Source organism: Gorilla gorilla, chromosome 15, assembly GCF_029281585.2.
Source record: "Gorilla gorilla gorilla isolate KB3781 chromosome 15, NHGRI_mGorGor1-v2.1_pri, whole genome shotgun sequence".
NCBI classification, from domain to species: domain Eukaryota; kingdom Metazoa; phylum Chordata; class Mammalia; order Primates; family Hominidae; genus Gorilla; species Gorilla gorilla.
This window is the reverse complement of record NC_073239.2, coordinates 72,059,181-72,203,359: the sequence shown is the minus strand read 5'-3', so window position 1 is coordinate 72,203,359 and position 144,179 is coordinate 72,059,181. Positions and strand designations below refer to the sequence as shown.

Below are 144,179 nucleotides of genomic sequence, written 5' to 3'. Positions count from 1 at the left end.
GGATGGGGGGCGTGGTGGGCCAAAAGGCAACATTTGGGCATGAAAACAGGAATGCCTGTTTTCATTTAGGGCCATGGGTTTCCAGGCTTGGGGGTGGGGCCTTGCCAGGGAACTGCCCTCTTCTACCCATTGTTTCCCTGGCTCCTGTCCATATCACTCTCAGAATGCGTACACAAAGCAAAGAGATACATAGCTGACCTGTTACAAAACAGTACCATTCAACGACCAAGTACAGTGGAGGGCCCAGGGAGCCCAGAAATACATAAGGAGAAATGCACAGGATCCCAGCCTGTCTTTATGGACATACGGCAAAGTCTGTGGTCATACTACATCAAGTGCCCACGTTCTTGATCCATATGCTTCATGCAAAATAAATTGCAAATACATTGTTAGGGCTAATGAAGCCTCACCAGGCTCTAAACTATTAAATTATTAAAACCTTTTACTTTTGCCTAAAAAGTGTAAAAGTCTTGTGAAAAAAAAGAAAAGGCATCACTTTTTTTAAAGGAGTGCCCGAGACCTATTTCAAAAGCACCACCCAACATAAAGAAATCATTCTGGGATAATATAAGACACCTGATGAGAAGGAGAGCTAGTAACACCAAAGTACACTCAGAGGGCTTTTGCTAGCTGAGAACACCCTGGGTTCTGTGCAAGGCGTTCTACCTTTTCCCATGCTAGTCTTTACTTGCCTCAGGGGAGTAGATGGCAACTTAGAACTCAAGGTAGATTTGTTTTTCCTTAAAGAAAGTTAAGGTAACATCTAAAGGCCTCTTCTACAACAAACAGATCAAAGGCTGGTTGAAAGCATTTACAGACAGTGGTTCACAACCTTAGCTGCACTTTAGAATCACCTAGGGAGCTTTGGAAAAGTAGGATGCATAGTGACAGCCCCAGACCAACTGAATTAGAATCTGTGGGAGGAGGAGCCCAGGCATGGGTGATTTTGATGAACAATGAAGAATTATTGCCAAAGGGACAGGGAGTGCCGGCCAAAGTGCTGGTCTTGGAGATGGGGGTGGGCTATGCAGGAAAGCTTGATTTATATCACATTTGCCTATTTCATGGTGTAAATACTCCCATCATGGCCAATTTCAAGCTACTAATGTGAAGCTGGGAAGAGATGCGCACAATCTGCTCTCACTAGCACCTGAGTGCTAGCTCCAGCACACCACAGTCAGGAGCTTTTGATGACGAAGTTACAGTAAGGGATGGAAAGGCAACATAGTACGCCCTGGTGCTCTTCTGTCCCCTCTATAACATCTCAACCCTGACAGGAGGATGAGAGAAGAATCAACTGGAACCAGCAGCTCCCGGGTCAGGTAGGAAGGTAAGCCAAAAGAAGATCCCAAGTGTCTGTTAGTGTGAAGAACACCAAGACAAGGTCTCACTTGCTCCTGTAGAAGATCCACGTTGAGATGGAGTTGGCCTCCTGATGAAGGGAGCCTTTCTCTGGGATCCTGACCCAATGAGGGCAGCATATGATTCATACAAGATGCTGAGCCCTGGATCTCCATGACAGTACAGTTGAATGTTCCTTTTTCCCTGGGGATCTGGTCATCCAGAGGATTCCCTAGTGATCCTCTTGGGCCTCTGCCAAATATCCCATTTGGAATATAAGGATTCTTTTCCAGACATATGAATGTATGCATTTTCTCCTCTTAAATTATCAGGGTTTCTCTCAACCAACACAGCTCCCAGCTTATTATCATAATCCTTTCTTTTATAGGTAATAAGCTAGCTTTGATAATAGCCAGCTTTTCTTTTGGATTTTTCGGAAAGAATTTGGTTTCTATTTTATAGGTGTTCGGCTCTTTACATGCATGACTGATCTTTATATCTGCTTTCAAAAGATTCTTCTCTGTATTTACAGGGCAAACTTTCTCTGAATTGTTTTTTCAGTGAAAATTCATTTTTTTCCTTGATGCAATTCTGAAATTCTGAAAGAACTTAAAGTTTCTGCCAAAGCTTTGGCCTCTCCCTTCCTGTTTTGTTGTTGCTGTTGTTTGTTTGTTTCCTGCAATGACACCTACTCATTTGGAGACTTTTAAGATGATCTTTAAGTGTGCCAATTAATTTACCTTCTTTCAGTCAGTGTACATTTGGTTTCTTTTTTCTTCAAGAGGTTTTTTGTTTTTTTGTTTTTTGTTTTTTTTTTTGCTTTGTTTTTTGTTTTTTGTTTTTTTTTTTTTTGAGACGGAGTCTCACTCTGTCGCCCAGGCTGGAGTGCAGTGGTGCGATCTTGGCTCACTGCAAGCTCCGCCTTCCGGGTTCATGCCATTCTCCTGCCTCAGCCTCCCGAATAGCTGGGACTACAGGTGCCCGCCACTACGCCAGGCTAATTTTTTGTCTTTTTAGTAGAGACAGGGTTTCACCGTGTTAGCCAGGATGGTCTTGATCTCCTGACCTCGTGATCCGCCCGCCTCAGCCTCCCAAAGTGCTGGGATTACAGGCGTGAGCCACTGCGCCCGGCCAAGAGGTTTTAAACAATTAACTTATCAGTACCAATCCATTTGTTCAAGCTCGTTTTGGTTTATCTTCATTATATCCAATTGTAAGTTCCCACCATCTAGGCTTGCTTCTTCAAGAACGGCAGCCTAATCTCCCACTTTTAGCACATGTTCACCCAGGGGCTTGCTTTTTATCATTTAGTGCTCGTCCCTTGTGGCTGGGCGCAGTGGCTCATGACTGTAATCCCAGCACTTTGGGAGGCTGAGGCAGGAGGATCACTTGAGCCCAGGAGTTCGTAGACCAGCCTGGGCAATATAGGGAGACCCTGTCTCTACAAAAAATTAAAAAATGAGCCGGGCGTGTGGGTGCACAGCTGTAGTCCCAGCTACTTGGGAGGCTTAAGTGGGAGGATTGCTTGAACTGGGGAAGTTGAGGCTTCAATAAGCCAAGATTGCGCCACTGCACTCCAGCCTGTGCAACAGAGCAAGACCGTGTCTCAAACACAAACAAACAAAAAGCCTTGTCTTGTGCAATTTAGAGTTTCTAATTTTTTTTCTGTTAGATAAGGTAATTTACTCTCCCATTCCACTTTTCGCTTTATGTCTCCTTTTTTTTGTTTTGTTTTGAGACAGAGTCCCACTCTGTCACCCAGGCTGGAGTGCAGTGGTGCAATCTCGGCTCACTGCAACCTCCGCCTCCCGGGTTCAAGTCATTCTTCTGCCTTAGCTTCCTGAGTAACTGGGATTACAGGCGTGTGCCACCAGGCCTGGCTAATTTTTTGTATTTTTTTTTTTAGTAGAGATGGGGTTTCGCTATGCTGGCCAGGCTGGTCTCAAACTCCTGGACTGAAGTGATCCACCCGCCTCAGCCTCCCAAAGTGCTGGGATTATGGGATTACACTGTTAACAATGGATGCCACCACGTCCAGCCCTTTATGTTTTCTTAAAAACCAGAATTTTCATTCAAAGCATCTTTCAGTGCTTCTGAATTTGTTTTCATTCTTGTCATGTATTTTGAAAGCCATTTTGGTTGCAACTACTTGAAGTTGTACGTGTTTTGATGCATCTTCTAAAGACTGAATCTTTCTTTTAATGTCAATCATACCTCAACTTGTTTTAAATGTTCTGATTTCTCTTCTATCGGTCCTTTTCTCAAACTCTTTAAGCCCAAGAAAAGAGTTGAAAATTTCCAGCTCTTTATTAATGGCCTCCAGTTTTTCTATTTTTGATCATTTGTTCTCAAATGTGACTTGTGTTAAAATTATTCAAGGTCTCTCAATTCCTTTTTTTTCTTCTTGAAGTGGATTCTTTATTTTGCCTTATTACTGGGACCACTGATGAAATTTAATGAGATTTCAGGATTAGATACCGCTAATTACCAATGTCAATTCCCTGATTTTTTTGTGATTAAATAGGAGAGTATTCTACCTAAACCCCCGAAAATATCTGGGGGTGGGTGACAGGGCATCACAAATAGTGATTACTCCCAAACAGTTTAAGATCTGTTTTGTTTTTTGTTTTTTTGTTTGTTTTGTTTTGTTTTTGAGACAGAGTCTCACTCCTGTCACCCAGGCTGGAGTGCGGTGATGCAATCATGGCTCACTGAAACTTCTGCCTCCCAGGCTCAAGCGATTCTCCTGTCTCAGCCTCCCGAGTAGCTGGGATTACAGGCATGTGCCTCCATACCCAGCTAATTTTTGTATTTTTAGTAGAGATGGGGTTTCACCGTGTTGGCCAGGCTGGTCTTGAACTCCTGACCTCAAGTGATCCGCCTGCCTCAGCCTCCCAAAGTGCTAGGATTACAGGCGTGAGCCACTGCGCCCAGCCAATATTTTTTTTTTTTTAAAAAAAAAGGTTTCTGGCCGGCGCAGTGGCTCACGCCTGTAATCTCAGCACTTTGGGTGGCCAAGGTGGGTGGATCGCAAGGTCAGAAGTTCAAGACCATCCTGGCTAACACGGTGAAACCCTGTCTCTACTAAAAATACAAAAAAATTAGCTGGGCGTGGCAGCAGGCACCTGTAGTCCCAGCTACTCGGGAGGCTGAGGCAGGAAAATCGCTTGAACCCAGGAGGTGGAGGCTGCAGTTAGCTGAGATCGCACCACTGCACTCCAGCCTGGGCGACTGAGTGAGATTCCGTCTAAAAAAAAAGATTTCTGTACTGCACTTGCAACTTTAGTGTAAGTTTCAGGTTAAAAAAAAAAGATCTTTCTTTTTAGTGCAGTTTTTAGGTTCACAGCAAAATTAAGCAGAAAGTACAGAGAGTTCCCATATACTCCCGTTCCCACATATGCACAACCTCGACCACTATCAACATCCCACACTACGGTGATACATTTGTTACAACTGATGAACCAACATTGATACATCATTATCTCCCAAGGTCCATAGTTTACATTAGGTCTCACTCTTGGTGTTATATATTCTTTGGGTTTTGAAAAATGTTTAATGGAATGTATCCACCGTTGCAGTATTGTACAGAATAGCCTCACTGCCCTAAAAGTCCTTTCTTTGTGCCCTGACTATTCACCCCTCTTCCTCCAGTCCCTGGTAACCACTCATCTTTTTACCATCTCCATAATTTTGCATTTTCTATAATGTCATATACTTGGAATCATACGTATTTAGCCTTTTCTTTCCTTTTTTTTTTTTTGAGACAGTCTCTGTCGCCCAGGCTGGAGTGCAGTGGCACAATCTTGGCTCAGTACAACCTCCGCCTCCCGGGTTCAAGCAATTCTGTCTCAGCCTCCCAAGTAGGTGAAATTACAGGTGCCAGCCACCATGCCCGGCTAATTTTTGTATTTTTAGTAGAGACGAGGTTTCACCATGCTGGCCAGGCTGGCCTCGAACTCCTCACCTCAGGTAATCCGCCCACCTCAGCCTCCCAATGTGCTGGGATTACAGGTGTGAGCCACCGCACCCAGCCATAGTGGCCTTTTTAAAATTCTTCTGAATGAGGTTAAGATTGTAAAATATTTAATGTCTTTCTCCAGAAGGGCAAAAGTGGCCAGTTATTTGTCTCTACTTGCATAAAGTAGACTTCTAATAATTAGAAATATGACTAGGAATACCACCATTTTCCACAGCAATCCATGAGGACCTGGGCCTGGGATGAGGTACCTAGTTATGCCGCCACCACCTGGCACAGTGTCCCCAGGACAGGTGTGACACAGCATCATCACCATCACTCTGAACCCCTCAGGTTGCCAGGACACTGTGAGCCACATCAGATGCAGAGAGCACCAGCGAGCATTGCACCTGGAACCAAACCAGCAGCTGGCAACAGGCACAGACCTCAGTGGAAGCAGGGGAGGGAAGCCCATAAAACGCTGGCCAAAAGCTCTTCCTCTTCTGAGTCCATGAGGGCTTTATTCTGCCACAAAGGTCAAAGAAAACTCCCCATTCTCAGCTCCCTCCTTGATTTTTGTCTAGCCTTTGAATGTGAATGGGGCAATTTACTGGAGGAGTCATACAAATGGTTTCAACTTACTTCACTACTTTTAACTTTAAAAAGCTAAGGACAAGGCGGGGCGCGGTGGCTCATACCTATAATCCCAGCATTTTGGGAGGCTGAGGAGGGCAGAAAACAAGGTCAGGAGTTCGAGACCAGCCTGGCCAATATGGTGAAACCCCGTCTCTACTAAACATTAAAAAAAAAAAAAATTAGCCGGGCATGGTGGCGCATGCCTGTAATCCCAGCTACTCGGGAGGCTGAGGCAGGAGAACTGCTTGAACCCGGGAGGCAGAGGTTGCAATGAGCCAAGATCTCACAACCGCACTCCAACCTGGGCAACAGAGTGAGACTCTACCTCAAAAAAAAAAAAAAAAAAAAACTAAGGACAAAGCAAGTGGTACTTTCAAAGTCTTCATATTTCTAGAAGGTGGAGTCCAACTGTGATCATGGAAATAATTAATAATTCTCACATGTTTCCTGCATGTGGGGTGAAATGTTTGATGACAGAAGCCCTTCAGGTTGCTGCTGTTCAAAATAATAATCTGAGGGGGTATTCAGTGCTGGAGGGATCTCCTCTCTCTCACAAAGGCAAGAGTATTGGGCCACCTGAGCATCTTTTCAGTGTGGCACCTGAAAAGTGCCACAGTCTCCAGTCCTGGAGCCACGACTGGTCCAGTTCAATGAGTAGCTCTATCTTGTTAACAATGAAACTGTGGCCCAGCTGGGAATTGGTTGATTTTAACTGGGTAGGGATGAGTAAGTGTGCTGACCTCAGCTGGCTTTGCTCATGTGTCCCAGGGTTACCCGGGGGGTCAGCTGATCTGGGCTAAGCTGGGCAGCTCTTCTAATCTCAGCTGGACTTGCTCATGTGTTTTGGGGTCAGCAGGGGGTCAGCTGATGTGGGCTGGGCTGGGCAAGCTCAATGTATCTCTCGGTCAGCTGGGAGTCAGTGAGGTATGCTGGCCCTAGCTATGCACTGGGACCTGCCTTACCTGTCTCTCATCCTCTTCCTAGAACAACAGGAGAGCTCACTCCTGTCTTCCCTTGGCTATAGCAGAGGCACAAGAAAGCCTTTGGAGGGTAATGATCCAATCTGCATTTTGAAACATTTTCTCTGGCTGCAGGATGTCAGCAACTATTTTGATGGCCTTTTGTCTCCATGAAGTCCTCATCCTCAGAGAAACAAAAAAAAGTTATCTGGAACTGAGATATAGAGTAAGTGCAGATGTGAATGTCCATTGCTTCTTTCGTTTCTGTGGTTCACTTCACCAGCTCCAGAACCACACCATATTTGCCAGGATCTGCACCTGCAAAATGCAGGCCCTGTACTCTCCCTCCTTCCCCATGTAACTCCATCTTGAAACAAATGCTTGAGTCTAGGTAGTGGAATCTACATCACTCGTATGCACCCTAACAAGAAGGAAATCTTGGAAAGGGAGTTTGGGGTTCTACATCGAGAAGGCAGGATTTCTACTGAGGAACTATGATAACGAAGAGAGACTATTTGGAAGATTTCAGGCAGCTGCGAATGACAGATGTTCATGACAGTTGCCATACTTGTCTCATGTGATCTGGCTACTCAGGACAAAGCTGCTCATCTATAGACTGGACATAAAGCAAAGCATTGCCATTTAAGATGGCTTGTAGCAGAACTCTGCCCAATAGGAACAGAGAAGGATAAACTGGCCCAATTTAATCCTCTTTCAGGGAATCTGAAAGTGAGACACACAAAGAGGGTCAGCAGTGAGCAGGCAGAGAAAGTCAGGTTACAAGAATGGGAGTCAGACAAAAGTAGGAAGCAGAGCGACACCATCATCTGAGTTACATGCGATAGTTACGAAACCTGCTATGGTGTCACTACATTTGCCACAGTGTCTGGACTAAGATTCTAATTTGATGTGGAGCCTGATGTAGAACTCCCATCACATCAGACTTGAAAACTTCTCTGCTCTTGTAATCTATAAAGATCCAACCCACCGCACCCACTAGAAAAGATAAAACACAATATAAAGCAGCAAATTCTATGTCCAAAGGTTGCCCACCAGATTTGAGCTCCTAAAGGGGCCATGTGTGGTTAATTTGTGTATCATGCCCAAGCATCTAGTACTTTTGGGAAGCACTCAGGAGATGGTCGTTGAAAATTGAAATGAGGGTTTTAGCAATAAGTGCTATGGGATTCAGAGTAGAGAACAATCACTGTGATAACTGTAGTGCACTACATATGCTGGGTTTATCCTCTCACCACAGATCCATAATCTGCCTTTCCTCTGCCCTCCTCTGTATCTTACAAGGATGATTTCCAAGGACTGCATGCCCTGTCCTCCCTTATTCTGTGGCTTCTTATTGGGAATGGCCAAAGAGAAGCACTACTCCTGGTAATGGGAAGAGGGAAAGAGGAATTGGTTTCCTACCACCCTCTATGGCCACAGCTACTGCCAGGTTGTCTCTTTTCCACGGCTCTAGCTGCCCAGTCTCTGGTGACACTGTGCCTTTCCCTTGTCTCTTCAGGCCTGCAGTGGTAATAGATTTTAGCTGTCATTAATCCGTGGGTACTTTACTAGCCTTTGATGGGTCCCTCAATCCTGTCCACCCCTCTGAAAAGAGTCCCTCTATTAAACTCTTCAGTGAAACCCATTAAGTGTGTCATCTATTTCTAGCCAGCACCCTGACTGATACATTGTATTCATATTCCAAAAAGGAGGGAATAGTTCTGTACTTGTCCCCAAGTAGTCTTACTGCCTGACCTTACCAATTAGGGCAAGTTCACACAGTCTGAAAGAATGTACAAAACAGCCTTTTGCTTCTAGCACTGGAGATACAGGAGTGATTCCTCTGTTTCTTCTAGTAATTTCTACTCCCCCAGATTCTCTCACTGAAGCCAGGTCTCAGCCTCTCCTTCTCCCATCCCCTTTGCAGAGAAGCCTCCTCCCCTGTAATCTCTCTCGCTCTCTCTCTCTCTCTCTCTCTCTCCCCCCCCCCCCCCTCTCTCTCTCTCTTTAATCTCTCTTTCTCTTGACTCCAGGGACCCACTACTCCTGGTGCTGACTGTCAGTCTTTGGACCTGGTCTGGTTTTTCCAGATGGGGTTGGGGTTTCCAATACTGGAAGCTCAAGGTAGAAGGATAAAAAAGAGGCCTTCTTGGTGGTCTGCCCTCAGATTGTGGTGTCCATAAAATAATCAGATGGTTTTAACAGGTAAGATTAAACATCCTGTAGGTATTTCCTGCATTTGCTGGAAGGTGTGCTAGATGGCTGGGTGTCTTTGATTAGGTTGACTCTAGGAAGAGAAAGGGAAAAAGTGGAGAGCGGACCCCCATCTTACCACCTTAGGAACTATTTCTTTGAGGCCGGGTGCAGTGGCTCATGCCTATAATCCCAGCACTTTGGGAGGCTGAGGCGGGCAGATCACAAGGTCAGGAGTTCGAGATCAGCCTTGCCAATGTGGTGAAACCCTGCCTCTACTAAAAATACAAAAATTGACTGGACGTGGTGGCATGCACCTGTAATCCCAGCTATTTGGGAGGCTGAGGCAGGAGAATCGCTTGAACCAGGAAGCGGAGGTTGCAGTGAGCCAGATCGCACCATTGCACTCCAGCCTGGGCATGGTAGTGAGACTCCATCTCAAAAAAGAAAACAAAAAGCCAAAGGAAAAACAAAGAAACTGACTCGGGCTGAGCTCTGAAAAAGAGATAAAATTAGGCTGGGTGTGGTGGCTTACACATGTAATTCCAGCACTTTGGGAGGCTGGGATGGGCAGATCACTTGAGTTCAGGAGTTTGAGACCAGCCTGGGCAACATGGTGAAATTCCATTTCTACAAAAAATACAAAAATTAGCCAGGCAAGAAAATTAGCATGGCACAGTCCTGTTGTCCCAGCTACTCAAGAGGCTGAGGTGGAAAGATGGCTTGAGCCTGGGAGGCAGAGGTTACAGTGAGCTGAGATCATGCAACTGCACTCCAGCCTGGGTGACAGAGCGAGACATGAGACCCTGTCTCAAAATATAATAATAATTGAAAAAGAGATAAGATTAAACATGTAAGAGGACAGAGGGCATTTCACAAAGAGGGAGCAAAGAAGGTGGGCAAATATAGCATTTGGGAAGAAATTGGTACACCACTTTGTCCAGTTGATGTAAACAAGTAGGGGGAGATGGGTTTGGAGAGCTAAGTAAAGAACCAATTTGGGGGCCTTAAGTGCTAGGATAAGAGATTTAAGAAGTCTTTAAAGGTTCTTAGCAGGGCGGTTTTTCATAATTCACATATAAAATGAGTTGTAAGGGTAGATAAAATGACAAGTTAAAAAATAAACACAGTTATTCAGATGTGAGATTGTGAAGGGCTATGTCTTAGTAGTGGTCCTTGAAAACTTTATAGAAGAAACTACACTTTGCTTATGGGCTAAATGTGATAGAAAAGGAAAAGTAGAAGATAAGAATGACCTGAAAGTTTTAAAATTGAAAGACTGAGAGAATAACATGCTTAGGTAAGAACAGAAAAACTTAGAGACAGCTATTAATAGTTTTGGATGAAAGATTTCAGTTTGAGGTGTACTGCCTTTAGATCACTACAGTGCCTCCTAGTGGAGTTGGAAATGGAGGCCTGAAACACAGTAAGGATTGGAGACAATTGCAAAGGTGATTATTTGAAGTTATGAGTGAGTGACACCTCTGAGAAAGACTTCACATTAAATCTGTGGGTCAAGAATTAAGCTTCGTCATTTGCAACGGCATGGATTTACCTGGAGGACATTATATTAAGTGAAATAAGCCAGGCACAAAAAGAAATACCACATGATCACATTCACATGTGGATTCTAAAATGTTGGAATACCGAAAAGCAAGAGTGTAGACTGATGATTGCCAGAGCTGGGAAGGGAAATGGGGAGATGTTGGTCAGAGGACGCAAACTTTCAATTGCAAGGTAAAAAAGTTTGGGGAATCTACTGTAGAGCACAATGACTATAATTAATAAAACTGAATTGCATAACTGAATATTGCTAAGAAAGTAGATTTTCAGCGTTCTTGCCACAAGAGAATGATGTGTATGAGGTAATGCATGTATTAATTAGCCCAATTTAGCCATTCCACAATGTATACATATTTCAAAACATCATACTGTACACCATAAATATATACAATTTTAATTTGTCAATTAAAGAAATATTTTTTTCATTGGAAGAACATACAAGATTTTTAAAAAATGAATTTAAAAAATAAGATGTAAAAAACAAAACCAAAAAACTACCACTTTTCAGGAGCTGGAGAAGAAAACAGATTTGTGAAGGGAGTCAGTACAGAAACAATTTGAAAAATGGGCAAAGAAAAAGGTAGAGAAATGAGATAGTAGAGAAATGAGACAGCATAAGAAAACCAAGGAGTGATTTTCCAGAAAGGGTAAGCTTCACATTTGAATTTTAACACAGCCATCGCAGCCTTTACAAAACCATCCTTCAAGATTTAAAAAATAAAATCAGAGAATAAAGCAATGGGACAAACTGTGTGAAAAAGTTGTGTTAAATTGGGACAATTTGAACATGAAAATAAATAAGACTGGGTGTGGTGGCTCACACCTGTAATCCCAGCACTTTGGGAGGCCAAGGCGGGAGGATCACTTGAGCCCAGAAGTTCAAGACCAGCCTGGACGACACAGTGAGACCCCCATCTCTACAAAAAATTATTTAAAAAATTAGCCAGACATGGTGGCACATGCCTGTAGTCCCAGGTACTTGGGTGGCTGAGATGGGCCCTTGAGTCTAGGAGGTTGAGGCTGCAGTGAGCCATGATTATACCACTGCACTCCAGCCTGGATGACAGAGTGAGACCCCACTCACACGGGCACACACACAAAAAAAGATAGCAAAAGGTGATCACATACTGAATAAAATAGGAATCCATTACAGTTGTGTTCAAACTGGTCAAAAAATTAAAAAATACTACCTAAAAATGTCAATCTACATTATTAAACATTGATGTAATCCTGAAGACACTGGAAGGTATATCAGTTATACGACCTTGGATACAATGAACAGAAAACTCAATTGAAATTAGCTTAAACAATATAACTGGATGATTGTTGGCTCATTCTCTGAAAAGACCACAAATTAGGCAGGTTTTAGGGTTGATCGAATCTAAAGGAAAACACCCACAATTCTTTTATTTCTACCTTCCTCCACCAGCCAGCCACATCCTCAGCCTGATTTCTCTAAAGCTACATGCTTCCGTGTTTATAGCTGGGCTACATCCTTCCCTAAGAGAGGGTGCCTCTTCCAAACCTACCATGATTTGTATCTTAGGGAACCAGCCACTGGGGCTAGGGGAAGGCTATAAGCTGACTGGCTTAGGTGCTCATTACTGAACCGACCACTATGGCCCTACCCCCTACATTGAAATCACCCTGAAGGGCACTAAAGCAATCAGGAACTGCCTCTGGATGTGGGGTGAATGGCCAGTCTCACTCAACTTTGAGACTGGTTAGGTAGGATCTGCAGATAGATACTGAATGTATACATTAGGTTGTGATTGGCCAAGTCAAAATATCAGTGGCTTAGCTGGGCATGGTGGCCTGCACCTGTGGTTCCAGCTACTCGGGAGGATTAGGTGAGATCTCTTGGGAGGTGGAGGCTGCAAAGCACTAAGATTGTGCCTGTGAATAGTCACTGCTCTCCAGCCTGGGTGACAAAGCGACATGCCATCTCTTAAAAACATCCAGTGGCTTTTGAGTTTTCTGAAGTCTGGAATTTTGCAGTCCGGATAGATATGGTAGCCCTGCCCCATAAAGTTATTTGGACCCAGGAGCCTCCTTCTAGCTCACCACCCTGATGACATTCCTTGGGTAGAGCCCTAATTCTCATTATGCAAGGCAGGATTTCTGCTCCAGGAAGCAGGATGGAGGAAGTGACAAAAAAGGAGTACAGGGGGCACATTTGAAGGAAGGTTCCCAGGAGCTGTCAGCATCACTACCCTTTATGACATGGCCATACCCACCTGACAAGTAGGCTAGGAAATGAACTTTTCTCTTTTTTTCTTTTTTTTTCTTTTGAGGCAGAGTCTCATTCTCTCGCCCAGGCTGGGGTACAGTGGCACAATTTCAGCTCACTGCAACCTCTGCCTCCTAGGTTCAAGTGATTCTCCTGCCTCAGCCTCCCAAATAGCTGGGATTACAGGTGTGCACCACTACCACCTGGCTAATTTTTGTATTTTTAGTAGAGACAGGGTTTCACCATGTTGGCCAGGCTTTTCTTGAACTCCTGACCTCAAGTGATTCACCTGCCTCGGCCTCCCAAAGTGCTGGGATTACAGGTGTGAGCCACTGCTCTCGGCCGGAAATGAACTTTTTTCTGAGGTGGCCATTTGTCTGGCTAAACATTCTATTACTGTGCAATGCAGGGGAAATAAATACTGGGGGACAATAGGCACTTTCAGCAACTTGAATAAATGAACCTATTAGAGTTGGTTGATCTAAGCCTAGGTGACAAAATTAGTAAATTACATAGGAGAGTAGTTATTCATTTATAATCTGTCAAACAGGACAGGCAAGATGAGAAAAAATCCCAATTCAGAGGAATGAAATAATGAAAAGGGAAGAATAAACGGTAAGTTAAAATAACTCTGTTTATATACCGTTTCTGCCACGTAACAGTTGGGCAATCTTTAACAAGTTGCATAGCTTCAATAAGCCTACGATCTGTGTGTAAAATGGAGATAACATCATCTACTCCACAAAGCTGGGAAAAGATTGAGATAATATTTATTAGGTGCTTTGTAAACAATAATGCTCATACAGATCAAAGTTATTATTAGTAATAACAAAGCTTACAATGATGTAGTAAATATTTTAGAAAACACTGATTGAGTTAAAAGTGATATGAGACTTTTGTTATCTTTTAAAATCACTAGTTAAAAACATAACTGAACTTGCAGTTAATTTTTTTAAATTCTCACTAATTTTTTTCCTGCTGGTCAGGCCTCATTTGTTAAATTGTATATCCAAAAAGCAGTTGAGCAAATATTCTCACTGTATCATAACAAACTCATGAAACGCAAAGCCAGAAACTTCAGATTAAAAAGAAATTTTAATTCCAATATTATAATATACATTCATTTCTATAGCAAAATAAATTTCACAAAATTATGATAAATTAAATAAATGGAGTCCCAAATTTCACACATACTCTCTTTTGCATAAAGAATAGGAATTAGTTTAGAAAAGGGTCTCACTGGCTTTGTGTAGTGCATTTACAAGTTATAGTGGGAAAAGCAAAGGGGCTAGTCTCATTTCTACTACACAATGGCCTCCATGTAAGGTGACGTCTTGGTCTGCAAGGCAGCCATAAGGTCAGGAGATTGGTTACATACAGGGAGATTAATTAAGTGAGTGTATTGAGATGAGAGCCAGAGCCAGGTTTTTCTCTGTCACAGAAGGTAATTAACAGTTCGGAAAGGGTGAAAACTAAACCTGGAAGCAGTGATCTCCTAATAGCAATGATCACACCCAGCACCCAGATGGAGGCTTCTGAATACCATTCTCCACTAACAGAATCCAGAAGTCCTCGAAGAAATGGTTGATTTTAGGACTGGAACAAGGACAGTACAAAATGTTCCTGGAACATCTTGTTTGTCACAAAAGTAGGAAAGCAATGGAAGAATGATGAGGACATGTTAGAAGGAGAAGTCCTAGTTTGAAGGGCTCTCATTAGCTAAATCTGGAAAAATTTGAATATCAAAATAAATGATAGCAACAGATTATCGTCCATTGAATAAAACAGATAAGGGAGACGGGAAAGGTTTTGTTTTTTGTTTTTTTTCTTTAAGAGACAGTCTCACTCTGTCACCCAGGCTGGAGTGCAATGGCACAAGTATGGCTCACTGCAGCCTCGAACTCCTGGGCTCAAGTGATTCTCCTGCCTCAGCCTCCCCCGTAGGTGAGACTACGGGTATGCACCACCATTCTCAGCTAATCTTTTGATTTGTTTTCTTTTGTAGAGATGAGGTCTCACTATGTTGACCAGGCTAGTTTTGAACTCCTGGCCTCAAGTGCACCTGCCTTTGCCTCCCAAAGTGCTAGAATTACGGGCATAAGCCACTGAGGTAGGCCAAGGAAAACTTTACCTTATAATAGAATGCCAACTAATAAATGTAGAAATAATAATGGAATTAGAATAGCATCGTTTGTCAACCATTATAGTAATAATTGATTTAGGTAAGAACCAATAATGGATGCTAAAGCCAGTGGCGGGGGTGCTGGGGAATGTGATGAAGAACACGATATTCATATAACATAAAAGTAGCTCTCGCCGGCCCCCGCCAGCTGCGGAGCAACCCGCGAGCTCACACCGGTTTCTCTCCATCCTCAGCTTGCGCGCCACCATCGCCGTCGTGCTGGGGCCGCTCTCCACCGCTGTGCGGTGACTGCAACCGCCCGGGCCGGCCCTCGAGGCCTCCTGCATTCCGCCCCAACCCCCGGCCCCGCCGCGGCTATCCAGTCAGTTCACTGCTATTCCCATGGGTCACGAGACAGATGAGGAGTCTGATGCTCTCTGGGTAACATACTTCAACAAGTCAGATATAGATGCCTGGCGATTGCGTAAAGGGATGAACACACTTGTTAGCTATGATCTGGTTCCAGAGCCCAAAATTGTTGATGCTGCTTTGCGGGCACGCAGACGGTTAAACGATTTTGCTAGTGCAGTTGGCATCCTAGAGGCTGTTAAGGACAAAGCAGGACCTCATAAGGAAGTCTACCCCTATGTCATCCAGGAACTCAGACCAACTTTAAATGAACTGGGAATCTCCACTCCGGAGGATCTGGGCCTTGACAAAGTGTAAACCCCATGGATGGGCTTCGCAAGGATGTATTGATATTGCTACTTGTGTGTAAACAGTTACCTGGAAATACTGATGATAATATATTACCTTATTTGAACAAGTTTTCCTTTATTGAGTACCAAGCCATGTAATGGTAACTTGGACTTTAATAAAAGGGAAATGAGTTTGAACTGAAAAAAAAAAAGTAGCTCTCCACAAAATACCTATTAATAACTTTTAACCTAGTAAGTACAAAATACTTATTAATTAATTTTACAGTGAAGAAATTCGGCAGACACCATCTTAACCAAGTGATAAAAGTCAACCCTGATAGAAATAGAACAAATTACATTGTTGCCTTCTGATGCTGCACTGAGAAGAACATAGCATCACTTCTGTGGTATGCCTCCATAAAAACCCACTACCAGCAAATAACCTGAATCTAACCATGAGAAACTTAAGGCAAACTCAAGCGTAGGGACAGTCTACAAATTAATTGCCTGTTCTCTTTTAAACGGTCAACATGAAAGACATGGAAAAACTGAGGAATCTCCAAGTTGAAGGAGGTTAAGGAGACATAACAATTAAATTCAACACATGATCTTCTATTGGTTCCTGGGTCAGAAAGGAAAGGGTGATTATAAAGCACATTATGGAGACAATCAGTGAAATTTGAATCTAGTCTGCAGATTGGATGTTAGTATTGTATCAATTTTAATTTATTGATTATAATGATTTTACTGGACTTTTATATGTTTTATATACAAAATGAGAGAGAAAAAGATAATATGGTAAAATGTTAATTGATTAGGGAATCTAAGTAAAGGATAAAGAGAAGTCTCTGAATTATTCCTGCAATTTGCTGTAAGATTGAAATTATTTTAGAATTATTTTTTAAAAGCATAATGTATCATATAAAATATATTAAATTTCAGTTCCCTGAAAGTTATAGGGCTTCTAGAAACATGACAGTGAGAGCATGGTTTTGGATCTTCTCAAACCCCCTACATATAAACAGAGAAGCTAGACAACAAAATTAAAACTCAAGGATAACATTTACAGCTAAAGAAGATGGCAAGGCATCCCCACAAACCACAGAATACAAGCATATGGGGACACACCATCATCAACCACAAGACCTGCATGATGTTGGAGTGTGTGTAAGAGACAGGAAAGGGAGCCCATGAGACATTTGATAGACTGAGAACAGGAGAATCCAAAGAGCAACAGCATTCACTGGAAAGCACAATGGGTCAATCCATGAGTGGCAACTGAAACTAGTAGGGGTTTTGCCCATTTTAATTGCAGATGAGCACAAGGAAACTCAGTAAGACCTAAAGGGGTGGGGACATTCTAACCCCTCTGAATTTACAATACTGACTGTCCAAATCTCACTTCCAGGACACAGCTCTGAGAGAAACTGCTGGGTGTGGGATCAAAATTGATCAAGATAGGGACAACACATAAAAAGGAGATCCAGGCCGGGCATGGTGGCTCACACCTGTAATCCCAGGACTTTGGGAGGCTGAGGCGGGTGGATCACCTGAGGTGGGGAGTTCGAGACCAGCCTGATAAACATGGAGAAACCCCGTCTCTACTAAAAATACAAAATTAGCCAGGCGTGGTGGCGCATGCCTGTAATCCCAGCTACTCGGAAGGCTGAGGCAGAAGAATCACTTGAACCCAGGAGGCCCGGAGGTTGCAGTGAGCCGAGATTGTGCCATTGCACTCCAGCCTGGGCAACAAGAGTGAGACTCCATCTCAAAAAAAAAAAGGAGATCCAGATAAAAAGTAAATAAGGAGAGCAGAGCCAGGAAATCTCAAAACTGCAGACAGCTATATATTTAAAACTTTACACAAAAGCAAAGAAGTACCTCAGTGATGTTAGCAAAATCTATCTGAACCTAGCCACCATTAGAAGTTCAGAAAAACTAATTTTACTTAAGAACGAACAATAGAAAAATACTAAGGTCAAATTCCAAATTTACTAAAAGAAAAAAGAGAATACGGAGCAGAATAACATTCCTGCAAAAAATGAAAGTACACCATAAAGACATATTCAAGAAGCAGATCAAAACGATAATGCGAGAAAAAAGACTAAAAACTATAATGTGGCCAGACGCAATGACTCATACGGCTCATGCCTATAATCCCAGCACTTTGGGAGGCCAAAGTGGGTGGATCATTTGAGCCCAGGAATTCCAGAACAGCCTGGGCAACATGGCGAAACCCCGTCTCTACAAAAAATTAGTTGGGTGTGGTGGTGCACGTCTGTGGTTCCAGCTACTCGCGGGGCTGAGCCAGGAGGATCGCTTGAGCCCAGCAGTTCGAGAGCAACCTGGGCAACATAGGGAAACCCCATCTCTAAAAAAGAGGAAAAAAGAAAAAAAAATTATAGTAACGATTAACACTAAACTAGAAGAAAAAAGGGAAACACACACACACACACACACAAAATGCTTTAAGAGAAGTAGTAGATGAAAGGAGGAAGTTGCCTGTAGAACTAAGACAAAATAAAATTTAAAAGGGAGGCAGATGATAGAATATAAAGGTTATATGATCTGACAGGGTAGCTATGATACAACAATTCAAAACTGGGGTAAGAATGGGGATAACATATAAAAAATTATTTACCATTTTCAGTAGTTGGTGGTGATTGTATTATGAATATTAATTGCCAGTAGTAAAGTTGTTATTCTAAAATAACTACTATTATTATTCTGAGATTGCTGGTTTTATGTGGGAAAAAGTAAATGAAAGTCATGAAATTTTCAAATTCTATCATCCCCTGTTACCTTGAGAACTAGGGTTCTTGGCATGGAGGAAAGGAGATATAGATGTAATATAGAAGTTAACTAAAAACCTTGTAGTTATAATTTAAAATGCAAATGTTAGTATAAACTCCGGAAAGGAAAATAAATCTCTGGGCCCCAAAATCACTCAAGCTGAGAACTGCTTAGGGCAAATCTGCTTCCCCTTCTATTCAAAGTCACCCCCCTCTGCTCCCTGTGATAAATATATACATATCTGATTGCGTCATTTGGAGAAGCTAATCAGAAGTTCAAAAGAATGCAACCATTTGAATCTTATCTACCTGTGACCTGGAAGCCGCCTCCCTGCTTAGCGTTGTCCTGCTTTTGCCTCAAGTTGTCCCACCTTTCCAGACTGAACCAATGTACATCTTACAAACATTGATGTCTCATGTCTCCCTACGATGTACAAAACCAGGCCAGGCACGGTGGCTCAAGCCTGTAATCCCAGCACTTTGGGAGGCCGAGACAGGCAGATCATGAGGCCAGGAGTTGGAGACCAGCCTGATCAACATGGTGAAACCCCATCTCTACTAAAAATACAAAGATTAACCTGGCATGGTGGCACATGCCAGTAATCCCAGCTACTTGGGAGGCTGAGGCAGGAGAATCGTTTGAACCCAGGAGGCGGAGGTTTCAGTAAGCCGAGATGGCGCCACTGCACTCCAGCCTGGGTGACAGAGCAAGTCTCAAAAAAAGTACAAAAGCAAGCTGTGCTCCTACCAGCTTGGGCCCATGTCGTCAGGACTCCTGAGGCTGTGTCATGGGTGTGGGTCCTCAGCCTTGGCAAAATACACTTTCTAAATTAACTGAGAACTGCCTCAAATTTTTGGAGTTCACAACTCATAAGGCATTATACCTATTATATGTAGTTCTTTCCACTGAAAAGACTTAGAAACAGTGACTCCATTGTGGTCTTAAAATATCATTTCCCATTAGAAGAAACCAGGGTTTCTTGGAGAAATGGCTGATTCCAAAATTCCAAGGTTTGGTTTTTGGTTGTTGGTTTTAATTTTATTTAACTTTTAACTGACAAGTAATAATTGTATATATTTATGGAACACAAAGTGATATTCCCTTTTTTTTTGAGTCTTGCTCTGTCACCCAGGCTGCAGTGCAGTGGCACCATCTCAGCTCACTGCAGCCTCAATCTCCCAGGTTCAAGTGATTCTCATGCCTCAGTAAGAGGTTAGCTCTCTTGCCCAGGCTGGAGTGCCGTGGCCTGATCTCTGCTCACTGCAACCTCCGCCTCCCAGGTTCAAGCGATTCTCTTGCCTCAGCCTCCTGAGTAGCTGGGATTACAGGCATGTGCCACCATGCCAGGTTAATCTTTGTATTTTTAGTAGAGATGGGGTTTCACCATGTTGATCAGGCTGGTCTCCAACTCCTGGCCTCATGATCTGCCTACCTCGGCCTCCCAAAGTGCTGGGATTACAGGCGTGAGCCACCGTGCCTGGCCCCAAAGTGATATTTCAATACATGTAAAAATTGTGGAATGATCACATCAGAGTAATTAGCATATCCACCATCTCAAATATTTATTGTTTCTCTGTGGTGAGAACATTAAAAACCCTCTCTTTTAGCTCTTTTGAAGTATACAACACATTATTATTAGCTATAGTCACCTTGCCGTGCAGTAGAACACCAGGACTTACTCCTCCTATCCAGCTGTAACTTTGTACCCATTGATAAATTATCCCTCCTTTCTTGTTCACCCCCCGCCCCTTCCCCAAGACTGTGGTAACCACGATTTTACCCTCTACTTCTAGAAGTTCAACTTTTTTAGATTCCACATATAAGTGGATCATACTGTATTTGTCTCTCTGTGCCTGGCTTATTTCACTTAACATAATATCTGCTAGGTTCATCCTTGTTGTCACAAATGATAGAATTCCCTATTTTTTTAAAGGCTGAATAGTACTCCATTGTGTATATACATCAAATTTTAAAAACCCATTCATCTGTTGATGAACATTTAGATTGTTTCTATACCTTGGCTAACATGCATACTGCTGCAATGGACGTGGGAGTATAGATATTCTTTCAGCATACTGATTTCATTCCTTTTGTGCACACGCCCCATAGTGGGATTGCTGGATTTTGTGGTAATTATATTTTTAGTTTTTTGAGGAACCTCTATACTGTTTTCCAAAATGGCTGTAGTAATTTACATTCCTACCGACAGTGTACAAGTTTCGTTTTACTGCGCATCCTCACCAACACTTGATATCTTTCATCTTTTCGATAATATACAGTCTAACAGGTGTGAGGTGACATCTCATTGTAGTTTTCATTTGCATTGCTCTGATAATTAGAGATGTTAAACATCTTCTCATATATCTATTGGCCATTTGTATGTCTTCTTTTGAGAAGTAGCTATTCAAGTCCTTTGCCCATTTTTAATAGGGTTACTTGATTTCTTGTTATCGAATAGTCTGGGGTCTGTGTATATTTTGGATATTAGCTCCTTATCTCATGTATAATAATGAGTTCTTACAGCTTAGTATTTTCTAAAAATGACTTCTTGAAACATTCATTCACAGGAGGTTAAGAAGCACTATTCCAGCCAGGCATAGTTGCTCACGCCTCTAATCCCAGCACTTTGGGAGGCCAAGGCAGGTGGATCACGAGGTCAGAAGTTCAAGACCAGCCTGGCCAACACGGTGAAACCCCGTCTCTACTAAACATGCAAAAACTAGCCGGGCGTGGTGGTGGGCATCTGTAGTCCCAGCTACTCGGGAGGCTGTGGCAGAGAATTGCTTGAACCTGGGAGGCAGAGGTTGCGGTGGGCTGAGATCGCACCACTGCACTCCAGCCTGGTTGACAGAGCGAGACTCTGTCTCAAAAGAAGAAGAAGAAGAAGAAGAAGAAGAAGAAGAAGAAGAAGAAGAAGAAGAAGAAGAGGAGGAGGAGGAGGAGGAAGAGGAAGAGGAAGAGGAAGAAGAAGAAGGAGGAGGAAGAGGAAAAAGAAGAAGAAGAGGAAGAAGAAGAAGAGGAAGAAGAAGCACTATTCCAAAAGAAGAAGAAGAAGAAGAAGAGGAAGAAGAAGAGGAAGAAGAAGCACTATTCCAGAAGAAGAAGAAGAAGAGGAAGAAGAAGAAGAGGAAGAAGAAGCACTATTCCAAAAGAAGAAGAAGAAGAGGAAGAAGAGGAAAAAGAAGAAGAAGAGGAAGAAGAAGAAGAAGAGGAAGAAGCAGCACTATTCCAAAAGAAGAAGAAGAAGAGGAAGAAGAAGAAGAGGAAGAGGAAGAAGAAGAAGCACTATTCCAAAAGAGAAAAATGAAGTTTAAGTAGTCAAAGAAGTCAAACAGATTCCTTTATTGTGTAATATCTTAAGGTCTTTAATAAGCTAGTGTGTATTTTGAAGCATTAAAAAGGGACTATAATTGCATTATTTCCCAAATTTATTTGACCATAGTTTTTTCTTTTTTAAGGACACAAGTGTAATATCTTTATTAAACAGGATGTATGCCTATCTTTAACAGCAGCAAAAAAGGGTTCTATTATGCTTATTATTTTGTAACACATTCTGTTCAATAAGGTCAGAAACTTTGTTCTACTTATTACCCTATTCCCAATGCCTAAAACAGTGCCGGATTCACAGCAGCTTAAAAACTATTTTGTGAATGAATGAATGATTTAATTCTCAACATGGAAAGCAGGTAAGATTAAAGACCGTTGGTCAGAAATCAAATGAAATTCAGTTGTAGGTTTTGTAGAAACTCGGAGTAATGGCTTCATTAACAGATTGCCAGTCTGTAAAGTAATTCTCCATGCTGTCCTAATTGCAGCCTAATGTGTATCTTTCACATTAATGCATTTCCAGCAATAAAACTGCAGGGATGGTTATTTTAAGAAACCTATACTATACAAGTGCTAAATTAATATTACTTTGATGAATAATGTATAAATTAACTGCTTCTAGAAATTTGCTTAAACTTTTATTGTACTGTCTGAAAGTTTACCTTTGCACCTTACAGATCTGAGGAGGCAGTCAACGTCAGAGTTAATTAAGATCACAGGCTTTGGGAGTTAGGCAGTGACACCCCATTCTACTTATTTCCTTCTATTCTTTTGGAGGAAATTTTAATCCCACAACATACTGTGACTTCATGGCAGAAAAGGAACCAGAGATCATTGGCTGAATTAATATATGAACCACAGCCTCCACCACAGCAACTCTACTTCCATGGTGCCCCATTCTTCCATTTATTTCAATTTGGCATTTTGACAGAAAAAATAAATCTCATGAGTACAACCTTGGACTAAAATTAGAGTACTATATTTCACTTCCAGCGCTACCTCTGATAAGTCCTATTGCCATGGGAAAATTATTTAACCTGAAGTGCATTTATTTCTTTGTTTATAACAATGACAACAGTCTGATACTCAGGGAAACAGATAAAATGAGAACAAAATAGCAGAATGTGATATTTTAAACATCTCAGCATATTAAGGAAGCAGCAGGGCATGGTGGAAAGCGCAGTGGGCCAAAAGAAAATTTGGATTGTAGTTCTGATATGTCACTAGAAGGCTGGGTAGCTTTGGACACATTACTTAACCTCTATGAGTTAGAATCTAGCTGCTAGATTATCTCCAGGATCCCTTCTGACTCTTAAAAAAGTCTAAGAATTTAATTATTACTTTGGGCATTACTATTGCACATGTCCAAAACTTTTTTGTAAATTGCTGCTTCTCCTGTCCCATGCTGAAGTCTTTGAGGGGGCCAATAACTACTATGCCTTTCAAATTCTGAATCAAACGATAAAGTATGAGATAAAATATAGCCTGGATGCAGTGTTTCATGCCTATAATCTCAACACTTTGGGAGGCTGAGGTGGAAGGATCGCTTGAGGCCAGGAGCTCAAGACCAACCTGGGAAACCTAGTGAGACCCTGTCAGTACCAAAAATTTACTAACTTAAAAATTAGCCAGGCATGGTGGTGTGCACCTGTAGTCCCAGCTACTTGGGAGGCTGAGGCAGGAGGATCACTTGAGCCCAGGAGTTTGAGGTTGCCATTAGCTATGGTCACACCACTGCACTCTAGCTGCAAGACTCTGTCCTGCCATCCCCCCAACCCCCTGCAAAAAAAATAAAGTCTAAGACATTAGGGGTTGAATGGAGGCCACATATCACCTTTATTATTAATAAAGACTTGAACAGATAATATGACATTTACCTGTAGGCAGATCGACTTCTTCAAACAACTTCACACTTACAAGACTGTCTTGGCTGTGTAGGTTCAGATATTTCTGGCCTAACCCAGCCCTCTTCCCACGGAGTCAAGTACAGCAGGTCCTTGAATAATGTCCTTTCATTCAATATCATTTTGTTGTAAAGTTGATTATGAAAAAAAATCAATTCCTAGTGGGGCCACTCTCTGTGTGGAGTTTGTATGTTCTCCCCACATCTGCATGGGTTTTCTCCTGCATCGCAAAGATGTGAGTGTGAAGTTCATTGGCGTGCTACATGGTCCCAATCTCAGTGAGTTTGGGTGTGTGTAAGCGCGCCCTGAGATTGGATGGCATCCTGGCCAGGGTGGGTTTCTGCCTGGTGCCCTGAGCTACTGGGAGAGGTTCCAGCCACTCATTACCCTGAACTGGAATAAGACGGTTGGAAAAGGAATTAATGAATAATACAAATCACTGTCAAGTAAAAATCTGTAAAGTCTGCAAATTTGTATGATTGTCATGCAATCATACAAATTCCTGACAATAATGCCATATAAAAGCACTTGGCAAGCCCACCATATCTGTTATTATTTATTTATTTATTTTGAGGCAGGCTGGAGTACAGTGGAGCGATCTCAGCTCACTGCAACCTCTGCCTCCTGGGTTCGGGCGATTCTCATGCCTCAGCCACTCGAGTAGCTGGGATTACAGGTGCGTGCCACCACACCTGGCTAATTTTTGTATTTTTAGTAGGACGAGGTTTCTCCATGTTAGCCAGGCTGGCCTCTAACTCCTGGCCTCAGGTGATCCATCCGCCTCAGCCTCCCAAAGTGCTGGGGTTACTGTCATGAGCCATCGTGCCTGGCCTAATGTTTTTGAACTTTGTAGTGGTAGTAGGTGCTCCTTAAAATTTCCACTTTGTAAACGTTTATTCCTAGATTTCACCTCCACCACAATGACTGCCATCACTCACTGATTCATCAAAAATTGGGTAAATAATTACCTTGCTTGTCATTATTAATCTTTCTTTAATATATGGTAACCTCACATTTATTTTAATGTTTAATGTTAGAAGTGTTTTGGGTCTTTATTTAGAAGTTTAGTGATGTTTTGTGATAGATATATGCCAAGAAACTTAACTCCTGTTATATCAATTAGCCCATGGTAAAACTGGTTTCATTATGTATCATTTTGCTTAAAGTCAGTTTCCAAGAACTTATCAACAATGTTATGGGAGGACTTACTGTATAAGTAAAATTTATAGAATGGAAGCGCAAAGGAAAGTGTGGGCTCCCTGCAGAAAGCTCAGTTCCCAGAGAAAGAAAGAAAGGATGTGGCTAGGCTATGCCTGCCCACTGTCTTCTCCAAACTCATTAATCAATTACAGCGTGTGAGAGGAGTGAGAGCATGCATAGAACCAAGGGTGTTAAAATAATGCATGATTCTCCACAGCAGGGGAAACATCAAGTTAGTCAATAAATGTTCTCTGGCCCCCCAAAATACTCAGCTTTTTATTCGCTTTACCCATTGAGCTTAAAAATTAAGCTCATGGTCAAGAAGACAGCGAGCTCTTCGCCTTGGAGGAAGAATCAATATGATTTCACTAGAGGCTGCTCTTCCAATCCCAACTACTGCTATTCCCTCTGACCAAAGCCTCGTCAACAATCATTCTAAAAGTGAGTGGTGATTTGATATTTGGCAGAATCCATGACCCCTAAATCCTCAACCAGATACCTACCCCAGGTTCTTGAGATAAATATTTAGAGAAACACTTGAACACTGGTTTCCATAACAGGTTTCAACCAGTAGGCAGAACAAGTTTGTTTGTTACAAGGAATTGGCTTACACAATTGTGGGGCTGGCTAAGCAAGCCTGAAATCCACAGAGCACGCAGTCCGCAAGGGAAGATCATAAGCAAGCTGGAACCCTATGGGAACGGGCTAAAGCCTGTTGTGCGCAGGCAGTCAGGAAGGAAGATCCAGGAGGAAGGGAGTGCAATTGCAAGCCCAGCTGCTGTTTGGAGTCTCTGAGTTCAGGGAAGATGTAACCCTTCCCTCCCTGCTTTTTAAATAATGGCTTTATTAGGATATAATTCACATATCATACAATGCACCTATTTAAAGTATTCAGTTGATGACAGTCTATTACAAAAGTTGTGCAACCATCATGACAATCAATTTTAGAACATTTTCATCACCCCAGGAAAAAATCCTGTATCCATTAGCATATAGTCCCCATTTCCTATCAGCATCCTCCAACCCCCACACCTCCAGCCATAGACAACTACTTTCTGTCTCTGTAGATTTGCCTGCTCTGGACAACTCATATAAATGGACTCATAGAACATGTGGTCTTTTGCATCTGACTTCTTTTACTTAGCAAAATGTTTTCAAGGTTCATCTATGATATAGCATGTATCAGTGCTTCATTCCTTTTCATTGTTGAATATTCTATTGTGTAAATATATCACATTTAAAATGGTATTTATTCATCATTTGATAGATATTTGAGTTGTTTTCACTTCTGGACTGTTATAAATAATGCTGCTCTGAACTTTTGTGTAAAGGTTTTTGTGTGGACATATATTTTCATGTCTCTTGGGTGTATACCAAGGAGTGGAATTGCTGGGTCATATGGTAACTCTATGTTTAATTTTTGAGGAAGTGCCAACCTGTTTTCCAAAGTAGCAACACTATTTTACATTCCCACCAGCAACTAATAAGGATTCCAGTTTCTTCACATCTTCATCAACACTTTTTGTTGTTTATTTTATTTTATTCTATTTTTGAGATGGAGTCTCCCTCTGTTGCCCAGGCTGGAGTGTAGTGGCTCAATCTTGGCTCACTGCAACCTCTGCCTCTTGAGTTCAAGCGATTCTCCTGTCTCAGCCTCCCGAGTAACTGAGATTACAGGTGATTGCCACCACGCCTGGCTAATTTTTTAAATATTTTTAGTAGAAACGGGTTTCACCATATTGGCGAGGCTGGTCTCGAACTCTTGACCTCAAGTGATCCGCCCGCCTCAGCCTCCCAAAGTGCTAGGATTACAGGTGTAAGCCACCATGCCAGGCTTGTTACTGTATATTTAAAAAAATTTTTTTAGCCATCCTAATGGATGTGAAATGGTATCTCATTGTGGTTTTGATTTGCATTTCCCTAATGACTAATGATGTTGAATATGTTTTCATGTGCTAACTGGCCATTCATATATCTTTTTTGGAAAATGTCTTTTCAAATCCTTTGTTCATTTTGTAAATGGGGTTGTCCTTTTATTGTTGAATTGTAAGAGTTATTTATATATTGTAAATACAAGTCCCTTATCAACCACATAATTTGCAAATATTTTCTCCCATTTAGTAAGCTGTCTTTTCACTGTCTGGATGATATTCTTTGAAGCACAAACATTTTAAATTTTGGTGAAGTCCAATTTATATAGATACATTCTTCTTTTGTCACTTTGGTTGTTAGTGTTGTATTTAACAAATCATTCCTTAATCCTAGATCAAGAAGATTTACTGCTATGTTTTCTTCTATGTGTTTTATAGGTTTAGCTTTTATATTTAGATCCACAATCCCCTTAGAAATAACTTTTGTGTACAATGTGAGATTGAAGGTTTAACTTCATTCTTTTATATGTGAATATCCAGTTGTCTCAATCACACGTGTTGGAAAGAGTATTCTTTCCCTCGTTAATTATCTTGGCACCCTTATTGAAAATCAGTTGACCATAAATGTAAGAGGGTTTATTTCTGGACTCTCAATTCTATTCCATTGATGTATATTTCTGTCTTCTGTCAGCACTACAATATCTTTATTACTTCAGCTTTGTAGTAAGTTTTGCAATCAGGAAGTGTAAGTTCCCCAACTTTGTTCTTTTTAAAGATTGTTTTTATTATTCTGGGTCCCTTACCTTTTCATATAAGTTTTAGGACTAGTTTGTTAATTTCTGTAACAAAGGCAGCTAGAGGTTTTTTGTTTGTTTGTTTGTTTTTTGAGAAGGAGTCTCGCTCTTGTCGCCCAGACTGGAGTGCAAAAGCACGATCTCAGCTCACTGCAACCTCCACCTCCCAGGCTCAAGCGATTCTCCTGCCTCAGCCTCCCAAGTAGCTGGGAATACAGGCGCACACCACCATGCCCAGCTAATTTTTGTATTTTTAGTAGAGACAGGATTTCTCCATGTTGGCCAGGCTGGTCTTGAACTCCTGACCTCAGGTGATCTGCCTGCCTCAACCTCCCAAAGTGCTGGGATTACAGGCGTGAGCCACCATGCCCGGCCAATTTTTACTCATTTCTATTCAGTCTGGATGCCTTTTATTTAATGTTCTTGTCCAATTGCCCTAGATATAACCTCCAGCAAAATGTTGATTAGAAGTGGTGAGACAAGACATTCTTGTCTTGTTCCTAATCTTAGGAAGAAAACATTCAACATTTTACCACTAAGTATGCTGTTAGCTGTTGGTTTTTCTTTTCTTTTTTTTTTTTTTAGACTGAGTCTCACTCTGTCACCAGGCTAGAGTGCAGTGGCATGATCTCAGCTCACTGCAACCTCTGCATCCTGGGTTCAAGCAATTCTCCTGCCTCAGCTCGCCAAGTAGCTGGGACTACAGGTGTGCACCACCATGCCCAGCTAATTTTTGTATTTTTTTTAGTAGAGATGGGGTTTCACCATGTTGGCCAGGATGGTCTCGATCTCTTACCTCATGATCTGCCCGCCTCAGCCTCCCAAAGTGCTGGGATTACAGGCATGAGCCACCGCACCTGGCATGGTTTTTCATAAATGCTTTTTATTAGGTTGAGGAAGTTTCCTTCTATTTCTTGTTTGTTGATTTCTTTTATTATGAAGAGTTGCTGAATTTTGTCAAATACTTTTTCGTCATCTATTGAAATGATCATGTGGTTTTGTCCCTTATTCTACTATATAGTGTATTACATTAATTGATTTCAGGTGTTAAACCAACCTTGCATTCCTGGGATACATTTTACTTGGTCTTGGTGTATAATCCTTTTTTTATTATGCTGCTGGATCCAGTTTGCTAATATTTTATTGAGAACTGTTGCATTTATATTCAAAACAGATATTAGTCTTGTTTTTTTCTTGTGTTGTCTTTGATTTTGGCATCAGGCCTTATACAATAATTTGGGAAGTGTTTTCTCCTCTTTTACATTTTGGAAGAATTTGTGAAGAATTGGTTCTTCTTTAAATATTTGACAGAGTTCACTAGTAAGCCCTGGCCTGGGAAAAGCCCTATTTTAAAGGCCTTCTAACTGATTAAATCAGGGCCACCCTGGATAATCTCCCTTTTATCAACTTAAAGTCAACTAATTAGGGACTTTAACTACAACTGCAAAATCCCTTCATGATAACACTCAGATTATGTTTGATTGAATAACTGAAAGAATGTGTATACTATAATACAAAACATCTGCTGCCTCCCTTTCATCTTCCAACTCTTGCAAGAGATCTGTTGCCATTCACTCAAATGGGAAATATACTAGAAAGGGACTTCTGGGGACTGTAGTTCAGCCTAGTTGAGTTTATACATCGCAAAGCCATCAATTTCCAAACCCACAAATGCACAAGAATCATCTAAGAATTCTTTTTTTTAAGAGGCAGAGTCTCTCTGTGTTACCCAAGCTGGCTTTCAACTCCTAGGTTCAAGCCATCCTCCTGCCTCAGCCTCCTGAGTAGCTACAACTCATGCTACTTCACCTGGTAGGTAGATTTTGGGGGGGCCACAAACCTACTGAATTAGAGTCTCCAGAAAACTTAATTTTTTATGTATCCAGAAAATACAATTGGACTGGGATTTGAGAATCACTGCCTGATAACAATTATAATGATGCAAATGATAACTAATATATACCGAATCTATGTGCAAAGCTAAGCACTTGTATCAATTATATCATTTAGTTTTTACAATAGGTATGCTATTATTCCCATTTTACATATGAGAGAACTGATACTCCAAGTTACACACTCAAGATCACATGGTTGAACTTGAGATCACAAAAAGGGTGAAGCTTTTTAGTCTCTAACTCTAACCACCAGTTTATAGAAAATGCATGGGGCAGAAGAACATGTTTAATGACACCAAAGGAATCGATCAGTAAAATCCAGAATGTGGGAAACTTTGTAAGACAAATGACTTGGTTTTTTCAACAATTAAATTGAAGGGAATAAAATAGAGGAAGGGAGAGAACTTGTAGAGCAGCACCGTCCTACAGTGCTTTCTGCAATGATAGAGATGTTCTGTGTCTGTACTATCCATGTGGCTATTTGGCACTAGAAACATGGCTACTGCAACTGAGAAATGGAATTTCTAATTTGATTTAATTTTAATTAATGCTTGAATTTAAATAATTACATGTGGCTAGTGGCTACAATGTTGGACAGTGCAGTTACAGATTAAATTAGACTAAAAAGACAAATCAGCCAAAAGCTACATGTAGACCTTATTTAAATCCTGAGCCAAACAAAATAATTTTTCTCTTTTGTTTTTTTGAGGTAGGGTCTCACTCTGTTGTCCAGGCTGGAATGCAGTGGCATAATCATAGCTCACTGTAGCCTCAACTCCTAGGCTCAAGTGATCCTCCTGCCACAGCCTCCAGAGTAGCTGGGACTACAGGAACACACCACCATGCCCAGATAATTTTAATTAATTTATTTATTTTTTTGAGACAGGATCTTGCTCTCTCACCCAGGCTGGAGTGCAGTGGCACGATCACAGTTCACTGCAGCCTCAACCTCCTGGGCTCAAGCAATTCTCCCACCTCAGTCTCCTGAGTAGCTGGGACTACAGGTGCATGCCATCACCCTTGGCTAATTTTTTTTTAAATTGTTTTCCTAGAGATGAGGTCTCGCTGTATTGCCCAGGCTGCTTTCAAACTCCTGAGCTCAAGCGATCTTCCTGCCTTGGCCTCCCAAGGTGCTGGGATTATAGGCATGAGCCAGAGTGCCTCAACTGTGGTGAATTGAAAAAAAAAAAAATTGTAGCGACTGGGTCTCATATGTTGTCCAGGCTGGAAGTAAATAATTATTTAAAAAATTTTGTGAGACAATTAGGGAAATAGACACTTACTGGATATTTGTTGAATTTTTAAAGTGTGATAATGGTTTTATAGTTATGCCTAAAAAAATACTTTACCTTTTAGAAACACATACTAAAATATTTAAGCAGGGAAATGACATGATGTCTGGAATTTGTTTTATATTCCTTTTGAGAAAGGAAGGGAAACTGGGTGGAGTATAGATCTAACAGGATTGGCCATGAATGGATGATTGTTGAGGCTGGGTGATGGGCACATGATGGTACAAGATAATTTTCTCTTGACCTAAGAATTGAAATTTTCAATAATTAAAAGTTTTTTTCAAAAGGTATTTGCGTGATGCTTTTCCCATGCATTACATCATTTAATCATAACTACTGTCTTGTGAGGTAACTAGAATGACTGTGTGCAGACTAATAATCCAAGGCTCAGAGAGATTAAGTTGCATGACTAGGATCACACAGCTAGTTAGAGGCTGGATTCAAATCCAGGCTCTCCACCTCAAAATCTCAATCTTCTATCAACCCTTACTTTGTATGATGAACAGTAAAGTCATTATGGATTTCTTTATGGAGAATAAGGTGAGAAGAATCAGAGGAATGGATTTAACACCTTTGCTCTCATGTAGAATGATGAATTTGTGGCATCTGCTTCTCTAATTAGGAAGAGATTAATACCAACCCCCAGCTGCTATGAATTATCATCAAGCATGGAGAAAGCACGCTACTAACGAGGATTGATTTATAAGTTCCAGATGTGAAAAGAGAGGATCTATTAACTTTTTTCCATACCATCAAAGACGATAGTAAAAATAATTTACGCTATTAAATTCATTGACTGAAATTGCTCTTTGCAGGACTAAAAGCTTTCATTATCTTCCTTTTCCTTCAAAATATAGTCAATAAGTGCTGAGAAAATTTTTGTTTACAAGGATAACATCTGAAACTGGGATGAATAATTAACTCATACTTGAATCTTGTTAATACATCTATTGTAAAATTAAATGACTTTTGGCCAGATGCAGTGGCTCACACCTGGAATCCCAGCACTTTAAAAGGCCAAGTCAGGAGAATTACTTAAACCCAGGAATTTCAGACCAGCCTAGCCAACATAATGAGACCTCATATCTACAATTCTTTTTTTTTTTTTTAAGTAGCCAGGTGTGCTTGTGTGTGCCTGTAGTCCCAGCTACTTAGGATACTGAGGTGGGAGGATTGCTTGAACCTGGGAGGTCAAGGCTGCAGTGACCTGTGATTGTACCACTACACTCCAGCCTGGGCAACAGAGAAAGACCCCATCTCTAAGTAAGTAAGTAAATAAATAAATAAATAAATAAATATTTTTTGTCCTTGATCACTTAGGATTTCCTAAAAGGCCTATGCCTATTGGGATATGATGTATGTTTACATTTCATACATAAATGATTTTACAAAGCATAACTTTGCCAATGCTTTTAGCAAAGATTTTCACTCCTTGACAATTATAATACAATGAAGTGTTTTTCTTAAGCTAATAAATTTACCACTTAATATCTTGTAGGAAATACAAACAAGGTATATTAATATACTAATTATTACTCTTTGTATCTAGATCTTTGGTCTTAGGCCTCACTACTTATAGGTGATATCCTATTATAATAGTCAAACTCAGCAATTGAATGAAAAATTACATGTACCTTCATATCCTCTGAAAAGATTTGCAAAGCTTTGACTAGTTCTGTGTCAGAATATAATAAAAGAGACAAAAAACAATGGACCATTAATGATGAGACTTAAATAGTAAGAAAGAAAGCTTGTGAAGTCAATCCTGAAACAAACCAAGTGTCCTGTAGAATGTTATTTCTAGGCCGAGATAGTAATGGCCTTGAAGAACCTTAGCCTTCTTATCTAGCACAAATGCCTGCTTCCCAAGCAGCTGCTTTAAATCCAACATCTCCATCATCAAAATCAGCGGCCATTTCCTGCTTCAGACCTGAGTTTACCCATTTCACCTGAGAGCTGAAGTCGGAGGAAGGCAGGAATCAGGGATCAGCGAGTCAGGTAGAGGCTAAATGGCACACACCGATTTCTGGAACAGTGAGTGCCAATAATTAAAGAACAAAACACAAATGAGAGATGTTGCAGCACAAGTTGTAACCAAGAGTGCCTTGGAGTTTCCTTGGAAAGAATAGGATATAAATACTTTATCATAAGGGTCTGAGAAGGCTTCATCAACTAGGGATGTCTCTCCATGTGTCTTGAGTGAAGACTTATGTGTTTTCTTTAAATGCTTTTTATTTAAAAACCAAGGTCTGGCCAAAAGGGTTTAAAGATTTTCCTATCTTCTAAAAATTGTGAAAACTGAAAAACAAAATCACTATCCACTATGCAGGACAAACTTTTTCTAAAAGTTTTCTAAAGAAAACTTTTTTCCTTCTTTTTTCTTCTTTTAAAAAAAGAAGAAAATTCACACATAAATTGGGGGAATACTCATCTCAAGGCAAAAATTCTTCATTTAGGCACATATACATGATGAAGTAAAGTAATCCTTACCCTCACAGTCAGGAATAGTATAGAAAACTGTTGTTAGATCTTATAGTGTTATGAAATATCTTTTACAAAAAGGGTTGAATGTGTAAGATAAAACACCTCTTTGTTTCAGAAGTAAGCACATCATCAGTTTATGTCAAGAACCCATTCCTGATTTACCACACCTGCTACATTCCTGCCTTACTCTGTAATTTATTGTTTTTTTAAATACAGGACAGCTCAGCAGATGTCACATCTAGGTATCCTACAGGTTGGAGTTTTAGTTTGTTTTTAGTTGGATGGCATGACAGAGTTTAATGCCTTGGATAAGCTTATGCTGCAAACATTTTTAGCTTGAACTATGTTACATCTAAGATTTTCCTGAGACTTTAAGACTGACCTGATAAGGAAGAAAAAGTCAACATTATTTCAAAAGGAGGAGGAGGAAGATGGAGGAAAGAAACAATAGTTTGGGACCTACCAGATTAACTGTGTACCCTGGACCTGATACGATAATTAATGCTCCATTAGATAACCCAGTTCTGTGCAATGAGCAAAAACTGTCAATGAAAAATGTCTGGCCATTACATACAGTATTTAGTGCAGTTTCCCAAACATGGTTTTCTGAATTTAATTTGATTTAACTTTTGGCCCCTCTTAATACTTGGCAAGCAAAGCATTGTACAATAAAAATAAAATCCTATTGTAGGATTACCAGATTTGTGGGCTATTAGCACTATTCTCTTTTCTTTTCATCATTGTGAAACAAACTGTACTTGCAACTTAAACTGGAATAGCCATTAGTAAATGGCTACCAAGTGCCAGTAGTAAATATACTACCAAAACTAAACAAGACAAAAATAATCTCTAAACATGACCACACACACACACACACACACACACACACACACCCCACAACACACACAGGCTAGGAGTCATAAAGCAAAGTTTGATAAATTACACTACTATCAAAAACACACAACCTCAAAACAAAAATACCAGAGGCAGAAAGGATGTGAGTAATCTTCACTGCTGACTGAGTAGGAATTATATGATGTAGCCTTTTTTTTTTTTGGAGACGGAGTTTCCTTCTGTCAGCCAGGCTGTTGTGATCTCAGCTCACTGCAACTTCTGCCTCCCGGGTTCAAGCAACTCTTGTGTCTCAGCCTCCCGAGTAGCTGGGATTACAGGCGGGCACCACCATGCCTGGCTAATTTTTTTATTTTTAGTAGAGACAGTTTTTCACCACGTTGGCCAGGCTGGTCTTGAACTCCTGACCTCAAGTGATCTGCCCACCTTGACCTTTCAAAGTACTGGGATTACAGGCATGAGCCACCGCACCAGGCCTGATATAACTGTTTTGAAAAGCAATTTGGCAATATCCAGTAAAGAGGTGTGCAAACCTTATAACCCATCGGTTTCATTTGTAAATAGATAACCTAGAGAAATCAGACATTTGCATAAGGAGGTACCTTCAAAGCAGCATTGTTTTTACTAATAAAAACGGAGAAATAATCTAAATGTTTATTAATTTTAGAATAGAAAAATAAATTCATAAAATGTAATAATATTCATTAGTTAAAATAAATAAACTCCATCTACATGTATCACCAAAGATAAGTTTTGAGGTCACGTTGAATAACTACGGTGAATTCCAGAATGATAGGCAAAGTAGATGCAATTTATATAAATGTTAACATTTTACAAAAATATATTATTTAAAAATGTTAGGGTCAGCCATCGTGACTCACACCTGGAACCCCAGCACTTTGGGAAGTTGAAGCAGGAGGATCACTCGAGCCTAGATGTTTGAGACCAGCCTGGGCAACATGGTGAGACTCCATATCTACAAAAATAAAAATAATTAGCTGGGTGTGGTGGTGTGCATCTGTAGTCCCAGCTACTTTGGAGGCTGAGGTGGGAGGATCCCTTGAGCCTGGGAGTCAAGGCTGCAGTGAGTCATGATGATGCCACTGCACTCCAGCTTGGGTGACAGAGCAAGACCTTGTCTCAAGTAATAAATAATTCAAAATTTAAAAAACATGGATCTGTGGAAGAAGCATAAAACCATAGAAGTATTGGAGGACTTCAAATAGTTCATGAAAACAATGGAATTAAAATATAAAATAAAAAATATAAACTTTATTTCTCAACATAAATTCCGTCAAGTTCAAAACACTTTTGTAAGAGATAATACTAGCCATTTAGTCCATCCCTAAAGAACTGAGGGTTCTGGAAATTTATGCAGACTTTTTTACATTATTAACTGAAGAAAAATGGGTGCCCATTAAAGATTTTTTTTAAGATTAGGAAACAAAAGAAGTCAGAAAGAGCCAAGTGAGGACTGTGAGGTGGATGTCTAATGGTTTCCCATGGCAACAATGACAAGATTGCATTGTTAGAACGAGAAATGAGCAGGAGCATTGTTTTGGTGGAGAAAGACTCTCTGGTGAAGCTTTCCCAGTCATTTTTCTGCCAAAGCTTTCCTAACTTTCTCAAAATACTCTCACGATAAGCAGAAAGCCAACCAGCAAAATGCCTTGAGTATCCCCGCAAACTGTTACCATCACCTTTGCTCTTGACCAGTTCACTTTTGCTTTGTCTGGTCACTTCCACCTCTTGGTATCCATTGTTTTGATTGTGCTTTGTCTTCAGGATTATACTGCTAAAGCCATGTTTCATCTCCTGTTACAGTTCTTCAAAGAAAGGCATGAGGATCTTGATCCCATTTACTTAAAATCTCCACTGAAAGCTCTGCTCGTCTGCAGCTGATCTGGGAGCAATGGTATTGGCACCCATCAAGTGGAAAGACTGCTCAACTTTAATTTTTCAGTCGGCATTGTGTATACTGAACCAATTGAGATGTCTGTGGTGTTGGTTTTCGTTTCTGTTGTTCATCACTGGTGCTCTTAAAGTATAATTTTTTCCTTGCAAATTGATGTGGATGGTCTGCCACTGCAAGCTTCATATTCAACACCGTCTCGTCCTTTCTTAAAATGAGCTATCCAGTTGTAAACTGCTGATTTCTTTGGGACATTGTCCCCATAATCTTTTCATAAAGCATCAGTGATTTAACCATTCTTCCACTCAAGCTTCACTTCACCATAAATATGATGTTTGTTTTTGCTTCAGTTTTAGCAGAATTTATGTTGCTCCAAGAGGGGCTCTTTTCAAACTGATGTCTTATTCTTCTTAGTGTCTTAAACTAGATTCTGTTCAGACATGTTATGACAAGATAGTGTGAGTTTCCTTTGGTGCCAAAAAATTTTGAAATCCATTCTTATTTTTTTTCATAAAAGGCACTTTCCAAAAACTTTTTGAAGACCCTTCCTATAATGCTTAAGGTACTTGTCAAAATTGGAGATGACTCACTTGTTTAGGCTAGGCCTATTTTGGGTCCTTTAAAAAAAAAAAAGTTGCCGGACATGGTGGCTCATGCCTATAATCCAAGCACTTCAGGAGGAGAACTGCTTGAGCCCAGGAGTTTGAGATCAGCCTGGGCATCAGGGTGAGACCCTAGCTCTAAACAAACAAACAAACAAACAAACAAACAAACAAAACTTTAATAGAAAAAAAAAGCAATGAGGTAGAAGTTTCAGCATACGAAATAACTGGAGACCATTCAAAAGGTTTGTGGGTTTTTTAAAAACTGTCTTAAAATTCATTCTTCAAAAATGTTCAGACATGACCACATTGGTTTCATCACAGTGCTTATGAAGTTTCTTCATTTTTCATGTGTCCAAGCAGGCCTGAACACCCCCAACTCCCTCAACCATGACCTTTTACAGAAGCAGACATGGAGGGCTTTGATGCCAACTAATATATGCTTCAAAGTGGACAGAAAGAGATACTATGACCTTAAAAAAATAACCTCTTCTGAGGTTGAAATAAATTATAATGATGCCATCTGATCATAACTCAATGACCTCATTTGAGGAAAGTTTGATGGGCAGATTCTTCTCTGTTCTTTATTAGCAACATCTGTCAAGAGGCTCGCACAGTTTGAGAATAGCTTCTCACACCTGGCTAATTTTTGTATTTTTTAGTAAAGATGGGGTTTCACCATGTTGGCCAGGCTGGTCTTGAACTCCTGACCTTAGATGATCCTCCCACCTCGGCCTCCCAAAGTGCTGGGATTACAGGTGTAAGCCACTGCACCTGGCCCCATTTGTTATTTCTGTCTTTTTAACATTTTCTTTTTTTTTTTCCTGAAAGACAAAGGAAAATATTTAAATAGTTCATGTGAGGGGGATTTGAGGGGTATAAAGCGTTTCCAAAAACACAGGCAGATTTCCTTCAGGATGCTAGTTATTCTGGGGAGGGGTGGAAAGGAATGGAATTGGAGAGGGTATGAAAGAACTTCAGTTGTATCTGTAACATTTTTTCTTTTAAAAAAAGGCTGAAGCAAATATTACAAAATGACATGTTAAAACTAGGTAGTGGCTGTATGAGTGCTCATTATATAATACTCTCCTGTTTTCTCTCTACTTAGAACATTTAATAGAAAAAGAAATTCAGAAATAAGTTACCAAAAAGACAAACAACAAAACTGAAAAGAATATTCAAAATATGTATGAGAAAAGAATCTATTTTCTTAATATATAAAGACAAATAAATGAGGAAAAGATAAATGACCCAACAGAAAAATCAACTAAGGATATGAATAAAAAATTTACATTAAAATAGTTAATGAAGTTATAAAATAGCCTAAATATGTATGTGTCGCTCCATGTATGTCTCCACGTGTATGTATATATATGCACTCACTAAACAAATGCAAATCAAGAAAACAATACTGCTTTTCATTATCGTACTGGCAAACTTTTCTGAAGTTTATCAAACACAGTTTTTACCAGCACTAGGAAACGTAGCCTCATGTTTCTGAAAAGAGTATAAATTGCTGTAATAATTCTGGAGGCCAAAAATTTTAAGTGCACATTCTCTTTGAGCACTTTCACTTTTAGGATTTTTTTTTCCTTTTATAGCTGCACAAATGCACAAAGATATACGTATAAAGCTAATGTTTGTCAAAGTAAAAAATTGAGGAAAAACTAAATTTCTATCAAGGGAAGAGATTAAATTGATGATGATACATATAATTTATAGAATTGTATGCAACTATAAAGAAAAAGTGGTAGATCTATATGTTGACAAAGGAAGATGCCCATAATACAACATAAGTTTAAAAGAGCAAGTGGTGGAACTATATATTTAATACAATCCTATTTGTATTAAAAGGCATACATTAGATACATGTTTGCAAACATATGTCTGTAAGAAACAGTGATTATCTCTAGGAGATGAAACTGGAGGTTGAGAATAGGAAAGAAATCTTTTATTTCCTCCTAGACTTTTATTACACCAGATCTTTATGCTGCAAATGACAGAAAACTGAAGCCGCCCTAAGAAATGAATGAATTTATTGGCTCAATTTCAATGAATTCTGTGAGTAGTTTCAGGTTCCTCTTGAATCAGGGCTGCCCAATGTCACTAGGATGATTCTTCTGGGTGTTGAGTTCATCCTTCGCACATGTGAATGGTTCTCTCTGGGGGTATCTGACAGCCTTGGTTACCTGGATAGCTCCACTAAAGTTAGCTATATGGCGACTATTACCAAGCTTTACCACCTTGCAAAGCTCAAAGGCAAGAATGAATGCCTCTCTTTTCCAGAAGTCTCTATTTATTGGCTCTCAGGCATTCGTCAGTTCTTACTGGATTATACGACCATTCTTGAATCAATCATCATCAATGGTGGTGATTGATTTGGGGTCAATTTCACCTAAACCAAATAACAGAATGGGGTCTGGATGGTTTCCCAAAAGAAGGTGGGATGCTATGCAACAAACAACAGATATTCACTGTTGCTAGATAATGCTTTACCAAGTGCATCACACACACACACACACACACACACACACACACACACACACACACACACATGTTACAGTCTTCTAGGGCCTAGAATCTGAGCTCCACAGGAAGGGACTGTGTCGGTATCATACATTATCCTGTTCTTTGGGCCTAAGTCAGTTCCTGGTACATGATCAGGAGAATACATGTATTAGCAGAAGAAAAACAAAACAACCTACCTTGCAACTTCACTTCTAAGCATTGGCTACAAATTAGAAAAAAAATTAGTTATAGAAGAGTATCATCAAGACTATGATCTACAATATCTTCATCCAAAGTAAAAGAGGCTGATGCAGTGAGAGAGAGTTTTTTTTAAGGAGAAACACTGATGGCTCTTTCAAACATTTGCTTTTTGTTGATATAAATTATTCAATGCATCACGGAGATTCATTACTATGAACTACTGCAATAATGGTTGAACTCAGCAAATTCTTTTTTTTTTTTTTTGAGATGGAGTTTCGCTGTTGTTGCCCAGGCTGGAGTGCAATGGCACAATCTCAGCTCACCAGCTCACCGCAACCTCCACCCCCCAAGTTCAAGCGATTCTTCTGCCTCAGCCTCCCAAGTAGCTGGGATTACAGGCATGCGCCACCACACCCTGCTAATTTTGTATTTGAGTAGAGACAGGGTTTCTCCATGTTGGTCAGGCTGGTCTCGAACTCCTGACCTCAGGTGATCTGCCTGCCTCGGCCTCTCAAAGTGCTCGGATTACAGGCATGAGCCACTACACCTGGCCAGCAAATTCATTTACACCATTATTCAGATAGGAACTTAGGGTCAGGCTAATTTACTTTAAGATTTTTCTTCTTCCTCCTCTTCCCTTTCCTTGAGCCTCCTCTGGGTACTCCTTACACTGGGCCACCATGAACTGCTTCTGCTTGTGCAACTTGCCATATAACTAGGGTCACCAGATAAAATACAGGATGCCCAGTAACATGTGAATTTCAGGTAAACAATGATTTGTTTTTTATTATGTCTCAGATATTGCATGAGGATATGCTTATACTAGAAACTTGTTCTTTATCTGAAGTTAACATTCAACTCACAACCCTGAATATTTATTAACTGTAGTTCTGTATTTTTATTTGCTAAATCTGGCAACCTTACACATAATTCTAAGGGCCTGTGACAATTTTTAGTTTGCTAAAGGGTAATACCACGGACTTTCCGGACTACAAAATACCTGACTGTTGGAATTTTACTTTTAGATCTGCCTCTTTTATACTTAAAGACCAATTATAAAGTAAGACCCCATGTAACCACCACTCAAGTTAAGAAATATGTATATTTTTATTTTATTTTATTTTTATTTTTATTTTTTTTGAGACAGAGTCTCACTCTGTCACCCAGGCTGGAGTGTAGTGGCATGATCTCGTCTCACTGCAACCTCCGCCTCCTCGGTTCAAGCGATTCTTCTGCCTCAGCCTCCCAAGTAGCTGGGACTATAGGCACACACTACCATGCCCGGCTAATTTTTGTATATTTAGTAGAGACGGGGTTTCACCATATTGGCCAGGCTGTTCTCAAACTCCTGACCTTGTGATCCACCTGCCTTGGCCTCCCAAAGTACTGGGATTACAGGCATGAGCCACCGCGCCCGGCCAGAAATATAGCAATAGAAGGACTATGCCAGTACCTTAGAAGCCATCTGTGTTCCTTTCCTCGGATGGCATCATTCTCCTTCCCCTTAAGGGGTAACCACTATCCTGACTTTTATGATAATCATTCTGTCTGGTGTTTCTTTAGGCTTGCCACCTATATACGCATCCATAAACAATATAGTTCATTTTGACTATTTTTGAACTTTATACAAAAGTTTCTATGTAAGTGATCTTTGTGACTTGTTTCTTTCACCCAACACTGTGTTTATAAAATGTGTCCTTTTTTTTTCTTTTTTTTTTGAGACGTGGTTTCACTCTGTCGCCCAGGCTGGAGTACTGCAGTATGATTACCACTTACTGCAGCCTCAACCTCCCAGGCTCAAGTGATCCTACTATCTCAACCTGCAGAGTAGCTGGAACCACAGGCACATGCCACCACAGCTGGCTAATTTTTTTTTTTTTTTTTTTTAGAGACAGGGTCTCACTAGGTTGCCCAGGGTGGTCTTGAATTCCTGGGCTCAAGCAATCCTCCCACCTCAGCCACCCAAAGTGCTGGGATTACATGCATGGGCTACCATGCCTGGCAGTTTATCCATGTCAATGCATGCAGCTGTGGTTCTTTAATTCTTCTTTTGTATAAAAATGTTCCAATATGTGATTGTGCCCATAATTTATTCATCCATTGTACTGTTGTGCTGCTGATGGTACAGTTTTAACTTAAACTGACAATTTTTTAATGTTTTAAATGTATAGAAATGAGCCCAAATAACTATATCATGTGTAAAATGGGAATAATAAAAGAAAAAATAAAATAATAAAATAACTATCATAAAATAGTTTCATACTATGCAGGAAAATTGCTAATATTTAGTACTCTCTAAAATTTGTTGTTATTGTTTTCAATAATAGGGAAAAATTTAAGATGGCTTATATAAAATGGTTCTCATTTATAGTCATTTAATTTTTTTTTCTTTTTCTTTTTTTTTTTGAGACAGAGTCTTGCTCTGTCGCCCAGGCTGGACTGCAATGGCATGATCTCGGCTCACTGCAACCTCTGCCTCCCGGGTTCAAGCGATCCTAGTGCCTCAGCCTACCGACTAGCTGGGATTACAGGCACGCGCCACCACGTCCGGCTAATTTTTGTATTTTTAGTGGAGACGGGGTTTCACCATGTTGGCCAGGCTGGTCTCAAACTCCTGACTCAAGTGATCCGCCCGCTTCGGCCTCCCAAAGTGCTGGGATTGCAGGTGTGAACCACTGTGCCCAGCCTAAATTTTTTTATTGTTGTGCAACATACAAATAATAAAATGAACAAATAAGAATACAGCTTCATGAATTTTTACATACACACCTATGTAATCACCACCCAGATAAAAATGTAGAACATTTCCAGCACCCTTTTAAGATGACTGTCTTACGACGCTTTATTTCCTGTTGCTACCTACTAGAAAGCTGACTGCCTACATTTTTGAACACATGTCTAATACTGGGCCGCATGATGTTGGTTTCTGGGCTTTTGGGTGCCACCATATGGTAAGCCTGCTGTACTGCAATAGATTTCCAAAATAAAAAGTAATAATACAGATTCTGATGTGGTTAACAATGAAAACAGAGGACCTAATATTTCTACTAAAAAAGAAAAAGACTTATCTTCCAAAAGGATAATTTAAGATCATGTACATAATGACATTACATGTTTACAGTTAAATTGATTCTATAACTTTCTACTTGTATATTTAGCATATAAAGAAAAAAATGATTGCAGCCTGGCATTGACATGAGAATACTGATAGAGGCAGGAGGCAGAGAACTCTCCTAGGCAGATAGGGGAGGGTCCCTGGAGAACCCCCGACCCGCCAAGGTCATTGTGCACAGAAGGCTTGCCCATACATGCCCGCAACGAAAAATTCCGTCCCTTAACACATGCGCAGTAAGGAAATAAATCAATGTGGAGTGGCTCAGACTAAGGACCCGCACGCGCACTGGAAAGATGGGGTGGAGCCAACCAAGAATTGATGCCCTATGCAAATAGGGAACACAGCCCCATCAGCGGATATAGAAGCCCTTGTGTTCAACTGTGAAGGAAGACAACCAGCAACCTGCTTTCAGGACCGCTCTTTTTGCTGAGATCATTCCTTTTCGCTTAATAAATTCTATTCCACTCACTCTTTGATGTTCCCGTGCCTAATTTTTCCTGGTCATGAGACAATAACTCGGATCTAGCTGAGCTAAGGAGTAAAAAATCCTGCATCAATATGAATTTTATTTAAACACAGGATTTTTGTAAAAGTCATGGTGTTCAAGCCCAGCAGGCCAACTTTAATCTCTGAAATATGGCACAATCCAATGGTAATAAAGGCACAACATATTTCTTAAACATTGGAAAGGTCAATGTTGATTCTTTGTGTAAGACTTTCCCCAAAAAGATATTATTTGGATTCAGTCTTGAAAAAGAATAAGTGTGTGTAAGGCAACAAGAGGGAGGAATGACTCTTCAAGTAGAATGAACATCATGAGAAAGGTATGGGGAATGGAAACTTGACTTGTCCATAAGCAGACAGAAAGAAGCTCAATGTGGTTAGAACACGGCCAACAGGAGAGTAACTACTAGGAAATAAAGCTTCAGAGGAAGATGGAGTCCAGATTACTACTGGCTTTCCATGAGCTGGAATTTGGGTATCACTCTGAAGGGCAGATAAAAGGGGTCCTTATCTGAAGGGCAGATAAGAAGGAGTTGGTCAAAAGCAATGGTGAAAACTGTTCTTGGTGTCTTTTTTAAAATGTGAAATCACTACTTTGTATCTGTTTAGAATACACAGTATTGTTGTCTTTTGTAGCACTGGGTACCATCTGTCAGTGTTATTTTCCTTTCTGCTTTGTGAAGAGAATGGGGTAGTTAAATAGCTTCAGAAATCCAGGAGTATCTTATTATTCTGTTTTGGACACAGCTTCAGCACTGGGTTTGCATCTCCATTTATATATCATGGTCTACTATACAACAGCCTATGTTAATTTTCCTTGCATTTTAGGTTGGCAGATATTTCAAGTATTATTAGCCACTAGCTGTAAAATGTCTTGAGGCTGGTAATGTATAGAAAGCATGAGAATAGGCCTGATGGGCTCGCTCATGCCTGTAGCCCCATCACTCTGGGAGGCCAAGGTAGGTGGATTGCCTGAGCTCAGGAGTTCAAGATCAACCTGGGCAACATGGCAAAACCCCCCAAAAAAAAAAAGGGAGAAAGAAAGGAAGAAAGGAGGAAAGAGAAAGAAAGAAAGAAAGAAAGAAAGAAAGAAAGAAAGAAAGAAAGAAAGAAAGAAAGAATAAAATCACATGCAACTAGTTTATTCAAATCTTTGAACTTACTGGTATATTTTCATTATAAACTGTATTCTGACTATAAATTACTGTAATTCCCTTTAGAATTATGAGAATCTATAACAGCTACATAACAATAACAATATATCTTAAATTGTACACTGGATTTTTTTTTTTTTGAGACGGAGTCTTGCTGTGTAGCCCAGGCTGGAGTACAGTGGCGCGATCTCGGCTCACTGCAAGCTCTGCCTCCTGGGTTCACACCATTCTCCTGCCTCAGCCTCCCGAGTAGCTGGGACTACAGGCGCCCGCCACCACGCCCACCTAATTTTTTGTATTTTTAGTACAGATGTGGTTTCACCATGTTAGCCAGGATGGTCTCGATCTCCTGATCTCGTGATCCACCCACCTCGGCCTCCCAAAGTGCTGGGATTACAGGCATGAGCCACCGCGCCTGGCTGTATGCTGAAATTTTTTAATGCTCATTGGGGATACATTATTCAAATACATCTTTCCAGTATTTTACATTTTCAGGATAGGGAAAAAAGAGAACCCAAGCATTGATAGCTTAATGAATATATATATATATATATTCATTATATATATATATAAAAATAAATTTTTTTTTCTTTGAGATGGAGTTTCGCTCTTTTGCCCAGGCTGGAGTACAATGGTGCAATGTCAGCTCACTGCAATGTCCACCTCCCCAGTTCAAGCGATTCTTCTGCCTCAGCCTCCCAAGTAGCTGGGACTACAGGTGCATGCCACCACTCCTGGCCAATTTTTTGTATTTTTTTTTTTTTTTTAGTAGAGACAGTGTTTCACCGTGTTAGCCAGGATGGTCTCAATCTCCTGACCTCATGATCCACCCTCTTTGGTCTCCCAAAGTGCTGGGATTACAGATGTGCACCACCATGCCCGGCCAGCTTAATGAATACTAAGGAAAATTATAAAAAGGAATAAATGATTTAGTGTGCACATATAATGCACGTTGAAGACCCAGAGAGGGAAGAAATAAATGGATGGGCCACTAAATTAAGTTTTATTCCTATAGATGCAGAGCTTATTATTAAGAATCTCTCATAGGAAAGGTTCTAGGTCAAGCTGCAGTAGACTGTACACACATGATTAATTCTATACCTCCCACGGAAACGTCAAGACAGTTTTTTGTTTGTTGATTTGTTTTGCTGTTTCTCCAAAATTTTATTTTAATTTAAATTACAGGATCAGCCAGATATTCTGGTAAGAAATTCACTTTTCCTCAGGAGAAAGAAAATGCTTTCATGGCATTGTTAACAAATGTATACATCTCCACTTTTGTAAGGGTTAAAAGTCACATTAAATAACCAAGACAATTTTTTTTAAAAGCACAGACACATAACAGTGGAAAACGATTAGAGTATCATCAATATATCAGAAATGTTGATAACTATGTGGAAAGAAAAACACAGATAGGTTTGAATTTCCAGAAAAATCAAAAGGGAAAAAATTGCATCTCAGAACACCAAAGACAAGCCAGGTTCTTTCCAAGAAAGCCTCAGATAAGCTCCAGGTTCAGCATCAGCAAATTCAAAGGGAGAAGTGGGCTGTAAGAGAATTGGGGCCTGAGAGAAAAATGAAAGCCAGCCTGAGAGAAAAATGAAAGCCAGACTTAGAATAATTGCAGAATCTGGGCCAGAAAAAAAAAAAAGAAAAGAAAGACTTAAACTAGAGGCCAGGTGCAGTGGCTCACATCCGTAATCCCAGCACTTTGGGAGGCCAAGGCAGGCGGATCACTTGAGGTCAGGAATTCAAGACCAGCCTGGCCAACATGGTGAAACCCTGTCTCTACTAAAAATACAAGAAATTAGCCAGGCATGGTGGTGCGGGCCTGTAGTCCCAGCTACTCAGGAGGCTGAGGCGCAAGAATCGTTTGAATCCGGAGGCAGAGGTTGCAGTGAGCTGAGATTGCGCCACTGCACTCCAGCCTGGGCAACAGAGGGAGACTCCACCTCAAAAAAAAAAAAAAAAAAGAAAGGAAAAAAGAAAAAAGCATTAAACTAGATAGTCACAATGAAGTTATAACATCTATACACCGGCCGGGCGCGGTGGCTCACGCCTGTAATCCCAACGCTTTGGGAGGCTGAGGCGGGCGGATCACAACGTCAGGAGATCGAGACCATCCTGGCTAACGCGGTGAAACCCCGTCTCTACTAAAAATACAAAAAATTAGGTGGGCGTGGTGGTGGGTGCCTGTAGTCCCAGCTACTCGGGAGGCTGAGGCAGGAGAATGGCGTCAACCCGGGAGGCGGAGCTTGCAGTGAGCCGAGATCGCGCCACTGCACTCCAGCCTGGGCGACAGAGCAAGACTCCGTCTCAAAAAAAAAAAAAAAAATCTATACACCAAATAACAGCATCAACACTCAGAGCAAAAACTGTAGGAGTTACAAGGAGAACTAGAAATACCCTAGAGGTAGACTTCAATTAACCCCCCTTAATCAATGTTACAGCAGTGGACAAAAAGTAGGTGAGAATATAGGAAAAAAAGAGTAATATCTTCAAAGGTCTAAGGAAAAAATTTTTGGAACTCAGCATTATTATTAACTAAGCATGAGGACAAGACAAAGACATTTCGGAAGTAAAAAAAAATACCATTTAAGCTCCCTATATGAAAAAGCATGACTTGAGGAAGTTCTTCAGTGCAAAAGAAGGAATCTAAGGCATCAGATTATGCGATTATGCTGGCAGCTAAGTAGAACCAGAAACGAAGGAAAGATTTCAGCAGCAAAGTTTTAATGTCATAAGATTAAGTTATTTCCTTCTAGCTTAGTCCAATCACGATATTTGTTTATAGTGAATAATACTTATGCAATCATATTATCATAAGTGCTATCTATTGATTTTCAATTTCAGGTATAACAACACCCAAAGCTCAGGATATTTAATAATTATATTAAAGAATCGCATGTAAAATCTCAACAAATTCAAGTGTGCAAGAAATACCACCTTATTTTTTATACTTCAACTTAATTTCTGCATCTAGGAAATATCTTCTTTCTCCCCATACCTCCCTCATAGGTCCTGCTTGATGGGAAATGTAATCACAGACATTCCTGGGGTTACTCTGCCCTCCCTTGGTCTGGTCAATGGCACACAGTTACAAAAGCATCAGAGAAAAGGGAGACCCTCCCATCATGAGTGATCTCTGTACCCAGGTAACAGAGCCTTCATGAATGATTGTTTCCCATGCTGCAAATCTTTGCTCTTTTGGGACTTTTGTGGCCCTATGTGGGGCATGAGAGTCTTAGCTAAGCTTGGGAACCCTGTACTAGGGTCCTTCCCTCCCCAGATATCTAACACATCTAACCCTTCTGAGCCTCCTCCTTGGAGCTCCACCATGGAGCAATGTTTGAATCCTGTATACCTTTTCACCACCACCCACCCTCATGGAATCTCTAGGGGAGAAGCCTCTCCCCACCTCCTGTATCTCCCAGTCACCACGCTGCTTCCCTTCAATCCTGCGCTTCTCAGTGAATTTAGTTTTACAGAAAACAAAATCCAGGAAAAATCGCACAGACTAATTCCACTTTCCTCCCTGTCCCATACCTACCTGATATGATAAAATTCAGAGGCTGTTACTTGCTTGAATGGAGAACTGGAAAGGGAGAAATACAAATATCATAAATATTATTCAGACACATATTAATATAACTAAAAAAATTGAGAAGCAGATGGAAGAGAAGTAGAAAGAAAGACAGTATTTTTATCTTTCATTGTGGTTATTCAATCCATATTAAATTTGATAAAGAATTAAACATTTTAATACATTGTTTAAAGTGAATAAAGCAACATTTAAACATTTAAATACATTGTTTAAAGTGAATAAAGCAACATTTAAACATTTAAATACATTGTTTAAAGTGAATAAAGCCACATACAATGGCTCACATCTGTAATCCCAGCACTTTGGGAGGCTGAGGCAGGATTGCTGGGGCCAGGAGTTTGAGACCAGCCCAGGCAACATAGTAAGACTCTGTCTCTACAAAAAAATTAAAAATTAGCTGGGTGTGGTGGTACGCACCTGTAGTCCCAGCTACTTAGGAGGTTGAGTTGGAAGGATCACTTGAGCCCAGGAGTTTGACGCTGCAGTGAGCCATGGTTGTGCCACTGCACTTCAGCCTGGGTGACGAAGCAAGACCCTGTCTCTGAAAAAAAAAAAAAGAAAAAGAAGAAAAATATAAACTATAAATAAGTCCACAGGTGGAGGGGTAGGTAGGTCATGATAAATTCTTAATCTTTCATAGTAGAAAATCAACAGATTTTGCGTAAACTTGATAAATCTTGAAGTAGATAAGTATGGTTAAACTAAAAGCAGAAACTTAGCAGGGGTGATTTCTGGGAAGTGAATTAAGGATTGGGGAGGAGATAGTTGAGCAGAGGAGGGAGATTTTATTTTTCACTTCAAGTTTTTTATCCTTATCTTTATATTATGCAAATGTAATACTTTTCTAACAACAATTAGTTTAATTAAAAATAAATAACACTACCTCCTTTTCAACACACTACCTCATAAATATTTATAAGATATAGTTAATAAACATTTCATGTTAAAATATGCCCACGGGCAGTAGATCTTGGCTTTCGTGAAACAGAGTAGCAAACATAAGAAGCCATGTTTGCTTGCCAGCATAATTTTGCAGTCACCCTGACTCTGTTAAAAATGCAGCTCTCCAAAGAATGCCTTAAAGATGATAAATGGGATACAGCACATAGCTCCCCAGTCTCTTGCCTGAGATACTACACTCCTTAAAAGATAAATGACCTTGGTCCTTGCCTTTTCTGACACATAAGACAAAGCCTGCCAAGGTGTTGCAAGATTATGCCCCTGCAAACTGGAACCAAAGGTACTCTTGCATTCAAGCTTTACTGCAATTTTTTTTACACTGTATTTTTACTGCTTGTATAAAAACTGAACTGAAGTGCTGCATTGGAGTAGTATGACAGACATTCTCTAGGAAACTCTCCCGGGTTATAATCCTCAGTGAGACTTCTGAATAAAACTGACTATAACTCTTTAAAGGTCTGATTTGTCTTAATTTTATAATTTTAAAATTTACTATTAAATTCCTTTCCATAATGTAAGCATCTGCTAAAATGTTCACATTTTAAATAAATCCTTAACTTTATACAGATGAACAAGTAATTTACCCAAGAAGAAACACTTGGAAAATAACTAGAAGGAAACAGTAACAAAAAATAACTAGTGACAAAGCAACATATATATTATTTTGTCACTCTTTTTTTTTTTTCTTTTTTTTTTTTGAGACAGGGCCTCACTCTGTCATTCATGCTGGATCACTGCAGCCTCAATCTCCTGGGCTCAAGTGATTCTCCCTCCAGTACAACTGGCTAAATTTTAATTTTCATAGAGATGGGGTCTCACTACATTGCCCAGGCTGGTCTTGAACTCCTGGGCTCAAGTGATCCTCCTGCCTCAGCCTCCCAAGGTTCTGTGATTACAAGTATGAGCCACTGTACCTGGCCTGATGAAGCAATAGTAATGAGCACGATTTTTTTCAGAAAATGAAATTATTCAAACCTTTCATTATCAGAATCACAAAAATAATCATGTCATTTGATCTAGTAAAACTATTTTTAGGAATATATTCCAGGCTGGGCACAGTGGTTCATACCTATAAATCCCAGCATTTTTGGATGTCAAGGTGGGAAGATCACTTGAGCCCAGGAGTTTGAGACCAGTCTGGGCAACATAGTGAGACCCCATCTCTATAGAATTTTTTTTTTTAATTGGCCAGGAGTGGTGGCACTTGCCCATGGTCTCCACTACTCAGGAGGCTGATGTGGGAGGATCACTTGAGCCCAGAGGTTTGAGGCTGCAGTGAGCTATGATTGCACCACTGCACTCAGCCCGGATGACAGAGTGAGACCCTGTCTTGAAAATAATAACAATAATATATTCCAACATTTTGCTAAAATAAATCACAGTTCCTATATGTAATCTCTATCAATGTATATTACATGTAATCTAAACTTTATGTAGCAAATTTGTGTAAATCATAAATCTTGAATAAAAGAATGTATAAGATACTATAATCATTAACCACACAGGCGTAGCAGACTTATGGCAGGATAAATTTCATCCCTAGCTCTCATTCTTCTCCCTTGTAAAATATTTACTTATCCATTGAATACTAGTTATGTTCCAGAGAAATGTATCTTCAGTTATCTATATTAGATATCAAACTTCCATCTGTAATATTAACTGCGCTCTCTCATTTCCCCACTCCGTTGGTGTTCCTTTTTATCTTTCTTTTGTGCAAATGTTTCCCTCTTTTTTTTTTTTTTTTTTTTTTGAGACAGAGAGTCTCACTCTGTTGCCCAGGCTGGAGTGCAGTGGCATGATCTCAGCTCACTGCAATCTCTGCCTCCTGGGTTCAAGTGATTCTCCTGCCTCAGCCTCTGGAGTAGCTGAGATTACAGGCGTGTGCCAACACATCTAATTTTTGTGTTTTTTGTAGAGACGGGTTTTCACCATGTTGGCCAGGATGGTCTCAAACTCCTGACCTCAAGTGATCCTCCCACCTCAGCCTCTCAAATGCTGGGATTACAGGCATGAGCCACCGCGTCTGGCCATTTTTCTTATTTTATATAAATATATATATAGTTTGAATTTTTCTATTTTGTTGTCAATGATTTTCTTTAATGTTTTTATAATTTCTAAATTATCTGATTCCTTTTTACTCAGTTATTCCCCATCTGGGGTTCTCTCTTGAAAAATGATCAGAAACTTGGACACCCTGAAAGGGATCACAGTTAGGTGGAGATGGTAGTGGTGAGGAGGGAAGTGGGGATTCACTTTCTAACGTATACATTTTGCATTGTTTGCCAGGTGTTTTTACTTCTTTCCGTTTTTAAAAATTGTTTTTTTTTTGTTGTTGGTTTTTGTTTGTTTTTTGAGACAGGGTCTCACTCCCATCACCTAGGCTGGAATGCAGTGGCTTGATGACAGCTCACTGCAGCCTCAACTTTCTGACTCAAGTGATCCTCCCACCTCAGCCTCCTGAGTAGCTGGGACTACAAGTACATGCCATCATGTCTGGCTAAGTTTTGTATTTTTTGTAGAGAGAGGATTTTGCCATGTTGCCAGGCTGGCCTCGAACTCCGAGGCTCAAGCAATCCTCCCGCCTTGGCCTCCCAAAGTGCGGGATTATAGGTGTAACCCACCATGCCCAGCCTAAAAATAGTTTTTTAAAAAATTACAGTACTCCCCTCCCTCATTATAAAGACTTTAAAAATGAGGAAATACTTTAGTGATATAAAAAAGAAGCCTCAACAAAAATCAACATTTTAAAGTATGTTAATTAGAGGATTATTTGTAATAGGAAAATGTAAAATAGCTAACAAAAAGAGATTGATTTGTAATATATAATATGTTTAAAACAACAAATTGGACAGATGTTAAAGAAAATGATGTTAACAAAATATTTTTTCAATAACTGGAAAATGTAATATTTAATTCATTCATTGAGGACTTATAATTAGATTCAGCTATTTGCAGTCATTTTTAAGCTATTATTTATTGTACAAAAACCATTATTAGAACACAAAGTAGAAATTAAAATACAAGAAAGGTTCATACAGTTGTGTCACATCACATGGTAAGTTCCAGGCTTTGTCAGCACATGCACATAACTTTTAAATAATTGTCATTTAACAACTTTGTGCTTACATATTTTCAGAGGTGTTTTAGGAGGTGTGAGCTTAAATTTTAGAGATTTTCAATTAAGAAGGGTTTTTAATCATTTTATGGGAGTTTACAGCATCATAAAAATATTTGTCACTTTATGTAAAACATCTACATAATAAAAATATCAATCAGCATATTTATTGCATTTCTGCTATGCTTTCTCAGATGGTTCCTAAGGGAAGAATTATTAACAGCCTTTGATGACTGGTGGAAGAAAGCAGCAATAAATGGATGAATAAAGAAAACTTTGGATGAGTTCTACTTTGTTAAAATCTCAAAAGGAACATGTAGTGGGGAAAAAAGCTGATTCAAAGCAATGGCTCACAATGTTGCGAATTAAGTGAAACCTTATCCATGTTTTAAGCAAGTGGTACTGACTAGGAAACATCTTTTTTTGAGACAGGATCTCGCTTTATCACCCAGGCTGGAGTGCAGTGGTGCAATCATGGCTCTCTCCACCCTCAACCTCCTGGGCTCAAGCCATCCTCCCACTTCAGCCTCCTGAGTGGCTGGGACTATAGATGCACACCGACATGCCTAAGTTTTTTGCACTTTTTTTGGTAGAGACAAGGTTTTGCCACGTTGCCCAGACTGGTCTTGAACTCCTGACTCAAGCAGTCTGCTGCCTTGAGCTCCCAAAGTGCCGGGATTATAGGCATGAGCCACCACACCTGATGGGAAACATGTTTTGTTTTCTTCATAGACTCCACCAGTTTATAGTTGTGATCAATTACATTAAAATTTTTCATTCATACTAATTGTGTGTGTGTGTGTGTGTGTGTGTGTGTGTGTGTGTGTGTGTGTGTGTGTGTGTGTGTATGTGTAGAGATGGCATTTTGCCATGTTGCCTGGGCTGGTCTAGAACCCCTGAGCTCAAGTGATCCTCCTGCCTTGGCCTCCCAAAGTGCTAGGATTACAGGGATGCACCACTGTGCCCGGCCATTCTTACTAATTGTTGACAGCAAAACTTCTTGCTCTTTATTTTTCAACATTTTAATTAAAATGCATATAGTTTCTTTTCTTTTTCTTTCTTTCTTTCTTCTTTTTTTGTTCTTTCTACTCTCCTGTTAACTCACAAAACAACGTAGAGTTTCTATTGGTAATAATTCAAGGACATTGTTGTTATTGTTGTTGTTGAAAATCTTTATTTTCCAGATGAGGAAACCAAAGCTCAGGAAAGATTAAGTCACCTGCCCAAGGCCACATAGATTAAAACGTGGCAAGATTGGTATTTGAACCAGTCTCTGGGGCCCAAGCCCACACCCTCTCCACACTAATTTTCACAACAATCTGATAAAGTAGATGTTGATATGATCTGCACCTTACAGATGAAGTTTGAGAACAAGATTTGAACAGCTCCACGACTATAGCTCAGGGTGGACAAACTAAAACTCCACTCTCAACCTTTATGTTATCAGTATTTCTTGAATGAATGAATGAATGAATGAATGAATCCTTTTGCTCCTTTTGTAACCAAAAGACAGACTCAGTCACTCACCACTTGCTGAGTCCAATTAAGAGTGAGGCCTGTTATAAAGAAAGTGACCTTTGTTCCAAAGCTAGCTTAGTGGAAGTAGTACAGGCTCTTGCTTTTAAGGGTACCGCTTTGCTTTTGGAGCAGAAAGCAGGCACTTTCTTTTTTTCTTTCTTTCTTTTTTTTTTTTTTGAGATGGAGTCTCGCTTTTGTCACCCAGGCTGGAGTGCAATGGCACGATCTTGGCTCACGGCACCCTCCGCTGCCCGGGTTCAAGCAGTTCTCCTGTCTCCGCCTCCCGAGTAGCTGGCACTATAGGCGCCCACTACCACGCCCAGCTAATTATTGTATTTTTAGTAGAGATGGGGTTTCACCATATTAGTCAGGCTGGTCTCAAACTCCTGACGTCAGGTGATCTGCCTGCTTTGGCCTCCCAAAGTGCTGTGATTACAGGCGTGAGCCACTGCCCCCGGCCGGAAGCAGGCACTTTTAAAGAGGGACTTGCCATGAATGGCATGCAGAGAGGAAAATGCAGATGGGAATCTGCATAGCTTGATTTGGTGCCTCCACTGCTGTGGGCAGTGGAGCTGGTGCCTTTTGTGGGCAGAACTAGGTTGTAAAATGGCTGAAACTCTCCAGGTGGGAGAGAGTTTCATAGTAGGCATACTTTGGATTGTAGATTGACTGTTGTCTCTTGAGGGAATCTCCTGGTGGGAGTTCTGCTCTGAAGCTTCTAAGGACGTAGTTAGATGACCTTGCCCTGTAGGGAGCATCTGGTGCAGGGGAGGTAAAAAATTATAATTACATGTATAAAGAGCTATGTAGGAAGTGGAGCACAGGGGAAAAGAAGGAAACAGAAAAAAATAATTAAAAAATAACTCATTTTGTATCTCTTAGCAAATGGGGGTACTCAGTTATACTTTTGGCTCCAACTTCAAGATTTTAAGACAAGTACCAATTTTACTCCATTTCAGTATGTTTACAGATAGAACCCATCAGATGAAGACCACCAGGAACACACTTGTAGTTAACGTTTGGTTTGTTTATTTGCTGTCCTGGGGTTTCTGGGCAAGAGAGACTTGGGAGAGGCTTATCATGGGGTTTGGGCTTGTGCCGAATGATTCGGACGAGGGACCGGGAGAAGTAGGGGTCAGCTCTGGAATGGTGCTGTCATGAAGCAGGGGCAGTTTAGCAATTGAGAGTTCTCAATAATCTTTGTTCTGGAGCTGACAGGAACAAAGCAGAACTGGGGATGTCACTGGTAAAAGAGCAGTAGTCACTCAAAAGGAGAGGGGCTGTATAGCCCAAGAAGAAACATTGTTTACATGGCCTTGGCCTCCTCTCATTAGAAACATTTTTTTTTTTTAGGTTCTGTTAGGAACATGCTAGCCTGATTACCTGTTTCCTTGGAAACTACAGTTTAAAAACCTTTTATCTGAAGCTCTGGGTTGGAAATTGAGGCAACTCTCCTATGTCAAAGTGACCCATATGGCTCAGATCTTTCAAGTAGGAGTGAGATATTTCATTCTCATTGATATAATTTCAAACAGCAAAGCTTCTCATAAATTATGATGTTTTCCAATGGAAATGTAATGTGAACCATCCACATAATTTAAATGTTTCTAATAGACACATTAAAAAGTAAATAGAAACAGGTGAAATTAATTTTAGTAATACATTTTAACTCAATATATTCCCAATATTCAACATGAAATCAATATGAAAATATTAAATTACTTTCTTATTTTTTTTTTTGGTACCAAGTCTCAGATATCCAGTATACAGCTGGGCACAGTGGATCATGCTTGTAATCCCAGCACTTTGGGAAGCCGAAGCAGGAGGATCAAGGCTAGGAGTTCGAGACCAGCCTGTGCAACATAGTATGACCTTGTCTCTAAAAAAAGAAAAAAAGAAAAAGAAAAAAAAAATAAATCCGGTATAGCAGATACCAATTTGGGCTTTAGATTTTCATTGGAAATACTTGCTTTGTATTTAGAAAATTTGCAGTTGAAAAAGTGAATTTACAGTTGGAAAGGTAGATTTACATACTCCAGTTGTTCCAACATATTCAAGAGTTTTCCAATAACTGAATTTAAAACACATACCAGTTTTATATTTAAATTTAAATGACAGCTGACCCTCAAATAACATGGGTTTGAACTGCCCCACCCCCTTATACATGGATTGTCTTCTGCTTTGGCATCTCTGGACAGCAAGACCAACCCCTCCTCTTCAGCCTACTCAGTGTGAAGATGAAAAGGATGAAGATCTTTACGATGACCCACTTTCACTTAATGAATAGTAAATATATTTTCTTAATAACATTTTCTTTCTCTAGCTTACTTAACTGCAAGAATATAGCAAATAATGCCTGTAACAGGGGAGGCTAAGGCAGCATGATCGGTTGAGCCCAGGAGATTGAGGCTGCAGCAAGCTATGATCACATCAGTGCATTGCAGCCTGGGCTATGGAGCGAGACTCTGTCTCTAAAATAAATAAATAAGTAAACAAATAAAACATAGGAAATATGTGTCAATTCACTGTTTATCAGTAAGGCTTCTGGTCAACAGTAGGCTATTAGTAGTTAAGTTTTAGGGAAGTCACGAGTTATACTCGAATTTTCTACTGCCTGAAACACACCTCATCTTCGTGTTGTTCAAGGTCAACTATACTGAAAGTAAAATGTAAAATTCAGTTCCTCAGTCACTCTAGGCACAATTCAGGTGCTCAATAGCTATGTGGCTGGTGGCAACCATGTTGGATGGCTCAGGTCTGTGATTTGAGAGAACAAGTTTTCTCATCAACTGCCCTTGATGTCTAAAAACCAGACTTTGCAGGTCCATACTATCTTTAGTTCTCTTTCTCCTACCTTACCTTTTTTGTAGCCATAAATTCTCTGCCACATTACATGAACTCTCAATTTTATTATATTTCATTTTTTCTTTTCAGCTTGAAGCTCAGGGCTGCTGTCCAGGCCTGTTCACTCCCCTGTCAAGGGATTGTATCATCATTGCGAAACAAGCATATAATCTTCTATGACTTCCAAGTACATACATAATGGCACAAAGGAATTATAGTTTTTCAGAGCTCTTCCCTGAAACCAGATGCGATGACAAGTAAGATACATTACAAGTTTCTTGATACAAAAATAACGAGGTTCCTCAAGTTAACAGTAAAGAACTTTGGCAGACTACAGACAATGCTCCTGCCTGCATCAATAGTTTAAAATAGGGTTCTCTGTGCCCAGTTCCAGAGACAAAACATGTTTGTGCCCAATGATGATCTAACAAAGGGAAAAGTGTACCCATATTCATGATTCAGTTCTGCCATTAACTAATTATGAATCAATGGGTAAATAATTTAAATCAGTATGTTTTCGAAAGGTGTACACTGATACTTGCTTCAGTATTGTGAGAGAATTTTTAATCTATAGAATAAAAGAAATCTGGCCAGGCACAGTGGCTCACACCTGTAATCCCAGCACTTTGGGAGGCCAAGGCAGGAGGATTTCTTGAGCCCAAGAGTTTGAGACCAGCCTAGGCAATGTAGTGGGACCTCATCTCTACAAAAAAGTTTTAAAAAAATCAGCCGAGCATGGTAGCACATGCCTATAGTCCCAGCTACTTGGGAGGCTGAGGTGGGAGGATTGCTTGAGCCTAGGAGACAGAAGTTTCAGTGAGCCAGGATTGCACCACTGCACTCCCAACATGGGCAACAGAGCAAGACTCTGTCTCAAAAAAAAAATTTTTTTTAAGAATAAAAAAATCAAAGAGAAGCAAAGTGATATAATCATTTTAAAAGGGAGCTTGTTGTTCTAGTAAGAGCATAAATAAACAATGAAGAGTTATCCCTCCTCAGAGAGATGTGGATTCAAATTAGGAGCCAAGTAGTCAAGACACCAAGATGTAGCTAGGGCCACTGTTTAAAGTGAGAGTTGGAGTTTAAAACCAGCTACTATAGCAGTACTGCTGACTCTGCAATGCACTGTTTTGTTAGATTATGATTGGATTAATATGTGTATATTAGATTCATTCTGTAGAACTTTTGTGTAAAGTTACTTTTTTTATATAGCATGTATTCCCATGAAGAGAAAAAAAATGCAAGCCCAAGGATTTTCACACTCAAAAAGGAACATTCTAACTTTATCAATGTGCCTCCTAAGTTAGTTCATTTCCCTATTCAAAGCTGCAAGAAAATGTCATCAAATAGTCAATACAAAGGCTCTTTGCATGTTCAACAGTAAATAACTGTAGGCTCATATTGAAATATGCTGGCATGGGCACGGTGGCTCACGCCTGTAATCCCGGCACTTTGGGAGGCTGAGGCGGGTGGATTACGAGGTCAGGAGATCAAGACCATCCTGGCTAACACAGTGAAACCCCGTCTCTACTAAAAATACAAAAAATTAGCCAGGTGTGGTGGCAGACACCTGCAGTCCCAGCTACTCTGGAGGCTGAGGCAGGAGAATGGCGTGAACCCGGGAGGCAGAGCTTGCAGTGAGCCAAGATCGCGCCACTGCACTCCAGCCTGGGCGACAGAGCAAGATTCCGTCTCAAACAAAACAAAACAAAACAAAAGAAACAAAATATGCTGGCATACAGCACTCCATTTACTCCTATTTTACTGAGCAATATTACTGATCATAAAACTTGGATGTTTTGTTGTTAAACAATTTTATAATTGCAAAACATATTAGGTGCATATGGAAAAACTAGGAAAATATGTAACCATAAGAAGAAAATATAAATGACAAAATTATACTCTCTGGATCAAATAATTAATTAAATATTTTTTATTTGTCCACTTTCCTTGTGTGATCTTGAGTAGGTTGCTTTAAGGCAAGTTACTTGCCAGGCTTGGTGGTGTGCACCTGTAGTCCCAGCTACTCTAGAGGCTGAGGCAGGAGAATCACTTGAACCCAGGAGGCAGAGGTTGCAGTGAGCCGAGATCACGCTACTACACTCCAGCCTGGGCAGCAGAGCAAGACTCAAAGAATAAATAAATAAAATATAAATAAATAAATAAATAAATGACTCATGAATACTGCCATTGTTCCAGATAGCAGCAGAATCCTTTTCTGGGAATAATTATTTGGTGATTTTTATGGAGGATACAATTTGCTGGCATCCTAGTGAAACTGTACTCATTTTTAAAATGTTTAGTATACAATATAAAAGACTGCTAAGATTTGAAAGACTGAAAATTGTACATCGTTCAGAGGTTATCAGTGTTCATTAAAATGTCACTAATTTTATGTTTGTCATTAATATTAGGCATTCAATAAGCAGTTGCTAGTTGGCTGATCAAGCGACTGATCAGGTAACAGAGTTGATTAACAGTGAATGGGGTTATCATGGCTCCTCTGGACTTGAAACAAAAAAATTGCTTTCAACTTCACCATTAGAACTATTTGAGGGCAGGAACTGTATCTTCTTCAATTGTGCTTAAATACAGCACTTGGTACGTAGTAGGGCTCAATGCCATGTTGAATTAAGCTCCACAGAATGATTTAAATGATTTAACCACTTATCTAAGTTTCACAGGTTCTCTGATTTAAAAAACACAAGTAAGTAAATAAATACAAATTAATGCTACTTGGAAAAATGCTGATTTTAGTACTGTGGCAGGAAAACATATAAGATGAGTTATGAGCATCTTGTGGTATCAAAGAGTAAGGAAGTGCTAAAACAAATAAACAGAAACAAAAAACAACTGTACAATGATGGGAATATGTCAAAGTGATAGAGGAACAAACTGAAATAGCTGCCAATGGCTATAGCTGGAACAATTTGAGCAATAAAATAAAGTAGTATGGGAGTATAACACAAAGTATAAAATAAATATTCTAAGAATCCATCCTGATATAGGCAAATGATTAAATAAATAAGTAATGAGGGGAAAGGAAGCAAGATGGCGAAATAGAAGCCTACACCATTCATCTCTTACTGGAACATCAAATTTTAATGACTACCTGCACACAGAACCAAAAATCAGGTGAACAATCATGGTACCTGGTTTTGACTTCAAATTTCCAAAAGAGGCATTGAGGAAGGCAAGAGAAATAGTCTTGAATTGCTGACACCATCCCTCCCGCATCCTCCACCAGTGGCCATGTGGTGTGGAGAGAGAATCTGTGCACTTTGGGGAGGGAGAGCGCAGTGACTGATGGACTTCACATTATATTCAGTGCTGCCTTGTCACAGCAGAGTTAAAGCTGTGCTGGGTTCAGCCAGCACCCACGCATGGAGGGAGGATTTGGACCATCCCTAGCCAGAGGGCAATAGCCTAGCAATTGGAACTTGAGCTTCTCAGCAAGGCACACCACAGCAGGCTGAAGTGCTCTGGGGTCCTAGGTAAACCTGAAAGGCAGTCTGAACACAAGGACTGCAAGTCCTAGGCAACTCCTAATGCTAGGCTTGCCTTACAGCCAGTGAACTAGCATGGTAAGTGACCTAGAGTGACACCAGCTGGCACAGCTTGTGCCATACCTCCCCAAACCCCAGGCAGTGCAGCTCTCTGCAACAAAAGTGACTCCTTCTGCTTAAGTAGAGGAGAGTGAAGAGTAAAGAGGACTTTGTCTTGCATCTGGGATACCAGCTCAGCCACAGTACGATAGGACATTGAGTAGGGTGATGAGGCTCCCATCCCAGGCCCTAGCTCCTAGACAACATTTCTAGACACACCTTGGGCCAAAAGGGAACCTACTGCCTTGAAAGGAAGGACTCAGTCCTGGCAGGATTCATCAGGCCTTGGGCCCTGAATAGCAACAATACCAGGGAGTATGCTGTGGGCCTTGGGCTCTGAGATATGCTGGCTTCAGGGGTGACCCAGCACATTCCCAGCTGTGGTGGCTACAGTGGAAGACTCCTTCTATTTGAGAAAAGCAGAGGGAAACATAAAGGGGGCTTTGTCTTGCACCTTAGGTACCAGTTCAGCCACAGAGGGGTAGAGCACCAAGAGGGTTCTTGGGGGAGTCCTCGAGTCCAGGCTTAGGCTCTTGACAGCATTTCTGGATCTGCCCTGGGCCAGAGGGGAGCCCACTGCCCTGAAGGGTGAGTTCTAGGCCTGGCAGCATTCACCGCAAGCTGACAGAAGAATGCTTGAGCTTTATGTGATCATCAGCCGTGGCCTGGCAGAAACCCCCATGAACAGGTGGTGGTGGTGGCTATAGGAGAGGCTCCTCTGCCTGTGGAAAGGGAAGGGAAGAGTTGAAAGGGCTTTGTATTATGGTTTGAATGCCAGCTTAGCTACAGTAGAATAGAACATCAGGTAGGCCAGGCGCAGTGGCTCACACCTGTAATCCCAGCACTATGGGAGGCTGAAGTGGGTGGATCACGAGGTCAGGAGTTCAAGACCAGCCTGGCCAACATAGTGAAACCCTGTCTCTAATAAAAATACAAAAATTAGCCGGGCGTGGTGGCGGTCGCCTGTAATCCCAGCTACTCAGGAGACTGAGGCAGGAGAATCACTTGAATCTGGGAGGCAGAGGTTGTAGTGAGCCGAGATTGCGCCATTGTACTCCAGCCTGGGTGGCAGAGTGAGACTCCACCTCAAAAAAAAAAAAAAAAATAATAATAATAATAATAATAAAAACTAGAACTTCAGGTAAATTGCTAAGATTTCTGACTCCAATCCCTGGCTCCCAGACAGCCCAGCTCTGGGAACACCCGGGGCCTAGGGGAACTCACTGCCATGATAGGTGCTGGCTTAAGGTCTGATCCAGCACAGTCCCAGTGGTGGTGGCCACAGCGAGCTACCACCCTCAGTTCCAGCTGGCTCAGCAGAGAGAGACATTCCACTTATTTCGGAGCAAGTGAGTGAAAAGAACAAGAGTCTCTGCCTGTAATTCAGAGAATTCTTCCAGATCTTTGCCAAGACCATCAAGGTGGTACCTCTACAAGTCTGAAAAAACCACAGCATTATTAGGCTTGGGGCACAAGTCCCTTCAAACACCCTGAAAGCCTTCCCAAGAAGGACAGCCAAAAACAAGCCCAAATTGTGAAGACTACAATAAATACTTAATTTTTCAATGCCCACACACCAATGAACATCTACAAGCATTAACACCATCCAGGAAACATGATCTCATGAAATGAACTAAATAAGGAACCAGGGACCAATCCTGGAGAAACATAGATATAGGAACTTTCAGGCAGAGAATTCAAAGCAGCTGTTTTGAGGAAACTCAAAGAAAATCAACATAACACAGAGAAGGAATTCAGAATTCTATCAGATAAATTTAACAAAGAAGCTGAAATAATTTAAAAGAAGCAGAAATTCTAGGGTCAAAAAATATAATTGACACGCTGAAGAATGCATCAGAGTTTCTTAATAGCAGAATAGTTTTGTTTTTGGCTTTTTTTTTTTTTTTTTGAGACAGGTTCCTACTTTTTTGTCCAGGCTAGGGTACAGTGGTGCGATCATAGCTCACTGTAACCTCAAACTCCTGGGCTCCAGTGATGTTCCCACTTCAGCCTCCCAAGTAGTGGGACTAGAGATGTGTGCCACCATGCCCAGCTAATATTGTATTATTATTATTATTATTATTATTTGGTAGAGATGGGGTCTTGCTATGTTGCCAGTGCTGGACTTGAACTCCTGGCCTCAAGTGATTCTCCCATCTTGGCCTCCCAAAGTGCTGAAATTACAGGTATGAGCCACCATTCTCAGTCTCTTTTTTTTTTTTTTTTGAGATGGAGTCTCACTCTGTCACCCAGGCCAGAGTGGAGTGGCGCGATCTCAGCTCACTGCAACCTCCACCTCCTGGATTCAAGCGATTCTCCTGCCTCAGCCTCCTGAGTAGCTGGGACCACAGGCGCACACCACCACACCCGGCTAATTTTTGTATTTTTAGCAGAGACGGCGTTTCACCATATTGGCCAGGGTGATCTTGATCTCTTGACCTCGTGATCCCCCCGCCTTGACCTCCCAAAGTGCTGGGATTACAAGCGTAAGCCACAGTGCCTGGCCAGAAGGGTGAACATTAGAGACTGACAACCCCACATGCTGGAAAGCATGTGAAACAAGTGGAATTCTTATATGTGGCTTGTAGGAATTGTAAAATGGTACAACCACTTTGGAAAACTGCTTGGCAATTCCTTACAAAGTTAGACATGGGTGACGGCACCCACCTATAGTCCCAGCTATTCAAGAGGCCAAGGCTGCAATGAGCTATGATTGTGCCACTGCTCTCTAGCCTGGGGGACAGAGAGACCCTGCTTCTAAAAAAAAAAAATTTAAGTTAAACATACCCAGAATGACCCAGAAATTCCACTCCTGTATTTCCTCAAGATAAATAAAATATGCCCACAAGGACTTGTACGAGAATGGTTATAGCAACTTTGCTCATAATCACCAAAAATGGAAAGCAATACAAATCCATCAACTGGTGAATGCATAAAGTATTCAATGGAATGCCTCTCAATAACAAACACTACTAACTTCTGGTTCACGCAGACCCAAAAGAGTACCTATCACCTTCATTTTTATAGTGCTAGAAATAAGAGGAGTGGTTGCTGATGTGGTGGGAGATGGACAGGAAAGAAACAGGCCACTCTTCTGAGTGATGGAAATGCTCTACGTCCTGATTGGGTGGTAGTTACACAACTGTTTACATTTACCAAACTCATCAAATTGTCCACTGGGGGGAAAAAACTATTATTTTCACTGTACAAAAACTTCGCCTCAACAAAAAATGAACTAAAAAAGAAAAAAAAGGGGAGGGGGGCTGGCGACGTTGAAAAGTAACGCTAAACTATGTAAGGATTTGATAATTGGGGTAAGCCTTTTCTTTAAAACATCTAGTAAAGAAAACATTCCAAGAAGGTCTGCTAGATTTTGTGACTAAACAAGGACATTAAAAAGTGCTGAATCCAGCTTGTTCAACGTAGTGAGGCCCTGTCTCTACGGAATTTTTTTAAAGTTAGCCAGGCGTGGTGGTGCGCGCCTATAGTCCCAGCTACTCGGGAGGCTGAGGTGGGAGGATGGTTTGAACACAGCAGGTCAAGGCTGCAGTGAGCAGTGGTCGGTGCCCACTACACTCCAGCCTGAGGGACAGAGACCTTGCCTCAAAAAAAAAGAAAAGAAAAAAAAAAGCCCTGCGAGCTCTGGGGGAGATTTCCCGCAGCCCAGCTTTGCCAGGGACCCAGCATCACCCCTCGGGCTCCACCGCCCACTCCCGCCCTTCACCTGACGTGAGCGCCCCCACTGCTCCACGCCTTCTCATCCCGCGTCGCGGTCCCGCCTATTTTCCCCTCTCTCACCCATCTTTTGAACCGGCCCTTCACCTTTCAATCAATTCAAATGTCGCACGGAGCAAGCCAATCGCAAGCCTCGTTGAGTGGAAGGGGCGGGATCTTCCCCGGAAGTGTTGGTTAAAGCCCCTCCAATCAGAGGCTCGGTGCGGCAAGTTTGAATTTCGTGGAGGCTCGGGTTGTGAGGGTTCCTGCTTCGGAGTCGGCGGTGGTCGTCCAGACCTAGTGTTCTTTACTTTTTGTTTGGTTGAGGTTTCACGCTAGAAGCTGGCTCAGGTAGGTGGGTGCTGGAGAGCTGGACGGAGAACACTGGCCCGCTTCCGTTGAAGGTCTAGAAGGGTCTGAGGACCGGGGGCTGCGAGCGGGAGCAAGTCAGAGGCAGGCTCCTCTAGGACCGTGTTACCTGCCCTTCCCGAAGCTGATAATGCGAGCCTTTAGAAGAGTCCATATGTTTGCCGTGACCTCTGTAATAGTCAGCGTTTCACCACCGGGGCGTAATTGACCTTTGGGGGGAAACTGTTCTTCACTAGCTCCGACATTAAATTCCCCCGTAGCTCTTCCCAGGTCCCATGGCAACTAAAAACGCCCGGTTGAGAACCTGTAGCCAAGCAAGATTAACGCATTCTAGACTTTCAAGCTGGAGGAAACGCCACTCAGCCAAACAAAATTTAGGTGTGTGTGAAGAGCCATGGCTGCCTGGCTTGGGATCCCAGCTTCACCACCTTTTAGATATGCTAATGTGAGCAGTTAATTGACCTCATCTGTGTGAGAGCGATAATAGTTAACTACCTTTCAGGGTTATTCTGATAATTATACCTTTAATGTTGTCCTCGCTCGCTCTTTCTCTTGCTGTGGATAGTGCTATCCTGTATTTAATACATAAGTCTTAATTTTTCTTCAATCTTTAGCGAATTAATATTGCAGGAGATAAATAGTAGAAGACAGTTCTTTATGAAAAGCACAGTCCATTGTCACTTTCCTTGGGTCTTAGAGGAGAATGTTATTAGCATGCAGGTCAGACAGATTCTCGCTTTTTATATTTTGTCGATTGCTTAGAATCATGTAACAATGTATTGCATTACTTGTGCCAATTTTTCTATTATCTGGAGTTTTCTAGTGGATTTAGTTAATTCTTGTTGAAGAGTATACCATAGTGTGTCTATCACAGAGCCTCCCCCTAACCTTTTTTTGTTTTTGTTTTTTAACTGCCAAGACTTCTGAGAATCAGTATCCTTTCTCCAGTTTGGCTTGGTAGTTCTCTATACCAGCTACACAGGTGACCCCCTCAAACTTTCTAATTTTCTTTGTTCTCCCCAGTTGGATCCACTGACGTCGTCTTTATTGTCCTCTTTTGTTTTGCTTGAATACATTCTCAAAGATCTTTCCAAGAAAAAGGCATGTGCCAATTAAACTGTATGATTTCGTGCGTGTGTGTGTGTGTGTGTGTGTGTGTGTGTATGGCTTTTCTTTTTAAAATTTGTAGAGACGGGGTCGTGTTATGTTGCCCAGGCTGGTCTCAAACTCCTGGGCTCAAGCAGTCCTGCCTCGACCTCCCAAAGTGGTAGGATTACAGGCCTAAGCCACCGTGCCGGCCTAAACTGTATGATTTCTTGTATGGATGAAAATAATGGAGCAAACTGATAGGGTTATTGTGAACTATATATTTGGTCTTGTTCTGTTTTCTGGCAAACAACTATTAAAATCCTTGGAGTCTTCAAAGTGGTATCTTTTTGTAGGCTAATGGTTGACTGATAGCTGGATGCCTTTAAATAGCTTCAGGATTGGGGCTGGTCACTAGACAGACCAAGGCAGGATTAGAGAGTTGGGATTTTCAGCCCCACCTCACAACCTCTGGGGAGGGGAGAGGAGCTGAAGGTTGACTTGATCACCAGTGGTCAATGATTTAATCACTCATGCTTATGTAATGAAGCTGCCATAAAAACCAAAAAAAACACCTGTGTTTGGAGAGCTTCTTAGGTGAACACATGAAGGTTCCTAAACAGTGGTGCTACCTGAGAGAGCATGGAAGCTCCTTGTTCCTTTCCACATACTTTGCCCTGTGCCTCTCTATCCAACTCTATCTGTATCTGGTTGCCTATTGATTATCCCTATATGACTAATAGGTACCTGGTGTGGGGTTTTTGTTTGTTTTTGGTTTTCTTTTGGCTTTAGAAGAAATGTTAGACTACCTGCATTCCTCATCATGGGTAAGGAAACCATTGTGTACATGGTCCTTCACTTAACCTATTTTCACCTTTAGTTCACGCTTTTCTTTTTGCAGTGTTCTCTGTGGTAAGCCCAGAGCCTCTTTTATTCTGGACTATCACTTCCTGGCTTTCTCTTCACTGGTCAAGCAACTTCCTATTTAAAACCCCCAAATAGGTAGCTTCTTATTCTCTGATAATCTTCTTCTCACTTTTCAGTGTTACGTATTTATTTCATTGCACATTTTATATTTTTATTTCAGAAGGCCCTGAAGTGGGACAGGAAATGAACTGTAATCTTAATTTTTTAAATAATGAAAATTCATGTAAGTTGGGTTTTGTCCTTTTCCTTGACAGGATGTCTTCATCACATTTTGCCAGTCGACACAGGAAGGATATAAGTACTGAAATGATTAGAACTAAAATTGCTCATAGGAAATCACTGTCTCAGAAAGAAAATAGACATAAGGAATACGAACGAAATAGACACTTTGGTTTGAAAGATGTAAACATTCCAACCTTGGAAGGTAGAATTCTTGTTGAATTAGATGAGACATCTCAAGAGCTTGTTCCAGAAAAGACCAATGTTAAGCCAAGTAAGTAAAGGTCTGTTGTAATTTTAAGTACTTTGAAGAGTGAATAATAGTTGGTTTAATGCCTGTGTGAGTAAAAAACTCTGGCCAGAAGAGTTTTGAAATACCATTCTATAAATAACTTTCCTTTTTGGTCTTTTTCCTTTTTTTTTTTAATTACAAGAGACAGGGTCTCACTGTGTCACCCAGGCGGGAGTGCAGTGGTGTGCTCACAGTAACCTCAAATTCCTGGGCTCAAGGAATTCTCTTGCCTCAGCCTCCCAAAGTGTGGGGATTACAGGTGTGAGCCACCGCGCCTGGCCCCTTAATAACCTGTTATCTACAACTAACTACTGTCTTTAAGGCAAAAGCCTTTACCTGTGGAGTATTATAACACTTTATTATCTATATTGCTTCATAGAAATCCTAAAGTTCTTATGGAGCTTGGGTAGGATAAGTGTTGACAAGATAAATTGATAAGAAATGTAAAAATAGAATAATTAAAGAATCCATGAAATGAGAGTACTTTGTCAATGGAAACATTAGTAAGAAAAGAGCAAAGAATTCATCCTTGCAGTTTGCCCAGGAGGATTGGGACCATTAGGATGGAAAGAACCAACTAAAGAAGAAAGGAATAATCTCAGAAAAAGATGAAAATAGAGCATCTTAGAAGGCAAAGGGTGCTACAGAAAAGAGAAAGCGAACTGAGAAATGACTTGTGTTTAGTCAGGAGTCACCCTACTCCTATTTGTTGTGTTCATATAGCAGGCGTTAGGAGCTAGATGGCATTGAAATAATGCTAGGATAAATAGGGAATGGCAGAAAGAACCAAACATTTTTTATCTGAGAAAGGGTGGTTCCTTTCTCATCTTGTCCTCTCAAATGCTCCATTTCTTAACCAAAAATCTTTCAAATTAAAGTCTAACTATGTCAGTATGCTATTAAAATATCCTTTATCTCCTGTTTGCAAAGGCTTAGAGGTAGGAGTGTGCCTGATATGTTTTAGTGAATGCAAGTAGGTAACTGGGTAGAAAAGAATGAGCAAGGGAGATAGATTACATAGAATCCTAAGGATCATCATTATAAGGACATTGGCTTTTACTCTGAAGTGAGAGGCCATTAATGGGTGTTTATGTAATCTGATTCATGTTTTAAAAGGATCACTTTGGAGTCAGGCCTGTAGCCCTAGGTACTCCAGAGGCTGAGGCACGAAATCTTGAGCTCAGGAGTTTGAAGCTTCAGCGTGCTACGATGGTGCCTGTGAAAAGTCACTGCACTCTGGCCTCGGCAACACATGGAGATCCTGTCCCCTAAAAAAAAAAAAAGAAAAGGATCAGGTCGGGCACGGTGGCTCATGCCTGTAATCCCAGCACTTTGGGAGGCCAAGGCGGGTGGATCGCGAGGTCAAGAGTTCGAGACCAGCCTGACCAACATGGTGAAACCCCATCTCTACTAAAAGTTAAAAAATTAGCTGGGTGTGGTGACACGAACCTGTAATCCCACCAACTCAGGAGGCTGAGACAGGAGAATCGCTTGAACCCAGGAGGTGGACGTTGCAGTGAGCTGAGATCACGCTATTGTACTCCAGCCTGGGCAACAGAGCGAGACTCCATCTCAAAAAAACAAAAAAAAAAGGATCACTTTGGCTGCTGTGTTGAGAATAGATTATAGGGTAGTATGTATGACATCAGGGAGAGCAGTAAGTAGACTACTGCAATAACTTAGTTGATATTAAAGTATTAAAAGACAAGGGGCCAGATGCGGTGGCTCATACCTATAATCCCAGTACCCCAGGCTAAGGTGGGTGGATCATGAGGTCAAGAGATCAAGACCATTCTGGCCAACATGGTGAAACCCCATCTCTACTAAAAATACAAAAATCAGCTGGGTGTGGTGGCGCGCGCCTGTAGTCCCAGCTACTTGGGAGGCTGAGGCAGGAGAATCACCTGAACCGAGGAGGTGGAGGTTGCAGTGAGCCAATCACACCACTGCACTCCTGCCTGGGCAACAAAGTGAGACTCTGTCTCAAAAAAAAGACAAGGGAAAACTAGTAAAGAACCAAGGAACAATGCAAAGTAATGTAAGAGGATAACCAGAAGAATGTGCTATCCTAGAAACTGAGTAGAAAAGTGCATATTGAGGAGAGACTGATTAACTATGTTAGTCAGTACTGCTTGTTAGATCAAGTATAATAGAGGTGAGAATTTGGACTTCACCACTATGGAGGTCACTGGTGATCTTGAATAGTTTTGGTGGAGTGAGGTTCAGGGAGTGAAAGTCAGATTGGAATGGATGAGTATAATCAAACCCTTAGATATAATTTGTAGTCTATAGAAAACATGGGGCCTGGAGGAATGAGTAAATAAATACAGCTTGCAAGGACATTCAATAGGAAAACTGACTACCTTTTGTCAGTAAGACAATGGCATGAAAAGAAGAGTGGGGAGGAGGATCTGTTTTAGATGAAGAGATTTAAAAAGACATTCAAATAAAACGTGTTGCTCTTACTTGGTTCTTGATTTAAGTAAATAGATGGTTTAAAAGACCTCTTTGAAACAAATAGAGACGTTTAAATCTGGACCCTGTAATAGATAACAAGGAATTACTGCTGATTTTGTTAAGTGTGATGATGATATCGTGGCTATGAAAGGAAATGTCTTTATTTTATTTTATTTCATTTTTATTTTTTGAGACGGAGTTTTGCTCTTCTTGCCCAGGCTGGAGTGCAATGGCACGATCTCGGCTCACCGCAACCTCTGCCTCCCGGGTTCAAGTGATTCTCCTGCCTCAGCCTTCCTGAGTAGCTGGGATTACAGGCATGCACCACCACGCCTGGCTAATTTTGTATTTTTAGTAGAGACAGGGTTTCACCATATTGGTCAGGCTGGTCTCAAACTCCCAACCTCAGATGAACCGCCCACCTCAGTCTCCCAAAGTGCTAGGAGTACAGGCGTGAGCTATCACACCCTTCCAGAAATGTCTTTATTTTTTAGAAGTATATACTATAGTATTTAGAGATGAAATCTTCTAAGCATAATTTGTTTTAAACAACTGCAGCAAAATGTTCATAATTATTGAATCTTGGTAATAGGTATATGGGGTTCATTATAATTGTGTGTATATTAGAAGTTTTTCATAATTTTGAAAAGAGAGGGAATGTAAAGAGTGTTGGAAATAGGCTGGGCTTGGTGGCTCACACCTGTAATTCCAGCACTTTGGGATGCCAAGGTGGGTGGATCACCTGAGGTCAAGAGTTCAAGACCAGCCTGTCCAACATGGTGAAACCCCATCTCTACTCAAAATACAAAAATTAGCCAGGTGCAGTGGCCCATACCTGTAATCCTAGCTACTAGGGAGGCTGAGGCAGAATTGCTTGAACTCAGGAGGTGGAGGTTGCAGTGAGCCAAGATTGTGCCACTGCACTCCAACCTGGGCGACAGAGTGAGACTCTGTCTCAAAAAAGGCCAGGCGCAGTGGCTCACACCTGTAATCCCAGCACTTTGGGAGGCCGAGGCCAGTGAATCATGAGGTCAGGAGTTTGAGACCACCCTGGCCAAAATGGTGAAACTCCGTCTCTACTAAAAATACAAAAAATTAGCTGGGCGTGGTGGTGGGTGCCTGTAATCGCAGCTACTCGGGAGGCTGAGGCAGGAGAATCGCTTGAACCCGGGAGGCCGAGGATGCATTGAGCCGAGATCACGCCGCTGCATTCCAGCCAAGGCGACAGTGCGAGACTCTGCCTCAAATAAATAAATAAATAAATAAAAGTGTTGATAGTAGAGATACAGGTAACTCTCTTGAAGAATTTTGCCTTAAATGGGACTAGAAAAATAAGTGCTAGATGAGGATGTAGGTTGGGAGAAATTACCGCATGTTTGTAACTTCATAATGGCAACAATTCAGTAGAGGAAAAAATAGATGAGTAAGAGGATAAGTTGCTGGAAGAATGTCCTTGAATAGGTGAGAAGAAATAGAGTACATCTATTATAATAAATAGCACCTATAATTGTATTAGTTATCCCAAAACTTAGCAGCTTAAAACAATAAACATTGATTATTTCATACAATTTTTGTGGGTCAGGAACTTGGGTATGGCTGAGCTGGGTGATTCTGAAGATAGCAGCCAAGATGTCATCCAGAGATATATCTGAAGCCTTAACTGAGACTGGAGGATCTGCCTCCAAGATGACTGACTCACATGAACAGCAAGTTGATGCTGGCTTTTGGAAGGAGGCTGTAGCTCTTTGTCATGTGGACATCTCCATAGGACTGCTTGAGTCTTCTTAAGGCCCCACATGGCACCTGGCTTCTCCCAGAGCAAGCGACGCTTCAAGAGAGAGCAAGGCAAACACTACCCTAGTTTTAGAAGTCATATTCCATTATTCCTGTAATACTCTCTTGGTCACACAAGTCAGCCCTATTCAGTGTGAGAGGGGATGACACAGGGCAAGACTACCAGGAAGTGAGGATCAGTAGAGGGCAGCTTGGATGCTGGCTATCATACAAGTTAATTAATTTAAAAGTGAAGTAATAAATGCCTATTACATAGCAAGCAGTTAATATTTGAACACATGAAGGCAAAATGAATACAAATTGTAAAAGACTATGGGTTGAAATAACTTGTGGTTAGAGTGCTAAAGAATTAACAAGAAATATTAAAAGCATTTCCCTTTGTGCAGAGAGGTCTTGCTTTGTTACTCAAGCTGAACTTGAACTCCTGGGCTCAAATGATCCTTCCACCTCAGCCTTCCCAGTAGATGGGACTAAGGTGTGTTACTGTGCCTGGCTTATTGAAAGCTTTTTTTTTTTTTTTTCTTGAGATGGAGTCTTGCTCTGTTGCTTAGGCTAGAGTGCAGGAGCGCAATCTTGGCTCACTGCAACCTCCATCTCCTGGGTTCAAGCAATTCTCCTACCTCACCCTCCCGAATAGCTGGGATTACAGGTGACCACCACCACACCCAGCTAATTTTGGAATTTTTAGTAGAGACGGGATTTCACCACATTGGCCAGGCTGGTCTCAAACTCCTGACCTCAGATGATCCGCCCTCCTCAGCCTCCCAAAGTGCTGGGATTACAGGCGTGAGCCACCGTGCCTGGCCTGAAAGCATTTTTTAGCAGCAGTTGAAATGACACAAAAATAATTGTTTATACATTTGCATAACTTTTCATCTGAAATGTTTTATATACTGTGTGGTTTTGGTTTTTTTTCTGCCTAGGGGCAATGAAAACTATTCTAGGTGATCAACGAAAACAGATGCTCCAAAAATACAAAGAAGAAAAGCAACTTCAAAAATTGAAAGAGCAGAGAGAGAAAGCTAAACGAGGAATATTTAAAGTGGGTCGTTATAGACCTGATATGCCTTGTTTTCTTTTATCAAACCAGAATGCTGTGAAAGCTGAGCCAAAAAAGGTAAATTTAGTGTCTTAATATAAAGGAATAGTTTCTTTTATTTGGTATTTTCTTCAAGACATTAAGTGACTAACCCCTTTCCCTTAGTCTCTTTATTAACTGGTTGGTAGAAGGTGGGAATGACATAATAGTAGCTCAGAAGAATGAAAATCAGGTCTCTTAAGATAGCTGTAGGTAAGCTGAGATAGGATAAAACTAGGAAAATTGGTAGAATCAGGCTGAACAATGTTATGCAAAGGATTTGGTGTTTGTCCTGTAGCTTATGCAGAATCAGGAGAAGTTTATAAATAAGGGTAGTGCCATTGTCAAATTAATAATTCAGGAAAATACCATAGCCCTAAAGATTTTAGTCTGGAAAGGGAAGCATTTATAGATAGGGAGACCAATTGTGAGACTGTTGTAATAGAATAGATGGAAAGGGGCAGTGGGTTTTAAAAGGAAAAAATAGGTGTAAGACATCTAAATAAAGGCATTTGACAGGACTGGTGGCCAAGTAGATGGTGAGGGGTAAAGGAAAAAGCAGAGAGAAGCTCTGCTGCTAAAAGAGATAAGGAAGATAAGGAACAAGCTTAAGTGGGTGCATGTTAATAACCTTTTTAAAAATCTTAAACTTGTGTGGGCCACCTAGATATTAGTAAAAATTTGGAAAGAAGGATGGAAATTGGTGCTAAGATGTCGATTTAGGATATAATATTGGGAATATGGATGGGTGTTTAAGCTGTAGGACTAAATGAGACCATTCCAATAAGGATATATAAAATTATGAAAAAGTGGGCTCTAGAGAGCACTTTTAGGTAGGCAGAAGTCAGGTACCAGGCTGAGGACTGGTCAGAGAGGCAGGAGAACTAAGAGAGGATAGAAGCTCATATTAATGATGATTCCAATACCTGGAAAATACGGTTTGAAATTTCTTTCTCACTGAGAAATGTGAGTAATTTTTGAAGTTACTAACTTAATTTAAATCAAGCTAGAACCAGAAAAAGGAATTTAAGTATCTTTTTGCTATAAGAGATTAAGGATAAAATTTAACTTTAAAATGGGAACTTTATTTTGTAATAAGATATGGAAGTAAACCTTTACCAGTTCATTTTTTAAGTTCATCTTCTTTTGACTGTTCTAAGGCTATTCCAACTTCTATACGGATTACAAGGTCAAAGGCCAAAGACCAAATGGAGCAGACTAAGGTATAGTTGGTAGTAGATAATTGTTACTAAAATGATAAATTGCACTTTTTTAGTAAGTAAATTCATTTTAAATCTAGTATCAGATTCAAACATAATGATTAATTTACTAGAGTTAACAGGTACCAAAGTCACTGTTTTTGGTATGGTGATGTAGAGCAATTTCACTTAAAATATTTGCTCCAACATTCCTTATGAGATCCATGGCAAACTGTCTTTGTGTCACACTCTTGTTTTGTTTACTGGGCTCCTATTATGCATTCCAAGTTACCTGCATGAAATGCAGATGGGGAGGAAAGCACACAGGGTAGGTGTTATAAACTTACGGGTCTTCAAAATACTGTAATAGAGATATTAGGAGGGTTACTGAAACAAAGTGAAGTGGGCAAGAAGGGAAATAATATGCCTCTTTATCAGGTGAGGAAGCTAAGTTCCACGTATGCATATATATTTTGCATTGCTATGATGTTCCTGGTGTTGTAGGCTTTTGGATATAATAAACTAAATTCTCTTTGTGGAACTTACATGTAAGGCATTTAAAAAAAATACATAATATGCCAGAAGATGGTAGGTATTATGGAAGAGATTTTAAAAAGGGGAGATGGGGTGTACTAGAAGTAGGTATTGGGTAGAATTTTGATTGGGCAGTTAAGGAAGGCCTCCCTGAGATGAAAGCCTTTTGAGTGAAGTCATTATGGAAGTGGAGAAGAGAACCATGGGAAAGCACTTTTTATCCAGGAGAAGTATTTTCTAGGCAAAATTAAAAGGTCTTGAAGTGAAAGCATGTCTAGGAGTGTTTAAGGACCTCCAGAAGGCAAGTTATAGTGAGCTGTTTTTAATAGCTTGGGTTATTAGCATTTTCCAAATTCTGTGATTGTGAAAAAGGATGTAAGCTTTTTTGGAAGCTTAATGGAAAGCTTTTCTTTATCTCATTTTATTTGGGGTAGTTTTTTGTTGTTGTTGTTGTTGTTGGGTCATTTACAATGATCAGATTTCCTATGAGGAATCAATTTACAGATTAAAAATATGATGGTCTGATTCATTATGCAGTTAAATCACATAGCACCTAATCTCTTAAATAGATTGATAACGAGAGTGATGTTCGAGCAATCCGACCTGGTCCAAGACAAACTTCTGAAAAGAAAGTGTCAGACAAAGAGAAAAAAGGTAGGAATATTAGCAATTCCTATAAATCCTCTGAGGCTACCACAGCCATAATTTTTTTTAAGTGTCTTGAAGGTCAACTGGAATTTGTTTGTTTGTTTGTGACAGAGTCTTGCTCTGTTGCCCAGGTTGGAGTGCAGTGGCACAATCATAGCTCACTGGAGCCTCCACCTCCTGGGCTCAAGTGATCCTCCCACCTCAGCCTCCTGAGTAGCTGCAACTACAGACTTGCCACCATGCCCAGCTGATTTTTATATTTTTTGTAGAGACGGGGTCTCACTATGTTGCCTAGGCTGGTTTCGAACTCCTGGGCTGAAGTAATCCTCCTGCCTCCCGAGTAGCTGGGACTACAGGCATGCACTACCATGCCTGGCTTCACAGCAATAATTTAATAACTACAAGGGACATTTGATGTAGTTATTTTTTTTTCCCACAGTTGTGCAGCCTGTAATGCCCACGTCATTGAGAATGACTCGATCAGCTACTCAAGCAGCAAAGCAGGTTCCCAGAACAGTCTCATCTACCACAGCAAGAAAGCCAGTCACAAGAGCTGCTAATGGTGAGAACTATTCCTTGATCAGTGACTGAACTAGAATGTTTGGTCCTTGAGGTTTTTGTGTTCCGTTTCAAAAATCAACAAGTACTTCTTTGAGTAGGAGAGAAGGAAACAGGAAATTCTAATACCTGAAAATAGATTCTGTGCCCTGACATCTGGTTAGCACACAGTGGGTGCCCAATCATTGAAGACCTTAATTAGTATAAGCAGTGTTTCAAAGTGAAAAATTAATGGTCTGAGTAAATCACAGTTCATTTATTTGGTGCAATACAATGTAGCCATTAAGAATAATATTATTAAAGAACACTTAATGACATGGTTCATGATATATTAAGTGGGCAAAGAAAAGCAGGTCAAACTCTGAACAGTAGGATCGCAGTTCTAAAAAGCATTATGGGAATATGTGGACATAGGACTGGAAAACCATACCCTGAAGTGACAGCTGAGTAATGGAATCCTGGGTGATTTGTCATTATCATTCTTTGTAGTTTTCTGTTATTTTTCTAATTGTCTGTAATAAATATGTACAGGCTGAGCAACCCTAATCAAAACATCCAAAATTCTGAGCATTGACATGAAGTTCAAAGGTCATCCTCAAAGGAAATGCTCTTGGAGCATTTCAGATTTTAGATATTTGTATCAAGTATGCTGAACCTGTAAGTATAATGTAAATATTCCAAAATCTGGAATCTAAAATATCTCTGGTCCCAAGCATTTTGGATAAGGGATACTCAATCTGTATTTGGTATTCAGATGAAAAGGGTAAAACACTCTGGTTTTGAAAAGAGATGGTTTGTATTTGGCAGGAAATTCCATAACCCTTTTTATAATATGGCTTTTAATAAAAAAAATCCTTCAAGACATATATTCCTACTGTTGCTTCTTTTCCTTTCCCAAGTTACCTAGTATTTTCATGTAGCATTTCTATCTAGTAAAATAAATATTTTATTGTTTTAGAAAACGAACCAGAAAGAAAGGTGCCAAGTAAAGGAAGACCTGCCAAAAATGTAGAAACAAAACCCGACAAGGTAGAGAATAAACATCTTTTTAATTCTAGATGCTTTGAAAATCTCATTGCTACTTTCATAAAGTTGAAATTAAACATAAAGAACTGCTTCAAGAGGTTAACCTACATGTGTGTTAAAACTTCCTGAACCATAAGAAAGCATCAAGAGGATTTACTCTTGTTGTTTTTCAGGTATCTTATTTTCAGAGCTTTATAGGTAGAGAAAGCATAATTTGGTTAGAAGATGGAGAAAAATAATAAAAACACAGCTGAGAGAAACCTGTATGTGGGAATTAGCCAAGACATGGGGTGAAGTGGGGTGAAATGCATTGACTTTGGATTCATTTAGGCCTGGGTTTGAATACTCTCTCTGCTTCCAATTAGCTGCATAACCCTGGGCAAGTTATGTAGTTTATGAGCTTGTTTTCTTATTCCTAACATGGAATACCTGCATAGAGTAGTTGTAAGAATTAAATAAACTAAAATTTCTGCCTGCATCTAGCATGGTTTCTAATAAGGTCTTCAAAAAAGATGCCCCATTTGAGGACCCAACCCCTTGGCCTATAATCTATGGTATAGTTTATTTTCTTTTCTTTTATTTTTTGAGACAGAGTCTCACTCTGTCGCCCAGGCTCGAGTGCAATGGCGCGATCTTGGCTCACTGCACCTTCCGCTCCCCGGGTTCAAGTGATTCTCCTGCCTCAGCCTCCCGAGTAGTTGGGATTACAGGCGTGCGCCACCATGCCCATCTGATTTTTGTATTTTTAGTAGAGACGAGGTTTCACCATGTTGGCCAGGCTGGTCTTGAACTCCCGACCTCAGGTGATCCACCTACCTCGGCCTCCCAAAGTGCTGAGATTACAGGCATGAGCCACCACACCTGGCCAGTATAATTTCTTAATTTAAAAAAAGTACCAAAGATTAAGTAACCTGGCTAGATTCTTAGTAAAAAATCAAACACAGATCAAGAAAGGAAACACACAGTGAATCTTCACAGATAAAGCAGCTGGACCTTATAGGTCCCCCCTTAAGATTAACCCTTAAGGATTATCACTAGTTTTTGCTTTGACTGCCATGCTGGCTTCAACAGTGTTACCGCTTAAACTCTTTTCCAGGTTGAAATACCTGGGTTTGAGTTCATATCTTATTAAAAATCAGAAACCTGGAAACCTCTAGAAATTATTTAAATACCAAGTAACAAATTGACTTGAAATAGTAAATATGCTTTGTATTTTATATGGTTAATCTTTTGTGTCACATTGAAAGTATTGCTCTTGTGTTAAGGTTATTTATAATCTAAGGTTATTTAAGTTAAGAATTTGGTCCTTAATGATAGTCATTCCATAATGTTAGATTTCTGATTTTAAACCATTGTAATTATCAACATAATTTGTTTTTTGGGACAGAGTCTCGCTCTGTTGCCCAGGCTGAAGTGCAGTGACACGATCTCGGCTCACTGCAAGCTCCACCTCCCGGTTTCTCACCGTTCTCCTGCCTCAGCCTCCCAAGTAGCTGGGACTATAGGCGCCTACCACCACGTCCCGCTAATTTTTTGTATTTTTAGTAAAGACAGGGTTTTGCTGTGTTAGCCAGGATGGTCTCAATCTCCCGACCTTGTGATCCTCCCGACCTTGTGATCCGCCCGCCTCAGCCTCCCAAAGTGCTGGGATTACAGGCATGAGCCACCGTGCCTGGCCGTAATTATCAACATAATTTAGTAAAAAGATACGTATTTGTTGAATAAGTTTTTCCATATTAATTTTCCATTATCTTTTAATTTGTTGTAATACCCAAAAGGTATTAGTTAGTCTTTAAATAAGAATTGGTTCGGGGTGGGTGCGGTGGCTCCCGCCTGTAATCCCAGCACTTTGGGAGGCTGAGGCGGGCGGATCACGAGGTCAGGAGATTGAGACCATCCTGGCTAACACAGCGAAACCCCGTCTCTACTAAAAATACAAAAAATTAGCCGGGCGTGGTGGCGGGCGTCTGTAGTCCCAGCTACTTGGGAGGCTGAGGCAGGAGAATGGCGTGAACCCGGGAGGCGGAGCTTGCAGGGAGCCCAGATCGCGCGACTGCACTCCAGCCTGGGCGACGGAGGGCTACTCCATATCAAAAAAAAAAAAAAAAGATTCTATTCCTGGGTAATAGCAATGGATTTAGCGTAACTGGTCTTCTGATTCCATGTATACACTTAATTGTATCTGTTTTTGTCTCTCAAATTATGTACATAGAACATATATTTCTGTTGTCATATTTTCAGACCTATAAAAATTGGTTGAATATATCCTCAGAAGAGAGAAATCTTACTCTACTTTGTTAACTCACATCCTAGGGTATTTCTTGTAAAGTCGATAGTGAAGAAAATACTTTGAATTCACAAACTAATGCAACAAGTGGAATGGATCCAGATGGAGTCTTATCAAAAATGGAAAACTTACCTGAGATAAATACCGCAAAAATAAAAGGGAAGAATTCCTTCGCACCTAAGGATTTTATGTTTCAGCCACTGGATGGTCTGAAGACCTATCAAGTAACACCTATGACTCCCAGAAGTGCCAATGCTTTTTTGACACCCAGTTACACCTGGACTCCTTTAAAAACAGAAGTGTAAGAATATGATCTTAATAATAAGTCCCTTGCTAAGATGGGTAATAAATGCCTTTCTTTTTTTTTTTTTTTTTTTTTTTTTTTCCAGACGGAGTTCGCTCTGTCGCCCAGGCTGGGGTGCAGTGGCGTGATCTCCCCTCACTGCAAGCTCCGCCTCCCGGGTTCACGCCATTCTTCTGCCTCAGCCTCTCAAGTAGCTGGGACTACAGGCGCCCGTCACCACGCCCGGCTAATTTTTTGTATCTTTAGTAGAGACGGGGTTTCACCATGTTAGCCAGGATGGTCTCGATCTCCTGACCTCGTGATCCGCCCGCCTCGGCCTCCCAAAGTGCTGGGATTACAGGCGTGAGCCACCGTGCCCGGCCAAATGTCTTTCTTATATTTGGTCTACGCTCTTAAAAAGTTGTTATTAGTGAACTGTGTTAATTAGGAATCATGCAATTTTTTCTTTAAAAAAAATTCTTCAGAAGGTACAATAATGTAATTGACAGTTTTTATATTTCCTATGCATTGTTACTTTCACTATACAATTTGGGTTTTTTTGTTTTTAATAAATGACTTAATTATAACACGTACATTTTTCAAAAGAAGAAAATTGCTATACTGCTTTAGCCCAGATACGACTTTTTCCTCATTTTCTTCTGGCTTAGTATTTAGAAAAACTGGCCCTGAAGACAAAAATGATTAATTTGCAAAACAAGGGAAAAATCAGTTGGAACCTTTAAAAGAAAAGGCAAGATCATTTTGCAAAGATTGGCTGGCAGCAAATATACTAAAAACTGCTCAGCAGCATCTAAGACTGTTAAGTGTTTATGTTCCATTAAGAAATCTTCAAAATCTTTGAATCTCATTACAATTAATTAGTAAAAATGGACATTCACACTATAGGTGTTTACATTTTCTCCCCTCCAGAATACACATTTTAAAAAAATAGAAACATGTCTATTTTAGCCCAGATCTACAAGTGACACAATTTTGAAACCCTTTATATTAGATATATGGAGTTCATGTTTCATGAAGTATATTTTTGCTATTGTTTTTAGTGATGAGTCTCAAGCAACAAAAGAAATTTTGGCACAAAAATGTAAAACTTACTCTACCAAGACAATACAGCAAGATTCAAATAAATTGCCGTGTCCTTTGGGTCCTCTAGCTGTTTGGCATGAAGGTATAATATTTAATTAATTTATTCATTTTTTAGAATAATGTTATTAATAATACAAAAAATATTTTGCTTTCAGGTATAGTAATTACATTTTTACTTTTCTGGATTATTACTTGTCAGATTTGTTTGGAGCTCTTTTTCACCATATCATTTGGGGATGTGAACTCAGGGTCAGAAAAGACGGGAAAGCATGGGTAAAGATATCTGAAGAGATAATTGGAATGAAGAATACAGACAGAAGAGGGGAAATAAATGTAAATTTAAAGAAAAAAATATTGAGAGCTACTTTAGGGGAAATGTGAAGTGATTGAGGCAGAAATAAAATTTTAAAATTAAACATTGAAAAGAAGGATTTTTAAAATGTCTTTTTAGGGGCTGTCATTTTAGGAATTGTTGCTTTGAAATTTATATATAAGATTTTCTTTAATTTATAGAACATGTTTTAAATAAAAATGAAGCTACTACTAAAAATTTAAATGGCCTTCCAATAAAAGAAGTCCCATTACTTGAAAGAAATGAAGGTCGAATTGCTCAGCCCCACCATGGTGTGCCATATTTCAGGTATGTCTGTGTGTCTCTAGTGTAAGAATTTTGTATTAATATCTAGGCATTTAAAACCAAAACTAAAAATTTTTAACCTTAATATAGTGGGGGAAAACTGATGTTAGGTGATTTTCACGTTTATATTTTAATTATTTTTTTGATAACTAGTACATTCATGTGGTTCCTAATTCAAAGGGTAGGAAAAGGTACAAGTGAGAAGACTCCTTCTCAGCACTGTGACCCAACCACATAGTTTGAACCTTTCATGAAGGCAAGTGTTACTCATTTCTTGTGAATACTTCCATGGATAGTTCATGCATATGTAGACAAATATAACATGTACATTTTTTTCTTTTTTAAAAAATATAGACAGTAGGCTGGGCGCGGTGGCTCATGCCTGTAATCCCAGCACTTTGGGAGGCCGAGGTGGGTGGATCACAAGGTCAAGAAATCGAGACCATCCTGTCTAACATGGTGAAACCCCATCTCTACTAAAACTGTAAAAATTATCCGGGCATGGTGGTGCATGCCTGTAGTCCCAGCTACTCGTGAGGCTGAGGCAGGAGAATTGCTTGAACCTGGGAGGTGGAGGTTGCAGTTAGCCAAGATTGCACCACTGCACTCCAGCCTGGCAACAGAGTGAGACTGCATCTCAAAATATATATATATCTATATACATATATATATTGGGGAATCTGCCCTGATATTCACGTAGGTTCTTTTCTGTTTTCCTTAAGTGTCGGCCAGCTTGAGAAATAAAGGGACAGAGTACAAAAAGAGAGAAATTTTAAAGCTGGGCATCCGGGGGAGACATCACGTGTTGGTAGGTTCCGTGATGCCCCACAAGCTGCAAAAACCAGCAAGTTTTTATTAGGGATTTTCGAAAGGGGAGGGAGTGTGCGAATAGGTGTGGGTCACAGACATCAAGTACTTTACAAGGTAATAGAATATCACAAGGCAAGTGGAGGCAGGGCGAGATCACAGGACCAGGGCGAAATTAAAATTGCTAATGAAGTTTCGGGCACCATTGTCATTGATAACATCTTATCAGGAGACAGGGTTTTGAGATCAACCAGTCTGACCAAAATTTATTAGGCGGGAATTTCCTCTTCCTAATAAGCCTGGGAGCGCTATGGGAGACTGGGGTCTATTTCACCCCTGCAGTTTCGACTATAAGAGATGGCCACGCCCAGGGGGGCCAGTTCAGAGACCCACCCCCAGGTGCGCATTCTCTTTCTCAGGGATGTTCCTTGCTGAGAAAAAGAATTCAGTGATATTTCTCCCATTTGCTTTTGAAAGAAGAGAAATATGGCTCTGTTCGGCCTGGCTCACCAGCGGCCAGAGTTTAAGGTTATCTCTCTTATTCCCTGAACAATCCCTGTTATCCTGTTTTTTCAAGGTGCCCACATTTCATATTGCTCGAACACACATGCTGTACAATTTGTGCAGTTAATGCAATTATTACAGGGTCCTGAGGTGACATACATCCTCCTCAGCTGACAGGATTAAGAGATTAAAGTAAAGACAGGCATAGGAAATCACAAGGGTATTGACTGGGGAAGTGATAAGTGTCCATGAAATCTTTACAATTTATATTTAGAGATTGCAGTAAAGACAGGCGTAAGAAATTACAAAAGTATTAATTTGGGGAACTAATAAATGTCCATGAAATCTTCACAGTCCATGTTCTTCTGCCATGGCTTCAGCCAGTCCCTCCGTTTGGGGTCCCTGACTTCCTGCAACATGTATATATATATAGAGAGAGAGAGATAACATATATCTATTTTTATGTGTGTGTGTATATATATATATATATATATTCCCGCAACATATATATAGAGAGAGAGACAATATCATACAATACACACTATTCTGTTTGCAAATCAAATAGATGAGAAGTAAGTATCTCACTATAGTTTTACTATTCATTCGTTCTATTATAATTATACTTTTTGAGAGTGACTTCATTTCTTTCTTTTCTTTTGTTTTGAAATGGTTGCACTCTGTTGCCCAGGCTGGAGTACAGTGATGTGATCTCAGCTCACCGCAGCCTCTCTGTCCTGAGCTCAAGCCATCCTCCTGCCAGTGGGTGGCTAATTTTGGTGTGTGTGTGTGTTTTTTTTTTTTTTTTTTGTAGAGACGGGGTCTTATGATATTGCCCAAGCTGGTCTCGAACTCACAGGCTCAAGCGATCCTTTTGCCTCAGCCTCCCATACTGTTAGGATTATAGGCATGAGCCACTATGTCCAGCTTAATTTCTTTTTTAGAGCACTGGGTTTTAGAATTATAAGGGATTTTAGAGGTAGCTAATCCATTGTGTTGTTCCACTGAGTTATTGAAATATTAAGCAATCTACCTAACTAGATAATGTCAGAACCAAACCATTTCTGCTATCTCTTCTTTTTTTTTTTTTTTTTTGAGACGGAGTCTCGCTGTGTTGCCCAGGCCGGAGTGCAATGGCACGATCTTGGCTCTTTGCAACCTCTGCCTCCCAGGTTCAAGCAATTCTCAGGCCTCAGCCTCCTGAGTAGCCGGGATTACAGGCGTGTGCCACCACACCCAGCTAATGTTTATATTTTTAGTAAAGACGGGGTTTCACCGTGTTGGTCAAGCTGGTCTCGAACTCCTGACCTTGTGATCCGCCTGACTCAGCCTCCCAAAGTGCTGGTATTACAGGCGAGAGCCACCGTGCCCGACCCTCTGCTTCCTTATTAATCGTCATGTTGTGTCATTGAATATGAACAACTCAAATTTTTTGTTTTTGTTTCTGTTTTTTGAGACAGGGTCTCACTCTGTCACCCAGGCTGGAGTGCAGTGTCTTGATCTTGGCTCACTGCAGCCTTGACTTCCCGACCTCCCACCTCAGCCTCCTGAGGAGCTGGGACTATGTCTGTTTCTAGCGTAAGAATTTTGTGTTTAAAAAAATAAAAATAAAAATAAAGAATTTTGTACTAATATCTAGACATTTAAAACCAAAACTAAAATATTTATAACCTTAATACAGTGGAGGGAAACTGATGTTAGGTGATTTTCATTTATCTTTTAAATTTTTTTTTGTTTTGTTTTTTGTTTTTTAAGTAGAGATTGGTTTTTACCATGTTTCCCAGGCTGGTCTGGAACTCCTAGGCTCAAGTGATCTGCCTGCCTCAGCCTCACAAAGTGCTGGCTGGAATTACAGGCATGAGCCACTGAGTCTGGCCCTAAATTTTTTTTTTTTTTTTAAGAAACAAAACCTGCTGGGTTCGGTGGCTCCCACCTGTAATCCCAGCACTTTGGGAGGCTGAGGCTTGCAGATCACCTGAGGTCAGGAGTTCAGGACTAGTAGCCTGGCCAACTTGGTGAAACCCCATCTCTACTAAAAATACAAAAATTATCTGGGCATGGTGGTAGGTGCCTGAAACTCTGTACCTACTAAACAATAACTCCCCATTCCTCGCCATTCTCTCCTAGCCCCTGGTAAATACCATTCTACTTTCTGTCTCTGATTTTGACTCTGCTAAGTATCTTATTTAAGTAGAATTATGTAGTATTTGTCTTGTTTTACTGGCTTATTTCACTTAGCATAATGTCCTCAAGGTTCATTCATTGTAGCATGTGTCAGACTTTCCTTTTTAAGGCCGAATAATATTTCATTGTATGTATATACCACATTTTGCTTATCCCTTTGTCTGTCAGTGGACACTTGGGTTGCTTCCATGTTTTAACTGTTGTGAACAGCTATGAACATGGGTGTACAAATACCCCTTTGAGACCCTGCTCTAAATTATTTTGGGTGTATACCCAGAAGTAGAATTGCTGGGTTGTGTGGTAAGTCTATTTTTAATTTTTTGAGGAGCTGCCATACTGTTTTCTACAGTGGCTTTGCCGTTTTACATTCCCATCAACAGCATACAAGGGTTCCAGTTTCTCTACATGCTAGGATACTTTTTCCATAGAAACAAATTAAACTTCTTTTAGGCCTGGGTTTCTCAATCTTAGCATTATTGACATTTTAGATTGTATACTTGTTGTGGGTATATATCCTATACATCGTAGGATGTTTTGTAGCATCCCTGGCCAGTAGCACTTCTCCAGTCATGACAATCAAAAATATTTCTAAACACCACCAAATGATCCCTAGAATGGGGCAAAATTGACCCAGTTGAGAACCACTACCTTTAAGCAAGCAAAGCCTAATAATTAGGATCTGTGAGGCCCCATCACTATAATCCTGGGATTAACAGTTTTTAGCTTTAATTTACTCTTGACAGTTGAGTTGGCTTAGTTTCATAGACAATGCTGAGAATCTGATGCACATTTAGGAATGTCTGACTTTGATCAACCTCTGAAAAAGAACAGAACAAACTAGAAATGTTAGCTTAAAAAGTAGGTTCTTGGTATTATCCAGCCACGTAAGTTTTAGGCATAAAAGGATGTACATACAAAGGGTATCAACTTGTATTTATGGATTTTAATATATCACAGTTTAAATAATTCAGTATCAACTTTGGGAAAATATTGTGGCTCCCTTTTATAACTTCCTAATATGTATCATGATGTTATGCTAATACTTAGCTACTAGTGTAAAAACCACTTGTAGAACTGAAATGTATGTCATAATTTTAGAAATATCCTCCAGTCAGAAACTGAGAAATTAACTTCACATTGCCTCGAGTGGGACAGGAAACTTGAATTGGACATTCCAGATGATGGTGAGGCAACATTTGTATTTTTTTGTTTGCTTTGTTTCTTTTACTATGGTTACGTTTATCTGAAACATAAAAATATAGCGTTGCCTAACTTTATAGTTTCATTATCATTCAAAGTAGCAAGAATTTTTTCTTTTTTAACTTGATGTCTACAATAAAGTAGCAAGTGTTTTTCATATCTCAACCTGTGTTCCCTAACATCTGTGCTAAAATGGTATATAACTTAAAAGATGTAAGTAATTAGAATATTGACTGTCATTCCTTTGACTTAGACATTTTTCTAACCAACCAAGCAAGTAACAGTGAATATTATTAGCTTTTTAAATATGACTTTGTGGGTGATATCAATTGATATCTGATATTGTTTACACAAAAATATACTCTGAATGAAAATTACCTAAATCAATATGGAAAAGATTTTCTGAAGAGTTTCTTAATCTGATTTATTTGGGAAGCTGTTTAGAAAAAATTATGTGCTGTCAGTATGAAGTCCTTCTTAGATAATTATTTGCAGTGAGTTGTTTGACGTTGAGTTTTGTTGTTTTTTTTCTTTAAATTTATTTATTATTATTATTATTTTAAGACGAGTGTTGCTCTTGTTGCCCAGGCTGGAGTGCAATGGCACCATTTCGGCTCCCTGCAACCTCCGCCTCCTGGGTTCAAGCGATTCTCCTGCCTCAGCCTCCCAAGTGGCTGGGATTATAGGTGCCTGCCACCAGGCCCAGCTGATTTTTGTATTTTTAGTAGGGATGGGGTTTCACCATGTTGGCCAGGCTGATCTCGAACTCCTGACCTCAGGTGAGCCGCCCACCTTGGCCTCCCAAAGTGCTGGGATTGCAGGCATGAGCCACCGCACCCGCAGGCATGAGCCACCACACCGGCTGACGTTGAGTTCTTATAAAGTACAACAAGAAGTAGAATGCTATTTAGTATATAGCAATACGTATGAGAAAATATTGTTAATTTTGAGCAGGAATTGAAGCAAATAGTTAATACTCAGTATTTGTATGTCAAAGTTTTGTGGTAGATATTTTTTGTTTTGCTTAACAACCTGTAGGCCCTAGGATGTTTGGAGTGAAGTCTTATCAGTGGGCTGACTTGCAATGAATGTCCCGTTTTGTCCTTTAATTTTAAAAAATCTCTTATTTCCTTCAGCTAAAGATCTTATTCGCACAGCAGTTGGTCAAACAAGACTCCTTATGAAGGAAAGGTTCAAACAGTTTGAAGGACTGGTTGATGATTGTGAATATAAACGAGGTATAAAGGAGACTACCTGTACAGATCTGGATGGATTTTGGGATATGGTTAGTTTTCAGGTATGTGGTTCAATATTTCAAATATATTAACTTTGGGCTTTTTTTTTTTTTTTTTTTTTTTTAAGTAGCAGGAGTAAAATTGGGTAATAGTAGCTGCTTATGTACCTGTAATATTAAATGAGATGTTATAAAGCACTTTTATAAACTGTAAAACATTATCTAAATTTTATGACTGATGTCCTCTTCTCCCATATATTCTCAGGATAATTTCTTTTCTTTTTTTTTTTTTTTTTTTTTGAGACGGAGTCTCGCTCTGTCACCCAGGCTGGAGTGCAGTGGTGTGATCTCGGCTCACTGCTGGCTCTGCCCCCCGGGTTCACACCATTCTCTTGCCTCAGCCTCCCGAGTAGCTGGGACTACAGGCACCTGCCACCTCACCTGGCTAATTTTTTGTATTTTTAGTAGAGACGGAGTTTCACCGTGTTAGCCAGGATGGTCTCGATCTTCTGACCTCGTGATCCACCCACCTCGGCCTCCCAAAGTGCTGGGATTACAGGCATGAGCCACCGCGCCCGGCCAGGATAATTTCTATATAGGTTGAAAACTGAAATTATTTTCAAAACTGAAATTATTTTCAACTCTTTAGTAGTCTATAATGATTCGACCTGTGAGAAATGAGTCAACTGGCCTTTGGTAGTTGAGTTCAGCTAACAGTTACTGAGTTCCTGTTGTGTGCCTGTATTGTATTAATCTCTTATTGTGTTAGGAGTATTGTATTAGGAGTTGATAAAATAGTGCATTCCCTGTCCCAGAGGAGTTTGTAATTTGATTAGTGACTGAGATACAAAATATGATTCTAACGTATAAAGTGCTGTGATAGAAGAAATTACTAGGAAGATCAGTAAAGGTATGGGGGAAGATGACTCTAGCTTTTTGAACTTATTTTAGAAATAAGCGTATAAAATAGCATTTCAACAACCAACAGCCAACAATAGACATCGAAAAAAGCTTCAAACCTAAAAGAAAAAGGCCAAAGCAAACATCTAGGAAGAAAGCTATTTGGATGGACTTTTAAATGCAAGTATTCATATTCTCAAAGAGACCAGACATTTCATCTGTCACGTAAAAATACCTGTTAGAAAAAGAACATTCACAGAATAAATAGCTCTTTGAAGTTAAGCAATATGAGAACAGAAATGTAAGATACAATAGGTAGAATATGAAGTTAAGGAAATCTCAGCCAGGCACAGTGGCTCAAGCCTGTAATCCTAGCACTCTGGGAGGCTGAGATGGGAGGATCACTTGAGCCCAGGAGTTCAAGACCAGCCTGCGCAACATAGAGCCCATCTCTACAGAAAATAAACTTAGCCAGGCATGGTTGCACATGCCTGTAGTACAAGCTGTAAGACAGAAGAGATTAGATAGGAAAATTACATGGACCAGTCCAGGAAATATAGCCAAATTATAGGAATTCCAGAAAAAGAACAGAAAAAAAAAAATTGGGGAGCAAGTGAACAATGAAGGAGCCTGTTGAGTGTTTAGCACTGAGTAGACCCACAGTAACTTACATGATTAGATACTGTTATGTAACTCTGGGATAAAGAGGGTAGGCTAAAGCATCCAGGGAAAGAAAACAAATTTTATACAAAGCATCAAGGGTTAGAGTAGCATTGATCTCTCAACAGCAATATTATGAAGTAGAACAATACTCTGAAAATTCTGAGGGAAATTAACTTCCAACCTGGAGTTCTATACCGAACCAATCAAGCATGAGGGTGGAAAGGCAATTTTCAGACACACAAGATCTCAAAGTTCACCTCCTTCCATGTACCCTTTCTCAGGAAAATGAGAATGTCCCTCACAAAGATGAGAGAGTTACCCAAGAAAAGAGGAGAGTGGGCTCCATTCCCAGAAAGAGGCGAGACCCTGTCTCAACCAAACCAAAACCCTGAGCAAACAAAAAGCAAAACAATTATTAAGTCTAAAGAAAACGTTGTGAGGAAGGAAATGGAATCTCAGCAGCTGTATGGCCCAGACATGAATAGTGTTTAGTCATAATTAAGCATTACTTTATGATGAGTTTTTATATATTTACCAGTTTTCATAATAGTTGGTTCACTAGCACCCTTCAATTCTGATTGTTAGATTCTGTGGTGATTTTTGTATCATTATTAGTTGCAGATTTAAAAGTATGATATGTTTACATTGTTTATAGTCTTTTTTTTTTTTTTTTTTTTGAGATGGAGTCTTGCTTTGTCACCCAGGCTGGAGAGCGGTGGCGTGATCTTGGCTCACTGTAACCTCTGCCTCCTGGGTTCAAGCGATTCTCCTGCCTCTGCCTCCCGAGTAGCTGGGATTACAGGTGCCCACCACCATGCCAGGCTAATTTTTGTATTTTCAGTAGAGATGGGGTTCGCCATGTTGGTCAGGCTTGTCTTAAACTCCTGACCTCAAGTGACCTGCCTGCCTCGGCCCCCAAAGTGCTGGGATTACAGGTGTGAGCCACTGTGCCCGGCCTGTAGTCGTTATCTTGACTGATGCTCGTTTCTCAGCTTTGGCTTAGTGGGAGCCACTTCAAGTTGGCCATTGGGGCACTTTTTTTTTTTTTTTAAACACAAAAGAGCTATATGAGGTATAATTTACATATGATAAAATTTATTCATTTGAAATGTACAGTTCAATCATTTTTAGTAAACTTACAGAGTTATGCAACCATCACCACAATCCAAATTTAGAATATATATATGTATTTTTTTTTGAGATGGAGTTTCACTCTTGTTGCCCAGACTGGAGTGCAATGGCACAATCTCAGTTTACTGCAACCTGTGCCTCCTGAGTTCAAGCGATTCTCCTGCCTCAGTCTCCCAAGTAGCTGGGATTACAGTCATGTGCCACCGCGCCTGGCTAATTTTGTATTTTTAGTAGAGACAGGGTTTCACCATGTTGGTCAGGCTGGTCTTAAACTCCTGACCTCAAGTGATCCACCCGCCTCGGCCTCCCAGAGTGCTGGGATTACAGGTGTGAGCCAGTACACCCAGCCAGAACATTTTCATCAGTATAAAAAGATGCCTCCTGCCTGTTTGCAGTCAATCCCCATTTCTACTCCTAGACCCAGGCAACCACTAATCTACTTACTGTCTCTGTAGATTTGCCTTTTTTGGGATATTTCATATAAATAGAATCATACCTTATGGTGGTCTTTTGCATCTGGCTTCTTTCACTTAGCATCTTTCTGAGTTTTATCCATATTGTAGCTTGCCTTATGTACTTCACACCTTTTTACTGCTGAGTAGTATTCCATTGTATGGATATATCACTATTCACCAATTGATGGTCATTTAAATTGCTTCCACTTTTTGGTGATTATGAATAACCTATGAATATTTCCACACAAATCTTAGTGTGGATGTATCTTTTTAAATTTCTCTTGGGCAGATACGTAGATACTGGTAGGTCATATTGTAAATTTATGTTTAACTTTTTAAGAAACTGCCCAAACTATTTTCCAAAGTGATTATACCGTTTAACAGTCCCACCAACAATGTATGAGTGTTCTGTTTTTCGACATCCTCACTAATACTTATTGTCTTTTTTATTACAGTAGTCCCCCCTTATCAGCAGTCTTGCTTTCTGTGGTTTTAGTTACCTGAGGTATAGTACAATAAGATATTTGGCAGGGAGGAGAGACCACATTCACATAACTTATTACGGAATATTGTTATAATTGTTCTATTTTATTGTTGATTATCATTGCTAATGTCTATGCTTAATTTATAAATGAAACTTTATCATAGGTATGTATGAATAGGAAAAAACATATATATAGGGTTCAGTACTATCTGCATTTCAGGCATCCCCTGGGGGTCTTGGAACAGATTCTTTGAAGATAAGGGGGAATTGTTGCATAGCCATCCCAGTGGGTATGAGGTATCTCATTGTAGGGTTTTTTTGGGTTTTTTTGTTTGTTTTTTGAGTCAGGGTCTCGCTCTGTCAACCCAGGCTGGAGTGCATTGGCACAATCTCACCTCACTGCAACCTCCACTTCCTGGGCTCAAACAACCCTCCTGCTTCAGCCTCCCAAGTTGCTGAGACTACAGGCATGTGCCACCACGACTGGCTAATTTTTGTATTTTTTTGTAGAGGTGGGGTCTCATCATGTTACCCAGGTGGCCAGGTCTTACTCCTGAGCTCAAGCGATCCACCCTCCTCAGCCTCCCAAAGTGCTAGGATTACAGGTGTCACCATGCCTGACCTCATTGTAGTTTTGATTTGAATTTCTCTAATGAGTAATGATACTAAGTATCTTTTTGTGAGTTTATTCGCCATTCATGTATCTTCTACTGAGATGTCTGTGTAAATCTTTTGCACCCATTTTTAAATTTGATTGTCTTTATTATTGAGTTTTAAGTATTCTTTATGTATTCTGGATAAAAGTCCCTTATGAGAAATATTATTTGCAAATATTCTTTGAGTTTGTAGCTCGACTTTTAATCCTCTTAATGGCATCTTTTGAAGTGCAAATATTTTTATTTTAAAGTTAAATTTATCAAATTTCTCCTTTTCTTTTTTTTTTTTTTGAGACGGAGTCTCACTCTGTCGCCCAGGCTAGAGTGCAGTGGCATGATCTCGGCTCACTGCAGCCTCTGCCTTCCAGGTTCAAGCAATTCTCATGCCTCAGCCTCCCAAATAGCTGGGATTACAGGCGCATACCACCATGCCTGGCTAATTTTTGTATTTTTAGTAGAGATGAGGTTTCACTATGTTGGCCGGGCTAGTCTTGAACTCCTGACCTCAAGTGATCCACCTGCCTCTGCCTCCCAAAGTGCTGGGATTACAGGGGTGTGCCACTGCACCCGGCCAGTTTTTTTTTTTTTTTCTTTTATGTTGTGATTTTGACACCACATCTAAGAACTCTTACCTAACCACAAGCCAAAGATTTTTTCCTATGTTTTCTCCTAACAGTCTTATGGTTTTAGTACTTACAGTTAAGTCTATGATCCATTTGGTTAGTTTTTGTATATGGTATGAGATTGTGAGTCTAAATTCATCTTTTTGCTTATGGATAACCAATTTTCCCAGCACTGTTTGTTGAAAAGACTGTCTTTTCCCCACTGAATTGTATTGGCACCTTTGTTGAAAATCAGTTGGTCATGAGTGTAATTCTGAGTCATTTTGACATTTACTTTTTTTTTTCCTTTGAGATGGGGTCTTGCCTTGTTGCCCAGGCTAGTCTTGACCTTCTGGGTTCAAGCAATCCCCCTGCCTCAGCCTACCAAGTAGCTTGGATTATAGGCATATGCCACAGTGCCCAGAGACATTTACATATTTTTAAGGGAGAGCAAAGCTAAGAGGATATGTGTGTATAAGTGCATAGCATGGAGACTAAAAGCATGGTTACCAAACTGTTGTCAGTGGCTAACTCTTCGTAGGAGACTGGAAGTATCAGAAAGATGGGGATTATATTTCCATCCCATTAAATATACTTGTATCTTTTAAAATGAGATTATGTCAAGAAAATGAGAAGACAAGGCACAGATTGGGAGAAAATATTTGCAAAAGATGTATCTTCTAAAAGACTGTTATCCAAAAGATACAAAGAGCTCTTAAAACCCAGCAATAAGGAAACGAACAACCCAATTAAAAATGGGCAAAAGACCTGAACAGTTACCTCACCATAGAAGATATACAGATGGCAAATACGCATAGGAAAAGATGCTCAACGTCATATGTCATTAGTGAACTACAAATCAAAACAACAGTGAGATACTACCATATACCTACTAGGGAACAGTGAAAATTGAAAACACTGCCAACAGCAAATGCTGGGGAGGGTATGGAGCAATACGAACTTTCCATTCATTGCCTATGGGAATGCAAAATGTTATATCCACTTTAGAAGACAGTTTGGCAGTCACTCGCAAAACTAAACATACTCCTACCATACGATCTAGCAGTTGCACTCCAAATGAGTTGAAAACTTATGTCCATATAAAAACCTGCACACGGATGTTTTTAGCAATATAGCAGCTTTATTCATAATTGCCAAAACATGGAAGCAACCAAGATGTCCTTCAGTGGAGGAATGGATAAATAAAAAAAAAATTAGATTGTGTTCACATTGTGTAATATAGGAAACAACATTTAGGATATCTTTTCTACCATTTTAGCATTTTAGTCAAAAATAATCTAGGAGAGTTATTCATGTATGATATTCTTTATGTAGATTTTGGAGGTTTGTAAGACGAAAGATAATGAAAAACTTTACCATAAAAATTATTTGAACACTAAATTGAGAATGACTCAGTCCAGTTTTAATAACTCATCATTTCTGAATCACTATTTTTAATTTTTTTTTTAGTCTTCACCTCATTCGTTTATAACTTTAATATGGCTAGCATTAATCTGGTAAACTTGTGCTTTATTGACAGATAGAAGATGTAATCCACAAATTCAACAATCTGATGAAACTTGAGGAATCTGGGTGGCAAGTCAATAATAATATGAATCATAATATGAACAAAAATGTCTTTAGGGTAAGTTTGTGGGTTTTATATCCAATTTTTTTTTAGTTAAGGAACTGTTATACATACATCCAAATTTCTAATATAGATTCTTCTATTTCTTGTTTTTAAGTTTTAAAAACATTTAGGTTTAGATTTCTCATCATTTTACAAAGTTAAGTCTTTATACTACTTACAGTGTACTTGATTGCCTTTGAAGAAAGAGCAAGGAAATCGATCAACATAAAATTTAGGATAGTTATGTCTAGAGAGAAGAAAGGAGGGGCTGTGATTGAATTGGGGTACTCAGAGGGCTCCTAAGTTACCACATAGTGGATATATGAGTGTTGGTTTTATTCTTCTTCTTCTTTTTTTTTTTTTTTTTTTTGAGATGGAATCCCGCTCTGTCACCAAGGCTGCAGTACAGAGTACAGTGGCGTGATCTCAGCTCACTGCCAGCTCCGCCTCCCGGGTTCACGCCATTCTCCTGCCTCAGCCTCCCAAATAGCTGGGAATACAGGTGCCCGCCACCACACCCGGCTAATTTTTTGTATTTTTAGTAGAGACGGGGTTTCACTGTGTTAGCCAGGATGGTCTCCATCTCCTGACCTCGTGATCCGCCCACCTCGGCCTCCCAAAGTGCTGGGATTACAGGCATGAGCCACCGCGCCCGGCCTAAAGGTTTTATTCTTTAAACTGTACTTACACATTTTGTTGTAATAGTAATAGTAGTAGGTAACTTATATAATGCTTAGTATGTGTCAAATATTATTCCAATTACTTTATATATATTAATCCTTAACAACAGTCGTATGAAATGGATGCTGTTATTCTTGTGCTTTGTTAACATGATAGATTTTGTTCTTGTTTCTAGTAATTATCTTTCTAGTAATGTTTTTGAATTCAAAGTTTTTGGTTTGGGTGGACACTTTTCAAACTAAGCATTGTCAGTTTTTCTTTATGATATGAGAAAAATGCCTGTAGTTATAAACTCAGGTTGTCTAGATTGGTATTTTATTATACTATGTAATCCAAATAAAAACTGTCTTGAATCCTATCTTAAGAGTTTAACTTGTTAAAGTATTGTTTTTTAAACCTTATTTTTAAAAAATTCTTTTTTTTTTTTTTTTTTTTTTTTGAGACAGAGTTTGGCTCTTTTTGCCCAGGCTGGAGTGCAGTGGTGTGACCTTGGTTCACCACAACCTCCGACTCCTGAGTTCAAGTGATTCTCCTGCCTCAGCCTCCAAAGTGCTGGGATTACAGGCATGAGCCACTGTGCTTGGCCTTAAAAAATATTTTACTAGGCCAGGCGCAGTGGTTCACGTCTATAATCCCAGCACTTTGGGCGGCTGAGGCGGGCAGATCACCTGAGGTCGGGAGTTCAAGACCAGCCTGACCATTGTGGAGAAACCCCGTCTCTACTAAAAATACAAAAATTAGCTGGGCAAGGTGGCGCATGCCTGTAATCCCAGCTACTCAGGAGGCTGAGGCAGGAGAATCACTTGACCCTGGGAGGCAGAGGTTGTGGTGAGCTGAGATCACGCCATTGCATTCCAGCCTGGGCAACAAAGGCAAAACTCAGTCTCAAAAAAAAAAAAATTTTTTTTACTAATAAAGTCTCATGACAAGGACCCTGAGGACAGTGACTAAATTGATTGAATGGATTTCAAAACTACTAAATAGTGAAGGATGCTACTTCATTATTAAAGCTACTGTGGGTATTTCTTATTAAGGATTTAGTCCTGGAAATATTAATATCATCAGTGATGCAGATCATGGCTATGTCCTATAGAGATTTGTAATTCTGCCTGTTATCACCAGGTGTCTCTCTCCTACTTTATTTTATAGGCTACCTTTAAGATTATCAAACAAAGCTAATCTTTTATACTATACTTGGATACCATTCCCTACTACCTCTTATTTATTAATCCCTCATTCCATCAGTTAGTCTTGTTTTCCTTTCCTCCCTTTTTTCCATCAGTCTTTAAACATGTTTAAGTGTCTTATCATTGTTTACATTAAAACAAAGAAACCTGTGGTGTCTGCTTCTCCCTTTAATTACTTGTACACCCCCATTTTTTCTCTTTCTATCCAGTCACTGACAAGCATCATAAAATGTTGTCTATACTCTATTATTTTTGTTCCTTTATTTCTCCAACTCATTGCAATTCAGTTTTACCCCCTCTATAACTTTAGAATAGTTATCTAAATTATTAATCCACTAGTTGCTTAAGTTATTAGGCACTTAATTTTAAAATCTAACTCTTCTAGGCCAGGCGTGGTGGCTTAAGCCTGTAATCCCAGCACTTTGGGAGGCTGAGGCAGGCAGATCACCTGAGGTCAGTTCGAGACCAGCCTGGCCAGCATGGTGTACCCTGTCTCTACTAAAAATAAAAAATTAGCCAGGCATGGTGGCGGGCGCCTGTAATCCCAGCTACTCAAGAGGCTGGGGTAGGAGAATCACTTGAACCCGGGAGGCAGAGGTTACATTGAACCGAGATCGTGCCACTGCACTCCAGCCTGGGCGACACATCAAGACTCTCTCAAAAAAAAAAAAAAAAAAGTAAATAAATCTAACCTTTCTGCAGTATTAAATATGGTCTACTTTTTTTTGTGTGTGTGTGGGGGGGATAGAGTCTTGCTGTGTTGCCCAGGCTGGAGTACAGTGGCGCCATCTCGGCTCACTGCAACCTCTGCCTCCCAGGTTCAAGCTGTTCTCATGTCTCAGCCTCCCAAGTAGCTGGGATTACAGGCGTGTGCCACCACGCCCAGCTAACTTTTTTTCTTGTATTTTTATTTTTGTATTTTATTTATTTTTTGAGATAGGGTCTAGCTGTGTGGCCCAGGCTGGAGTGCAGTGGCACAATCTTGGCTCACTGTAACCTCTGCCTCCCAGGTTCAAGCAATCTCCCACCTCAGCCTCCTGAGTAGCTGGGACTACAGGCATGTGCCACCATGCCCAGCTAATTTTTTGTAATTTTAGTGGAGCTGGTGTTTCTCCATGTTGGCCAGGCTGGTCTGGAACTCCTGGCCTCAAGTGATCCGCCTGCCTCAGCCTCCCAAAGTGCGGGGATTACAGTCGTGAGCCACTGTACCTGGCCTACTTCCTTGTTTTTGAAATTATATTTCCTTCTTCTTTGCCTATTCTTCAGTCATGTTTGCATATTTGTTTTCCATTTATCCCTTAAATGTTTTTCATATTTAGAATTCCTACCTCTACTCTCTTCTTTCCTTCCATAATTTTCCTGTGCAATCTTACCCAACCTGTGATGATTCTCAAGTCTCTATTGCAAACCACACTTACTAAGCTCTAATTCTATATATCATGACTCAATATACCTTAAAAATCAATATATCCCAAACTGACAGCATCTCCACACACACCAATGTTGCCCTGTCTCATAATGCTATTACCATCCCACCAGGTGTTCAAGATAGAAGTCTCAATATCTCTTTTGAGATATCCTTTTGAGCAATATCCTTTGCTTGCTTTATTTCACCATCTCCACCCCACACACATCCAATAGATGAGTAAGTCCTCTCAATTCTACCTTTCAAATATCTCTTGAATCTGTCCACTTTTTTCATCTCTTACTCCTTAGTCTGAGTGATCTTTCTAAAACACCAGCTTGATAATGTTAGTCTTCTGCTTAAAAATTACCAATAACTCTCTATTCCCTTGTCCTCTGTATAAATGTGACTTTCTTAAGACCATTACATGCAGGTGATTTTTATTATAATCTAGCTATTGTTTAACTCCACTTTGCTTTGTTTCATTTCTGGCTTTGGAAACATCTCTCTAGCCCTTGCCTCACCCCATCTTTTAGTTTGATGAAATATGGTTTCAGCATAGGTGCTACTTCCTACAACCTTTCCTGATGCCTGAAGATTGGTTTAGGTGTCATCCTTATTTATTTTCTTTTAATGTTTTACTTTTTTTTTATTTACTTTTTTTGCTTTTTCTTTTTTTTCGGGGGGGTGTCATGGTTATAATCTAAAGGATGTCCCCTAAATTTATTTCTAACAGGACATTTATCCTTCTTACTGTTCTTCCCTGATCTTCTACTAAGCTGCAAACTCCTTGAGGGCAGCAACTCTGTCCTTTACCTTTTTACCTTTTAGCACATAATAGGAACTTGATAAATATATGATGAATGTGAAATATTTTATGTATACTTTATTTTTAAAAATTAAATTTTTAAGCGATGAATTTGTGTTTGTTGTGTGTTTTTCTTCTAAGATGGTAATGGGCAGCTTTACTATGTTAGTTTCTCTTTGCAGAAAAAAGTTGTCTCAGGTATAGCGAGTAAACCAAAACAGGATGATGCTGGAAGAATTGCAGCGAGAAATCGCCTAGCTGCCATAAAAAATGCAATGAGAGAGAGAATTAGGCAGGAAGAATGTGCTGAAACAGCAGCTTCTGTGATACCAAAGGAAGTTGATAAAATAGTGTTTGATGCTGGATTTTTCAGAGTTGAAAGTCCTGTTAAATCATTCTCAGGTTAGTTGTTTTTGTTTTTTTGCTTTTTTTTGTTTTTCCTGAGACTACTTAAGAGAAATATTTGGGATAGATGGGGGCTTGTGTAAGGTGAAAAATACTTTTTACATGAAGAGACGTAAGTTTTTCTGTGATTTTTAGAAAATAGACTATGCTCGCTCACAAACACTGTAAATCACATTTTGATGGGTATGATCAGATTAGTTTAAGTGCGATATGTCTTCTAAGATTGCTTTTCTACTTTCTAAGTGATTTCACATCTGTAATGTAATTACCATGTAACCCTACAGTCTATGAGAAAGGTCACAGGATCCCAAGAGGTAAGAGAAATGACGGAAGCATGAAGAAGTAAACTGATTTTCTTCAGGTCAGTTAGAAGTTTGGTTAGAATTTATAATGCAAAGGAAACTTGAGCATCCAGCTATCACACTTGTCTAGCTGTGCTTTAAAATGAAGCTTATGTGCTGTGTGTGTTGGTTCATGCCTATAATCCCAGTACTTTGAGAGACCAAGGCAGGAGGATCACTTGAAGCTAAGAGTCTGAGACCAGCCTGAGCAATTTAGTGAGATCCCCTCTCTACAAAAAAATAAAATATTAACCGAGCCTGGCAGTACATGCCTGTAGTCCCACCTACTCGGGAGGCTGGGGCAGGAGGATCACTTGAGCCCAGGAGTTCAAGGTTACAGCGAGCTATGATAGTGCCCCTGCACTCTAGCCTGAGTGACAGAGCAAGACTCCATCTCTAAAAAATGAAGTTTATGCAAAGTGGATTTGGTTTTATTTGCATTTGTATTAAAACTTTTGCTCAGATCTTTCTGAAAGGCAGTAAACGTACTAATTTTCCAATTTAAAAATATTCCAGTAAAAGCAATTTTTAATACTTCAGGAAATCTTTTTTTATGATTTTCTAACAGTGTTTGTCAATAGCTTTTTTTCACAGACTGTTTTTCTTGAATTGAATTTATCTCAATTGAAATTATTTATTTATAAGCCATAGATGTCCACCAGGAAGTTTTTTCAAAGTAAACCTAAATTGTTCTCTAATACCTGCTGTCTGATATTTATAGTGATCCTCAAGTATATTATAATATTCTTGTTAGTTTAGGTATCCAATCTGGTGTACTTTTGTTTCCTTTAAGCAGCTACACTCCCTGGATACCCAGGAATCTCCCACTACTGCTAATAACATGACCCCATTCTACTACTTGTCAACGATCTTCGTGGTTTTTACAGCTATAAGCTCATCATTCTGTTCTTTCATATACTCAACTCAGTCCTTATAGATAGGGAGATTAAGGTTTATGGCAAAAATTGGTCATTTAAAATTGAGTTTTAGTTACAGAGCACATAGTTTATATGAGGCTAATTACAAAACAGTAGTCCCTGAAGAAGCCCTTCTCATTCCATTTGCCAATCCCTAGAAGCAACTACTTTCAATTCTTACTGGAGTCTTTTGGACTTACTGGAGTCTTACTGGAGTTTTGTTGTTTACCACCATCTCTCTTGACAAGGTTTGATCTTTTTCGAAAACACATTTTTCTTCTGATAGACTTTTTAATCTTTCTTTCCTGTACTTACTGTTTTCTTCTACTTCCTGGAGATTTCCTCAATTTTCATGCTGGCTATCATGTTTTTAATTCCCAAGAGCCCTTTCTTACTCTCCAAATGTTCATTTTATAACATTCTGCACTTGATTCATCAGTGTATTGTTTTATCTTTCCAAGGATATTAATGATAGCTTTTATGTTTTCTTCATCCACTATAGACAGCATTTGTTTCAGGATACTTTCATCTAGTTGTTTTTGGTTTCTGTCTCTTGTATTTAGAGGCTTTCCTCGGGAATCTGGTGAGCTCTCACTGCCTGCACATGGTTAAGAATAGGGCACTAAAAAGTTGACTGGAAACTCTCTGCACATGGGTAGGACCTTTACTTTCGGGGCCCTTCTGTTAGCGGGGCCATTATGCTGGGAACCTACACATCACTGCATTTAAGACTTTTCTCATAGTCTACTCAGATTCCCCAGAGAAGATGCTTTCCATCTGCTTCCTGGAAGGTATCATTCTGGCTGCCAGTCTTTCAGGAGCCATGTAGGGGAAGAAAGCTAAGTGTCTCAACACTTTATGTGTAAATATTCACTTATTTCCCTTATTTTCCATGTAGTACCCCGTCTCTCAACTGTATCTGGTATCCTCTAAACCAGAGACCCTTCTGTTTTTGGTGATGGGGGTGGGTGATGACAGTTGCTTTGCTGTGCAGAATGAGGAAAGGAATCTGAGCTCTTCTTGTTTAAACTGACTTTGAGCCATTCCTTCTGTGTTTAGCTCCATTTTCATCTCCACTTGCAGAGATACTTGGAGCCACCAGTTCTTTTGAGGGGTTATGTGGTAGAAATTGGGTTGATTCTCATTTTTCTTCTTTTTTTTTTTTTTGAGGCGGAGTCTCACTCTATTGCCCAGGCTGGAGTGCAGTGGCACGATCTCAGCACACTGCAAGCTCCGCCTCCCGGGTTCACGCCGTTCTCCTACCTCAGCCTCCCGAGTAGCTGGGACTACAGGCGCCTGCCACCACACCCGGCTGATTTTTTGGTATTTTTTTAGTAGAGACGGGGTTTTACCATGTTAGCCAGGATGGTCTCCATCTTCTGGCCCTGTGATCCACCTGCCTCAGCCTCCCAAAGTGCTGGGATCACAGGCGTGAGCCACCGTGCCCGGCCGATTCATTTTTCTTGATTGGTGGCTTAGAATTAGTTTTCTTGAGTCTGCTAAGTCCCACTCAACAATCTACATTATAGCTTCCAAAATGTTGTTATTGTTGCTATCTCTTCTTTAGTTTCCTTTGTCCTTGTAGAGTTCTGCTTTTTAAGATTATCTCTGTCCAGGCACGGTGGCTCACACCTGTAATCCCAGTACTTTGGGAGTCTGAGGCAGGTGGATCACCTGAGGTCAGGAGTTCGAGACCAGCCTGGCCAACATGGTGAAACCTCATCTCTACTAAAAATACAAAAAATTAGCCAGGCGTGGTGGTGGGTGCCTGTAATCCCAGCTACTCGGGAGGCTGAGGCAGGAGAATCACTTGAACCCAGGAGGCGGAGGTTGCAGTGAGCCAAGATCATGCCATTACACTCCAGCCTGGACAACAAGAATGAAACTCCGTCTCTAAAAAAACAAAAACAAAAAAAAAGGTTATCTCTGTTCAGGCCTGGCGCAGTGGCTCACACCTGTAATTCCAGCACTTTGGGAGTCTGAGGCAGGTGGATCACCTGAGGTCAGGAGTTCGAGACCAGCCTGGCCAACATGGTGAAACCTCATCTCCACTAAAAATACAAAAATTAGCGAGGCGTGGTGGCATGCATCTGTAGTCCCAGCTACTGGGGAGGCTGAGGCAAGAGAATCACTTGAAGCTGGGAGGCGGAGGTTGCAGTGAGCCGAGAGATCACACCACTGCACTCCAGCCTGGGTGACAGCGTGAGACTCTGTCTCAACAACAACAACAAAATTATCTCTGTTCATGTAAAAGTAGTGGGATGTCAAAAGGAAGCAGCATCTAATATGCATTTAAATACTATCTTTAACAGAAAGTCCCAGGCATTTGTCTTTAACAGACATTATTTGACACGAGAAAGAAGCTAATTGATAGGATTTTCACCGTATTCCTAGTTATAATGAAAAGCAAAAGAACTATTTGGTATCGAGGTGATTTCTCTCATCTTCTAGGACTTTCTGTCTCTTCTGAAGGCCCTTCTCAAAGACTTGGAACACCTAAGTCTGTCAGCAAAGCTGTATCTCAGAGTAGAAATGAGATGGGCATTCCACAACAAACTACATCACCAGAAAATGCCGGTCCTCAGGATACGAAAAGTGAACGTGTGAAGAAGACTTTGTTTTTGAGTATTCCTGAAAGCAGGTATTTCTTTAACATGTTAATAAGAGTTTAACAGTTGCTGATACTAAATACCATTTCAGATTGTTAAGATGGTGAAAGGTGCCAGACATATATTTTTAATAAATTTCATAATGACCCTGCAACATATAGGCAGTACTCCCTTTTTATAAATGAGGAAACTAAAGCTTAAGGTTTCAGGATACTAAATGGTCACATTTAGATGGGTAAATTCTGCAGCACTAAGAAGAAAAGAAGCAATATGGTATCCTTTGGTGCTAAACATACTACAACTTTGGTGCTCAACAGTTCTGAGCTGAGAAGAGCTCTGTGACTTACTAGCTATGCAACTTTGGGGCAAGTAATTAATTCTCTTTAGCTTCACTTTCATCATCTACAAAGCAGCAGTGCTAATGCCTCCCCAAGGTGGTTGAGAGATAGACATTTTTTACCAGGCTTTGTAGAAAGTACCTTGAGATTGTTTTCTTGACAGATGGCAGAGCATATTGAAGGGGGGGAGTTAATGTGTACTGAACAACTGTTATGGGCTAGATATGATTCTAGATTTTTTTGTTTTTTGGAGGTGGAGTCTCACTCTGTTGCCTAGGCTGGAGTGCAGTGGTACGATCTCGGCTTACTGCAACCTCTGCCTCCTGGGTTCAAGCGATTCTTCTGCCTCAGCCTCCCGAGTAGCTAGGACTACAGACACGCGCCACCACGCCCAGCTAATTTTTGTATTTTTAGTAGAGACGGGGTTTCACTACGTTGGCCAGGATGGTCTTGATCTCTGGACCTCATGATCTGCCAGCCTTTGCCTCCCAAAGTGCTGGGATTACAGGCGTGAGCCACCATGCCCGGCCTACTTTGTATATCTTGTAGTTTACTATTGTTTGCTAAGAAGATTCATAATTGCATTTGAGTCATAAGTACTCTTTGAAAATGTTTTGGATTCCCCAAAACATCCTCAAAGGGCATCATACAAATAAGCAACTTTGTGTAATAAAGGCAAAGTAAAGCTGGACACTAGAAAAATAGAGCATATCTTTTTTAAAAAGTAACTTGAAAGAAGTGGAGATAAATATTTTTTTTTTTTTTTGAGACGGAGTGTCGCTGTGTTGCTGAGGCTGGAGTGCAGTGGCACTATCTCGGCTCACTGCAACCTCCGCCTCCCAGGTTCAAGTGATTCTCCTGCCTCAGCCTCCCAAGTAGCTGGGACTACAGGCGCATGTCACCACACCCAGCTAATTTTTTGTATTTTTAGTAGAGACGGGGTTTCACCATGTTAGCCAGGATGGTCTCAATCTCCTGACCTTGTGATCCACCCGCCGCTGCCTCCCAAGTGCTGGGATTACAGGCGTGAGCCAAGGCACCTGGCCAAAACAGATATTTCTAATAAGATACAAGCTAGTAACTTCAGGATTAGAATACCTTGTATTCTAACTCAATTATTGTCTAGCTGGAGTTAGCTACATTTACTTGTTAACAAGCAGCAGACTTAAGAACATTGTAACTCCTGTTCCGCTTTTTGAACTTTCAGATAAAATTATAGAAATAGTATGATTGAAGGCAAGTTTCTTAGCAGGTACCTGGATTAACAAGTAACGAGTAAATGTAGCTAACTCCAGCTAGACAATAATTGAATTGTTGCTTCTGTCTCCAGAAGTCACCTTCTTTTTGACTTTTCTTTAATATATAGCTCTGGATTTGGCTGAGATTCAGAGTATTGCTGGTAGAGCCACCTGAGCCTGACTGACCACCATGGTAACAGACTTGTGAGCTTTCTGGGGAAGAATGCATTTAGTTTGTAAGGCCATTCTGCAGTAGCTGTAGTCCAAAACTAATCTGTCTGGATCAGGCCTGATCTTGCACCAGGCTCCATGTTTGATCCGTTCCCTAAACTAATTGCCATCATTAAAGGAAAGACTCAAAATACAAGTGAAACAATAACAATATGTTTATGAGTGTAATGCTGCTTTTTTTCTTCTTTAGGAACAGCATAGAAGATGCTCAGTGTCCTGGATTACCAGATTTAATTGAAGAAAACCATGTAAGTACAATTCCAGTGTGGTTAGATAGCCCAGTATGTCATATATTTATATTATTATAGAAAGTAACTTTGTAAAGCATCCCCAGAATTTGCGTTGGAAATCTAAGTCAGTCATGTAGAATGGTAGTTCTTGTTTCAATGACATTTGGGTTGTTTAAAACCATAGTGTCATTTTGTATTCTTCAACTCATATCAGAATGAATGTGGAACCAGTGAACTAGAGCAGAAATCAGCAAACTTTGGCCCCTATTTTTACAAATCATATTTTATTGTAATAGCCACACATTTGTTTATGTATTCTATCTGGCTGCTTTTGCAATACAGTGGTAGAGTTGAGTACTTATGACAGAGACCCTGTGACTCACAAACCTAAAATATTTACTATTTGATCTTTTACAGAAAATGTTTGCCAGTCCCTGAGCTAGAGTATAGGTACTTGCTGAGAAACTTGCCTTCAATCATACTATTTCTATAATATTATCTGAACTAATTGTTGAAGAAGCAGGATAGTAGGATTTATAATGTTCTTAAGCCTGTGTCCGGGATGTCATCCTTCTGTTTTTCTTGTATTTAACAGCAACAAGACTTTTAAAATTTGTTCCAAGTAATTAAATTGATAATTAAATATAATGCCATTTTTACTTCCAGGTTGTAAATAAGACAGACTTGAAGGTGGATTGTTTACCCAGTGAGAGAATGAGTTTGCCTCTTCTTGCTGGTGCAGTAGCAGATGATATTAATACTAACAAAAAAGAAGGAATTTCAGATGTTGTGGAAGGAATGGAACTGAATTCTTCAGTTACATCACAGGATGTTTTGATGAGTAGCCCTGAAAAAAATACAGCTTCACAATATAGCATCTTAGAAGAAGGGGAAACTAAAATTTCTCAGTCAGGTGAGATATTTAAAATATATTTAAACGAGGCTTTATTAAAGAAATGAACTTGGATTAAGGTATAAATTATCCTATAAGGTCCATTTTACATTAGATCTAACTATTGAGGATCCTTCATTGTTAGTGAAGACCCTGAGTTAGAAAAATTCCCTCAAGCTTTTTTTTTTTTTTTTTTTTTTTTTTTGAGATGGAGTCTCACTCTGTTGCCCAGGCTGGAGTGCAGTCGTGTGATCTCAGCTCACTGCAACCTCCACCTCCCAGGTTGAGGCGATTCTCCTCCACATGTACCACCACGCCTAGCTAATTTTTTTATTTTTAGTAGAGACAGAGTTTCACCACATTGGCCAGCCTGGGCTTTTTTTTTAGTTCTCCTTTTCAACACATATCCCCAAGTCTTTCTTCAAAATGTCCTATTTTTCTTCCCTACTGCCTAGTTCTACCTATATTGTTGTGATGGTTCTGCAATAGGAAATGGCTCCTATATTTTTGTTATAATGTGTGCCAGTTTCACCTGCCATTTTCATCAGTTAGTCTGTAGCTGGTCTAACTGGGGCCTATGGTAAAACAAAAGGTTTTAACCTTGGCCAGACATTTAATGTCCTCCAGCTGTTCTTCATCAGCATTTTCTGGGTACCTTTAATGTTACAAGCATGAGATTTGTTTACAGAAGACTCCTTTTATACCAAAGTTAAGGATAAGAATTTAACTACTTTCAAAAAACATTATAGCATAAAATGGTCTATATTTTTGTCTTAGCATTTGATATGTGGAACTTTTCATATTTTTCATGGCTTTGTCCATTTCTAACAGCCGTCAAATGTGAGAATATTCTTTAAAAAGTTTTTTTGTTGTTGTTTTTCAGAACTATTTGATAATAAAAGTCTCACTACTGAATGCCACCTTCTTGATTCAGTAAGTTTTCCAACTTGACAAGTCCCTTTATATTCTAGATTTGTTTTATAAAATGAATATTGCTTTTCTATTTGTGTACAAGGCTTAAAATGTATATCTTGTCATTGTTTTGCTTACTCACTATTCATTTTTCACAGAATGAAGAAAAATTTGGTGTTTATATACTTTAAAATATAGTATGTTTTAGTATTAACCCTGAAGATATATTTCTCTATATGGTTTTTCTATCAAATTTGCTCTGACAAACTGGGTACTTGAATATCTGAATATATTTCTAAGTGATTCAAGAAAAATATAAGGCAAAGTTTCTGCCCTTCTGGGGAAATAATGTCTATCCCACCTTCAGTCATCATTGGTTATTTATGTCCTGCTATTTTAGTGGCTACTTCTCTGCTTTTACTTCTGGTGACCTCTTGCCTCTAAATCTAGTTCAAACAGCCCTTTTGTGAAGCCTTCTGTAAAAGCTCTTATCTCTCTCATGTTAATTTATATATAGGTACAGATGCACATAGGCATACAGTGTTTACATTTCATCTCTTATTCAGGGTATAATATGAATGCATTCCAAAAATATAACTTCAGGCATCAAATTCCTTATTAACTGTAAATTCCACATTAGGTAGAGCTGTCTGATTCATACCTTTGATACTGGCACTATGGCACGAATTAAATAGTGCTTTCTTTCCTGCTGTTTATATATAGCATTGGTTTCAGCCCCATCCCAGACTTTTTTTTTTTTTTGGAGACAGAGTTTCACTCTTGCACCCAGGCTGGGGTACAATGGTGTGATCTTGGCCCACTGCAACCTCTGCCTCCTGGGTTCAAGTGATTCTCCTGCCTCAGCCTCCTGAGTAGCTGGGATTACAGGTGCTTGCCACCACACCTGGCTAATTTTTGTACTTTTTAGTAGAGATGCGGGGTTTCACCGTGTTGGCCAGGCTGGTCTCGAACTCCTGACCTCAGGTGATCCCCCCCCGCCCCCCCGCCTCAGATTCTCAAAGTGCTGGGATTACAGGCGTGAGCCACCGCGCCTGGCCGATATTTTTATTTCAATGATCTGGAGTTAGGGATTTGTCATTTTTTTCTTCATCAAGTGATTCTTATGGTTTACACCTGTGGTTACAGCCTTACCTTGGAATTTTCCAGGACTAACTACTAGAATAGATCAGAAAACGGTCTTGGTTTTATTCTTCTTTAATCTCAGAATATAAGAAATTCATTCATAAAGCAAGTATAGGATCAAACAACCACAGTTTTAGTTAACTTCATGAAACCTGGCAAATACTTAGCTTCCATAAGCCACGAATTCCTTAAAGACCCTTGTATATCTTGTCTTTCATTATTTTTCAAAGCTGCCTTTTTTGTGGTCGGGCTCTGGGTTGCCCTGTGTCTCAGGAGCAGAATGAAATGTGTTACTGTGACCCACGTACCATTCTTTCTTGGTTTTAGCCTTCTTTAATCATAAACTGAGACCTAGAGGATCAGGGCTTTCAGCATAAAGCCAACTTATGTAAACCTGATTTAACCCTGTTCCCAGATCAAACCCTGAATGATTGATTCTGAGAATATATGTTGTTATAAGTAAATCCAGAGATTACCAAATCATAATATTTTAATAGTAATGTGATTAAGAGTACATCACAATTATCTTTTATGTTCTCATTGATAAATCTTAATACCTTATCATTTAGTCTGATATTTTTTCACTTCTGTAAATATTAGTATTTAGATGTCTATTTTAGACCCAAATTATTGGTTGCCCCAGTAGCATAATTTGAACTTGAAGCAGGGCTTCAGGGAGTAAAAAGATCCCAGCAGGATCACACAGTATAAAAGGTCTATTAAGTGCTATTGTATGGTTTAGGATTTATGGAATCTATGTAAGTGGCTTAAGATACAGCCTCAGTTTTATTCATTCTGCATACACTGCTTGAGTCCATTTACATATTATTCACATTTTTATACATATATTCTGAATATACCTTTCCAATAAAAAAACTGTAATATACATTTGAAATAAGATCTGCTGGAAAGTAGCATAATCATTGTTGTTTATAATTTTATTGTTATATAGGGAAAATGTTTACGTGTTTCTTGTTTGTTTGTTTTTGAGGTGGGATCTTGCTATGTTGCTCGGGCTGGTCTTGAAGTCCTGGGTTCAAGTGATCCTACCACCTCAGCCTCCCGAGTAGCTGGGACTACAGGTGTGCACCACCGCACCCGGTTTATTTTTGTTATTAATTAATCCACTATAGAATGTTGAAGAATTAATTGGTGAAACTCTTGATGGATACTTTACTGATTTCTCTGGATTTGTTCTCCAGCCAGGTCTAAACTGCAGTAATCCATTTACTCAGCTGGAGAGGAGACATCAAGAACATGCCAGACACATTTCTTTTGGTGGTAACCTGATTACTTTTTCACCTCTACAACCAGGAGAATTTTGAATTTAAAAATGAATCCAAACATTTTCCTTCATATTATCAATGCTTATATATTCCTTAGACTATTGAAATTTTGGAGAAAATGTATTTGTGTTCACTTCTATAGTATATAATGTTTTAATATTCTGTGTTCATCAAAGTGTATTTTAGATAAACTCTTTCTCAAGGGAAGTGGGGATATTTTGTACATTTTCAACACAGAATAAAAAATGTACTGTGCCTTGCCTCTCTTGTTTAAAAGGAATAAGCTTAAGGCTAAGTATACTTATTACCACTTATAAACATTCTTTAGTTTAATTGAAATATTAACCTGTGACAGAAATATTTGCATCTTTTTACACTTTATTCTTAGTTTGAACTCCTAAATTTGTTGACGTTGAACAGCTTTGGGTATTACATATTCCAGAGTATTCTGAATTTCTTTAGATGAGCTTTTTGGATTCCGAAGTCAGTTTGACATGCTGCGGTTTCAAACAGTTCAGTCATTAGAGGTGCGCATTAAATCCTTACCTTTTTGTTTTCATTTTCCCATTGGCATGGCCAAGAGCCATTAAGGAAATGCTTTTTTCTTTTGAAAAAAATCATATCAATTATATAACATATCAGTCACATGAACATTTAAAAGATTGGTACAAAGAAACCCAAGATTTACAGTTTATACAAAGCAATATGCAACACAACAATATTTTGCTCTCAAAAATAAAGCAGATCATAATAAGACAATGTCAGTAAATGTCTTTAATAAGATGTATCACTGAATTGTTTCGAAAACTTTCAGCTGTTCATGGCCCTGGGCCATTAGAAAACCCTAGTTTATGTATATTTCTTTTTCCTACATGGCTTATTTGAATTACCCAAACAAGCAATGAACTCAAACTGGCTTAACAATAAGGAAATTTATTATTTCACAAGTTATCAAAGTGATTTCAGGTACTATATAATCAATAGCTCAGTGATGACATCAAGGTCCAACTTTCTATTCCTAGTTCATTCTGTTATCCTTGATGTCGGCTTCTCCTCTATGGCTGGGTCTTTTTCGGGTCATAAGATGGCTGCTAGTGGCAGTTAGAGTTATGTCCTTCCCTTTGGCCTGATTAGACCAACTAATGCCACATCCCCATCTGCAGATCAGTGAGCCAGCAGGGGACTGACTTAATCAGAATTCCCTGTTGAATCTGGGATCACACCTGAATAAAACCATGGCTCTTAGGAAACGGAATGGATATTGGGTAGGCAACCATCAGTGTCCCTTACTAGATAATGTGCTTGGCTATGGGAGTCTAGAATTATGAGGTATTAGGAAAATTTTTAGAGACAAAATGAAAGAAAACTGCTTTGGACAGAGCAAGCGTTCTTAATGCAGTGTATTGTCAGAGAAAAAAAGAGTTTTACCAAAATAGAATGCGAATTTCTATTTATTGAGGACTTACTATTTGACAGTCCCTTTGCAAACAATATTTTACTTAATGTTACAGTAACTCTATAAGAGCTGTGTGCATTTTATAGACACAGGGACCAAGGCTCAGAGGATTTAAGTAATTTTGTATAAACCAAGTTCTCTTTTTTCTCCAAAGCTATGTTCTTCCATTAATTTAATAAGAATAGAATAGTCAAGACCAGAATGTTAGGGTAAGGAATTTTTTGAAATATGCTATGATATGCTGCCCACATCTCTCTTTAGCGATAGAGGACTTATTCCTTGAGCTACAGGAAGTGCTGCTGGCAGGCAGCCCTCAGTTGACATCCCTTGTGAGGATTATGTTGCCTCAGCTGAAGAGAGCCACTTCATCTCAGGTCACATTCTCTTTCCCAGGTGTCCTATAGTCAGTGACTGATCAAAGTGGGGGTATAAAAAGGCCTGGCCCCCCTTGCAGCTCTGAAGAAGAATCCCAGCTTCAGAACTCCCCCTAGGGTAGGGTAAGTTATTGCTGCTCAACTTCTCCCTCAACCCAATCATGTCTTTCCCATCCCCACATGTATTGATTGCAAGTACACTCCCTCACAAGCTTCTTGAGATCTAATCTCTCTGCTTCCTGGGAGACCCAACCTGTGACAATTACTGATTTAATGGATTTGAAAAGATAGTATTGTATAAAATAATATTTTGCGCAAGGCGGGTGGATCACGATGTCAGGAGTTCAACACCAGCCTAGCCAAGATGGTGAAACCCTGTCTCTACTAAAAATACAAAAATTAGCCGGGCATGGTGGCAGGTGCCTGTAATCCCAGCTACTCAGGAGGCTGAGGCAGAGAATTGCTTGAACCTGGGAGGTGGAGGTTGCAGTGAGCTGAGATCGCACCACTGCACTCCAGCCTGGGCGACAGAGTCAGATTCTATCTCAAAAAAAAAAAAATGTTGGTCTTCTATAAGATGAAGTGGTTTTGCCACATCCTAGTTTTGGAATTTTATTAATCTTTGGGCTTGCTGCTAATAAGGGTAGAAAGGCATGGGTAAGAATGTTGACGATGGGAACAATTAAATTTTGAAAGCCGACTATATAAGATACCTTTTTTCTCTATAAGAGATTTCATAAAAACCAGGGAGATGGTCCTATATTGGTATCAAATTACCGATTTGAAAGCAGTGAACTATAGAAGGAGAAAATAGGATTAAAAAGCCGTCAAGAAATATACCAGAATCCTAACAATAATTGTCTATGGGTCATAGGTCATCTATAGGTTAACTTTTTCTTAATGCTATTCTCATTTCCTGAACATATTATATTTCCTTAAGAAAATGAGAGAATAATTTCCTTGAAACATCTGATTTTTATGAAATTCTGGAAGAGATAATTTTGTGGTAATATTTACTTTCTCCTTAAGAAAAATATTTTAACAAGTATAGGAAACCTTGAGGCCCCAATGCAGTATTAATATTGCTACATATTTTTTCCATTGTGCATTATCTAGAATAAACCACTCCAATTAAATGACATATTGAGACAGGTAATTCACTGTAATATTTATTAAGTAGATGACTTACAAGAGGGATATTGATGAATGTAAAAATTTTCACTCACAGTGAACATGAAACCTTTACACATGTAAGGTTTAGATTCTTTTTTTTTTAATCTGCCCCTTTCAGATTATATCATGTTATATGAAGCACTGGTGAGGTCTATGTCACCAGAAATTCCCAGTTTGCTGATTTCATTGAGTTTTTTAACCCGATGATTGTACTGCAACAAGTGAGCATCATTCACTGCAACCTTGAAGTGGTCAGGTTCAACCAGTACTTGTATCTGAAATGGCATATACGTAAACTGTTACATGAGGTAATGCATATGTCAGCTGGATTTAGGCATTCCACAATATATACATATTTCATCTGCACTATAGAAACAATTTTTTGTCAACTGAAATAAAGGAAAAAAATGTCCATTAATTTCAAACGAGTCTGGCCTGAGCCCAGGATGTCCAACATTTCATCCTTATCATTTGTGGGACCAGTTAAGATCCAGAGAAAGTAACTTTACAGCAAAAATTCCAAGTTATGCCGGGCGGGGTGGCTCACGCCTGTAATCCCAGCACTTTGGGAGGCTGAGGCGGGTGGATCACAAGGTCAGGAGATCGAGACCATCCTGGATAACACAGTGAAACCCCATCTCTACTGAAAATACAAAAAATTAGCTGAGTGTGGTGGCGGGCACCTGTAGTCCCAGCTACTTGGGAGGCTGAGGCAGGAGAATGGCATGAACCCAGGAGGCGGAGCTTGAAGTTAGCCGAGATAGTGCCACTGCACTCCAGCCTGGGCGAAAGAGTGAGACTCCGTCTCAAAAAAACAAAAAACAACAAAAAAATTCCAAGTTATTCAGGTTTTTTTTTAAAGCAACAAATTTATTAGAAGGATACATAAGTGAAGCCATGAAGGTGGAGGCTAAAGATTTGCCTGCATAAAAACTTAAAAGAGCCTGGGTGTGGTGGCTCATGTCTGTAATCCCAACACTTTGGGAGGCAAAGGCGGGCGGATCTCGAGCCCAGGAGTTTGAGACCAGCCCAGGCAACATGGTGAAATCCCATCTCTAAAAGAAAAATACAAAAATTAGCCAGGCGTGGGTGGCATACATCTGTGGTCTCGGCTACTAAGGAGGCTCAAGTGGGAGGATCGTTTGAGCCTGGGAGGTTGACAGGCTGTAATGAGCTGTGACCATGCCACTGTACTCCAGCCTGAGTGACAGTGTGACACCCTGTCTCAAAACAACCAAAAGTTCTGGTATGGTCTAAAACACCTAAAAGAAAAACACGAAAATAGGATTCCTCTGGCAAATGTTGTAAGGATTGATGATAATCAGTTTTGGCAAAGGTAGGAGAAATCTACTCTTCCAATAGTGGATGTTCATTCCTACATCTTTTTGGAAGCAGCAATTTGACAGTATCTAAATTGTAAACATGTATATTTAAAGCAAAGATTTCTAGAAGACTTGCTTCTAGGAAGCAAAGATTTCTAGAAGACTTGCTTCTAGGAAGCAAAGATTTCTAGAAGACTTGCTTCTAGGAAGCAAAGATTTGTAAGGATAGTTATTACAGTATTTTAGTAAAATGTTTCCAAGTTGGAGTGTTTCTATTCTGTAAATTTTCATCAGTAGGGTACTGGTTAAATTATCACATATCTAAAAATGAAATACTGTTGGCCAGGCATGGTGGCTCATGCCTGTAATCCCAGCACTTTGGGAAGCTGAGGTGGGCGGATCACGAGGTCAAGAGATCGAGACCATCCTGGCCAACATGGTGAAACCCCGTCTCTACAGAAAATACAAAAGTTAGCTGGGCATGGTAGCGCACGCCTATAATCCCAGCTACTTGGGAGGCTGAGGCAGGAGCATTGCTTGAACCCAGGAGGCGGAGGTTGTAGTGAGCCAAGATCGTGCCACTGTACTCCAGCCTGGTGACAGAGCGAGACTCTGTCTCAAAAAAAAAAAAAGTGCTATTAAGTAACAATATTCTGATACAAAAAGATATCCACCAAATGTAGACTGTGGTCCTTATTTGTCCCTGTTGTTGAAGAGTTTACACTCCAGCTGTTTTATTCACCACTCTATAGTCAACCCTAACTCAATGCTGTGGACCTAATTTGTTGAAGCAGTGCTTACAAATAAAAAGCGTGCTGTATGTCAGAAAATACTGGGAAGATACTCATCGAATTGCAACTTTGTGAGGATGGGGAAAGGAGTAAAAGATAGGAAACTTTGTTAATTTAAAAATTTATAAACTTTTCATAAAACTTTAATTTTAGAATAAAAAACATTTAGTTTTTTATTCTCTGCCAACTCTCTCTGCCAACTGTGTTGTTTTAAGCAACAAAGTCGCAGTACAACTGTACCATAAAGACTTTTTGCCTTTTTTGTTAAAGATTATATTCTTTTCATTTCTAGAAAGGCTTAAACTCAGAGGGGTGGCAGCAGTGATGATGGCGAGGTGCCTGAAAGGAACTGGGGAGTGTGCCACTCCTGGCCATGTTCTCAGCCTGCTGAGCCTGGTCCCCTGGGCAGGGAGAAGATAAACTGGTTAGGCACCTTAGGAGAGGTGATAAAAACTCTCACTTCAAGTGCTTTGTGGTTTTAGAGAGATTCCTCATGAGAAATATATATTATCAATATATAATAGTAGCAATAACTTACTTTGAATGGTTTCCCACTTTCAAATGGGAAAACCGACTGTCTTTCTTCCCTTCCCCAGTTATTATCCAGCTTTGTATTGCAAACAATGACTCTCCTGTTGTTTTCATTGAAGCGTGGGTTAAAGTGGAAGGCAACATCATTCCCTCTTTGGAAATCTAAAGCAATTCTGTTTTAAACCAAAGACCAGTTATTAAAATGATTAAAGCTGTACATTTGCACTGTGTAAAGAACATATAATTTTCTAAAAAGCAAATAATTTCATAATACAGTACGTAGGAAATTTTTCTGAATGGAAAGCAAATAATTCAGAATGGGTTCAAACTGGAAAATATCCTATGCCTGATATTCTATGTACTATCACAAAATCTAAAGGTAAGCAAGACAATAGATGTTGAATTTTTTGCCTCATTGTCTTCGATCATATTTCCATTCATCTGTAATGCCCCTACAGACTCATGAAAACCCTTCGAGGTTTTCTTACAGAGGTTTAGAGCCACTCTGAGGACACTTTATCCCTTACTATAGATAATGGTTATCTCTTTCCTGCTCTTCCAGTTTGCTTTCAATACCTGGTAAAGGCAAGCCAGCTATATAGTTAACAGCCATCAAATACCTGGCTTCCTCATAATTAACCAGAAGCCCTAGTTCCTCTAAAACAGCAAAAATGAGATAAGGTAGTTAATATTCAGTATCTTGTTGCTAAGTTGTAAAGTCATGATAGTAAATGTGGTAAACATTCTATGATGTGAGCCAGAACCAATGAAATTGCTAGTTTAGCTTTTTGACCCTGTTCCTTCTCCCTGGAGGTTAATGCAAACACAAGTCCTCTTTGACTAACCCCATCCCTGAGTTTCTCAAAGTGCGCTCTATAGAGCAGTAACACCAGAGTCATCAGTAGGTATTCGTATTTTAATCTGCACTCTAGACCAACTAACAAAGATTGTCTGTGTATTTTGATTCACCCAGTAACAGTCACATTCAACCACAAATGATCTTCCAGTGATTAAATTTGTAAGGAAAAAACAGCATAGAATTTGTATTTGACTAAATATACAATGTTGTCATCTCTGTCACCTTAAGCACTTTTTTTTTCTACGCAGTTCGTCATATAGAATTTGCAGGACTAAGCAACAGTTTTTTTTAAATTTACTACCATTAACCATTTCAGCCAGAATTAGTTCTGATCTGCCAGTCTCAATCTACATCTCTAGCATTATTAGAACTAAACTTTCCAGTGAAATGACTCTAACAAGACAAGGATACCAAACTGGGTATTCAGTGTGCGTTAGGGGTTGTGGGAGGAGGAGAGCAGATATTTAATAAATCATGAGTGCTGTGTGCACAGGATAAGGTGTGCTGGGTTCTATGTGATGTTGGGAGGAAATACGGATAAGGACATAGGTAGAGGATGTATATATTTTGTAATTTGCTATGAGACGGGCATTATTGTACGGGGAAGTTCTGTGCTTACAGAAATTGTCTAGGCTGTGTGGAAAGATGGGTTGGCTTAGGATAGTGACTACCATTGCAGAAGCAGAGGAGGCTGGCTGAGGTGGAGGGAATGAGCATTTGAATGTGAAATTATCAGATCAGAAGTGAAGTCCATCTCTTGATTGCAGGATGTGGAGCAAGGTGACAGACACTGAGACTGTTTATGGATTCTTGCATAAACCTGTGTACATGGCTTGAATTTGTGCCATTTAGGTACTGTCCATAAGACCTAGAGACAGTTCCACTAACCTCAGGGGCAGGCATCTCAGATGGTTTCAGGACATGGCCAGCTTCCTTGTATGATATGTAAGTACTACATAACCAGTGGTGACAACCAGGGCCAAGCAGCCCAGGACAGCCATAATTAGCATGTATTTTCCTAAATAAAGCCTCACCCCATCCTAGCCCACCTCATCAATCAAACTACTTCCAATAGCAAAGGTTGATTTATAATGATGAAGTTTTTAACTTGTAGAATCTCTTCAAACCCATAAGCAAATAGTATCTGCTCAAAAGACGGGTTCCCAGGCCTGCCACTGATCATCTGTAGAACTGAACCTCAGTTTTGTCTATAAAAAGGGGAGAGCAATATTCCTTATCCTGCCTTCAACCATGAAGATTAGCTGACATAATACATATCAAAGTATAGAATAAGGTGTGTTACCGTTTACTATGAGTACCCTGATGCTTAGCAAAATTATATGGGAATATGTATGGATTTATGGGATAATCCTATATGATGGTATAGCCAAGATTCTAAATATGTAGTTTTTTAAATTTTACTAAAATTCAAAATAGCACTGTAAGACAGGGCAAGAAAAAAAAAGTAGGCCATTCTTTATTCAAAAACCAATCTACAAATAGAGTAGGCTTGTTAATTTTGCTCTCCTTACCTGTTTGCATTGGGCTTCACCGTGCCCAGAATTGTTATCAGCATGCGAGGCACCACTCCCCCAGGCAAAGGCAGGTTATAAGGCACAATCTGGGAATTAACAAGTACATATGTGTCAATAAGGAGTCATGTTTCTTTGGGGAAAAAACGATGTTGCTAAAGTTCCATCACTATTAATATGTGTGAAAAACACATAACTCTAGTATATGCCATCTGTCCAGACTCTCAGGCCACTTTGCCCAGGGGCCAAAGAGATAAGGCTCCCTAGATGTACAAATAATAATTGAAAAGAAAGCCATCAGTAAATCTCATTACTACGGCCATCCCAATTTGTACTCATTCATGTTGACTATTTTTGGAAAGGCTTAAGCTAGATCTTGTGATCAACATTAACATTTTTGTATCACTCTTAAGGCCCTGTCATGGTACATGCTTTACTGTGGATATTCTGCTTCCTGGGGGCAAGCAGCATATCACATTCTGGGCTTGTGGGTTCTCATATGCTTTGTACTCACGTGGCTCCAGCAGAGTGCTTTGCATATGGCAGATACTCAATATTTATGGAATGAACACTGTTAACACTGTGAGGTTCATTCCACAAATGTTTATTGACCAACTACATTCAAGGTACTGTGAATATCCCCAAAGCTCTATTTATTTATGGCCTCTTTTCTTTCCCTTTTTAAGACGTCCCCCTGGGTTTAACTATCACCCAAACCTTTTATTTTTTGAGACAAGGTCTCAAAAATCCGAGTCTCGGTTGTTGAGGATGGAGTGCAGTGGTGTGATCATAGCTCACTGCAGCCTCAACCTCTTGGACTCAAGTGATCCTCCTGCCTCAGCCTCCCACAGTGGTGGGATTACAGGCATGAGCCACCACACCCAGCCTGTCCAAATATTTTCTTTCTAGTCCTGATGTGTACTAGTCCTGTACTTCCTCCCACCTAGATTTGCTGCTAGTGCCTCAAATTCAACAAGTGTGAACTAGAATGGTCTTCCCTACCCCCTCCCCCATCAGTTCCCCTTCATGAGTTCCCAGTTTGGGCTAAAGCTTTGCTGATGGCTCTAGTTGCTCAGCCTTGAAAAGTCAGAGTCCTCTATGACTCCTAAGACATAATCAGTAGATTCTGGGGGTTCTTCCTCTGTAATCTCTCTTACATCTGCCTGTTCCTTTCCACAGCCTTCATGTCTCCCTCTCTCTGCAACTGACTAACCATCTCTGGTATAGGCCCTCTCAATGCCACCCACTCCCCCAAGTCTTTCTACTCTAAACTGACCTAAAAGGAGACAATGCTACCTTGTGCTGTCTTCTGCATAGTCCTGAAATGGTCTAATCCCACACTGGTACTTAGCTCTTTCCTCATATTTATTATATGTTTTATCATCCAACTAGATTATAAATCTGGAAAGGAAGGATCCTGTGGCTGAGATGTATCTGGATCCCCCATGGAGTTATGTTTTACACTTAGAATTCACTTGCTATGACATATTTTAATTTGCGTGAAAATTCAACCCTTAGATCACAAAATTATCTTTAGAAGGTTTTTCAAAACCAGATTACCCTGGTTCCTTTACATGTTTGCTCAATGACCCTGGACAAATTATATCACTTCTCTATTGCCCCATTTCCCCATGTGTGAAATGGGGTTATTAACAGTATCTTATAGGGTGGTAATGGGGTTAAATGAGATTATCCATGTAGATGCATACTATTGACATGTACTCCGTGTTAATAATAACCAAAATGTTCTCCATTACTACAATCTTGATTTATATTCATAAGCAGTTTTATCAGTGCCTTCAAAATACTCATTACCTTCTGTTTATACTAACCACACACAATAAGCTCAATATGAACACTTAATTTTTTGACTCTACCAACATACACCCGTGGCTGGCCCTTGAGAAGTGGCTCTAAGCAGCAGGTTTAAAGCTCAGGGTCTCCCTGAAGCCCTCTGCATGTCAAGTACATGAAAGAAGGAATGCCATCTCACCAGTGGCCCAGCAGGGGCACCATAGGGGCCAGTGGCAGGGTAGGCTCCAGGAGCACTTCGCTGTCCAGAAGATGGGTAGGCCCCAGGGCCGCTGGGTGGCCCTGGGTAGACTCCAGGTGCAGGTGCTCCGGGATAAGCTCCAGGTGCTCCAGGGTAGGCGCCTGGAGGTGCCTGTCCAGGATAAGCCCCTGGGGGTGCCTGCCCGGGGTAGGCCCCAGGATAGGAAGCCCCTGGGTAGCCCCCTGCCCCAGCAGGCTGGTTCCCCCATGCGCCAGGCCATCCTTGAGGGTTTGGGTTTCCAGACCCAGATAACGCATCATGGAGCTGGAAAGAAAGACATACACAATTACGGGACAGAAAGCATTCTCAAAAGCAGAATTTTCAGGAAAATAGGAATATGTGATCTAAGAAGGAGAGGAATATGGCAAAGGCATTACATGCATATCATTAAACTTTTTCCACTTATTAATAGTTTGAGTTTCTAAGACTAAAATTAGATGTTGGGATTACATATACTTTTTCACTTTATTCTTGCCTCCCAACGTCTCAGATCAGGGAGGGCTGCATTTTCATAATTAGCTCAAGTCAGGAGTTAGCGCTCCTCTACTTATAGCACATACTTTTTCATCACCGTGAGAAAAACAATCAGAAACATCAGAATGCCCAGACTGTACCGCACTTCCCGCTACTCAGAGGATTTCTCAGCTCCTGCCAGCAGAGTCCACTCCCTTCCGCCCTGGGCCTTTTGGTGAAAGGGTTACTGTGAGTGAGTCCCAGGCCTCGCTCTGCCTGGCTTTCTTCCCAAATCTGCTGCTGGAAAAACAAGGCTCCAGCTTGCAAGCCCTCATTGGACAAATGAGTCCAGGGGAAGCCACACAGTGGGAGAGTGAAAAGGAAAAGTCATGGTAAAAACAAAACCCCCAACCCTCAACCATGTGGAGCTGATCGAGGGGAAGAAACAGGCATAAAACACTTACCGAAAAATTGTCTGCCATTTTCCTGAGAGAAAGAAAGAGACAAAGATTATCATTTGATCCTGAAAGCTTTCACCGATTTCCATTAAACTGAATCTCACCACTAGTTCATTGTGCAGTTCTAATCCATCTCTAGGCATGATGCCTAAGTCAGTAGTGTGGGGCCACAAAAACATCTCTTCAAGGGGCAGGGATGCTATCCAGCTAGATTGCCAAACCCTATTTAACTCACAAGTTTAAACTTCCGTCACACTAGCCTGTGTTCTGAATCTTACCCATCTGCCCTCTGTCCCCACTAACTGCCCCATCCCCTCCTCTGGGTTTTTGAAGATAAGCAGTGATTGATTACTACTGAGACAGGAAAGACAATGACCTCCAGACATAGTTGCTGCCCTGCTATTTATTCCTCTATTTGCACACACTTATGCCTGCTCCTGGCCAGGCACTGCGCAGGCTCCTATCTAGGTGTGAAGATGAATAGGCCATGATCTGCATGGTCAAAGGGGCCACAGGATCTAAAACTCAAAACAATTGAGCCCACAGAGATATAGAATAGAAGGATGGTTACCAGAGGCTGGGAAAGGTAGTGAGGGAGGGTGGGAGGGAGGTGGGGATAGTTAATGGGTGACAAAAATAGTTATAATGAATGAATAAGGCTGGGTATTTGACAGCACAGCAGGGTGACTATAGTCAATAATTTCATTGTACGTTTGAAAATAACTAAAAGTATAATTGGATTGTTTGTAACACAAATAAATGAGAAGAGGGATACCCCATTTTCCATGATGTGATTATTAGGCATTGCATACCTGTGTCAAAACATCTAATGTATGCCATAAATATATATACCTGCTATGTACCCATAAAGATTAAGAATTAAAAAAAAATAAAAGCCGAAGGGCCTACAGTCCAGCAAGGCAGATGAGATGCATCCATGGAAATGTGAAATAACAAGTCACAGATGCAATGAGTCAGAATGTGTGCTGTAGGAATTCAAACCCAGAAAGCTTACTTCTAAGAAGGAAAGGAAAGGTGCTGTTGGAGCTAAGCCTCAAAGGGCAGCTGAAGTTTGTATGTGCTTTTTTTTTTCAAAGGTACTTGTTATTCCACATAAAATCTTTGGCAGTACAACAAACTAAGGTGAAAAAATTCAGGCAACGTGACGTGAAGGAAAAAAATATTTGGGTCTAAGATGCTACCAAAGAGGGTTTGCCTAAGGGGTGGTCTGGAGACATCAGTCCTGCTTTCTCCTGTTCCTTCCCATATCAAGGCTCCAAAAGCACAAGATGCTTCACAGCTGTTGTAGGTGCTCTAGCAGTGAGGGGAAGAGGGCAGCTGGGCCCCTGAGGCATGGGTGAGTTCTTCCTAAGCTCAGGATCACCTGTGCCATGGCCTGAATTACCTGGACCTTGAAACAACCAGAATACCCTTCTCTTTGATTTGCCCACCTGTGATATTTACGCAATCACTTTTAGAAATGGCATCGGCCCCAAGGGATCCAATAAATGTCCACTACTTGATTCAAATGCAAGATATTGGCTGGGTGTGGTGGCTCATGCCTGTAATCCCAGCACACTGGGAGGCCAAGGTGGGCAGATCGCTTGAGCCCAAGAGTTCAAGACTAGCCTGGGCAATATGGCAAAACCCTGTCTCTATGAAAAATACAAAAATTAGCCGGGTGTGGTGGCGCATGCCTGTGTTCCCAGCTACTCGAGGGGCTGAGGTGGGAGGATCATTTGAGCCTAGGAGGTCAAGGCTGCAGTGAGCTGTGATTGCACCACTGCACTCCAGCCTGGGTGACAGAGCGACCTCATCTCAAAAAAAAAAAAAAAAAAAAAAAAAACATAAAATATTACCTTTTTTTTGGTAAAACTCAAACAGGCAGAGCTCCTCCTAGGGCTTAACATATGCTTCATTTACACACACTGGATATTTTATACAGGTTGAGTATCCCTTATTTGAAATAGGACCAGAAGTGTTTCTGATTTACATTTTTTTTTTATTTTGGAATATGTCCTTATGCCCAGTTAAGCATCCCTAATCTGAAGAGCCAAAATCCAAAATCTCCAGTGAGCATTTCTGTAGAGCATGGCCTCTGAACATCATGCAGGCATGCAAAACATTTGGGATTTTGGAGCATTTCAGATTTCTGCATTGGGGATGCTCATCCTTTACTATACTGCTATTATTTATATCATAGTCAGACATTACCTTTGACTAAAATATTTTTGCACATCTTTTTTTTTTTTAGACAGGGTCTTGTTCTGTTGCACAGGCTGGAGTGCAGTGACATGATATCAGGGCTCACTGCAGCCTCCACCTCCCAGGCTCATGTGATCCTCCCACCTCAGCCTCCCAAGGAACTGGGACTACAGGCACACAACACCACACCCAGCTAAGTTATTTTTTTTTTTAGACACGGGGTCTCACTATGTTGCCCAGGCTGGTCTCAAACTCCTGGGTTCAAGTGATCCTCCCACCTCAGCATCCCAAAGTGCTGGGATTACAGGCATGAGCCACCGCATCCAGCCACACATCTCTTTTTGAACATGGTCATTCTGAAACCTATTCAGAAGTGGTTAGGTTATGACCATGCCCATTTTCCAACCTAGGGAACTGCTGGCAGCTTGACAGGGAAGTCACGGTGACTCCAGAGGTTACTGCATCTTTCATTTACGTTACATCCTGTAGTGCTTGGCTTTTTAAAGCAAAAGTTGTGAGCTCCTCTGCATGTGCCTCCTTCCCCAAAAGGCTGCCACACTACCGTATAAGAAACCATATAAGTTGCTACTGCAGGGGGACCTTGAGAGAAGAGTTGTTACAGAAAAGGAAAATAAATGGAAATTTTTAATTCAGAAAAAGAAAGTCTCCCTCATTTTGGATGCCAGTAGGAAACAATCTTGAACTTCAAGGTGGGCAGAAAGCTTAGTTCCTTTAATTACACATACTTCTTCCACCCTAAGGCAACATATCAAAGACCCAGCAATAACGTTATCAACATTTTGATTTCTTTTAAATGTCCTCATTGCACAGGAGCTTATTGTGAACCTCAGCACCACTGACACTTCAGGTCAGATGCTTTGCTGTGGGGCACTGTCCTGTGCACTGCAGGATGTTCAGCAGCACTGCTGGCTTCAATACATATGCTGCCAGAACTCCAGCATACCACACTCCAACTTGTGACAACCAAGTGTCTTCAGGCCGGGTGTGGTGGCTCACACCTGTAATCCCAGTCATTTGGGAGGCTGAGGCGGGAATATTGCTTGAGCCCAGGAGTTCAAGACCAGCCTGGGCAATACAGCAAAACCCCAGTCTCTACCAAAAAAAGGAAAAAAAAAATGTCTTCAGACATTGCCAATATTCCCTGGGAGCAAAATCATGGCTAGTTGAGGACCGCCAATCTAGCTAGTTAGCAGTGTATCCCTATATGAATGTACACACGTGGTTCAATAAAAACCAAAAAGGTAGTTTCAATTGTTAAAACTAGCTGAATTTGCCTTATAAAGGGTCCTAACATAACTCTATTCAAATTAAGATGTGTTTAAAGGCTGATTCCAACCAGAAAGTCAAATAAAGAAGGCATTTCCATAATTTAATATTTATTCTTTTCAAAGCCTCCGCTCAAGCATGTTTAGTTTATTTTCCAATCTAACCAAATCCAGTTCGGGAAACAAAGCAGATCTCGTTGCATTTCCACTGTTTCAACACCACCTCGGAGGGCAGTATAGATTGTGTCTCGACACATTAGACAAGGCCACTAGAACAAAACCTGGCATTTGTGTGGTGCTTTTCAGCTTATGAAGCATGTTCACATACCTTATCTATTTTAGTTATAATGACAATCTTTGTGGTGAAATCTTGTACTGTCCTGCCATCTCTCTGTCCAGCCTAGGACATGAATCATCCCTATGTCCAGCTTATCCACACTGTAGATGCTACCCACCCACAAGTCACTTAGTAGCAGGCTTGGTTATCAGATCAAAAAAACAGTATATATAGGGTTCGATACTATCCATGGTTTGAGGCATCCACAGGGGGTCTTGGAATGCATCCCCTGAAAATAAGGGGGAGACTACTGTGTTCTCACCATAAGGAAACTGAGGCTCAGAGAGATAACATGGTGGCCCAAAGTCATCTGTCATTGGCAGATCAAGGAGTAGGGCTCGTGTCTTTTTACTCCTTATTTAGGCTCATTCTACACCAATAGAAAACATCACACTTTGAAATTTTAAAGTACAGTCCTTTGAAAGTGTTAATTACTTCATTGTGAAATTAATTCTCTGACTTACTCATCTGTAACTACATAACATACTGAAATTGTAAACAAATTTTTTAAAAAGGATTGTGTTTTGGTCAGAAAACTAACTGGGTGATTCATTCAAGCACAAAATAATATTGAATATTGAATACAAGAATGCCATTTTGTATAGTCACTTGCTAATTATAATCACATTTTAACCAATAAAGTGTACTTTTCCAAAAATTGGGTATGCCCCGTTTTGATTATGTCAACTTCCAACCATGAGATTTCTTTTTTGAAAAGCATTATAGGCCAAGTGCAGTGGCTCATGCCTGTAATTCCAGCACTTTGGGAGGCGAAGGCAGGAGGATCATGACGTCAGGGGTTTGAGACCAGCCTGGCCAACACAGTGAAACCCCATCTCTACTAAAAATACAAAGAATTAGCCAGGTGTGGTGGCGGGTGCCTGTAATTCCAGCTACTCGGGAGGCTGAGGCAGGAGAATCGCTTGAACCCGGGAGGCAGAGGTTGCAGTGAGCCAAGATGGCACCACTGCACTCCAGCCTGGGAGACTGCGAGGCTCCATCTCAAGAAAAAGAAAAGAAAAGAAAAGCATTATAACTGATGCTCTTTTGAAATCAAGATTATTAACCTCAAAACTTTCAGGAAAACAAAAAAGACATCTATTCAGATAAATATCATCCTTACTTGCCTGAAATTTTTTTCTTTTTTCTTTTCAGATGAGTAGTTTACAGAGAGAGACATACAATCAAATGTCAGAAATCTTCCCACTCTACAGACACTATAGATATGTGAACCCCACCCTGGTGTTTCCAGGATCAGAGAATTTTGAAGAGTCAGAGGGGAAAAAAAAAAAACGCTTCAAAAAATAAACTAAAAGTAGAGAAATACTAGCTGGGTCTCCACATTTGTAAACACCTACAGTAAGCAGTTCAGTGTAGCTTCAGAATAAGGAATTTAAACATGAGTTAGAATACAGACCATTTTAATCGGCTGTTAATTGGTAGCTTTTCCCTTTAACAAAGAGTAGCTATCCGCTGCACTATGCTATTCTAGGCCCACCCAGCAATCAGTCCGGTTGTCTGGGTTCCCAGGAACACTTCTGAAATGTCTGCTCATACAGGTCCCTGACCTGTGCGCAACCGTCACAGAAGAAGACTACTTCCTGAGCCCCTAGGCACTGCCCTACACTGCTCCTCAAGTAACACAAGAGGCAGTCTACTTCCTGTCCTTGCTGAAACACAGAGCAGAACTTGAGGAAAGCCCATTTGCCAAAGACAAATTCAGTGATGCTAAGTTGGAATAAGGGGAACTGGTCCTTTCCTAGGATTTCTTTCTAATCATAGCTCCCTGGCATCAAGGAAGGTAGAGTTACTTTCTACTTCTCATGACTGATTTTCCCCCCTATGGAAAAGCTGAACAGGTCAAAAGAGAACACATGACACTTGGTCAATAGCGAACTGGAAGTATACAGCAAGCACAGCCTAGACTGGCTCTTAAGTTACCCACTCAGAATTTAATGAGAAGATCCAGTTCAGGCACCAGACACAAGGAGCTACCCTTGAGTGGGAGCCTGTGTCCCAAACGATCACAGGAAAGAAGAGCTATGTTTGAGATCAGTTACCACAAGTATCAAGTACATAAGTTTACAAGCCACTTGGCATTTAAGGTCAACACAAGATTCTGAAGGCATACTACATGAACAAAGGTCTCGGCTGCAGTTAAGGTTTAGAGTCTGGCTAATGAGGGTTCTATGTAAAAAGGTACCTAAATTATACATGAGACCAGCATTAGCCTCTTGACCTCACTAAGTGAAAAGTCTTTATAAAGCACCTATGCATATTTGTAGTACAGCGAACTATCATAGTTTAAAGACCACTTAACAGAGCGAGACACCTATTCTACTTGGACACAGCTAGTTTTCGGGGTCAATCCATCAGGCGGTACTCATCCTCTTCTGCTTCTTACGTAACTTAGTGAGGCATCCTCCTAGCACTTCTAAGTGCTAAATATTCAAGGACCATCATCTAACTTCTCCCCAGAATCTGGACTAAGTGCTGATTTTAAACATCACCTCTAAATATTATGAATTTAGGAAGTTGCTCAAGTCCCCCAAAGATCAAGGATGGTGTATGATCATCTTTAGAATGAGAGACCCTACCCTAAGGATTGAGAGTCAATGTCTAAAAGGGAGACTATTGTTGTAGAAAAGTAAATGATCATTATTCAACTTTACCTTTTATGGAAACACACAATTTCCTAGTATGAAATGTTTATAAACTTGAGGTAGGCCAGGCGCAGTGGCCCACGCCTATAATCCCAGCACTTTAGGAGGCCGAGGCAGGCGGGTCACCTGAGGTCGGGGGTTCGAGACCAGCCTGACCAACATGGAGGGACCCACCCCCGCCCCGCCCCCCTCCCACCACTAAAAATACAAAATTAGCCGGGCATGGTGGCGCATGCCTGTAATCCCAGCTACCCGGGAGGCTGAGGCAGGAGAATCGCTTGAACCCGGTAGGCAGAGGTTGCGGTGAGCTGAGATAGTGCCGTTGCACTCCAGCCTGGGCAACAAGAGCGAAACTGCGTCTCAAAAAAAAAAAAAAAAAAAAAAAAAAAAACCTTAGGTAAACAAATCAGAACTTTGGAAGCTGACGAAAGCTTTTTCTTCTCAGGCCCTGTGCCCAAGTGGTTAATTGTATCAGTCTCATTTTCTTCAGAATTAACTGAGCCTTCTCCCATTTCTTCCCCAGAATCCTAGAGACAGCCTGAGTCACTGAGGTCCAGGTGTCCTCATTGTGCAGCAACCCAATTCCCAGAGTCACTTTACAAACATTCCGCAGTCTCTGGAACCCGCATGGCGAACTTGAAGGGTAAGGCTGAAACCTAAGTCCCAGCCTCCACCATGCGTCCCCGACTCCCTGGACCTGAACGCCTACTGCTCAGAGGGCAATCGTTTTAGTGTTTCTATTTGAGCACCCGATAATTCAGAATAAACTCTCAAACATGTTGTGAAAGCCCCCCAGTAGGGCTCTGCACGCTAGGACCAACATTCTGCCACACCCACCACTTCCTGGGCACAGACAGTCTGGGCAGGGAGGCGCATTTGATTCGGAAAAGCTTAGAGTTCGCAGTCTTTGCAAAGCCGGGTCATGCCCGCTCAGGCCATGGGGCAAGCACCATTTTCTGTGGGATCAGCAACCAGACAGCGGCTGCAGCCCGGCCGCAGCTGGTGCCGGTGGAAGAACTCATTCGCGCTCCACAGCGAGATCTCCTCCAAGTCCAGCCTCAGCTGATGCTCAAAAGGGGCCGGGCCAGCCAAGCTGTGGGTCCCGGGAGGCGCCCTATGCAGTCCTGGGAAGTCCCTTCGCTCCCCCGCGGCCGTGATCTGGGGAAGGGTGACGGGGCTCCAACCCCAATTAGAGAAACTGGAGCGGCCGTCTTGTTTGCTGAGCGAGCCCCTCCGCCTCCCCTCGCAGCGGGACCTGGCGGGACTGGGGTGACCAGACTGCGGCTCGTCACCGGATGGGGCTTACTCCGGGGCCGCAGAGCGCAGGCGGCGGAGATGCGACGGCGGCGAAGCCCCCGAGGCTCCGCAGAAGGTGGCCCGTGCCGCCCCGGGGACGTGTGTGGGTCTCGTAAGGTGCTGCCAACCTTCCCCGAACGCCAGCGCCCTCGAGAATCAGAGGCGACTGCCCCGGGCCCAGATCGCTGCCCGCCGCCCCGCTCCTGGAGGGCAGAGCACAGGCTGTGGGGCTCTCCGCGCGCGCCCCGGCCCGGTCGCGGGGAGCCGAACCCTCTCCGGACCGCGCCCCAAGCAGCGCCCAGGCGCCCTCACCCCTGCCCGGCCGGAGCCGCGTCCCCGGCGCCCCGCGCAGCTCACCGCTCGTTGGCTGGCTCCGGACGGCTGCTGGCGAGGAGGTGCTGCGGGCGTCGGCGGGGCGGTGGCTCCGAGCCTCAAATACTCCCAGCCCCGCCCGGCCCGCCTCTCCCGAGGCGGGGCGGCGCCCCTGCCCAGCCAGTCCTCTCCCCGGACCAGGCTGGGCGAGCCCCGCGCCGGCCTGACACCCCGAGCCGCCGCCGCAGGGGCGACCAGGAAGCTCCCGACGGGGAGAGCGCGGGCACTGAGGGGCACGACCTCTGCTGCCACCGTTAGGTTCCGTGGCGCTCCCGGGACCTGGGCTGCGGCCGCGTCTGTCCCCCGCCCTCTCCAGAATCACCTGAGTGAAGAATTCACTGAGAGGAATTCAATTAATAGGTTGCTTTATTTGTAGAATACAAAACCAAAAATATTTTCAATGTCTATTCCCTAGGGAACTGACTACAAATTGACTACTTATTCTAGATCAATAAGCCTAGTCTCAAAGCAATTCCCTTATGAAGCAATTAATCAGACAACTCTTTAACACATTTTACACAGGAAATTCACAATATATATATATATACCCTCCTTTTAACTTCACCTTATCTTTTTGTTGGAAGAAAGAGATAAGTATTATTATCTCATTTTTACTGTCAGGGTGCTATAGTCTGAATGTTTATATCCCACCAAAGTTCATATGTTGAAATCCTAACCCTCACGGTGATGTATTAGGAAGTGGAGGCCTTGGGAAGTGATTAGGTCATAGGGGCAGGGTCCTTATGAATGAGATTGGTGCCCTAATAAAAGAGACCGGAGAGAGACCCCTTGCCACTTCCACCTTGTGAAGACACAGCCAGAAGGCTCCCTCTGTGAACCAGAAAGCAGGCCCTCACCAGACATCAAATCTGCTGGCCTGAATCTTGGATTTCCCGACCTTCAGAACTGTGGGAAATAAATGTATATTGCCTATAAGCTACCCAGTTTATGATATTTTGTTACAGAAGCCCAAACAGACTAAAAGAGAAAATGATTTACTTATCCAAGCTCACTCATGTCTAGGAACAAAATCCAGAAATCCTGGCTCTTACACTTTATCTGGAAAAGCACCAGGCCAAAGAATCCTTGCAGGTTGGAACAAGGATCTCTGAGGAAAAAAAAAAAAAATTAAGGGGGGTGGGGGAAGAATCTTTGCAGGGACTGGCTTATGTAAACTGTGGAGAAAACCAGGTATCATCTGTTTCCTAAATAATTCCTGTAGCCCTTATAGTAACCAATTAATAACATAAAGATAAATTATTTCCTGCAGTTTTTCAACTTAGGGAAATGTTCCTGTGAAGGACTCACTTGATGGAATTGAGAAGCTGTCTTGGCATTCTCTAGGATAAATTTCAAAGTGTCTTAGTGGCTGGCACTGTTCCTGCAACATCGTCCCCTCTAGGCTTGCACATAGAAGTCACAGTGTGGCTGGGGATTATTTATGAAAGTATGAACTCTTATCTGAAGAGGTAGCCTGGCAACCAGCTTATTTGAATGGATCAGCCATAGTAAATGACTAACCTCTGGGTAGTAAAAAGGTGTCACCCAAAGGAATGCCCTTGGTCTCCAGGGAAAATGCTATAAATCTTAAGACTTTGAGTCATGAGGCCTCATGGCCAGGCGTGGTACCCTTAGAGGGTTAGCCATTGGTAGTAAGAAAAGTAGATAGCCAAATGAATTGCTGTGGAGGCAAGGGATGCATCACACTCTTGCCTTTTCTTCTGGTCATTTCGGAGATAGACAAAGTTCATGCCCTGGCTACTTAGGGGGCTTGCTTACACCTGATTGTATGATCAGACATGCTTTTGGCTTCACTTCCTTACTTGTACATCCCCATGAATACTTTGGTGCCAACTTCATGCCCCATAAAGCTAACAAAAGGATCCTGCTATGATCAGGGTGTGCCTGGGAATTTATAATTTGTACACATGCAATAAATGGCTCTTTATTACCCAATCCAAAGTCATATCCCTTTTCTAAGATAAGCATAAAAAGGAGCCCAATAAAATCAATTAAGATATCATTGAGTAACTTCTATGTACAGCTCACTGTGTTATTTGAAATAGGGACAAGGCAAGTGTTAGCCCTCAAACAAAAAGGCTGTCTGGTTTCTACGGATGCAGAGATTGTAGGCCCTGATAAAAGCAAGGATTCTAAGAAAGGCATCTCCACAGGAGGGAAAGGAGGAAACTTGGGAAAGCAGGTGGCTGTCCAGAAGGTCAGGAGGGAAGCTGGGTAAGAACTTCAGTTAGAGCCAGAAGACAGTAGGAGATGAAGATGAGAACAAAAAGGGAAAGTCTTTAAGGATAAGCAGAAAAGAGAAAGACAGACAGTAATTGGAGAAGAAAGCAGAGCCGATTATTTATTTATTTATTTATTTTGAGACGGAGTTTTGCTCGGCTCACCGCAACCTCCACTCCCAGGTTCAAGTGATTCTCCTGCCTCAGCCTCCCCAGTAGCTGGGATTATAGGCATGCATCACCACGCCTGGCCAGTTTTTAGTAGAGATGGGGTTTCTCCATGTTGGTCAGGCTAGTCTCAAACTCCCTACCTCAGGTGATCCGCCCACCTCAGCCTCCCAAAGTGCTGGGATTACAGGCATGAGCCACTGTGCCCGGCAGCAAAGCCAGTTTTTAAAAGTCACCTTTTAAATAGGAAAATAGAACCAGAGAGAAAGGAAAAAGAGAGGAGAATAGAAGAATTATGAAAATATAAAAAGTGAGTGAACCTGGAACAAGCCAGAAAAGAGGAGAGAAATTTCCCAGAAATTAGCACTACAGTGGGCCAGATAGGGAAAGAATGTCTCACAAAAGCTGAAGTTCTTATGAAATATAAACAAAAATCTTGGTATTAAGTCGTGTAGACAGCAGAATACAGGAACAGCCAGAAAAGAGCAAAGCGGCTGCATTCCAGTTTTCACATTTGGACCCTGGGGAGCCCAGGCAAGTTTGGCAATTCTGTGTCTACATGGTGTTAATGCATCTGGGTGACAAGTGAAGAGTTGAGTCAGGCCTCAGGGCACTTGGTCTTTCTGGTGCCAACAACTGGAATCTGGGTGGCTGGCAGACTTAGGGACTGAAAGAGAGGCTGAGTGTTCTGGGGAACAATTTATGCCTTGAAGACAAAGTAATTTCCAGTTTCAGAACGAAATGACTGTGGCTGTCTGCTGTTTCTAGTCCCAGTTATCTATATGTACTTACTCATATCCAAGGCCTTTAGTGGGGGCCTAATATATGCCTCAACTATTTTGCAAAATCCACCCCTTCTAGCTTGCTGAATGAACAGGCTCACCAAAACCTGGTCAACAAATGAAATAGGGTTGGTGGCAGTAATGTGCCCAATGATGTTTTACAAGGTCTTACCACCTGGGTTGCAACTAGAGCCCCCTGGGACAGAGTGAGAGCCAGAACCTGCTTAGAAGGGAGCTGGCCCCTCCTGCCTTAGATGGGCAGGCCAACAGCATCAGGGAGAAGAGGTGTCCCAGGTGCCACCGCAGGTGCAAAGCCCCTTCTCCAGCCCAACCTCAGCCCTGGCCACCTCAGCCTAACCTTCCTTGTTTGTCCTTCAAGCCTAACCCAGGCCTGTCTTCAGCACTAGCCACCACCAAACCCACATTCCCACCAGTCACTTCTGTCTATAGACAGGAAGTGGCTGCTGCCACTACTACTGCCCTTATTGCAGCCACACCCAGGGCTATGCTCTTAACCACGCTACAGCATTAACTTGCCTCTTGAGGAAGTATAAAACCAGGGAAAGGGATAGAGAGTGTGCCAGCTTGCTAAGGCTGCCATAACAAAGCACCAGGAACTGAGTAACTTAAATAACAGAAATTTATTTTCTCCCAATTCTGGAGGCCAGAAGTCTAAGATCTGATATTGGAAGGGTGGGTTTCTTCTGAGGCCTCTCTCCTTGGCTTTTACGTCTCTCTATATCTTCACATGGTCTTTCTTATATGCCTGTCTGTGTCCTAATCTCCTCTTGTTAGAAGGACACATTCATATTAGATTAAGACCTCATTTGAACTTAATTGCCCCCTTAAAGGCCCTATCTCCAAAAACAGTCACATTCTGAGGTATCCGGGGCTCGGATGGTACTGACATAAATGTTTTTGCAAAGAGAGAGGGACACAATTCATCCCATATCAGAGAAGGGCAGGGGAGGAGCTGGCTGTCAGTTCAGCAAGTGTGGTCAGCAGAGATTTCTCCAAGGAGGTGGTATTTGAGCTGAGACCTAAATAAGGAGTAGGGGCAGGCTTGTAAAGATCCGAGAAAGTGGGAATGGCAAGAATAACACTGTGAGTTGCAACAGGGACCTGTGCCAGCATAGACACCCAGGGGGCACCTCCTGCCCACTCCTCTCAGAATCCCCTCCCTGCCATCCTCATAAAGTGGCCCGGCAGCCGAGCTAGCACTTTATGACCTCTCACCTTAAGTGGAGTTGGGAGAATTGTGGAGTCCTAACTGGGGGCTGGGGGCAGTGAAGAATTGGGCTGGTGGGATCAAGGGAAAGCAAAAAGAGACAGCAGGCTGGGCGCGGTGGCTCACGCCTGTAATCCCAGCACTTTGGGAGGCAGAGATGGGTGGATCGCTTGAGGTCAGGAGTTTGAGAACAGCCTGGCCAACATGGTGAAACCCCATCTCTACTAAAAATACAAAAATTAGCCAGGCATGGTGGCAGGTGCCTGTAGTCCAGCCTGGGCAACAGAGTGAGATTCTGTCTCAAAAAAAAAAAAAAAAAAAAAAAAAAAAAGGCAGATAAGCTATAAGTCTGCTTTTCTTCATGGTCCAGGACACATAGCCCTCTTGCGCAAATAACTCACAATCTGCCTGCTCCCAGCTCTCTCTAGACCCTTGGCTGATAGAAAAAATGCACGTTAGCTCACTGCAACCTTGGCATCATCAGTACTGCACAAAACCCTCTTCAGCACGCAGCACGAGCTCCATCCTATAAAATCCCCAGCCAGCCTTTGTCTCCTTTCACTCAGCTTCTCTTTTGCCAGCCTGCCCATTGCTTCCTTGCTACATATTTTTATACTTTTTCTAATAAATCTGCCTTTCTTTACCTACAACTGTCTTGATAAATTCCTCTTACCTCCCCCCCACGCCACTGGCCCCAATAGTCACGGCTCACCTGCAGCAAGAATCAGAAGGAATTCCTAACGCAGCTGAGTATTTGGCTTCTCTCACCTGAAAGCTTGAGTTTGGGCCCCTGACGGATTGTGAGTCAGTTGGTATGTGTGGCTGCATCTGCACCATGTCAGCCTGGGAGCCATGCACATTCTGCCATGATAAAGGAAGAGTAGAGCAAGCCGGTCTGCAGAGATGAGTTGAGAAGCTGTACAGAGGGAAGGGACAAGACAGAGAGAGTCCTGCAGTATTTAAATTCCTGAGGCCTGGTCTCACATCTGCATTTGGATTTTGTGTATTGCTCTTACCCCCACACCCTTCCTCTTTTTTTCCTCAGATTCTAAATCCAAGGAATCCAACCCCAACTTCCCCCAACACTTTTTTTTTTTTTTGGAGACAGGGTCTCACTCTGTTGCCCAGGCTGGAGTGCAGTGGCGTGATCATGGCTCACTGCAGCCTTGACTTCCTGGGCTCAAGTGAATCTCCCATCTCTGCCTCCCACGTAGCTGGAACTACAAGCGCGTGCCACCATGCCGGGTTAATTTTTGTATTTTTTGTAGAGATGAGGTTTCGCCATGTTTTCCAGGCTGGTCTTGAACTCCTGGGCTCAAGCAATCCATCCACCTCAGCCTCCCAAAGTGCTGAGACTGCAGGCGTGAGCCACCGCGTCCAGCCCACCTCCCCTTTTCGCATCCTTTTTCTGCTCAGGCTTGCTGACGCTGGTCTCTGTCACTTGCCACCAAGGGGCCCTCATACAGAATATAGACCCAAATGGGGCCTCGCTGGAGGCCACCTGACTGTGGAGGGCTGGGTCCTGTGTGTGTGCTGGTGGAGACGTGAGCCAGAGAGAGCTGGCTTTCAGTGTTGTCACCATGGTTACTGCTATTTGACTCATGTTGTAGGATTTCCCCACTGAATCCCACACTGCCCACCCACTGATTCCCACACTGCCGGCTTACAACTCAGGGGGAAGTCTTTCCTGGGAAGCTGGGGTTGGGCTGCACCTTCCCTGCAAGGCAGCTCATCCTGGCCCACTGTCAGCTCAGATTTGCCCAGATCCACCATGTTCTGGCCTCCACCTGTGGCATTCTCCAGGACTGTCATCCTGCCTCCTACCTGTCCCTCTGAAGATTCTGTCCTCTTTTCTCTACACCAAAGTCATACTCTTTTTCTCCCCAAGAACAATAGGCTTGCTTATATGGATTTCCCCCAGCCTTTTACTAAAACTGGAATAGTCAAAATCCTCTCTGGGAGCTGCCAGCCTGTTATGTTACAGAGAGCAGAGGGAGGAGGCCAGGGCAGCTATTGATAAGCGTCGCCTGCAATGAAGTGGGAGCGTTCACAGCGCAAACTGACCCATGAGGCTTGCCAGGGCTGTGGCAGGGTGGGGTGGAACAGGACTGACAGGCTCCTGTTTCTTCCAGATCTGCACATTGGCAACGTGCCATGAATATTTTCAATATGTCTGCTAGCCAGCAACCATAAATATCTCTGTGGAATGAGCTGGGGAGATCTAGTTTGTGCAGAAAATCAGGGAACGTGGAGGAGGATTTGCCCCTCTCTGCACTTTTGAAGGGCGTGCCATGTGCTTCTGCCAAGGGCAAAACCAAGGTTGCAAACTTCACAGAGAAGCTAAGAGACGTGTAGTTAGGTCTGGCTGTTTACAATAAACTGTGGAAGTCTATTGACTACAAATGCACAATCTAAATCATAGCAAGAGCATGAGGCAGGTAGTTTTCAGAAAAGAGCTAATTCTTTCTTATCCAGGTTGCAAGTCAGAGCTCTCCAAATGCTTCGTTATCATTAGCAGCAATCATGAAATCCTCAGCACTACTGGCCCCTGGTCCTTTGAGAGTAAAGGTCAGAGGTCTTACAATCAAGTAAGAAGTTTCTGTTTGTTCTATACCTAGCATAGAATTACAGATGGGGGAGGAACTAGGCCATATAGGCCATAAAAAGTGCAATTTATGTTTATAGAGATGAGAATGAGCACGATTACATTTAAGTCAACAAAAGCCCTTTCTAGGGGCAAAGGAAAAGTCAGAGCTGGGTAACTGATTCCTGGAGATGTACTGGTATTCAAGAAAGAATTTACCTGCTATGGAGATAGTATTCCAGGAGGTAAACTTTTGTTTATTATCTCCCTTGGAGATAAACAAGTTTCCACTGTAACCATTATTAGCACCCAGTGCTCGTTCTGTCTCTGCTGCCAATTCATTCATTCATTCAGTTATTTAACATGTCATCATTCACACATTATCATATCTACTGTCCTCCGGACTTCTACTCTGGTAGAAGTAGAGGACACAGGCTGGGCGCGGTGGCTCACGCCTGTAATGCCAGCATTTTGGGAGGCCGAGGCGGGCGGATCACAAGGTCAGGAATTCGAGGCCAGCCTGGCCAACATGGTGAAACCCTGTCTCTACTAAAAATACAAAAAAAAAAAAAAATCCAGGCATGGTGGCAAATGCCTGTAGTCCCAGCTACTAGGGAGGCTGAGGCAGGAGAATCCCTTGAACCTGGGAGACAGAGTTTGCAGTGAGCCAAGATCACGCCACTGCAGCCTGGCAACAGATCGAGAGTCCGTCTCAAAAAAAAAAAAAAAAAAAAAAGAAGTAGAGGACACAAAAGTAGGAAAGACATGTTCCCTGCCCTCAAGGATCCCCCAGCTGTTGGATCAGACACACACATGAACAACTAACCCCAGTGCAATGCAATAACTGCTGGAGTAGAGGAATATTACCCGTGCTATGGAAGGACAATGCAAGGAACACTTCGTTCTTCCTGAGAGTTGGGAAAGCTGGGCAGGCCCGTGGAAACAGCCTGATCAAAGCCAATGAGGATTAGGGTGCGGGTGTGGTAACAATAAGACTGAACATTGACATTCGGTTTATCATATGCCCGCAGATATTCTGGGTATTTTCTATACTTTAACTCATTTAATGCTCACAACAACACTATAAGGTAGATCTTCTCATTTTGCTGCTGAGAAAACAGAGTCACAGAGAGTCAAATAACTTAATCAGGGTCACACAACTGGTAAGTGTCAGATTTGGGGTTTGAAACCAGGCAGAAAGGCCTCAAGTCCATGCTGCGAACCACAATGCTCTACTACCTGATCCGGGAGCACATGGAACGTTTGGAGGAAGGGAGGGGTGCTGTAGTCACATTCGCAATGGCCTTTAATGCCATGTGCTTTAACCCAGTAGGAGAAATTTGCCCTAGAGGGATAATGCAAGGGCTGGGTGGGGAAGGGGAAGAGAGACAGAAAGGAGAAGACCAAGAGAGGTTATTGCAACACTCTTAAGAGAGAACCCAGGGCAGTGGCGATGGGACCCGGAGGAGCTTATCTCCATTTGCTTACTGGTGAAGTTTGCAGCCAGATGGCAAATGCCTGGCATGCCTTCCACCACCCAAGGCAGAGGTGATAACAAATCACGCTACTTTTTCTTGCTGAGGTCAGATGCTGCCTCAGAATCTTTCTCAACACAGTGCTCCAGGCAGCCATTTGCCAATCAGTCACAGCTGGTACATTAGATGAAACCTATTTGTCATCTCTCATTGTGACAGACATTTTCGGGTGAACACAATGGCAGACAGAATGTCCCAATAAGGTGAAAAAAAAAATGTAGTCACAGATAACTTGGAAGTTTCTGCTATGGGTCCCTGAATGGAAAGCCATGCTGTGGATGGTGACAGAGAACAGAGAAAGACTGGGTTGGGAGGGAAAACCATGAGGTTTGTTTTGCACATCTTCAGATCTGAAGTCCAACAGGGCATTCAAGAATAATGGCTGACATGAAAACATGGGTCTGAGCTCAGAAGAAACTCAAATTGGAGGTGTAGGGGAGAGTGTCATTGAAGGCTTGAAACTCAGTGCCATCTCCCAGAATGGACAGAAGACAGAACAGGGCCAAGACTGGAACCTGGGGAACACCAGTCCCTATGTGGTGTAAGGAGAAAGAAGAGAGGCTTGTCTGATGGGGGAAGAACGTTTCCAGGTGGAGGTAGTCAGGGCGTTAGACACAGTGGAGAGATCAGGAGCAACAGTGAAGGCTGCGGTGAGGATTCAGTAATGGCGAGGCCTTTGTGGCCAGTCCTGAGACAGCATTTCCAGTAGGTTGGAGAAAGCCAGTGGGTACCAACTTACATGGTTTGTTGGCTAAAAAGAAGGTGAGGAAGGTAAGACTATTTGGAGGCAGGGTTAAAAGGGGAAACCAGAGCATGTTGCTGACTGGGAGGAAGGATCAGGTGAACAGGTTAAGGCTGCAGTTGCAGAGGGACAAGAGGGTTAGGAAGGGATGAGTTAAGAACAAGGAGGATTTCTCCTTGGAAAGAATAGGATTTGTCAGAGGGTCATTTCATATTTATTGGTATGATTCTTACCACTTAATAATAGGGCTCTGTCCTTTTTTGGTCACTCTTTTATCCCCAGTGCCTAGCAAAATACCGGGCACTAAATGAATACATGCCAAATAAAGTGAATAAATGCCAGAACATCTCTTTTTCCTAGATATGAAGGAGTCACCAGCGTCGATGTTCTATTTATTTAGAGACAGGGTCTTTCTCGGTGGCCCAGGCTGGAGTGCAGTGGTGTAATCATAGCTCACTGCAGCCTCAAACTCCTGTGCACCACTTTGCCCAGTCTGCCAATGTCCTTGATGGCAGGAGATGGAGAAAATCACCTTTAGTTGGTGAGAAAGAGGGTGGTGGGAACAGGAGTGAAGGAACTGCTATAGTCATGATCAAATTCCCCAGAATTCATATAAAAGCTACACCAGAATTTTCATTCTTAAAGGCAAAGTAAGGAAGGGAAGGCCATGGTCATTATTTCCTTTAGAAAGACACACTAGAAGTCATGTGACAGGATTTCTGAAGCTCAGTAATTAATAATAGACAGGTACTTCCATTATAATTTTCTCTTCTTTCAAGAGCTAACACCCAAGATAAACAAAAAGTAACTAGCCATAATTTCTAGCATTTCTCCTGGGCGGGGTGGAAGCTTCCTAAGATAAATATGTTAAGAGATGTGCTACTTTTTCAAATGCAAGTGTGAACTGGTCTGAAGAAAAAAATGTTCCTTCCACTTGTGTCTTTTTTCCCCTTGAGACTTAAAATTTTTTAAATGTTTTTTCCTTTGCTACAAGCCTGTGAGGAAACAAAATAACATAGCTGTGTGCCAGGAAACACGATAGTGACAGCTACATCATCACATTCATGCCTCTTTGTAATTAAGATGAAATTGATGTGAAAAAAAGTATTTTTATACCTTTAGCAATATTAGAGACTCTGTTATTTTGCCTGCTCCTTCTTATCGGCTTTTTCTGATGGGTAGGCGTTTTTACACATGAAGAATTTCTGGGTTACCAAGTTCTTCAGAGAGCTCCCTCTAACTGCGTCACTCCCTGTTCCTTAGCGTCTCTTCACATTTTCAGCTGTCTGTGAACCCTGGGGCAGGAATCAGTCCACCACCAAGGACACAGAACAGGCCACGGGGCTCAGATCTTCTACTTCCAGAAGAAATAGAAGCCCTTTTCTTCTTAAGTGTTGTCAGGGAAGTGCTAACTTCTTAACTCTCTCAAAACAACTTTGAAATTCTTAGAGAAAAGGTCTTAGTAAGGAAATCCAGCAAGGTTTTGCCTCAGACTTCGGTTGGCCTTGTGGGAGGCCCCAGTTTGGGTCCCCTCGAAACACCAAGCTGTAGAAGAAGCAGATCCCAAAGAAATGAGTCCCTCAGATCCATTGTTTCCTAAAACCAAAATCTGGTAAATCTATTCGTATTGTGGGTTAGGTCTCTTTGTTGTTTTAAAAAAAGGGCGTTGGCAGTTCCTCATATTATCACAATGGAAATCAGATCATGTGCTTCTGTGTTTGGACATCACGGCACCTCCTATTCCTGACTCTGTGGCTTTAGAGGAGTTTATCATGTGTCCAGGCAAAAGAGGTTCCCTGGGGAATCCCTTCTTTCCCTATTGCTACAGATGAGCATGTCCAAGCATATACATAGAGGGTGTTCCCCACAGTTCTAATGCATGTGGGGAAACCATAGATATAACTTAAGCCAAATAGCATGGTTTACTGTCGGCTGGGCAGGAAAGGCTTTCCCAACCCAGAAGAGTTGCTTCAGACCAGAACAGAGTCCTGCATCTGAGTGTGAGCCTCTCAGGGCAGATCAAAGCTCCAGGCTCAATTTGAAGTCAAAGGGAGTCTCCTCCGTGGTTGCGCAGGAGGTGGATAGTCTGGCATTAGTCTAAGACACACGTAATAAACCACAGTTCAGCCCTCTGAGCATCATGACATGGCAAGGGAGCTGATGGGGGATGGGGACAAGGGAGCAGCCATGGATGGGGATAGATCCAGTCACCATATCCATAAGGGGCCTCAAATATGGGCTTTTGAGCTATCTGCAAGTGAGGTTATGAACTCAGACACAGAGGTATACCTACAGGAGGGAAAGGCAATATTCATTATACAATTTTAATTTTAAAAATAAACATTAAAATAAACCACAATTTAAAAATGTTGTTTAGCCCTTTGTACTTTAAAAAAAAAGTTTTTTGAGATGGAATCTTGCTCTGTTGCCCAGGCTGAAGTACAGTGGTGTGATCTTGGCTCATTGCAACCTCCGCCTCCCAGGTTCAAGTGATTCTCCTGCCTCAGCCTCCCAAGTAGCTGGGATTACAGGCATGTGCCACCATGCCCGGCTATTTTTTTTAATTTTTATTTTTAGTAGAGATGGGGTTTCACCATGTTGGCCAGGCTGGTCTTGAACTCCTGACCTCAAGTGATCCACCCGCCCCAGCCTCCCAAAGTGCTGGCAGTACAGGCATGAGCTACCGTGCCCGGCCCATTTGTACTTTTTTTTTTTTTTTAGTATACCATGTGCCTCAAAAGTGGAATGGGCCAGCCTTCCCTCTGCTTCTGGGTTAGCAAAGGAGCTTTTAGTGAGTGTTAATGAATAAGCAGGACTCATGGATTCTGAATAACCGATGGTCATGGAGAGATTACCAAGGGAAAGTGTTTTACACCCTTTTCCTGGCAGTCAAATGTTCCCTGTTCACCCCAAGAGTATGCTGCTCCAAATAGACCCCAGCCAGCTTCCCCCACCTGTTTCAGGGCTGCGAAATGATAGTGGGAGCCACACAGATGCAGCAGCTCCAGCCCAGGACTCAGCTTCCTCCTGACACTGCTCCTTGAATGGACGCACTCAGCAACTGAGCCCCTTGACACGTTGGTGGGAGGGACTGGAACGTTTATGGCATATCTGGAAGAGAGTGCGTGAAAAGAAAAATAACAGTGCTGGTTTTGTAACCATGGGACCGGATCAAACCAATTAACCATTGCCTAAGTTGTTACAGCAACAGCTGAACAGCTGTTAGGGTGTTCAGCCTCACCTTTGACCATGCCACACAGTCAAAATTGCCCTGGTACGTGCCATGGGAAGAGCTTAACCTCCTCATTGTTAGCACCACCTGCATAGCAGACTGGCTGCCATGGGGGACTGGGACTAGTTAGAAATGCCACAAAAGTTTGACCCAACCACCCAGATCCTGGCGACAGAGTTGAATGTTGCCTCCTGTGTCCTTGCCAGTCAACTGGTGATAAGGTTTTTTCTTATCTCAAAAGCCATTGCCATAGTATTGGCTTCTACAACCCTTGCTTGGTAACAGTTTCTTCTGCACCAGAAGGAAGCAAGTCTCATGACTATTCATAGGTAATGTTTCACCACAGTGCTGAGTTCTCACTGCTCCTCAAGGGCTCTGGGATGAAAGACAACAGCACAGTAATGCTGCTGGCTTGCCAGTTCACACTGGCACCAGTTGTTGAAGCTGCATATCAAGGCTTTCATCTAGAAATGCATTTAGGTTAATGAAATCAGAATATTAACATAACTGGCCACAGAGCTCTAGTATTTAGAAGACAGTTCAGGCCCAGGACACAAAAAAAGTCACCCATGAAGACAGAGAAGCAAACAGTGTTATCCATGGGATGATAACGACGATAATCCCTTTGCAGTTCTACCCAACAAAAACCTGTCAAGGCCTGCTCTGTGCAAGCACTGTGCTAGGTCCCAGGAGGAGAGAGAATTTGCATCTGTGCCTTAGAGACCTTGGTGGTAGTTTGGTATCATTCAGAGTTTAGGTTTTGGTGCCAGATGGATGACAAGCAATGGGTTCCCTAGAGTACTTTCTTCTTTTTTTTTTTTTTTTTTTTTAATATACTTTAACTCCTAGGGTACATGTGCACAACGTGCAGGTTTGTTACACATTTATACATGTGCCATGTTGGTTTGCTGCACCCATTAATTCATCATTTACATTAGGTATTTCTCCTAATGCTATCCCTCCCCCCTCCCGCCCCACCCCCCACCCCCAGAGTGCTTTCTAGGGAACCCGTCACACAGCAGGAACTGAGTTAAGAGTAACATCTTTTATTTGCTGTCAGAAGCTCAGCTCTCATCAGCCTCCCACGGATGGCCTCCTGCTCCCAAGCCCCAGTCCCTGGCTGTGTCCCTGCACGGTGTTCTAGCCAGGCACTCACTGCTCAGGCCTGCCCCTTTTACCTTGACACTGTGTCCCTCCTGCTCTCCAGCACACCCCTCTGCAGCCAAAGCCAAACCTCCCAGATGCTGTCTGCCTGGATTTCTAGAATTCATCCATGGTCTGGCCTGATACTAATTATATCCAGGCTCTGTCCATTTCACTATTGAAGTAACCTCTTATGTCCCCAGCTCCAGGTAAATCAGCCTTCAACCTCACCACGTTTTTTTGTTCTTGTTTTTTTTTGAGACAGGCTCTCACTTTGTCACTGAGGCTGGAGTCCAGTGGCGTGATCTTGGCTCACGGCAACCTCTGCCTCCCAGGTTCAAGCAATTCTCCTGCCTCAGCCTCCCGAGTAGCTGGGGTTACAGGCGCCTGCCACCATGCCCAGCTAATTTTTGTATTTTTAGTAGAGACAGCGTTTCACCATGTTGGCCAGGCTGGTCTCAAACTCCTGACTTCAAATGATCCACCCGCCTCAGGCTCCCAAAGTGCTGGGATTACAGGCGTGAGCCACCACCCCTGGCTCAACCTCACCTTTGAACATGTCACACCTGCCCAGAAGCTAGCCCTGACTCCCTATGACTTCTAATTTACGGTAAAATCTCAGCCCGAGGCTCTTGGTTTGGTGTGATCTAGCCCAGCCCATCTCAGGTAATATGCCAGCCTTCATGTCTCTGGCCTTAGTGGACTAATTGCATTCCTTGAGTAAGTTCCTACCTTTCCTTCCTGTGTCCTTTGCTCTCGTTGGACTTTGTTGGGATTTCAACACAGGAAGATAGAGGGAGATGGAGGACTAAAGGAAACAACATGAACACAGATAAAGACATGAGAATGCACAAACACCAGAGAGGAGATGTGTTTGGTCATTGATATTGGGTACTTACAATCCCAGAGTCATAGCTCTTAGAGATGAAGGAAACTAAATGGACCATCTGGTCTACCCCTGGCTTCCAGGCTAGGAAAGTATTTTTATTCCCATGCAATATATTAGACCACTAAGAACCGGACAGGTTAAATGGCATAATTGGAGGTAGGGAGAGAAATGTTTAGACAGACAACTTGGGGTCATCCTATAAAAAACCTTTAATGCCAGGTTAAACTTGTACTCAATTCAGTGGATGCCAGAGATAACTGAAAGCTTTCCCTGGAGCAGTGGCATAATCGGAGCTATGCTTTGAGGCAGTGTTTTCAAACTGTGGGATATGACCCGTTATTGAGCCACAAAGTCAATTTAGTGGATCATGAATAAAACAGAATGCAGTATTGCTTTGTGAGTTTTGTGTGTGTGTATTGGGTTGTAAGGTAAAACATAGTTCTTGGCTGGGAACAGTGGCTCATGCCTGTAATGCCGGCACTTTGGGAGGATCACTTGAGTTCAGGAGTTTGAGACCAGCGTGGGCAACATGGCGACACCTCATCTCTACTAAAAATAAAAATAAAAAATTAGCCAGATGTGGTGGTACACACCTGTAGTCCCAGCAACTGCAGAGGATCACTTGAGCCTGGGAGGTCAAGGCTGCAGTGAGCTGTGATTGTCAGCCATGATCATGCCACTGCACTCCATCCTAGGCAACAGAGCGAGACCCTGTCTCAAGTATATGTATATATTTCTTATTATGAGTCATGGTCAAAAAGGCTTGACAGCTCCACCTTTAGCCAGGCATGGTGGTCCATGCCTATAAGTCCCAGCACTTTGGGAGGCCAAGGTGGGCAGATCACTTGAGCTCAGGAGTTCCAGACCAGCCTGAGCAACATGGTGAAATCCCGTCTCTACAAAAAATTAGCTGGGCATGGTGGTGTGTGCCTGTAGTCCCAGCTACTTGGGAGGCTGAGTCTGGAGAATGGCTTGAGCCTGGGAGGTCGAGTCTGCGGTGAGCCGTGCCACTGCACTCCAGCCCAGGTGACTGAGCGAGACCTTGTCTAAAAAAGTCTCAAAAAAGAAAAAGAAAGAAACAGGAAAGCTCCAGCTTTAGAGAGATTCATCTGAATGAGGGTGTAGAAGAGCGTGGGGGTCGAGTTAGGAGACTCCTGTCACAGCCCAAGGGGGAGGAAGGAGGTCGGAATGGGAAGGAGAAGCCAGGGGAAGGGAAGGGAAGGAGAAGCCAGGGGAAGGGAAGGGAAGGAGAAGCCAGGGGAAGGGAAAGGAAGGAGTGGGCATGAGAGATTGGCGGGGGTAAGAGTGTCAGGATGTGGGGGCTCAGGGAGAGGGAAGCATCAATCAAGCATGACTAAAAGTCACACTTGGGTTCTTCAGGAAATGTTAGTGTCTACAGCCAAGGGAAGAAGCCAAGGGAAGTTCAGAGAAGGCGCTGGTTTGAGGACCATCTCAAAAGACTGACGGAAGGACACACAGCAATCATCAAGTACTGGATCAGTTGAGGTCCCAGCAGGAGACAGAATCCACTCAGATGGCTTCAATGAAGAGTCCTAAGTGGGCGGGGCACGGTGGCTCACGCCTGTAATCCCAGCACTTTGGGAAGCTGAGGTGGGCAGATCACCTGAGGATAGGAGTTCGAGACCAGCCTGGCCAACATGGTGAAACCCCGTCTCTACTAAAAATACAAAAATTAGCCAAGCATGGTGGTGGGTGCCTGTAACCCCAGCTACTTGGGAGGCTGAGGCAGGAGAATCGCTTGAACCCAGGAGGCAGAGGTTGCAGTGAGCTGAGATCACGCCACTGCACTCCAGCCTGGGCGACAGAATGAGACTCCATCTCAAAAAAAATAATAATAAATAAAATAAAAATAAAATAAATTAAAAAGGGTCCTGAGTGAAGGGAGGATTTCCAGAGCTGTAGGCAGGTTGAAGGGAACCAGCCTGGGATCATGAGGCCCTCAGAGGCTAACCACAGTAGGAAGCTCTTCCTCTCAGATTCCCTTGGGCCCCAAGCTTGCAGGACAGCCCTTCCCCACCTTCCCATCCACTCCCCCATCCCCAAACCAGCACACAACTGCTATTTGGCTTGTCACCATCACTGTTTCTCTTGCTACTATTATTTCTATCCTCACCGTCACCCTTACCCATGCCAAGGGCTTTATACACATTCTCGTTTAAACATTTTTACCTCAAGAGTTGGTGTTGGGCTGGGAGTGGTGGCTCACGCCTGTAATCCCAGCACTTTGGGAGGCCAAGGCAGGTGGATCACTTGAGGTCAGGAGTTCAAGACCAGCCTGGCCAACATGGCGAAACCATGTCTCTACTAAAAATACAAAAATTAGCCAGGCGTGGTGGTGCACACCTGTAACCCCAGCTACTGAGGAGGCTGAGGCAGGAGAATGGCTTGAACCCAGGAGGCAGAGGTTGCAGCCTGGGTGACAGAGCAAGACTATGTCTCAAAAATAAAAAAAAAAAGATATAATGAATCTTTGGGTTGGCCGCACTGGGAACTCTGAACACACATTCAGGTGCGTCTGCCATACAGGGTCATTCTCAGGGTAGGCTTATTACTGTCAGGTGCATCTGCCACGCACAGGTGCATCTACCATACGCCCCACCCCAGCACGCCCTTGAATAGCTCTCATAGTCTCATCACATTCCCTGGGGCCAGATATACAGAGGAGCACTGGCACCAGTGCAGCAGCAACACAAACCACCACAAAAAAAAGAACAACGAATACGACAGGTTCTCCCAAGCTCTTGGGAGCTCATCTTGGATGTGCCACAGCAAGCCCCTGGTGGAGGAGAGGGGCGGCTCTCTGTAGGCTCAACAGTCCATTTTGTCTTGAAGAGAAGCCACCATCTGTGCCCAGTTGGACCGTTGCTTGTGCTGTGAGCTCAGCCTCTATGGCTGCTTAGAGCATGGTCCGAAGCGGCCAGCCAACTACAGCTGCCACAGCTCAGGAATCTGAGCCTTGCTCAGTCAGATCTACCCCCTGCAACTACCCTTCCAGACCTTTCAGTGTTTGCAGAGCATCCCTGTACTCACACATTAGGCCTGATCCATCAAGGATAGTGGCTCTTGGGCCTCATATAGACATGGACAGCCAACCTGGGATTTCCCCCTGCAGATCTCCCCTTTCCCAATCTCATCATCTGGGGCTTTTCTCCCACCTCCTGCTGGGCTCACCACCTATCATACTGGACCCCATTAACTCCAGTAGGTCAGGATGTTACTTTTGGGACTACTAAAAAATTAAAAATTTAAAATATTTTAAAAATTAAAAAAAAAAAAACTTCCAGTGGGGATGGTACCATGTCTGAGAGGCCAAAGAAGAGATCCAGCGAATGAGACATAGGGTTATTTTTTTGTTCTTTTTCTTTTTTTCACTAGAGATGGGCCTTGCTATATTGCCCAGGCTGCTTTCAATCTCCTGGGC

General features: G+C 41.3%; 2 protein-coding genes, 1 long non-coding RNA gene and 1 pseudogene across 6 annotated transcripts; 2 read left to right on the top strand and 2 right to left on the bottom strand.

Moving 5' to 3' along the window:
* Window positions 1–7,027: 7,027 nt before the first annotated feature.
* Window positions 7,028–15,825, top strand: LOC109023139 (cytochrome c oxidase subunit 5A, mitochondrial-like; annotated as a pseudogene).
* A 29,806-nt stretch (window positions 15,826–45,631) lies between these two features.
* LOC129526643 (uncharacterized) lies at window positions 45,632–63,587 on the bottom strand. The gene is made up of 3 exons (XR_008671351.2): window positions 63,476–63,587; window positions 48,127–48,250; window positions 45,632–47,700 (listed from the first exon to the last, which is right to left on the bottom strand). It is a non-coding gene; the product is annotated as an uncharacterized lncRNA (long non-coding RNA).
* Window positions 63,534–107,293, top strand: DLGAP5 (DLG associated protein 5). 3 transcript variants are annotated; one of them, XM_055361423.2, is made up of 19 exons: window positions 63,534–63,816; window positions 66,102–66,340; window positions 71,533–71,726; window positions 72,848–72,910; window positions 73,990–74,074; window positions 74,508–74,630; window positions 75,585–75,655; window positions 77,966–78,240; window positions 79,284–79,408; window positions 79,840–79,966; window positions 84,554–84,639; window positions 85,792–85,952; window positions 92,321–92,425; window positions 96,674–96,893; window positions 100,606–100,795; window positions 102,761–102,818; window positions 103,467–103,713; window positions 104,576–104,625; window positions 106,739–106,885. In XM_055361423.2, exons 2-19 carry the CDS (start codon window positions 66,103–66,105, stop codon window positions 106,868–106,870), a joined length of 2,550 nt encoding a protein of 849 aa, XP_055217398.2. In that variant the 5' UTR covers window positions 63,534–63,816; window position 66,102; the 3' UTR covers window positions 106,871–106,885. The 3 variants fall into 3 exon arrangements, with proteins under 3 accessions (XP_055217398.2, XP_004055250.3, XP_018865434.3); XM_004055202.4 differs by lacking the exon at window positions 106,739–106,885 and adding an exon at window positions 106,950–107,293 and having other exon boundaries at window positions 63,583–63,816; XM_019009889.3 differs by lacking the exon at window positions 106,739–106,885 and adding an exon at window positions 106,954–107,293 and having other exon boundaries at window positions 63,643–63,816.
* Window positions 107,294–110,019: 2,726 nt separating this feature from the next.
* Window positions 110,020–126,313, bottom strand: LGALS3 (galectin 3). 2 transcript variants are annotated; one of them, XM_031001794.3, is made up of 6 exons: window positions 126,180–126,313; window positions 118,042–118,063; window positions 117,065–117,388; window positions 115,072–115,160; window positions 112,688–112,853; window positions 110,020–110,311 (listed from the first exon to the last, which is right to left on the bottom strand). In XM_031001794.3, the coding sequence occupies exons 2-6, from the start codon at window positions 118,057–118,059 to the stop codon at window positions 110,156–110,158; spliced, it is 753 nt and encodes a 250-aa protein (XP_030857654.1). In that variant the 5' UTR covers window positions 118,060–118,063; window positions 126,180–126,313; the 3' UTR covers window positions 110,020–110,155. The 2 variants fall into 2 exon arrangements, with proteins under 2 accessions (XP_030857654.1, XP_030857655.1); XM_031001795.3 differs by having other exon boundaries at window positions 126,135–126,206.
* Between the last annotated feature and the right edge of the window lie 17,866 nt (window positions 126,314–144,179).

Coding starts and splice junctions, on each gene's coding strand:
- DLGAP5 (XM_055361423.2), top strand. CDS start 66,103: ATGTCTTCATCACATTTTGCCAGTCGACACAGGAAGGATATAAGTACT. Junction 84,640..85,791: donor ATTGGACATTCCAGATGATG/GTGAGGCAACAT, acceptor TATTTCCTTCAG/CTAAAGATCTTATTCGCACA. Junction 96,894..100,605: donor TCCTGTTAAATCATTCTCAG/GTTAGTTGTTTT, acceptor CTCATCTTCTAG/GACTTTCTGTCTCTTCTGAA.
- LGALS3 (XM_031001794.3), bottom strand. Junction 115,161..117,064: donor GTGCCCCTGCTGGGCCACTG/GTGAGATGGCAT, acceptor GTTAATTCCCAG/ATTGTGCCTTATAACCTGCC. Junction 112,854..115,071: donor GTGAAGCCCAATGCAAACAG/GTAAGGAGAGCA, acceptor GGTTTAAAACAG/AATTGCTTTAGATTTCCAAA.